Source organism: Vanellus vanellus (assembly GCF_965231255.1).
Source record: "Vanellus vanellus genome assembly, chromosome: 6".
In the NCBI taxonomy this organism is placed as follows: domain Eukaryota; kingdom Metazoa; phylum Chordata; class Aves; order Charadriiformes; family Charadriidae; genus Vanellus; species Vanellus vanellus.
The window spans coordinates 5,364,541-5,483,803 of record NC_138911.1 but is presented as its reverse complement, the minus strand read 5'-3'; the positions used below and the strand labels follow the sequence as shown (position 1 = coordinate 5,483,803).

The 119,263-nt window shown below is 40.8% G+C and overlaps 1 protein-coding gene across 1 annotated transcript; it reads right to left on the bottom strand.

Moving 5' to 3' along the window:
- Window positions 1-18,655: 18,655 nt before the first annotated feature.
- Window positions 18,656-79,444, bottom strand: ANO5 (anoctamin 5; the record flags this gene model as incomplete). The annotated part of the gene is made up of 22 exons (XM_082485236.1): window positions 18,656-22,394; window positions 23,233-23,338; window positions 24,478-24,659; window positions 25,963-26,168; window positions 27,874-28,004; window positions 28,261-28,358; window positions 30,184-30,353; window positions 32,841-33,063; window positions 33,736-33,810; window positions 37,757-37,908; window positions 39,552-39,612; window positions 39,702-39,807; window positions 41,018-41,152; window positions 42,052-42,167; window positions 42,742-42,855; window positions 43,213-43,497; window positions 44,718-44,786; window positions 50,679-50,792; window positions 57,502-57,549; window positions 64,213-64,283; window positions 66,866-66,910; window positions 79,384-79,444. 22 exons carry the CDS (start codon window positions 79,442-79,444, stop codon window positions 22,173-22,175), a joined length of 2,790 nt encoding a protein of 929 aa, XP_082341362.1. The 3' UTR covers window positions 18,656-22,172.
- Window positions 79,445-119,263: the final 39,819 nt, after the last annotated feature.

The window sequence follows — 119,263 nt, the reverse complement described above, 5'->3', positions numbered from 1 at the left end:
CGCCCCGGAGCGGCTGGCTAGATCCCTCGGACGGCGAGGAGCCCTGGCGTGTCCGCGCTGCCCCCGCCCGCCCGCCCACCCGCGCAGCGCCGCTCCCACCGCGGCCGCGCAGGTCGCGCCCCGAGGCGGCGGCGGAGGCGAGCGGCACCCTTAGGGCGCCTCGCCCTCCCTTCAGCACCGCGGACAGCGCCTCGCCCCCGCTTCAGCACCGCGGACAGCACCGCGCCCACTCCGCGCCGCGGGGGCGGACCGCGCCCGCAGACCACGGGGAGACGCGCTGTCGCCTTCCACCCGCGGCCGCGGGGCCTCGTGGGGGCCCGTCGTCGCCTCCCTCTTCGGGACCAGCTCGGGGCGCCGGGCAGAGCCGCGGGGTTCGCCTCGCAGCTCGGGGCGACCGTCGCTGATCCATTTGTACTGTTCGTGTGGAGAAAAGGACGTGGCCTTCGTGCAGTCGCACTTCTGGGGAAACAGGGCATTAACTGCAGATAATACAGCTCTTGCTATAAATAGATAACTTCTATTCAAAAGGTATATTTATCTCTATATCCATATTTACTCAAAGAGCTTATTTCGTGTCATATTAGGCATCCATTAGTGACTGCTTTCTCTTAAGCATTTAATATTTTCCATCTCTTTTGTGCCCTCTGCTTTCATGCATCTGAGTAGGCCAGCATAACATTTAGACTTGATTTGTGGCAGTTACAGCACTAGATTGAGCTGTGCACATTCTGAACAGAATTATTTTTCTTTCCAGAATCTATTAGTAATTTTCTGACTTTAATCACTTTGAAGTAGACTGAGGATGTGAAATGTAGTATTTCTTTCTAAGTCATAACTGTTACATTTCTCCTAGGCTTCATGTTAATCTTAAAGTTTTTGTAGATTTGTTAATTAAAAAAAATAATATGTAGAACTTGTGCTCTAAACAAATCCTTCTACAATTGTTAAACTCCTTCATTTGCCTAGTTGGTGAGAAAATGTAAACAGCATATTTTAAAACTAAGATTCCCTAATGGAAACTCGTGTTGCAGCTGCAATATCCTAAAAGTAACTGCTCTTTGGATTTATATAAATATTTTTTTCTGATGTTGCCCTCTGGTGGAGGGTTAATGAAGTTTTACAGCAGCAAAGCACGTTTATACAAGACCAATTATTTTAATATTGAAATTCCCATAATGACTAATCCGTGTAGCATTTCAGTATTTCCTTTGAAATTTGTAAAGGACTATAAAGTATTGGAGTAGAAAAAAATTAAATGTAATTGAAATGTTGCTAATTAGCATCATAACACAGTGCTGATTTCTAAATCATGGTAGATACTGGATGTGGGTTTCAGTCTCGGTTTCAGTACAGCATCTTCACTACCATTACGCTTCCGAAAGGATTTTTCCCAGTACATGCCAAGCTGCACAGTTATATAAGCAAGTCTTTCCAGTGTTTCATGGCTCCAGTGTGCCATTGCAGATGTTCAGAGGAAACCCGTATTAATAGATTTTTCTGAGGGGCAGCAGGAACAGGAAATTGTTTAGCAGGGATGAAATGGGATTGGATTCCGTAACACAAGCCTTTCAGAAAAGTACTGAGCACTTTTCTGAGCTGGAATTCGAGACTATAAAGTCTGCTGGGCAAGGGTGCTTTGTTTATTTGCACACTGTGTGCAAGGACCTCTGGCCCTTTTTTTAAGAAAGCTCAGCACTGGCATGTTTTTGATGCTATGGCTACTAAGTAGCAGCAATAATTATTAGTAAAATAATAGCATTTAATAAGTAAATGATGACTGATTTGGGAATGAAAATAATTTATCATATCATACAAAAATGAATTTAAAGGCCAGATGAGACATTACTGGGTGTAGACTCTTATTAGAGGAGAATTAGTCCTTAATTGGATAAAATATGCAAAATAACAAACAACCCTGGTATAGTAAAGTGCTATAGTGACTAGGCTGCTGCTGTAGTCATCTGAAGAAGAAATTTTATGTCTATCACATTATATCTGGATATTACTGAGTCACATCCTGATCAAGCTCAGTTGTAGCTGGTTTGGTTTCACATGAGGCACTAATAAGAGCAGTGGGAAGTTAATATCATTAGTGTTATGAAATATGTACAGACTTGTCAGCTTTTTTAACATTATGTATTAGTTATTTAACCTTGGTAGAATAAGCTGTTTCTAGAAGAAACAACACATAGTATTAATATCTGTTATCAAAATTGTTGTCAATAATTATTTTTATAATGAATACCTGTCACAGAGAGACTCCTCTCACAAAAGGCCTAATTCAAACTCCAGTGAAATCACTGTGAGTTCTTTCCACTGCTGTCAGTGACAGGTGAAATAGGGTGTTATGCATAAAATTTTAGTCCAGGTACAACTGCTAAATGTTCACATACTGACCAGAAGGAAAGAGCTTCAGTCAAAAGTCACCCAGTCAAATCTGCATTTCTGAAAAAGCTCTGAGATGATGGGATGATATGGTATGATGTGGGATGCTGCAGATGTCTGCAGTTTTTCACACAGAGCAGAAAGCTTATTGTTTAATCCTGACATTGTGTAATTAAATAAAATACTCTTCGCCTGATAAGATTTTCTTTCTTTTGCTTGTGTGAAGGCTGAAGGACTGAGTCCTTACCTGCCCTTTTGTTTCTATAAATAGTCCCTTTTTACAAGTTTCTGATTGAGCTGTTTTAACAAGTTAATTGAAAGAGATGAAGAATTACAGATGTGGTTCTTAGCTCAGTCTTTCTTATTGCTATATATGTAATCTCAAAATTTTCATCAATAACCCTCAGGATAGTGTCTAAATATTGTATAATCCTTTTAGATAACTATGAAGTCAACACAGCAATGTACAATTCTCTTCACTAAATTTTAGTCTTGCTGAAACAAACTACACCATAAGTTAAAATTTTGATCAGTGATACATACCAGTGATTTAAAAATGCTGCTGATACACTGCAATATGGATTTGCTCTCTCCCAAGTGTCATGCATGCAAAGCTTATAAATGATGTATTTTATGATGCATTTTGAAAAATAATCATATATGTGGTACTTTAAATTCATATGATCATACAGATTCCATCTAAGAGATTTTTTTTTCCCCATCTACTAAAAGGTGACAACATACTGTTCCTAATGATACAGTATCATCTTCAGGAATAAATTATGCGCTTACAATATTAATTATGCCATTAAATGCATGTCTGTAATACAGAGTTATTTGGGATTGAGGATAGCATAAACATGCCTCTAAAATTGTGATCTAATTCTCACTCTTATTTGTGGTAGCTGTCTATTTAATCCAATGGAACTTGATGTCACCCCTTAAGGATTTTTTACCTTCTCTAGGACTACGTAACTGCAAAATCCCAAAGCAATGCCAAAATAATGATCTTGCTTGTCAGGTCACCAGGAAGAAGGTTGTCTGGAAGAAGCAACAGCTCTGTAAACTCTTTTTCAGTAAATTATTGTTTGAAAATGAATGTTTTCAAATTGTGAATATTTCAAAAAATTATTGAAAACTTGTACCAAGCCCTTAACTGAGGAGGCAGAAAAGGGGGACAAATAAATGGTTTTAAACCAGAAGCTTCCCCATTCTCCCTGAAAGTCTGTGAGGATCACTCTAGAAAAACTTAGGTGGGCTTTTGTTTTATCCTCCAGTGTCATGATGGGTTATACACAGCAACAACTAGACAATTTCCTTGAAAAATCACACAATCAGGCAATTTGAGGATTTAGATGTAGTGTCTGTGTGTTGACACATTAGATGTGTCTATGTTGAATCCTGTACTCCAACCTGTGAAGATTGCCAAATCCCAGCTGAAAAAAAAAAACCTAAACAACTGTTGGGTTTTTGTCAACAGTTGGGTTGACAATACTTTAATAGACAATTTTGCTTTTGGAGATGCATCCAGCAGTAGCTAAACATATGTTTTATGAAACAGCCTTGTTCTTTTTCGTGCATATAACTCCGGACCAAGGTCGTGTGCGCAATGTGGTTATTATGTCCTGTTGAGAACTATATTACACAATGGTGTTGAAAGGAGTAGCTGTAATGCGCCGTAGTGCTAGAAGTTCATAGAATTTCTTCCTGTTTCCTGCTGATCCATGTCCCTTACATCTTGAACGACATTTTAATTTCCTAAACGGTGGGCTGGATTGGTAATTTCTACACTATAAAACAAACATGGCAGAAGTTGAACTGTTGGATAAGATCTTGGCTTTGTATCTCTACAACGCTGCAAAGACTGTTTACCTTTCTTGTTTTCTGTCCCAAAGAGAACAGGCTTGAGCTGAAACATGCTAAAGAATGTGATATATGACAGCTTAGAGCTGGTAAATTGGGCTACTGTCTTTCAGATGCCCCCCTTCAGTTGCTAGAACATTGTTATGTTGCTTTGCCTATAGCCTAATAAGCACAAGAAATGATACATAATAGAGGACAGAAGTTGCACACTAAGCACTGTCTAGACCATGCTTTTGCCAAGAAAGGTTGGACCAGATGATCTTTGACATCCCTTCCAACCTGGTACTCTCTGATTCTATGATTCCATGATTCTGATTTTTCAGGGTGATTTCTAGTTTTAAGCTGAACTGGAGGCAATTTTCCCAGAAATCTCTGCACTAACATAGATGATGAAATACTCTAATGACTTGCTACAAACCCCAGTATTTGGAAAGTTGCTATCGCTTTCTGAGAAGGTAACAAGGGTCATTTAAAAAAAAAAAAAGAAAAAAAGGCATAAAAGTATCTGAAAGATGCACTTTTCTGTATTAAGGAATATCATGTTAAGCATATGAAGTCATAGTGTTAATTCTAACGGCAATGCCTAATTTTCAGGTAATCCAAGGTGTGTTTGTCTCGTGTGGCAGGGCAGGCTCATTAGCGTGTTGAAGCTATTGCTTCAGCCCTCTAGTGGTAAAAGCCATTAAGGCACTAGAAGAAAAACACCCAAATTTGGTGTTTGTGATTTGCAGTTACTGTATATGACTATTCCATGGCTGAAAACTTTCCCATTACATCACATAAAGATTTATTTATTTCCTCTGTTCTCCCTTTCCTTTCCTAAAATCTATTTTGTTTTTAATATTAGCAACTAGATTAAAAAAAAATCTAAGAGAAATGAAAGCAATGATATTAGTATTAAAAAGATTTTTTTTCGTATATCTATGGAGAAATTAGACAGTATCAAATATATTTATCTTTAAAGTAATTGGGGTGCTTATCGTCTTCCCAGATATTACAGGAACATCTGTTCCTTTGAATTCCTGTACTTCTTCATGAGTTAAATGCAAAGGATCCCGAAGGATTTCAAGCCATCTGTCATGTTACACAGACAGAAATACACCTACCTCTGGGGGTGAGCCGGAGTAACGATTGTCTTAGTACACAAGAAAGCTATGCAACGCTTGGTGAGTGGGATGCAATTACCCACAATGAAATTGAGCCAAGAATTGTAGCATATTATCCTATCTTTTATTAATATGATAGTTAATGATCTTTTATATCATTATTCTATCATTATGTCCATGTTGTCCATCACTGAACTGTTTAACAGCTTAGGCAAGGCTTTTAAGCAAGAGTCAGTTTGTTCTTAGTGACAGTCAGGTCTCGTTTCACTGTGTGAAAAACCTTGAGGGAAATGTACAAATTGAAGAACATATTGTGGTGCCTCTTTATTGCTAGAACTAGAAAATCAGAACCAGCTTTTCCAAGGGCTGCAGTAGTCCTTTCTTTTCTGTTGACTTGTCTCTTAACATTATTTTTAAAAGTATTAAGAGAAGTTAGGGGAGGAATTTCTGTTGACTCAGATCAGAGATCACACTGATTTGAACATAGCTTAAATCTATTATAGACATTACTTTGCTAGGAGAACTGCTGAAGAGATACCAAAGGTAACTTCAGATACATCATTTGATCAGGAAACTATTCCTGGTGGGGAAAAAACAATGCAGAACAACTCATAAGAGATATTTGGAAAATAGTTGTGCTTAGTACAACAGGGAACTGACACCTGAGTTTGCGGGCAGACTCTTGGACTACAGTGTTGGGTCTGGGATTGATATTAGAGCCTGAATTTGTCACTCATTTTTTCCATGCCTCAGGGATTTTTTGGATATGAAAGAGGGAGAATAATCCTTCTTTAGGATAAATATTGATTTGTCAATAGACTAAATTAAAGCATAGTATACATAAAATGCTGTGTTGGAAGAATGTATGGAGATTCTATTACATGTAAAGCAGCTTCTCTAAGGAGAAACACATACATAATTAGTAATCTATATCCATAAAATATAATTTGCTAGTGATACAGATAGCCAACACATTTAGCCTTCACCACTAGACTCTGCCAGAACAGGTTCCAGTGATCTAAGGATACTGGTGTGATTTCAACTGCTCTATCATAGTTTTTCTACGGAGAAGGACATTGAGACAGTGTGTACAACCATAGCAAACAACAAATAAGGAGGAAGGATGTGTCTTTGGTTGATGTTTGGGGTTAGTGGAGTCTGTAGAAAGGTGTCAGTGATTCTCACGCCTTCCCAATACACAACCTTGTTTTTCATTAAGGGAGCCTTCCATTCATCCCATATTTCCTTCTTCAGTTTTATTTCTTGACAAGCTGACACCCATCACAGGAATTCAAAACTGAATGCGATCACATTTCATCTCATAAATTTCCTTGGAATAAGCCTAATAGAATTGTCTCCAATCTGGATCCAAAAAAGAAAAATAAGGAATCTGGGGGGTTTCTTATGTCATATGCTTGCATCTGTATCAGATAACACTAATCCAGGCTAGCAATGCCAGCATATCCTCAAGTGACCAGGAGTTTAATCAAAAGACTCCCATCATTTTATTTATAATATAAAATCAAATATTGCTTGTTCTGTGAGCATTAGGATGAATATATCTGGCTCCCTGAGCCTTCCTGTGTTCAGTAACCCTAACTTTCTACCACCCCCTCCTCACACCACACAACCTGGTCAGGTTCTATGAGAACCCCAGTCCTCCTCTGCAGGGTCTCTACTGCTTTCCTGTTGGCATCCTTTGTTCCTGTCATGTCGTGAGCATGCTTTTTCACTCTCCCTCACTGTCTCTCTTTTATTTTTCTTTACAAAACCGTTTTGGTAAACTATTTTTCCTGAAAATTGTAGGGAACTCTTACCTCTGGGATTTTTATATTTCCGGCAAATTTGACCAACCTAGGTTTAAAAGTGATTATGAATGGGGAACAGACCCAAAAATATATGTGTAAGTATCATGTTATTAGAAAATTGAACTGAAACAATCAGCGTTAGATGCTATTGGTTTTGTTGATGTCATGTTTTGTTAATCACAGAATTTATCTTTGATATTACCTTATCTTTTGAGAAACAATTCCTCTGCTTTGTATAAACCACAAAGGTCTCACCTCTTTTATACAATAAATACTTCAGAAGTGTCAGATACCTTCTTTGGACAACATGTGCATGGGTTTGAAGAGATAAAAGTCCAAATGCACTTTTTCTTACCACAAGATAGAAAGGAAAACCAAAGACTGTAACAGGTTTCGAGGGAATCTGAGCACAGAACCGCAGTTCGTGTTGGTTTGTTGAATACATAAGAAGTTTCTTGTCCCCTGGAAACATTAGAGCAGCACATAATTCAAGATGACAGGAAAACCTCTGCTTTATTTTAGAGCTCTGCTAATGAGCTCAATGGTGATTACATCATGTTCCACGGGGCAGGGGGGAAGATTAGGGTATCACATAGCTAGCTTTAGGCCAAAGCACTCTACCCATCCATTTCTGTCATCTCTAAACGTAACTAGAAATATCAAGTTCTCAGTTCAGATCCCTTTCCTAAATGTCACAGGCAACACCCCCACGCTTAGGCTTCACGTGCATTTAATTTTGTAATCTGGTGTTTAAGAGTAAATATTTTATATCTATTTTTTCTTATTGTTTGCTATAAATAAATCATCACAGAGCTGGTGGATTAACTACTTGGTTCCACTAAGGGAAGCTGCGGCTCTAAATGCGTTGTGTAGTGCCGTGGGGTGATATTAGCTTTGGCAGCTACACTACAATGGCACAGCTCGGGCATGATTAGGCTCTACACGTACAAACTGAAATGGGTGGAGTCCTTCTGGACCCTTATTTACCACCTTAATTTTGTATATAGATATACCAGATTCAGGACAGGCGCATTCACACATTTAAGAGCATGGTCCTGATTCACTTCCAAGTTTGTCCTTCCTCTTCCTTTGCAGGTTCCTCCGATTGTAGTTAGCAAAAATTTGAGATGTTTCAAGGAATGCCTCTGGCTTAATCAATTCCATCTAGGTCAAACTGAGCCCATTGATTCTTGTGTGACTCAGTCTCTGTGTGACCAGTTCTGAAGTCTTTAGCTATTCCAGGGCTTCTCCGACAGGGGAGGTGAATTTTAATTACATATTTAGTGGTCTGTTACAAGTTGGAAGTTCAAACAGTTCAAAAGACTCATGCTCAACCTTCAGCCCTTACGAAGCTCACGGTTTTCTTGTCTGTCTCTTAAGTTGGCATTTTCAGCGTGAAAGCCAGGACAAGATTTCTGTCGTTTGGTTTTCAGCCCAACAGCCCTCAGCCTAACAGCTGACATCTACTGGGCCTTCACCATGGACTTTTACTGCATTATGTCTGATTATTACAACTCATTCTGTACTTGAGGCACTTTCTGGCTGCTCCCCTTTTCTACCCGAAGGGCACTGTTTTATGGGCAGCTCTCAACTGGCTTTTTTTTCACAGCTGGAGAAGTGATCAGTGTTACCATTAGTGCTATCTCTGTGTGCTGTGGTGTATGATCTATGAATCCCACTCTGTTCGCCAAAGCCAAATGCTAAAGTGGAGATAGAAAGCTCTTATAAGGCAATGCTACTTCATCTCTGTTTCAGTGCTACAGAAATTTCTCAATCCATTAGAAAATAAAAATTTAAAGAGGGAACAAGACAAATGTCAAAGTCTCTGTTTGGGCTGTTTTCCTCTCTGACTCAGCAGGGTGCATGTCTCTGCGGAATATCAAGAAAGGAATTCAGGATTTGGTCTTCTGTATGGAACTAACTTTAATGTGCACAGTGCATTTTACTAGTGGTCTGTCTTTAGCTAAGAACCCTTCCATACACAGTTTCCCATCCTCTACACTCTCCTTTCAGAAGTGGTGCCAGTTCCTCAAAAATTGCCTTACCATTTGACGTTCTACAACCCTGTTGAGGAATAGGCATTTCTTAGATATTAAGCCTGCTTTATCTGTGAAAAATACGCATTACACTACAGCCAAGCAAAGATCAAGACTGAGATGTGTATAAATATGTAAGAAAAGGTAGGCTACAAGCACAGTTCTATTGCTGTTTGCCAGATGTCCTGAGATCACACCCTGGGGGCTGCAGCTAGGTAATTAATTTCTGCAACACATAACTTGTTAAATTTAGCTGTTTGTTTTCTTGTTCTCTCTCACTTAATATTTTCCTACAGTTCCAAACTGTAGGTCTTACTTTGTACATAACTCCAATAAAATCACCGGGGCTATTTCCAGAACAAAGGATCTAAATTTTCTTACAGTGATCTGAATCACGCCATATGTTTTCTGTGTAGAACATTTTTTTCCCCTTATCATGATAGACTGACTTTTAACTCAGTAAGGAAGGTACTAGCTGTACCTTGTTTTGTTTTGTTTTGTTTTGTTTTGTTTTGTTTTGTTTTGCTTTGGAGTGATGCGGGTGGCCAGTAATTGGTCTGAGACTGCCAGTTCATTCACACCTAACATGTTGTTATATATTCCTTTTTTTTCTGGATGTCTTCTGCTTTCTGAAGGGCTGAACACATCAGGAGCATTACAAAGGCTAGCCTTTGTGGCCTTTGGAACAACAGGGTTCATTTTTTTTTTACGATCTGTTAGGAATAATCATATAATAATCAAAGCTCTGAAATAACTACAGATTCCCAAACTGAATGGCTGGAGAGCAAGTATTCCGTAAGAATCTATTCTGTCAGTCACGTCTTCTTCACTTCCAAATTCTACTTTACTATGAGGCCCCTATGGCTCATGGAAACACCTTTCCCTGGAGATAGCTTATCTTTAATAAAAATCTCCACTGAATCCACCAGTTCAATCAGTCTCATATTACTGAGTCACTCTTGGTGAATTGGGTTGGTCTTCTGCTTTCACAGACAAATTTACTTGGCAGGCTGCCCATTTCTTTCCATTTATGACAAGAATATTAATCACTCTCTGAATGGTGCATGCTCCATCATCAGTGCACATCATAAATCATTGAGAGGTACTTTCACATCTGGTTAACATTACACCTAAGGGCTTCGCGGAGCGCACACTTTCCTGGTCTACATGGGCATCTTTCCTTTGCTCATGTCCTGTACCTTGACTAGCATTCTCCAAAAGGCTTCATAAATCGATTGCTTGTCTTTCAAAAGCTGCCCTATACTCTCCAGCACTTCTAATAGACTTCAAAATGATCCTCATTAATCCTTCTTCACTAAAAGGATGGGTGACCAATCATACCGCCTGAAGGAGATGGGAAAATACGACCAGTGAGGGAAAGAGAGAGCAGGATTCTCTCTTAAGTCCATGTGTGGCACAGGGGAGGTCAGATAGTGTAAAAAACAGCACAAGTTTCTCTACCTGAACTCAGTTTCAAGGAATGTGACCTTACATGCAATAGGACTTTCTCACGAGTGCTAGCATTTTTGCAGGAAATCTCACAACGATTCAAGTTCTGGAATTGCTTTCCCACACCACAGGCAGGTTATCAGCTTGAAAGTAGACCATAACTAGGCCTTTTGCAGGGAGTGAGGGGGATTTCTGTTTCACATATATATTCCTTTTTTCCAAAATGCTCTATGCCTCATCACCCCATGCCTCATCTACCCCATTTCCCTCTAGTAGGTTAATGAGCAGTTTACAGGTCCAGTGGTTCCCAGTGGATGAATGAATCACTCTATCAGCAGAAGTGGGATGGCAAATGTACAGGACAGCTGAATCACCTTCTTCTCCAAGTTTTTTCTTAATTTAATCCTTGTTATTTCACAAAAGGTTAGAGGGACATAAATAGAAAAAGATCACTTTCCAAATTTAACTAATTCTAAACAGTTGATCATGTTGCTAAACATTTATGCCCAATTCTGATACCCTTAACAAATATTTGACCAAAGTTTAACTTTTAATCAGTTTTTCTGCTAGTACCTACTCCAAGAGAAATCAGGCTCAGAAGTTCTTAGTTCTGTGTGCCTCAGGAGGGAAGACTGAGTAAACTGAGCATGTGCAAGAAATTTTTTCTTCTTGATTACATTCAAGTACCTGATACCTCTCAGGGTTTTCTATTTATTCTTTAGGAATTGGCCCGAGAATAGTTCTCCAGCTAATATGAATAGGCTACTAATTTAATCTGCCTGACATTATGGCCACATAGCAGCCCACAAATGGAAGTAGCTGAAATGCAACTTGAATGTGGGAATTGGTAACTCGGTCCTGCAGAACAAGCTGGAAGACCGAGAATGTCAAGAAGTGGAAAACTTTTTGCCTTTGATGATAACCAAAAATAGCAAAAACTTCTGTTCTTAATACTTTAGAATATTCCCCAAAACATACTTAGCAAACATTTAGAAACTTTTGTCTGATTTAAATCTTTTTCAGTTTAAAAACTGTCTACATAGAAGTTTGTTTTTCATGAAAAATTCTATTTTAGAAAAACTGGGTTAACAAAAGAAAAATTTTCCAAAGAAAATTTTGAAAGCATAATTTTTTCAGGCTTTTGGTTTTTCTGCCAGCTCTATTCATTGCCTAATTCAGTTCATTCAAAATCAGAATATTCAGGGTTGGAGATTGACAATTGCGGTTCCTGAAGCCATTTGTTGTCCAAATTCGTAGTCTTTAGAATATAAAGATGAGTGTCAGTATATGTGCTACATATATGGTGTAATCCCACCTTGGGAAGTCAATGGGGTTTTGCTGTTGCTTTCAATGGCAGAAGTTTTCATTCCTTCAGCTAATATCATGGGAGGCTGGAGTTATACTGGTTATACAGATGCTTTCCGCTGTTGGATTTCTGAACTGTGCTGTTACAAAAAGAGGAGGCTACTCTGATAGCAACCTGCGCTCAAAAATCCCCACCAGCTAAGAAGCAGAAGATAGGATTGCTGCAAGTATTTAGGCTGCATGCTGCCATCTTCAGGATGTACCCACACACCCAATGGGTTTCCTGGCAGTGGAACACCATGCTCTTGAAAACATGCAAGTTTTTCTTTACAAGTGTTAAGGGAAACAAAAGAAGGCAAATATGATCAGAGTGGAATACCTAAGCTTGTTGAGTTTATTCCTGTTAAGAAAAGGGAAGAAGGGCTCCCTTTGTCAGCATCCCGATGCTGCTGCAGTTAACAGCAGCAAACACCAACGATGGGCAGTTCAAGGGAAGGGAGAGTGTTGGAGAGGTGAAGCTGGAAACTACGCAGATGCATCAAATAGCATTGTTGTTTGGGCATGTCTGAGCACTGACAACATAGGAGACTGGAACACTGGTCAGAATAGTCATTGTCCATATGGAGAGGCAGAACCCACCACTGTTTAACACCCCCAAGGATTTCAGTGAATGTATCAGGGCCAAATAGAGGGTACTGTAGCAGCAAACATGGTAAACGGTCCTGCTTATCTTGAAAAAAAAAAAAACCCACGTCAAAGGATACAGTGCAGCAGGCTTAAATGGTAGACAATCAGAAAGGGAAGGGTCAGGAGCCCTTCAGCTAAGACCAGGCTGCAAGGGAAAATCAAGCTCTCCAAGCCCGGCATTTTCCCTGGAAGATGAAAATCCAGATAACAGAGATGTTCAGTCAGCCCCACAGATGGGATGAAGAAAAAGTGCCTGGAAGGGAGTCCTGTGAACAGTGTCCAAGATGGTATCTGCATTTCCACAAAAATCTGTCACTGTTTTCTGTCCAAATGCAGAGACATAAAGCACGATGTTTCCACTTTACGTGGCAGACGTCTCCTTTCTGCATTACCATTAACACGAACATCTTGTGAGTCCCTCTATCATTATTGCCAATTCTGAGAAGAGATTTATGGTGGAACCGTCTTCATTTTTTTTTAGGTATTTGACATTTTTCTGACAAAACACTATGATGTGATCAAAGGCATTAAAACTGACAGAGAAATTCCTACCTACTTCTTTGGACTGACCCTGTTAGGACATCCCCCCGGTCCAGCTGCTGTTCCAGCACACTCAAAAAAGCGAGAAGGAACATGTTCTTTGAAGACAATAATCCCATATCACTTGCTTTTCTAATGCTAAATAATTTCAACAGGATAGAGGTTTAATTATAAAATTTCAGAATGGCTGAGAATTTTCTTCATTTGTGTGCCAAGCATACGCCAAATAATTGACATTTATTGCAGAATGAAGAAACCCACCGAGGTAGCCTTATAGGAAGTTGTAATTGTTCTCTCCACAAAAGAAACTGAAGTTACCTTCTTCAGCATTTGCCCCATCCTTGTCAGACATCCTGAGCTCTTCGGCAAAAGCACTTGCTCCTGTGACTGCCTTCGTGCCCAGGAATGAGTCAGGTCTCTGCAATGACAGATGCATGAATAAATCACCGATGAGTGGCGGTGTGTGCGCAGGAGAAGTGGAGGCTGCTCTGTGCACAGGGAGGTGTCTGGTTGCTCTGGATAGACATTTGAAGCAGAGTTGATCCTAGCACTGAAAGTGAAGCAAATACTCCAAATGCTTTCTTTGCATTTAATATCTTCCAGGTGCAAAAGCAGAGGAAAGCCTGCTTTTCCCTTCCCTGCAGAATCAACCTCTTGGATGCCTCATTTCAGTTTTTCTATTAACTGCTAATAAAATTGGCCTCTCTCTCCTAGGCAGGGGACGCTTGCTGACAGTCCAGCATTTACATTTAAAGGCTTCTTCTACACATCTGAATACTAACAAGTCTCCATAGCCGCTTCTCTGTATGGTCTGGCTTCAAGCCTGTCTGGTGCCTCAGTTTTTCTATCGTCTCCAGTTCATGAGCCTTTACACTTCCATTTATTCACCCTTCCTGGCTTGAAGATAAAGTCATTATATCAAGGACTTCATAGTTTCTTGCTAAATGCAGTTCCTTCCACATGTTCAGCAGGTAACCCTAGCACTTTGAACTTAGAGAAAAAGTACAAAGCAGGTTTCTTTCTGCATCGATTTCCTCTACTCATGTGACCTCCTTCAGCTCTAGTCACAGTAGTGACCCCATTAACTGGAGCATCATCTTTTTACCAATCCCAGAGATGAAAAAGTTGAATGTTGTTCATTGGTATGTGCTGGCTTGGCATATTGCGGCATCTTCTAATTAAAACACAAGTCACTGTGACAGGCTGGTTGTAGCCACAGAATCATTTGCTGGTTTTATGTGAGTGTGCAGCAAAAAAAAAATAAAAAATGAAAAGGCATCAAGCCACTTATTGCTTACCATAAAACACACAGGATCTTCTTGTTCCCTCGCTCAAAACGCAAGACTTTTCTACTTACATCTTTGTGAAAAATCCCTTTATGGTGATATATCAGACTGTTACATTTAAAAAGAAAAAAAAAGAAAAAAGTAGAGGGATGGGATGTTTGTCTTTTCCCAAGGGAACACCCCTGACACACCCCACAGGATCATCTGCCGTTGTTTCTCCGCCCTGAGCCTACACACACCAGCTCCAGTGGAGTAGAAGTGGCAGGAAACACCATTAACACAGAGTGCCTTGAGTTCTTGGCTGAGATACAAGGAAAGTTTCTTGAAATGTTCATGCAGTGTGGCATCAACACGAATATCCTTCTCCCCAGCACAATTTGATCTTCCTGACATGTGCCCCCTCCCACTCTGCAGCATCTTGGGAGGATGCTCTGGAGGTACATGAATCTCAGTTCTAGCTGAGAAACTGAACCCCATACAAGGAAGCCTCTGCTAGCACATGAGTGGAAGGGTGACCCGGCACCTAGGATTTGGTGTTTGGTACTACTGCCACATTGTCTCCTGCACTGCTTCTGAGGAAGCCAAAAGAGCTGTCATGACACAGAGGCAATCCTATGTGAAAGGGGAAAGCAGGGAATCCTTCCTGATCGCAATGCACTAGCAGCTTGCTTAGAGCAGCACGAAGTCTAGACACCTTAAACTTAACGGATTGCTATTGTATGGTGAGCTGTATGGAAATCTCTTGGCCCACCTATTTCAGCTGGTTTTTTTTAGCCTGGATCTTTGTTAGAGAAATGTTGAAATCTTGGCCACATCTGAAATCAATAGTACAATTTCCATCAGTATAGGCAGAGCCAGAATTTTATCTGAAGAATAATACAGATGCCACAACCAGCAAACAGGCTTAACTGTAGCTTTACTGTTTGCTGACACTCTACTAATCGGCTAATGTCAACAGAAACGTTTATTCAAGAGAATCTGATAGCAGAACTGTCTGTTGTGATGAGGATGTAACACGACAGAGACACCAGCCTTCCTATCAGTTTCCCCTGCTAAAACCTTCTGTCTGGAGTATTTTTATTCCTTTTTGGAAACTTATTAAAAGAGCCAGCGAGCATGCAGCGCATGCTTCTTGAACGTTGGCTTCTTATTTTGAGCAACCTGGTCTAGTGGGGTGTGTCCCTGCCCATGGCAGGGGGGTTGGAACTCAATGATCTTCAAGGTCCCTTCCAACTGTAACCATTCTATGATTCTATTACATCCCACCAAGCACTGGCTGAGACAAATTAGTAAAAGCCACCAGCAAGCCTAGGAGACTCATGGAGCTAGAGGCCATCAGATACGGAACTTTTCCACCATGGCTTTTCATTGCTGAGAATGGTACGGTCCAGATAGACTAGCAACACCAAGCATTCCAAACCTACTGTGGTGTGGAAAGGACAAGATAATAATTTGTAAAAGGCTTCTTTATTTAATGCCTCTTGACTATAGAAGTAGTTCTGATGTCCTCTACATCTTTCGGTACCAAAACTGAAATGCTGAATAGTGTTGGATGTTTAGAACACCCAAGGACAAAGCCGGGTCAGTCAGTAATTTAAGCACAACTGTCTTTCTGCCTAGCTAACAGCGCTGGTTCGGTGGGGAGTTGAAAGAATTAAAGAGAGTCATACCCTTACTGAATGTTTCAGACTGACTAATTTCTGACTGAGAAAGCATAGTCACTAATTATTGCAGGGGAATGTGCATATGCGCCTTCCAAAAATTGGTATGGCTGCTGAATTTCACATCCTACTCATCTCCCAGCAGATTTCTCGGTACACATGCTTACATAAAAAAAAACTTCCTGAGCTGCATCTGAATGATGTAAGTGGTGGGTAGAGACAACTGATTTTTTAAAACCAGAACAAGATTTAATTTAGCTATTCCTTTTTAAGGATGCCAAGACTATGCTGCAGAGTTGTTGTGACCACCCTGAGCATGCAGGAAGACAGACGAGAAACAGTAGCTGTGGCTTAATGAGGTTACAAATTAATTAAAATATTCTGGAAATTATTTTGTCGTTCATATGGTAACAATCATCTTTTTTTTCCCTTTACCTCTTTCCATCTGTTTAGGGAAGGAAGGATTTTCATGTCTAAATGAGTCCTTTGTGAGGGCTGCCTTTGCCCTCTCTTAGCACAATCTCTTTGCCGCACCAGATGTGAGGAACCCCGACCTCATCCCCTGTGTCTCTCAGCCGCGTGTCGTTCTAAATCTCCTTCCAGTTACAAGCTGAGCCCACAGATTGCAGGAGCTGCCAGTGGTAGAGTTGTGCTGACCTCAATGTATTTTCAGTGCCACGTTTAAGATGTTATTCTTCAGAAACACTGGTTTTCTTTTAGTTTTGAACATTAGACAAGATTTTGTTGCAGAGCCCACGCGTCTGAAAGTCATGAAATGTGCAGACTTCAGATGTTGGGACATCCTTTCTTTCACATCTTCTTGTTGTTTTCCACTGATCTACTAGTGAATGGGTTACATATTTTTCTACTTCTGTAAGACAAAGTATTTTACACCAGTTTGATTCAGATGCACATGTTCAAACCATTTCTTCTATATCAGTGCTTCCTGCTGTTTTTTGCTTTGAATAAACATGGACTTATATTAATCTGGGTAGATGAAGACATCGAGCAAATTAGATGCCTTACCTATTTTTCCAATGCAAAAAATACAACCACCAAAATTTTGGTGCACCTCTTCATTTACTGCACAAGATAAATGAAAGAATTAAGACTTTTGAAGGGTAGCTACAATTTCTGATCTTGGGGAGAGCCAGGTATGTTCCCAAATTTGTGAACAGTAACTTGTGAGACATGCTACGCTTTCTTATAAAATATAATTGACTTTGAATAAAATTGCACCCCCAATTAAACTTAGTTATCCATTTACCACAGGCCTCACTGGAGGCAAGGTTTAACCTCCAAGAACAAAGCTTGAATGCACCTGAAAACTTTTAACACTTTTATAATACATAAATATCCCCTATATCCTGCATAGCAACAGTGCCTTCATCTTTTTTTTTTTTTTTCTCCTTTCTCACTTTCCTTTTGCTACCGCTTTCTTCTTCATCTTTCTTAACACCTTATTTTTCCTTTTGCTACCTCAGTAACCAGCATAGTGGTAGTAGCATTGGTTTGGTCTTTTTTTTTTTTCTTTTTTTAATATAGACAAGATTGTTTTATTCATCTCGCACATTTCTTCCATTTGATTACCACTATAGCATCTCTCTTCATTTATCATTCTGAAGTTACAAAGGAAATGACCTACCAAGCCTGGTGGGTGACCCCGTTCCCAGAGAAGTTCCGATAACGTGGTATAACAGGAGAGTGAACATGTGCTGTTGCCGTCTATTGAGACCAAACCGTAAAGTTGAATCCAGATTCTCTGCGATTTAATCCAAAGCCCTACACTGATGCCAGAAGTGAGTTTTAAGAAAGATTAAAATATGTAGAGGTATCTATGAACAGTAAGACTTCAGCAGGCCCTTGGAAAAGCTTTTGCTCTGCCATATTTTCCAGTATGTGTGCTCCAAGCTATTAAGTGCACGTATGTGAACCACTCACGCTGGGTGTGAAAAGCGCCCGTGTGGCTGACTGAACTCGAGAAGTCACCTCAGGTCCCGGCCTCGCAAGAATAAAAACTGTATCCAGAGAATGAAGAGAAAAACCAGCCTGGCTGAAAATGAATGCGTGTTAACGTACCGTTTGTAGCGCACCTACAGGAAGATGGAAGTGCCGAGTCTTTTTCACTGAACTGTGGTCTTCTAATGTAAGGAATTTGCAAAGCTAAATTCCCTCATGGGCTATCACAGACTCATGCCATCTCCGTCCGTGTGCATTGCCTACAATATACACAGAGGTTTTCCCTAGTAATTTGTTCTTAAGAAAATGCCTGAAGACAGAAAAGACAGTTACGCAATGGGATTATCAAGTGGAAGACGGCAGTCAGATGGAGGCTTTCTTCATTAATCTGAGCAAGAAACTTGTGAAGTTACAATTGCAGGAAATCTATATACAGCATCCAAATATCCTGCGATGAGTTGCAGAATCTGTATGAATACTTTTCTCCATGAGGCTTTCTGGCCAATTAACTTTTAATACTTCAGCTCCTCGTGGAATTCTTGGAATTTTCAAAAACAAGCTGACAGCACATTAAAAATAAACACTGCTTTATTTGCCAGATTTCGATCCTATTAAATGTACATATGTAAGTTATCCGAATGCAATGTTTAAAAAATTTATTCCAACATTAGTGTATCATATCTATCAGTAACACACTCGGCACACAAAAATGCCACTCAGACTACAGGACAGTACAAGTCAAAACAAGCAGTGCACATAGAACAGTTGGAAAGTCCACCTATTCTCATTCCGTTCTGTTGTCTCAAACTGATAGTATTACATAAAAAAGTGAAAGCATAATAACAAAAACTTCTGGAAAAAACAGTATAGTGTCTTATAGTAGCACTTTAATTTTGCAGTCATTTGCTTAGAACATACCACATCAAATCTTTCCAAGGTAAAAATACTACATTTTAATTGGGGAAAAACAAAAAAAAGTCCCTGACTATTACACTTGAAATGCCAGTTTTCTTTTTCTAACTAATTCTAATGAAGCAATCTGCTGTTGCTTAAATTACAGTAGTTCCAACACAGAACTATCTTTGCTTTAGTTAAAGGACACTTTTAGATATTTATATTAAATGCATCAAAATCAAATATTCCAACAGTAATAATAAGGACATCCCCAAACTGACCAGTCTGGGTTTCTTGTTTTCGTCACTTTTCACAAACACTTCAGAAAATGTAAATGTATGTGAACCAGTATGATCCCAATCATACTAATAATCTTTTGTCAAAATACTGCTTAATGACAAGTAAAGGCAAACTATTATGTAAAGAGGTGTTAGAGACTTATTTTGTTATGTGACATTAGCTCTTAATACAACACATTCTTTTTTCAACAGTTTCTATATACAAAGAAGTAATGCTATGAAGTGTAACAATACATTTTTAGGATATATATTTCTTTTTAAATAAGCTGATCCCAGAATTTTTCCGCTTTCTATTGTATGATACAACATATGCAAAACATCCGTTTGTATAGCATTAAATAGGAATTGACCTCAAAAAATGTGTTTGAAAGAAGCAAGAAGTAGGGGTCAAAACATCAATTCAAATTCAGGGTCCGCATGCGGGGCCTCTGCGTATCAATGCTGCATCCCAAACTAAGGTACTTCCTCGGTTTCCTCCATCTTGCTTTTAAATAGCGTTATTCATTCACAATACATCTTTTCTGCTGACATCTTTTCAAGTGTAGTATATTAGGGCACTTTATTACAGGACCTGAAGAAACTAATGTTCCCTAAGCAGGAATAGTGCATCTAATGCTGCATTTTCAAATGTGGTTTCAGCTTCAATCAGATTGTACGTTTTGCATAGAAATACTGTGTTGCATCTCATCACCTTACCCTCTGACACAATCGTTTGCATTGCTAACAGTAACAAAACCGTGAAAGCTACATTAAGCAGTTTAGTTAACAGTACATGTGTTAGAAGCAGCAAAGTGCTTGCATTGTGTCAGTTCTGGTATCGCATACATAATTACGGTGACTGATATTCTTCTTTGGCTTATACATTAAGCAGTGGAGCTAATTTATTTATACACGCATTCCTCCAATAAACCCAATACCTCAAATATATCTCAATATTCAAGAACACGGTCAGTTCATCATGAACATGAGTTGCCAACATGCTTGATTTATCAAGCAAACTTACAGAACGCAGCTGAATAACTTAGAGTAATGAGAAATGTACATCTGCTTCAATTCCTTGACTGGCAGCCAAACCATGTGATGTTTGTTCGAGGTAGGCACTTCAATGTTAAAACTTTTGCTAATCGTGACGGTTCCGCTCAACACATTGATTTAAAACACTGTGACAACATTAAGGTTACCAGCCCAGTGTCCCAAGACGTAGGCTAGGTCTGCTAAAACAAAATATGTAAACCTTAAGTTGTGGCTCTAGTAAACAGTACATAATTTGGCTGACATGGAATACAAATCTAAATATTTTTTTTTGTGTATACTTGCAAGGAAGTATAACTTTCAAAGTGCAAATATAGTAACATTTCTAATCTCTCTAGCTAGTGTACGTCAGCACGAGAGAATTCAACAGTCCGGCGCTACTTCATCTAAGCAGTCTCGGGACGAACAGCTCTCCGTGAGCAGTTCGTGTAGCACTACAACAGAGGTGTGCCAAGGCAGGCATGGTTTGGCTAACACTGTGCAGGTTCACAGTATCACGATGCCCGCAAGCACCCTTTGGAAATCCACATTTCTCCATAGTGATCATTTTCACATCTTTTGCCAAATGCAAATAAACAAGGCACTAAGCATGGAAGTGTTGATATGTTTTAAATATACAGCAAAATGATAAAAATGCCTAACTGCTTGAAATTATAAAATGAGGGCACATTCATAAACATCTGGTAGCAACTCTGCACAAGTAGTTATTATATATTTATAAACTCGATAACTTTGTAGAAAAGCCCCATGACAAAACAGGAAAAAAAAATCCTTAAAGACTAAAAAGAAAAAAAAAAACCAGGCTCCTACGTATAAGGACAACAACAACAGCATAAACATAGATTATTTGGCATACTTATAATCTTTTGAATACACATCCATGTACAAACCATCCAGCTAGATCAATTAGTGTGGCGGTCCAGCTCCCAGTGCACTGCTTTGTGCAGGCACGCGCTATAGTACGCATTGAGGACAGACACACAGCTTTAGCCCTTTGTTGGCAGTCACAGGGAACCCAAACAAAGAATCCAAACAAAGGAGCAGCTTTGGCCAAAGCATGATCTTCCAATGGCAGTTTTTGAGGTTGAGAAATAAATTAGTTGTACTACTTCTCCAAACTGTATACATCTTTTCAAAAAACGCTGTAATTAGATGACTCCACAGTATTCGCATTTAAAGAGCAAACTCTTTGGCAGATGATATCTTTATCAAAATAAAATGACGTGGTTTTTTTTTTCCTTCATTAGTATGTATTAACTGAATTCTGCACCTATAAATAATTCCAAGTGGAATTAAGCCAATATATCTTTAAAAATCAATTCCTTCTAAAAAGCGTATAGAAGTTCAAAGCTGCAAACAAATGTTTCATAAGACATAGCGGATACAAAAAAAGCCTGGAACCCTAACCCTTGTATGAGGAGTGTTCTATTTAAACGATCATGTCATAAAAATAAAAATTCTCAGCATTTCCCACAGCAGGAGTTCTCTATGGTACCCTTTTCATACAGCTGGGATACAGCCTGCAACTTTGCATTTAGCAAGAGGGGTGGGCTTTGCGGTAACAACCTTACCATATCCTGTGAGCCCTTTGAGGGTAACATTCCCTATACTGGGAATCCAAATTCTAGGATTACAAGATTACACTTGTTATTCAAAGTGAAGGGTAAATAGAAAACAGTGCTGAAGTCATACAGTTAAGTAGATTGACTAAACCTAAAATGCTCAGTAAGACCTTTAAAGAAAAGTCTAAAATCTTTGGACTGAAAGCAAAACTGTCCTATAGCTTTCAAGATGACGCGTACTGAGCAAATCACAGATAAAAAAGCTAAAATGAGCTAAATCCCAAACAGTTGTTTTTTCAACTACATTGCTCTGGATAACTCCATTCTCCCTTCTGTGGCGATGAACTCCTTTTCTGTGGCTAGTTTATCACCTTGACACAGTCTCTCCTTCAGTTTTTCAAGTTCGTACTCATGTAGGATTTTCTGTGTTAGATATTTTTCACGTTTTATTTTGGCTTTCACGTCTGCAGGGACGTCAGGAATCATCCATGCTACAAAGAATTTGACGATGAACACAACATGCTGAAAGAAAAAAAAAATTAAAAAAAAGGAAGCCAGGAGAAATGTATCAACTCATTAGCAAATGAAACACCTATTGTGTTACACCAAATAGATCACTTTTTGTTCACAAACAGAATACATTTCATTTGGCTGTCCTGGAACAATACATAACAAACTAATGCGTATCCGAGATGTGCACAAAGATCAAAACCCTTCCTTTTATGCAGAAACTTTAATTCCAAACCATTTACGAATTACCAAACCCAAGAGGAAAATCTCAGGTTCTGAATTCCTGACATCATTTTCTAATACTTCTGTGTGGTTTCTTAGCCATACTGATAATGCTCAGCACTGATAACATACAGCAGTGGTGAGAAGAGCACTTCAACAACTCCCTTTTCCCTTCCAAACTTGCAAGACGGTGGCTTAATACTGAAGTACCAGTTATCCAAATTACCGATTTAGCTATTTTTAGCCAATATGCATCACTGCAAAATGCTTTCTGGATTTTGAATGCAGTCATCTCACATACAGCTCTTCAATGAAACCAGTAGGAGTGAAAGTGCTAGTCCCGGCGGTTCAGGTCTCTTCCATCTGTGTGAAGACCTTTTTTATTCTGCTGATTTATTTCCATCAAATTTAGCAGTCTCCTCAGCTGTTTTCCCTGTTCTTACCCTGAGGTTAACTCCCTGAAGTTAGAAGAGCTAGTTATAGCAATCATTTAGGACATGAGTATTTGGTATTACTTCGGGAAGGAACTATTTTATACTCTCAGCAATTCTATTTTCTGTAACGTTAGTAACTACCTAGAGAACCTATAAGGTACCGAGTTCGGAAGGAAATTTTGTAGGGAACATACCTCCATAATAATGATAAAGGCCAATTTTGCAGCAAGAATGTGCCAGAACTGCATAGTGTGTAAATATTTCCTCTCATGATCTGGAGGATATCGATAGTCTCTGTACCTGTTGGACAGAAAGACATGCGGAGGTGAAGTGTCACATTCAGTCTGTGACAGACTACAAGCTCACTGACACTTACAGGCAAATACAGCTGTCACTTAAGGAACCTTTGCGTCTTGTTTTAAATGGTCTGTTTCCTTTCGCAGAAAAAGGTTGCCTCTCAATTTGCTTCTATCTCATCTTTGCTTAAACACCCTCAGATTCACAGCAACAGAGTAGAGATGGCCACGTGCGAGAAGTGCAATTTTGTACATAGGTTACTTTTTTTTGGGGGCAATGATCAAATAATACAGGGCAGAGTGATGGAGTGTATCACACAGCCGTGGACAAGTATTAAATAAATATGACAGATGTTGACAGATTACAGACTGGACAGATGCAGGGTTTAATGGAACGACAGTCTTGAGTATGTGTTCTACACTCCCATGTGTAAGTAGGATAAAGACTGCTAGGGCTTTAAAGCTAAAGCACACAAATGTAACTGCTTCTTGAGATGTTGGGGGTTGGTTTTGTTTGGTTCATTTGTTTGGGGATTTATTTTTTTTTTTTTTTCATCAAATCAATACTTTTCTTTTATCAGGTACTTCTCTAAAGTTCTTTCTCAATTCTTCTAGAACTTCCAATGCTGCTTCTAGCAAGAAAGGACTATTTTTTTTTAAATAAAAGCAGGATGGCCCAGATCCTTGGTGGTATCTAGCACAGCAACACTTGGCTTTAAATACTGTATCTCATTTTCATCTTTGGAATCTAAACATCCCTGTAACGATACTTCCTTGTCCACTTAGGCACTGCAGCCTAAAAACTTTTGAAAATATAGCCTGAAGTTTGCAACCTTAGGGACCTAAGTCTCCTCCATCACTCCAAAATCAATAGTTTAATTAAGTAAAAAAAAAACAAACAAAAACACACCAAAAACCCTGTTAGTAACGAGACTCTCAAACAACAAAAAGACGATTTGTTTCGTTACCAGCATGATCTCTTACCATCTCAAGCACTGCCTTGTTAATAGCTTAACTAGTACCTCGCACACTTCAGAACGATGAGAATGTCATCATTTGATTTCTAGTGGTCTACTTAGATCTGCAGTGACTTTTTATGCTGCATTCTAAACAAAGTGATAAATGATTTATTATTACACCAACCTGCATATGACAAAGCTTTCTGGATTCTGTTTAGGCCTGTTTCTGTCAGGAAAATCTGAGATTTGAAACACTGACAAGCTGTTGTTTATGTATCCGGACATAGGAGAGTCTTCATTTTCAGAATAAGCATAGTAGTACACTAAACGAGGAATCATATCTGATGTGAAGGCAACAATAAAAGCCTGAAAAAGAAATTGGAAAAAGAAATTAAGAAAGTTGCACACAAAACTTGCGAGCAGATTCATAAAGGGGTTTTGGTACTGTGACTCTGTGCCGTACCCCAGGATCTTTTAAGCATGATTAGGGCACTTTGCCTCGGCAAAGACGCCGACTGCAGCCTCTGCTGCAAGGGCCAGCACTCAGTGAACAAAATATGCGAACGGTCCTTGCAAGAGGCACCAAATCCCAAATATCCCCCCACACCAAACAGACGTCCATCTGTGATACCAGCGCTCCTTAGCGAAAGAGGAGATGTGGCTTTGAATTCTTATGAGAAAGGATGAACTCGAATCCAGTGTGTGATCACTTCATGGAAGAAGGGGAGCCATTTTCTACAAACAATGGCTACCAGGACATTCTGCCAAGAAACTCGGGATACTTAAGATGCTGAGGTACCTTGCTAATTAGGCAATACCTGCAAGTGGGTTTGCTGCCCAAGACACTTGCAGATCGGATACTGTTTACTAGTCTACATCAAAAAGAGGCAACCCTTTTGCTCAGCAGTCTGCTTTACTTTATACTTAAGACAAATGTGCTGGGCTGAGGTAAAACAGGACCAATTTTATTCAGTAACTTCGCTTCTTAGCCGGGCCTCTTCTAACTACTGAAATTAACAGCATATCCTGCAGACACTGTTCGCTCTCAGAGTGATCAGACCCATATTTATAGCTGATGCCCAGGCATGGTATGCGGAGAGGCTCTGCTTGTGCTTAGCGCCGTAACAGCCAAGGGCAGCCAACTTTGTTACCTGCCCCATTGGAGGGTCGGAAGCGGAAAAGCATGAAATACCAGCACAGCATTTAGTTTCCAGTTTATAAAGAGTACTCTGAGCCACTGCCCCCATATGGGCATCCAGAGGCAGCTGAACGAGCAGAATTCCCACAGAATAGGCCTCATGGTGGCAAGACAGAAACACCATCCGGCCGACAGAATTAATGCACCTCTCCTGTCCCCTACGGTACCCTCTCAGCAATCAGTGTGCTTCATCAGACTAAGGTTCAGACTGGCTTATGCCATTCCAAAATGCTGGAAAACAGAGACAAGCAAATGAAAGATTATGCTCCAAGGAAATGTGGACTGGGAGCTGCATGCCGTCAACATACGGACAAGCTGAACCACCCAAATGCTTCGACCACATATCTGTAGGGTAACGTGATACAGTGAATACTGTTGATGAAAGAGAAAAAGCTTCAGCTGATTTTTAAATCCGCAAATTCTGAGTACATGGAATAATCACAGTTGATGTAGCACAGTTAACGTACTTACATTAGTAACAACAGACAAGATGGCCATTCCATTCAGGATTTCTTGCCAAACTCCTATGCTATGTGCTTTCGCAGCCACAGGTCTCCTGTACTGAGTGGTTAATTTCCAGGAGTCTACTCGAATCTCCAGGATGTTATTCATCAGAGCAAGAAGGGGAGCCAGAGGAAAGGACGCCACGAAGAGAGTAATGAAACCAAACTGAATGACTGCAAGGGAGAAAAGAAAAGTGCCAAAATCTGCCCCTACAAAAGCACCCTCAGGTGACAATGAGACAACGAAACACGCAAGTTGCCACTCGCAGACAAATGGCAAACTTCTGCCAGGCTGCACAACAAGTCATCTCCAGCCCCGGCGTGAGCTAAGTGACAACCTGCCCCAGCCCCGAGACTTCTCTCGTCTCTTAGGGCTGCCATTCAGCAGCACCCAAGGGAAATGGGCACTCGGGTCTTGTCAAACGATGCTGCCAGCAGTGCTGGATACCAATTCTTTCATGGTGCTGCAGTTCTCTCATGAATGGAACATAACTATAGGGGAAGGGGAATGTAATTCAGAAGTTTGATGTATGAGTACAAGAGAGGAGTAATCTAAAATAAAATAAATAGGCTAGTTTTCCACTCTTGCTGTTTGCCCATTCTTGAGTCAGCCCATTCTCCTAAATTAAAAAGAAGAAATACTTTACTTTTATCACAGCCTCACCTCCACCTATTATTATTGGTTTAGTAAAAATAGTCATACAAATTCTGTATATAATCATTTCATTGGGGAGTCTTAACATTAGTTTAAGAATTGCAAACAAAATACACAAATGATCCCTCTAGTCATTACAAAAAAGAAATGTCTCTCGGTACAGAATGTGACAGCCCTTGGTGCACGGCCAGCACCGCGCTATACTTTAAAGACAGGAAATAGACCATCTTATCTGATTTAGGCAGTGAATAAAAATAAATTCCCATACACCGGTCATCAGCTCTTCCATGATTTCAGCAATCAGTTCTTTATCTTAGGGAAGCAACAACATTCCTACTAGCTTAGCAGCCCCAGGACAATGCTGAAGCATACTGGTTCAGTTCTGACTCAGGAAGAGCAAGGACATCTATTAACCAGCATGGCTGACAACGCTGGTGGTTCTTAGCGTATGAATTTCAACAGATCACAGCCCTGTATGAAATATCACAAAGTGTATGAAGTGACAATAATACAGTTGCAAAGCTCTAGGCAATAATTACTTCTGTACAAATAAAACAATACAAGGGACCAATTTTCAACAAATTTTGTCCTTCTACTAGACAAATACTTTTTTTTTTTTAGTGTCTTTTAGTTTTAATTTGGCTTCAATATCTAGTTTTAGTTTCTCAGATTTTGTAAAGTAATTTCATATGTTGACCCGTTCGCACTACCTTTGAAAAATCCTATTCTGTTACCCATGCTCCCCCTGCTGGTCTCCAGACTGTATCAAAGCACTAATCAGCGCAAACCTAAAACTAAATGGATTCTCCCTGATCCAGTTCGTAGATCTCATATCTGCAGTCCCTGTCCTTACAGCATATTTGGCACTCATCCCATACATACAGTTTCCACTGACATCAGCTCAGAATATGCCCGGGAACAAGAACAGAACAGACCAGACACCGAGACAGCTGGCTGCACCGAGAATAATGTTCCCCATTCAAATGAGGGAAACAAACAGTCTTTGCGGTGAAATTCCCTGCAGTCAAAGATGCAAAAGCAGCTTTTTTTTTTAAATTGGGCTGACCTATTTAATGATTTCCAGCAGTTAATCATCTACTGTTTACCAGATGAAAGTGGTGGCATCAACCCATAACAATTAATTGAGAAGCTTTTTTTTTTTTTGGAAAGTTGTCAGTACAAGGTGTCTCGTCCTCAATTCCAAATGTGTATTTTTAAACTTACCCATTTCTAGATATTCATAGAACAGCCCTAAGGCTCCAAATATCTGCAGATCATGGTCTTGCTCCCAGCGACTGTATAAATTTTCTGGATTATTTCTGGCTTTCCGGCGACCCCACCAGTTACAAATCCAGCTGTGTATGCAGAAAAAAGTTAACAACGAGAGAAGCAGATCAAGTAGCCCTTTCTCTAAACAAGCTCCTTGTTGCAACACAAGCATGGATTTCACAAAAGAGGCCAAAAGACTATGAAATGAGTCTACTTGTCAGAATTTGTGCTTAATTTACAGCATTTTTCTTAGCTTCTTCATCTGGCAATGCTTGTTATCACTCCCTTCCAAGAATTTCTTCTGTCTACACCATGAGCATCTCAGTATAAGAGAGAACTTACGGTACGATGGCCTCTTGGATATTTCCCCAGATCTGTTTGCCAGCCATGACGATGGTGAGCTGTGTCGTCAGTTCTATCAAACAGCCCGCAGGATCGCACTGGCAGAGACAAATTGAGGGTTAATGGACATGAATAACGGACATTACCCAGATAAACTATATTCTACTACTGTATAAATGAAAGAAAGAAGAGGAGGTCTTAAAACTTATTAGGACTCTACTTAATTTTCCCCTGGACTGCCAGCTAAGATACTCTCTCAGGAGAGCTGTTACAGAAGGGCTTTCAACGCTCAATGTACTTGATAAAACACACACCAAAACATAACTACCATTTAAAGACAGAGTAATTCCGAGATGCTTCAGGCTGACTACTGTGCAACAGACAAAGACGGGGCAGCAGGATCCGCAGGCAGCAGCCACCCCACAGCCCCAGCACAGTGAATCCATGGCACTTGGTTAGCCCTCAACACCAGACCATCCCTGACCTAGCAAGGGCCTGTGTCTTCTGTTCGTATCCCTACAGGAGAGATATTTAAATACCTGCCGGTATCTGGTCTCTGCTGTTTGCTGAGAACACTAGCTTTAAAGTTTCAACTCTTTATTGAGGCCTTCTTAAGAACTTAGCAGCCAGACTACTATTAGGAGATACTCTTATCAGTAAGTGCACTGCATTACTTCTTTGTGTTTTGCAGGAAGTTTTTCCTCCACTGTTGACTCCCAAGCAATGCTTCATCTCAAATATTGTATTTCATCTCTGTATAAACAGCATAATTAGAATCATAGAATTATAGAATGGTTTGGGTTGGAAAGGACCTTGAAGATCATCAAGTTCCAACCCCCCTGCCATAGGCAGGGACACCTCCCACTAGACCAGGGTGCCCAAGGCCACGTCCAGCCTGGCCTTGAACACCTCCAGGGATGGAGCTTCCACAACTTCTCTGGACAACCTGTGCCAGTGCTTCACCACCCTCATAGTGAAAAATTTCTGCCTAATATCTAATCTAAATCTCCCCCTCTTCCAGTTTAAAGCCATTCCTCCTCGTCCTATCGCTACATGCCCTAGTAAAAAGTCCTTCCCCAGCTCTCCTGTAGCCCCTTTTAAGTACTGGAAGGGGCTATAAGGTCTCCCCAGAGCCTTCTCTTCTCCAGGCTGCACAGCCCCAACTCTCTCAGCCTCTCCTCATAGGGAAGGTGCTCCAGCCCTCAGAGCATCTTTGTGGCCCTCCTCTGGACCCGCTCCAACAGGTCCGTGTCTTTCCTATGTTGGGGGCTCCAGAGCTGGATACAGTACTCCAGGTGGGGTCTCACCAGGGTCGAGCAGAGGGCAGAATCACCTCCCTTGAGCTGCTGGCCACACTTCTTCCGATGCAGCCCAGGACACGGTTGGCCCTCTTGGCTGCGACTGGGCATTGCTGGCTCATGTTGAGCCTCTCGTCAATCAGCACGCCCATGTCCTTCTCCTCAGGGCTGCTCTCACAATGAAACAAGAGGAAAAAAAGCTAAATCTTGTAAATGTGACTCTTACCAAATGGCTTCTCTGAAAATGTAGTGCCTCAAAAAGCTTATGAAGGCACCCAAAAGCCAGAGACCACTTCCATTTATCCTAGCCTTCTTCAACCTAGAGGATCACTTTTTAGGCCTATGGTGAGATGGCATTTCAGGAGAACTAGAGTCAAGAAAAGGCTTTTGATTTTTCACCCTTGTGACCGACAGCCACAGATTTTCACTGCTGGTGTTTCCCTGACTGGCAACAGCAGGAAGAGTCCCTGGAAGCCCCTCCATCAGCCTCAGGATGGCTAGCTGAGGTCCAGCTCATTCCAGACCAAACCTGCAGCTGGCAATTTAGGACTGCACAGGTTGGAGGGGATAAAGAGTTTGAACTAGTTTATTATTTCTCAATCCATCTTAATCAAGAAAGTCCTACCTCTTCATTGCGCCAGCGATTAAACATGTATGTGTAGGCACCTGGGTAACCAACAAACTTCCCTTTGAAGAAGGCCACATAGAAGCAGGATGAATAATAGTTGACAAACTGGAACAGAAACATTTTCATAGTGAGCCTGTTCTCATACTCCATATGAGTTCTGGGAATCTCTGTGAAACCAGAAAACAGGAATTTTATTTTCCTTTATTACCTTTAAAAGGATACAGATTCATATACTCATCACTCACAGTGCTCTTACATTCCCCCCCCCCCCCCCAAAAAAAAAAAATAAAAACAAAACCACCTACAAACAGTTCAGCAGATGGAGCTCTGGCTCTCAGACACCTTACCCTTAATTTACAATGTAACATTCGGAGTAGGGAGGCAAGTGAAATTCATTCTTGAAACATTTATAAGCTTCAATTTCCCTTCTTTGTACTGTCCACTAGCACATGCCCATCCCCCAATCTTATGCTATTTTTAGGAGATCCAAGATGAATCTCAAACATTAACTAACAGGGTCCCCGAGACTATGAAAATTCCACTGTTAGCAATGCACAGGATAAAGATTTTTTTTTCTTCTTTGTGGTAGCGAAGTATGTTACAGTATTGATTTTTTCCATATGCTGCATGCGTGTAACTTCTACTGAAATCAGCAGGAACTGGATGGGCACTGCGCCTCTGAAAAACGAGACTTATAGTAGGGGGAAGAACAGGGGAGGATACAGGCATCTCGGCGGTACTGACCATCACCAAGCCTTTGCTTAAGATTTTGCCGCCTTCGTAATCAAGTTCTCCATCTTGTTTACATTTTTAAAGGTAGCAGGAAGCCCTAAGCACATTATTGGTACAACGCGCTGTTAAATGATAACATATAACCAATTCAAGCTGGGAAAAAGGAGAAGAATATACACTGCAAGCATACAAGTCCCTCTGAATTGGTCAGGACCTGGCAGAGGTGTTGAACTTATCTAATGAGTAACCTCACGTTTCCAAGCTTGGCATAAGTTTGCATGACAGAAGGTATTTAGTGGGAACGTGACATCAGTGTACTCCAGAGGAGGCAGTACTCAGGTGAGGCAGTCTGCCTAGACTGCAGCTCGTTAGTGTTTTTATTGTCAGCGAGCTGTTCAAATGTTTATGTCAAACATACAAAGTTCAGAGCACCAGAGGCAGGTTATACCTGCACGTCTGAAAACAAAATCCGGCCTAACTTGAAGGAATTCAGGAGTGTCAAGAGTTGGAACGGACACTCCTGACAGCCGCAGCCAACGTATTTCATAGCCTGGACCCAACCGTGTCTCTAAGCCTGGGCTAAGCGGAGCGGCCACGGCTGCCAGAGGAGGGCAGCAGCCCCACAGAAGTAAACAGATTTATTTTCCCTCTGTAACTGAGAACCACAGGTAGTGCTGACACTTAAGAAATTAATCCTCCACACTTGCAAGCAGCAAAAGAACACTGACGAGCCTTCATGCTTATAATTCATACCTTTCAAGAAAGGAAGATTAAAAAAATGATGGTTTTCTGTTTTGGTTTTTGGTTTTGTTTTGTTTTTTTTCTCCTAGGGGCAATTTTACTTATTACTTATGACTGTTCTGTCTTTCTTTGGTCTAATTTGGCCAAGTGAGGGAAACGATACAGATCTCAGACAAGAGATGGTCCATGACAAATCAAAATAAGCCCAATGTAACATCCCATTAAGTTTCTGCAACAAACACCTTTCAATTCTTGATTCCACTTGTAAGACCTCATAAAAAAAGATCACCCAACTGTGTTTAGACAGCTGTACAAACTACATAATACTTTCAGCTCTCCCCTCTCCAGCTGAATATTCTGCAATTATTTCTTTTATAGAAAGCACCTGCAGGGACTTGTATATCTAAATCATTAAGGGCAAACAAAGGAAAATACATAAGAAAAGCTCTAGGGAAGGATATTTCCAGCAAGCAACAGTCAAACATGAAATCTGATACAAAACCAATAGATCTTTCCGGGGCAGCCTGCCTGCCGGCTCCCCCGGCTCTGGAGTGAACAGGTAATGCTACCAGTGGCTACAGCCACAATAACACACCTTGGGCCCAACTTCTCAACCTGCTCAATCTTTGCCTTTAAGCTGTATTAACTCCAAATCTGTAAATCCACAGCTAAGGGAAATCGTGGTGAGAAAAAAAAATACTGGGAAATCTACTGTCCTATCCCATCCCTCGGCCTCCTACCTTCCCCCCCCCCAAAGTAAGAGACATGTTTATGTAGTCTTTTTTTCTTGTAAAGCTGTCTGTGAAAGCTGTGATCTATTTTTAAAAATATATCTTCAGGATTTCTAATTGAAATACTGCTAAATCTAGACAGTTTGATCTTGCTTTGGTGACTCTAATTTAACACATGATAATTTTTAGTTATTTTCAGAACTCCAATTGTAGACTAGTTTAAATATAAGCAAACATTATGCTAAGAGAAACCAGCTTATGATAACGATGCAAATACAGGGAAAACGTTCAGTGCGGCCACGGATACAACTGAGTCACTGCTGCAAGGTACAGACTAACATCTTGGTGCTCCCGCTGTGCCCGAGGTGAGAACAACTCCACAGATCACCTCTAGATGGGTTCTACCTTTACTGATTCCTTGAAAGTTTCGTCTCCAAGTCCACTGCTTACCCATATCGGTAATCCAGATGGCTATCCTCTCGTATAAGAAATTCAGTATCATGATGATGACAAAATTCAGGCAGGAGGCTGTGACTGAAGTTGCCAGCTGAGGGGTCAGTAATCCACTGATGGGCTGTAAAGTTTGAGTGTTCTCCATCAGGCTGGCAAAGGCAGCATACACCGCAAGACGATACACGATCACAGCTATCATGCTAGCTATAATCAGAGACACCTAAGGAAAGGACAGAGATTTCAAATATACTTATACCTCAGTATAGCGATACGCACGCAACTTTTGAAATAAGGTGTAAAACATCATGCATACTTTTTAATTTTTATTCTTTATGGGCGTGAATTCAGCAGCACTGAAATGCAAAACGCTGTTATATTAGAGACGTTAAACCTAACAACACTATTTTGTTAACACAAGAAAAGCAGACAATCTAATGCCAATATTCAAAAAATAAATAGTGAAGGATACAGACTCATAGCAATGGAGATGGAAGGGAGAAGTTGGATTATCTTGTCCACCCTGAAATTCTCTCTGCAGACATTTCTACAGAGAAATATGTAGATATTTCACTGTAGTGAATAGTATCTTTTTTTTTTGCCCTTGATACAATTTTTTTCAGTATAGTCTGTTAACCGCCAGAGAAAAAATTATCCCTAGAGTATAATGTCCAATCAAATTACTAATTAATGACAGATTTCCAAGGACTTTTTTTTTCTTTTTTTTTTTAAAATCTGAATTGAAGTGCATTTAGCATGACAGCAGGAAATCAGCCAGACAACAATAAAAGCATGTGTTAATGTCATGATAAAAACCAGATTGTGTTAATGTCATGATTAGCGATGATCAGCAATTCTGATATATGTTAAAATGAGGATTCCAAAAGATGCTCACCCAGAACAACACTGTAGTTCCTGAGATGCAGAACCGCACAGCTTGGCTAGTTATAGGCAAATAAGGCTCCATCTCCTGAAACAGTCAAGCAAGCACAGCACAGTTCACAAATCCATAATCTTCTAACATCAAGCAGCACGCAGCGCTCTCATCAGCTGTGTGAAAGTGCCCACATCCGAGGAAAACCATTGAGAACCCCCCTCTCTAAAAGGGCAGATAAGACATGATTTTGAGTGTGCTGGGGGGGGGGGGGGTGGTGGTGTCAGGACAGAAGTGGCCATAACAGTGCTAAAAGTAAAGACAGTACTTGGAAAGAATGGTTAAACCTTTGCAAAAATCCATCAGTAGCTGAAGGAAAAAGACCACGTCCTTCATGAGATGAACAGGACAGAACGTTACTGCAATGCTAGGTCAGCTGTCACACAGTGCTGAGTCCAGAACTGGACTGAATTTTAAGGCAATCTTTATGTCAAGATTTCTTAAAATGGTCATTTACTTGGATGTACCATGTTTTTCCACACAGCCAGAGAGTGTTTTCCTCCACTCCTTCAATTTGTGGTTTTTTAATTGAAGAAATGGCTGCATTCGTTAGTTGCCCATCTCTGCTGCAGCAGCAGGCAGCTCGATCTTACCCAAGCGAGTATCCCCATATAGCACATGAACAATTTTCCATGTTCGTGTAAAGTTCTCTTTTTCGCAACCAATTCTAATTCCTAAAATATCAGATTATACGTATTAAGAAAGGATAATTTAAAAACTAATGTCAGCAGAAGAAGATTTAGTAAAAAATAGTCGGAATTTGATAAATCTTGGGACAAGGCATTGTAGTACGCTTACGTTCCTCTTGGACAAAGGGGCACCGATCACTGCAGCTGAGCGCAATATTAAGTACATTATCATAAGTATACTGAACCAGGAAATGCTCATTTTGACAACAGTAGATAGTGAATGCGTAAAATGTTGTGGATAGGAGTTTATTTTCTGTTGCACTTAAAGCCCAGAATGTGCCCAACGTGGTGTAATTACGCCAAATACAACAGCCACAACTGAGCTGCACATTTGTCTCCGAGACAACGAAGCAGCAGCAGTTGTTTTACAAGCGGTGCTTCTTGATGGCGATATTCTTCAGTCAATCAGCACGCTCATACCAATGGGATTTTGTTTGAAGTGTAATGTGCTCTTGTCTCAGGAGAGATATACCGCCTGTATCTGCCTGAGTGTACTTACTAAACACCATTATCAATACTGTAGTCTCAAGTCGCAACAAGTTGTTTGACGATGATAACAGTTAAAGGTTCTATTAACAGAACTATATAACAAAAAAGCTGAAGATAAGATACAAGCACAGATATCAGGTGGCTTTACATAGGCTCATGGCATTTTATGCCTATCGTGTTAATAAATAATATGTATATTCTATACCAAGAACAAATGTTACACACATTCTAGGCTATTCAGCAAGTTTTCTACCTTAGAACAAAACGTAGGCAATAATGTGCAATGACAGAGCTTACCTTTGCATGGAATGCTTCATTATTTATGTAAATTAAGATTCTACTGTAATCGGCAAAGCCGGATCTAGCTAAATAGTTTAGCATCGTGACCAAATGAGGTGTTAATTAAGGCCTCGAGATGGGCAATTTCTGTTTCGGTGTACCTCGAACTTCGAATCGCGGCCAGGAATAATGAGGAAATAATTTTCTGAGTGAAGCAAAGGCAACCTTGGGATGCAAGAAACTCAGTGACCTGTATGCATATTAACTTATCAGTCTGCAGAATTAACTTATTTGAAATCCCTGTCCTTTCACGTGTTCAGTATTGCACATTACCTAATGAAAGGAAGTTACACTACAGCCTGGCTAATCCATATGGTTTGCTATAACAGAGTATCGATAAGGATCACTGCTAAACCCTGCCACACAAAAGCTTCTGAAAATCCACCAAGGTGATATATATGCGTCATAAAATAAAGGATTGTGCAGTCATTGAATTTTTATGGTAATTGTAAGCGCATACTTAGAAAGCACAGAACGTTGCAGCATCTCACTTTGAGATAAGAAAGATATACTATGGTCCAATTTCTGTTTCCAAAATAAAGTCCAAATAAACCATCCTACCTGAGAAATTTAGAGAGAGGGAACAAGCTTCTCCCTCAGGACAGTTATACAAACGCACATCACTCACGCCATCTTTGGCTCTTATCTGCTGCGGCTGAGTCACCTCCCCGGACTACAGGGTTTGGTCTGTGCTGTCCCTAAGCGCTACCTATGACTCAGCCCGGTGACCCTCTGCTGCAGCCCGTTCCTCCAGGGCACACAAGGGCCGTGAACCGCCTGCGGGATCTCCCCTCCCTCTTTCCTTCAACTGCAGCAGAACCAGCGTGGTCCAGCTGGTTTTGGTCACGGTGCAGCCATGTAAGAACGTGAAGGTTTTGAGGTTGAGCATTCACAGGAATGCAAACTAGCAAAAAACACGCAACAGGCAGGCATCTGTTTTCAATTAGCTGAACGAGCTAATCAAAAATTGATTTACCTGGAGCTGTTTTTACTGAGCATGCAGAAATCAATACCTTGGCAGAGCTATACTCAAAATCATAGCGCGCGGTTATCCGAGAGCTCCGCGTAACTTGTACAGCGTACAAGCTACAGGTATAAGAACAGCATTAACGCTGCATGTGCAGAAAGGGAAGGAGAGACAGAAACATTGTCTTTCATGAGAAAGAAGATTAGTGCGTATACTTCCTAACAATTAAGGAGACAAACCCTGAAAGACAGGGCTACTATTTATACAACAATGCTTTCCATGTTCTGGCCAAGCTTCTACTTCTTTTCTGTTATCTTGGTATAGTCATGACTAGTGAAAATAAGTTATTTAATATACAATTCTAGGAAGAGAAAGGATCATTTAGAAATACGTCAAACTGAGGTGGTAGATGTTGTATCGGAATACAACCATCTGATCCCTGAATTTGTCTAATAACTCCTACCTAAATTAAATTTAAATAAAGACAATTAACTTCCAGTAGGTATTTACATAGAGCATTTAACAGCGTTAAATAGCGTGGTTAATTGTACCTCAATTAGATTTCAGACAAAGCGCTTCAGCAACCTTCATCTCTCTAGCATTCCCCAAACCACAGCTCGTCCCACTTACATATTTTAGATCAAGACGACCGCTTCTTCATATGTTGTGTAGGGATGAGAGTGTTTTTAAAGGTGTGAGGATTGCAGACACTGCTACTTTGAAACATGAAGGACACTGTAAAGACGGTGTTAGCCAAGTGAAAGCTATAAACTTTGCCTTTGCATTCCCAATTTAATGTATCATTTCCAGTGGAAATTAAAATCAATGGAGGATAATTAAAGTTAGGCACACGCTCCAGAGGCAAAACCCCCCATGTTCTCATTTATTCTGTGTCAAAAGCCTAGATAACAACAGATATCTGCAGGAAGAGAGCTATGGTCCAAGAGATGGGGCACGCCCGTCACGTGCAAGAGGCCGTCATGATGAGGGTCTTCAGTTACTGGTACGGTTGGACTGGAAAGCAGGACAGCCGCACTGCAATGGCCCTGCGCCAGGGTAAACAGACCCCGGGATTTATTGACGCTAACACAGCTACGATGCTTTCGGCCATTAAAGTGTTTGTCTCTGACCCCAGTCAATCAAAGAGCGCAAAACTCGGCACTCACCAACTGGATGCCTTCGGCGAGAAAATAAACGTGTTACCAAATTGTGCTTTGATATTTGAAGCAATCTACTGTGTTCAGTGAGGCGTGGTTGGCATCGCATTCTACGTACTGCAGCCAAACTCACTGCCACCATAACCACCGCTCTGTGGAGATGCAACAGCCGAGGGCCCGCCCTGCTCCAAGATAATTGCGGCACTGCTTATGTGCGCATCACAGATCTTTACGTAGCCGTGAGATACAGACTTGTTCCTGAGGCAGAACCCACGCGTTATCAAACTATCTTTCAGCGCACAACTGGGTTTGCGTGCATGTCAGCCCAGCAGGCTCATTACCTGAGTTACAGGATTCTTCTTCTTTTGGGTACATTTTGCTTCATACTCAGGCCTCAGCTGGAGTTGTTGCTGTTCCTCTTCAAAGTCAACCAAATCCCACTCATATTTCAGTCTAGCTTGCCGTCTCTTCCAAAACTCCAAGAAAAGCGTAACTGCAGTTTCGAAGTGTTAAAATACAGTTAAGGGAGAAGTGAACAAGTTGAACAAAGTTAAACTTGTTTCTGTGCTGGCTCCTATTTTGCGGTCTACTATTTACCCTCACAATGCGACTCATCTATTTTTATTGACTACCTATTAAAGTTCACAGCTAAGACCATAATATGGATTAAGTAATTTATTAGCTAATTGAATTCCAGAAGTGAATGACAAGGAAGATGCTAAGACAGGATACGGGCATTTCCGTGGTTATGGCGACCACGGCCAATTACAGTTTAACTACCTTTCACATGCAAACAGCAATACAAAATTAACAAAGGAATGTGATAATGCAACGACTCGCTACTGTATAAGCCTGTAACACAGGAAGAACTACTACAAATAAGCAGAACTGTTTTCAAGTAGTATGTTCAAAGATTTCTGTTGCTTTTTGATGATTATTTGATATTGTGGTCATTTTAAAGATAGTGAAGGTCTGATGCTTTTCGTATGATCAAGAGCAAGCCTGGCTTAAGAAGTTTTTGAGACACTAGAGGGAACAGCTTTCATATATAAAATAAACAACTATAAAATTTATAATTCTATATAACAATTAAAAAACCTTCTATAAACTACTTAAAAATGTAAACCTTTACTAATCTGATTGTTCTTATTTGAACTGGAGAGGCTTTATGGTTTACACAAACACAGGAAAGCTTATCTTCTGCAGTTCTAATATCTTTTGCTGCTACTTCCTGAATGACTAATCCACGTCACTCAAACGCTAGTGCTTAAAACTAAGAGAAGTTTAAGAAAACAGCCATACTACATCATCTTGTTCAATTTTTTTTTTCTTCCGAGAATTCTCTATGAAAAAATTAGTGGCTAGATCCTTTGATAACAAATACACAAACAGGTTTTCTATTAGCACAGAGAGATCTTGGTCTGTTAATGAAATACCTATATTCACATCGAAGATTTAATTATGATATTTCATACAAACAGTATAAAACAGGAGACAAGCTGATTAAGGCAATAAGAAACAATAACTACACTATCCTGAATCCATAAACCCTCACAGAGTTTAAGAAAAGAAGATGTATTCAAGACAATACGATCTCAAAGTCTGAACAAGCATCACTTGATGTGAAACCATGCTTATAGACAGAGTCAGGACATCCACCTATTTCTGCATCATCAAAACATACTATAATGTATGAACTTCACTGGAGTAGCAGCCAACTAACTGTCATCCTGAAAGTGCTGCTAATAAAGTGGTAGTGCTGAACCACAATCCAGTGAAAGGACACAAAAGCTCTCTACCATCACGGGGACACTGATAAATTGCAGCGCTCAGTAGAGAGAGGACTCTCCCAAGAACTGCATAAGGTTGGACTACTCTGAGGTTACTAAAGAAAGAAACAAACATTAGCAGACAGAGCATGCAACGCTTATGACGTGCTAGATACCTGCTGGATTTTGTTTGGTTTTGGTTAAGTCCAATCTCTCTGTAGCTTTAAATTTTTTTTATTCTTTCATCACTTTTGCATCTAAGGCAGGACAGTAAAGCGAAGCCATTACTCTCCTTCTTCCCACCTCCAGTGTCCCTCAGCAGTTTGGACAAGGTCCCCTTGACATAAAACTTATCAAATGTACTCACCCCATATGCCCATAAAAATGGCAAAAAAGAGAGTTGCCACGTTGTCAAACAAATGGGAATACTGCAACAGAACAGAGAGGAACAGGTCAGTACTAAAACAATTTTCAGTCTGAACAAAAATGACAAGTGGCTGGAGAAGCAGATACAGACCTCTGAGGACTCACAGGTGGTGTTTAGTCTCCAGTACTCACACTCTCGGTCACAAAGAGGGCACATGATGATCTCTCCTCCAATTGCAGGGTCACAGATTTCTTTGCTGAGGAGAAAATATTGTACAGTATCTGTTTTCATAGCATCTTAAGAGCTGCTCAACATCTGCAGCTTCACAGAGAAGATGCCAAGTCTTGTCACATTCACTGGCGTTAACCTGTAGCTGGTCAGGCCAAGCCAAGAAACGTAGCAGCTGCTACAAGCAGGAGAACCAGGAATTTACTGGTATGGGCATTCTGATTCTACCAGTAATGAATCAGAAGCCTGTAAGGACTGCACTGTACTGTACTGCCCATGCACTGCTTTCAGGTGAGAGATAAACCCTGTTATTTCTCATCAGGCCATTAACGCGTTCAAAACACCTTTTCTGAAAGCAGAGGTATTAATTCAGCTTTGCTATCTACAGTAAAATTTGCTACTTCAATTTAACTGCTACCGTGGGTGAAGTTTACAATCCTATGATAGTCCTTCAGTATCCAGAGAAATCTAAACATGTATAGCAGTATTCCCAGGTGAATGCTGAACCTACCTAAAATGTAAGTCTCAAAATGACATAATTCAATAGAATGGATGAGAATTTCAACCTGTTATTCATCTTTGATGGTTAAAGCTCAAATTTTTCTGGAAGCTTTCTTATAAAAAAGAGTAAGCAATGAAATGTCAACCGTCTTTTTCCTCTCCCCACCCCAAAATCCCCGACTACAATAAATCTTGGGATCCTTCATGAAACTAATACAATGCTTATTTAAAAAGAAGCAAACTCTGCCTTCCAAGGTACTGGATTCCTCTTTGATGGGAGAACACTGCTTATCTGTCCTGTACTCCTGCTTTTGGTAGTTAGTACAAATGATGACCTACACAAAAAGGTCAACGGACTATTCTGCAAAACAGATTCAAATAGAAAAGCTTAAGGCAACAATAAACACTTGAAGCAAACAATTTTGAGAGATGTCAGTGGTACTCTTAGGACTTTATGTATTGCAGGTATGCCAACAGAAAAAGCTATTGCCAAATGGCAACAAAGATATTGCTCTTCACCTACAAATTGGGTCTTACTAATTAATAGCCCCAACTTCTGCATTAGCTGTCCACCACCATTTCAGTCAGTAAAGGCAGCCAAAGAACTAATGTCTGCTTTGACAAGCTTTAAAAGATTGTTACCTGTTGGTTTTTTTTTTTTTTTTGCAAGAACAAAATTTTCACATTGCTTCGCTTTTCCCATTATAAGCCCAGGAGATTTTCAACATTACACTCACCTGCTCATATTTTCATCCATTGTAAACAATCCATAAAGAAAACAGATTAAGCCAACAACTGCTGCAAGGAATAACATCTCAGTGTAAAATCCTAGCCAGGCAAAATAGATTCCAATCTTCTCACCATAGTACTTCCTGAATACAGAAAAATGCAATTAATAGAAATATAACGCAAAGTTCAAAACTGCAATAGAGAAAACCGGGCAGAGTCAAAATTAAACACTTGGCAAAATTCACATTTATCAGAGGAGTAAACGCATTGATACTGGAAAACCGAGATTTGAAGCTAGCTGTGAGAAGTTATGCAAGCCCAATAAGCAAAATATATGGCCTCTTTTGACCCTTTTTTTCCTCCTAGCAGAAGCTCCAGCTTTAAAAATCGCTCTTTCCCCTTTCCCACACGATAATGTAAATGAAAATTTACTTTTTTGATTTTCCAAGGAGTTATACACGTGAAACTGGGCACAACAGCTCTGATCATATAACAAATGGGTAATTCACAGAAATACAACCGGTTGTGTTATGAACGGGGCAACCGTAACCTGTGAATAAAGTAACTTCTTTGTTATATCATATGAGCCAAATCAAAGAGATCTTGCGTAAGGTTAGTTTAAATTTAGGTTTAGTACTGAATTAAGAGTCAAGCTTCAAAATTGATTTTATCGGTGTTTTTTCAAGTCTGTGTTGAAATTTCAAAATTTCAAATCAGTCTTTATAAAAATTGTGGCAGATATTGATTAGAAAATGCAAGGTATGCTTCACGTGTGTTCCTCTACAGCTGAATTATCTGTAATATACCCGACCCCGGGAGCACTGGCTAGACTGAGAGAGGCTTGCTTTGAGATAAAGCATTTGTCTGCTTGCCAGTAAAAACTTGTGTCAGGTCCTCCAAGGACCTAGTGCCCAATTAAGTATCCAATTCTCATTGGATCGTAAAAGTAGTAAAACTTTCCCAGCAGGATTAAGCTACGTTGTAATACGCTTGTATTACAGTGAAAACCAGCAAATGTAATAAAACACAGGCAGTCTTTTACCTGATGAGGTCCAAAGGCTGTTCTTTGTAGAACCGTAAGAAACGGGCCCACTCCATGTACAGCGTGTATCTCTCATTGTCGCAGTTGGGATCATTTGCCTTTTTCCAGTACTGGCACTGCGAGCAAATCAGAGTAAAGGCAAAACACCTCATCGACAGACTCAAAGACTACATTGAAAGAAACGGACATTAATGACGATGATGCATCCCTCTTAAGATTATGTCAATCAAACTAATTTGTAATTCAAACTTAGCACTCCACCACTTTATTTAAGTAGAACCCTTTTTATATATCTTTTAAGATAATACATGTTTTCAGAAAACATTTATCAATCTTAGACAGTAGGTATTCATTCCTTGTTATCATCTTTCTAACGTACTACCGCATAATCTGTATCATAAACATTATAGGAGCATACTCTGAAAAAAGTCTCAATGCATCATGTGACTGACACATATCCTAGAAACTCAGCTCCTGTATGCATCCATGGGAAGAAACATTCCAGCACATAAAAGCCAAACAGTAGGGCTGGCAGATATGGCTTGTGTACTATAAACCAGAATCAATTACTGGGACAAATGGAAGGGTTTGAGCACTTTTTCATTTCTGCTGGCAACAGCAATGTCACAGTAGGTAAAAGAGTAAAACCACTGGGAAACGCTCAAGGGAGCGGAACGCTGAAATACTTACATCATGAAGAGGATATGCAGCTGAATAGGTGCCATTATTTAGCAGCCTCTTAATCCCAAATTTTTTCTTCCCTTCTTCTGTTCCATATGGGCAACGTGTAAGGATATAATTAACCTGAGATTCAAACACAAAGATTTCAGACCTTTCCTGCTTTAAGGCCATTTAACAGAAACCTTTAACGGTTGTGCACTGTGCGTTATCTGCAGGAATAATACACAACAAGCAGAAAGTGTTTCTTCAGAAAGCTCTCCCCTGTACGAGACCGCTGAGGGCACGCTTGCCTTGTAGACATCTAAAAGATCCTTTCCAACAAACAGTATTCCAGATTTGTCAGAAAAATGCACCAGCAGCTAGGTTTCCTCATATTTACCCACAGGCATCACAGTTTATATACTCGTTCCTTGCATGAATATTCCTATGGGACTGTGTAAATCTACGGGTAAATAAAAGTAGATAAATTCATATACATACTATTCTGTTTCTCATGGATGGTGAGAAGAAAGTGCTCTCGTCGTTAATGAGGTAGAGCTCCTGCTTCTCCTTGCTGAACGGAGCGGTGAAATAATCTGGTTCGGGGTGCATCACCTTCTCGGGAAGCCTGAGGGGTGCAAGCATACAGTCCAGGGGGTTCTCCACCATTGAGGGAATGTCATTTTCCTTGATGGGAACTTTAATGTTCAGCACTTCTGCATATGTGATCAGAACCTCCCACGGGGCATGGATCTTCACAAAATAAATCTTGCCATCTTCAGATTCCTGCCCCGGGACAGGTAAATCGGATATCAGACTAAACTGTGCTTTATTGCAAGATTTATGAGAATAGCCGTTATACAAAATTTATTGCCTTTTACATATTTTTGAAAGCTTAAAAATCCCAACGAAACAATGGAGGGGGGAATAGAGGGATTGCTTATTTATTTATATATTTATTACCTGAAAGGCTCATCCAAGCGGTTGACTGTTCATACGGATAATCTTTGCACTACTAAAAGCTCACAAAGGCCTTTCAAAGCACATTAATCTTGAACACTGATGGCGGAAAACCCTCATTACGCTCCGAGTGTGTTGGAAACGCAAGGGCTTGCCATGCAGGGCTGGCCACTTGGCAGCCCCCGCACCCCGCAGGCCACCGTGCCGGGCTGTAAAGCTGTTCTCTTTCATACACAGGAGTAGAGCGTTCAAGAGTCCTTCCCAGAAGGAGTTACCAACCAGAGCTAGGAGCTGTTACAGCCTCGCAGCTGTGATAAGGGCTCATCTTATCACAGGTCTCACCCCATAGTATACGTTCTTCTAGCGTTCCTCTGCATACATTGGAGAAAATGGCAACCAGAAAGTATTTTTAACATGTTGCTCAATGAACCCCCATCTATGGATGTTACAGAACCTAAACTTCATCAGGAGTTCTTTTGCCCCACTCAATCTCTAGCAGGAAAAAAAAAAAAAAAAAAAAAAAAAAAAAAAGAGAGCGCGTGCTGACTGAAGAAGTCAGCATCCCATGTTCTCCAGTTATTAAACAAAACAGTACCACTAATCAAACATCCTCAAGTCGTTACACCAGAGTCCTCCCTCACTGTAATTACAACATCCCGTGGGCATACGGTGATCCATTCACTGACTTCCAAAGGTGTTAGTGTTTGTTTGGCGGGATTAAGTCTAGCTGTGAGCACACTTCCCATCCACGTGGGTTTAAAATGAAGTCACAGCTATTTTGGAACTGCTTTCTTTTCGTTATGAAATCAAAAGCCATCACTTTGCCCTAAATCAAAATTACTTTGCTTTCACAATTCTTACGAACGTATCTGGAAAAATAACTCAAATAAATACATTAAGCTTGTTTCACCTAAATTAGTTACAATCCACTGAAATCCACTAGAATAATTTACAATTTTGCTCAAAGAAACAAAGTGGTATACACTAATTAATAATTTGCAGGTCTGTTTCTTTGGTCCTATTTTTTCCTCTCTTTTTTTATTTACCTTCTTATCTTCCGTTTCTAGTTCCAAACCAGCCTTTTGCAGATTGCTCTCAAATTCTTTTCTTCTTTCCTGAAGAGAAATAAACGCACCGTATTAACTGATGAATTCAGCAACTAACTGATCCCTCACTGATGACTTCCCCGAGTTTCACTCCTCCCAACCGCCCTGATGACAACCCCTTAGTGCTATGTGACCTTTGTAAAAGAAAGCAGAACAGCAGACAAAAACCAGCTGATGCAAAACTTCTGAGCAAAGGCCAGCCCAGCCATGGCAACGCATCGGGAATCGCACCGACTAGCCACAGGAAACCTCGTAACCTATTTGTTAGTTAGCAACAGGCTCATAAACTGTCCAGTCTTGTTAACCAGAGAAGTAAATGGAGCCAAGCGCCTTGAGCGTTTCTGACTTTTTGGGAGGGTGATGTGTGTGGCGTGTTATCATTCGAGTTGAGCTCAACTTCTAAGAGAATGTTAAAACCAGATGAAAAGAAAAATTCTGGAAGACTGATCACTGATAGCAACACCTATTAACCACTTTAACAATCATGCCTGATACAGATGTTCGAGTACCGATTACAGACAATTCAAACAGTATGCTTCACAAACAACATAACTGTAAACCGAGATGAGCTGCCACGTGATGATTTGTTAGTCTCGCATACGCTTAGCTTGCACACAGCCAGCGTGGACTTCGTGCACAGATAACCAGTCCTTCCTGTGGCACTGCGCGATGGCTGCATGGCCCCTGTGAATTCGAGACCCTTCTTGAACTCTGTATTTTGCCAGGTAATTCCTAGGTGGTATCTTAAGGCCAGAAGAGTTTCTTCCCCTCCTTCTCCGTAGGATTTTTGCTCCGATGGGAGCTCTACTGGGAGGTGTCCCTGCCCATATCCTTCCAACCTAAACCACTCTATGATTCTATGATTGGGAGACTGAATTAATTTCCTTTCAATCGTAAGAAATTTGCTGAAGAACTGCCAGAATAACCACAAGTTCAGCTAAACAGGGAGCCCTAGCCTCTTGAGAAAGCACTAGCTGAACTACCATTTTTTCCTAGCTAAAACCTGCAGTGCTGTGTGATGTCTTCCCTACTAAAAGGTCTTAAAATGATGTTTTTCAAACACACTTAGAAAAACCCCAAAACAGCATAGTTTTCAGCCAATTTCCTTTTCCCGTGTGTCTGTGAGAAACAGGCTGCCCGATTTGCATAAGCTGCTCGGATAAATTAATACAGACTGAAGAATAGCTTTAATGGCCCTCAAATCTAGGTTAAAACGTGTTGATGTGTTTTCCTGTGTTAGCAACCTTGCATTCTTACCTCTCACATCTGATTTTGCCAAATATTTTTAGATAGTAATTTAGACACTGGCCTAGGTAAACTTGCAAATATGGTAATTCCGGAATTGTAGCACATGCTGGGAGCAAATGCAATTCCACGCACTATTTTTAAATTCATCTATCCCTCAAACCTGCCGACATGCACCTGTACAAACACCCCTGAGAACTCCTGTTTGCTGACCGAATAGAGAACAATACAACTAAAAGGTGATTTACGATTCCATTCGAAAGCGGTATATAACAGCTGACGTTCGAGCCTGGTATCCAAAGCTGTGGGCTATTCGGGATTACATTTTCTCCAATGAAAGCACGCTGGCGTGCGATCTTTCGCCAGCAAACCCTGGAGGAGAGCCAAGCGAGTCAGCTCAGAGGGTTCTCTGCCACCAGAGACACCAGCCAGCTCCTCCTCCAGCTGTGCAGCGTAGTAACAGGCAGCGCCCAAGGGTCTGGCCCCGTCTCACTGATCTTTCCTTACTATACACTTAAGTGTGATAAATTGCAGCGCTCTAACAGAAATTCTGCTCTTTTTACCACCTTGCTCTCTTCCCATAAGCCACCTTCTCCGAAACCCATGCGAATGTACTGTACTTTCCAGTCACTTGGAACAACCATCTTTAAAAGGCAGTCAATCTGCTGCCAAAAAGAAAAAAAAAAAAAGAAACAACCAACACTCCCCCTTTTCTTGCCAAATACTGGATTTCTTCATGTCGCTGTCAAAGGCTTGAAATGGACAAAATGTACCCTGGGGCCGGTGCTGTTCTGTTTTAATATGTACTTGTAAGAATTTTAAGCTTACCGTACCCAAGCTAGAAAGCTGGACCTGGGGCACACAGTTGTGACTCTTCTGTAGGTGCCACTCTGCAGCCACAGAGGGATGAGGGAAGCAACATAAGTAATGACATTGGGGAAGATCAGTAATGGTGGGCTAATGCCTTCCCTCACAGTGTGTTTCAGTACAGTTCTTAAGCCTCTCCGAAGCACCTGTAAGAGGCTGAAGCTACATTTTGAGACCACCGTGGCCTACAAAGGAGGGAGGCCAGTAGAGCATTCACCTCTCCAAACACCGCTGCGGATACCTCGCATACTTCTACACAGTAACATATGCTTGGCTGTAATGAACCACCCCGATAAGATTAACAAAGCGGGATCCAAAGTCCAGCGGTACTACTGTGCCCAACGCAGATGCAACACTGCACGATTAGAACCAGAGAATCATTATAGCTGGAAAAGACCTTTAAGATCATCAGGTCCAACCGCTATCTAACTCTACCAGGCCCACTTCTAAACCACATCCCTGAGCACCATATCTAGACAGCTTTTAAATACATCCAAGGATGGCGATTCAACCACTTCCCCGGGCAGCCTGTTCCAGTCTTTGATAAGCCTTTCAGTGTAAAATTGTTTCCTAAACCTCTCCTGGCACAACTTGACGCCGTTTCCTCTTGTCCTGTTGCTTGTTACTTGGGAGAAGAGACTGACCCCACCTCTCTACAACCTCCTTTCAGGGAGCTGTAGAGAGCGACAATGTCTCCCCTCAGCCTCCTTTTCTCCAAGCTAAACTACCCCGGTTCCCTCAGCTGCACCTCATAAGACTTGTGCTCTGGATGTTTTTGTGAAGAGATACACTCATGGACAATAAAGATCGTGTCCTGGTCATACATGAATAATTTGTTAGATATTTTTTAAAATAGTATTTATTTTTCCATGTTCACATGCACTTCATATAGGAGTAAAATAATCCCACTTATCTGCTAGAGGCTTTGAGGAAAAATATAAAGCGTTGTCTCACAAAAATGTAATCCTAATTTTTGTTTACAGAGACTTTGTGGTTAGGGTTTATTCATGTAGCTTATAGAAGGCAAGTTCAAAACGGAGTTTAAGCTGGAAAGTTTCTGGGGAACATCAAATAAGTTAATGTATTTATTCTGCATGAAGCTAAGGGAGAAGATGAACAGACCGCCTCTTACATCTGTATCAGGGCTATGTTGAAACACACAAAGAAGTTATTCATCCCTTTCTTATAAATGCAGAATAAAGCTGTTTCCTCAAGACAAGGAAACAAAACCCTTTGTCACAACTGTTACTCTCTTCCCGTGAACGTTTCTATTCTTAGCTGTTCCATTCTGCTGTCTCATTGTACCACAGTAAAAGAAATTCACATTTCTTTCCTGCGACAACTGTACAATACTAAGTACAGTATGTCAGAGGAATTCCAAAGGCTGCAGCGCATCACTATTTAAATCTCGTTCCCACAAGGACAACAGCACAATACTTCCATGCTAAGAAGTCTGCATTGATTGACAGGTATATTCATTGTATAAAGGTCTGCGCTGGACATAAATACAGGGCAAGTTTAATTTTCTTAGCAGATTCCCCAAGAACTGTGTGAAAACTGATACGCCATAACATCACGCCTGTCTGTCCTGCGACCACAGAGCTACGCTACAGGTCCACAGACCAAAAACCTTCTTCCATGCGGCCCGAAACTCTTTTGCGAGTAACAGACAGATACAGAATTAAATCTCACCAAACCTGATGCGGACGTTCTATTCTTTTGCAAGAGAGAGGTGTTTCCTCTTAACTAAGTGCATTTTTACCTCAAAGAGGAACTACAATATTAGCTGCTAGCTCTTGGGTTTTTCCTCACGTGAATCCTTTGGTCAATGATGACACCCACGTACACGGCCTCTGGTCTGGCAAAGGTTCCTGCTACCCCCTGATGACCCATAAAGCAATGAGAAGGAAATTGCTGCACACAACACGAATGAGTGACTAGACTGAGCATCCGGCTCATTTTCTTTCCCACTTGAAACATTACCTAAATAGTCACCATTTCTTCCCTCATGATATTTGAGTATGACTAATGGAAAAGTTTATTTTAAGAGCTGCTTTCACATATTTTGCATGGCTATCTTTTTCTACTCTCTACACCCATTGGTCTCCTCCTCCTTCTTTTTTTAATTTTTTTCCTTCTTTTTTTTTTTTTTTGCCATTTTGCTTTATGGCAGAAGGAGGAATCTAGTTAGGATTACAGCCTGACGCAGAATCAGAGTGGGTTTGAAGAAGCGTGCCTTTATATAAACCTACGGAACCACAGCTATAAAGTAACCCTGGTCTCCCAAGCAAACCTCCTGAACGGGGCTGGCCCAGGAAAGCACACTGCGAATGCTTAAGCTGGGAAAAGCTTCAGAGCTGATGACGGGGATTCTTGCCTTTTTTCAAGTGACGAAAGAGCACGATGCAGGGGCTGTGTTCTGCACGGGATGGTATTTGCATAGAGCCAACGTAAGTCTTAAGGAAAACAGGATTTCCTTCATAAAGGAGCGTAAGCAGTAAGCAATTTACCGAACAGGCTAATCTTTCAGGTTTTGTTCAAAGGAAATTATCATTTTTAATCGTGAAACACTTCAATATGGCAAGATACAGATGAGAAACGTTCTTTACTTCACAGAAATGTAGTTTTGATCATGATTTTGGCATAAGCGTCCGTATAATTAGTTTTCTTCAGAAAGCCTTATTTTTCAAAATAATGTGATTACACTAAAAACAAGTCTTTCGGTCTCTTTTTTTTTTTTTAATTCTTAAGAACAAACTTTGGAGATATATATTGGAGAGACTAGTTTGTAAATGTTACCTCTGCTGGCTCAGAAAGAAGGGAGCAAATAATGAGAAAACAAAATAATTAAAATCCCTGCAACTATTTTTTTTTTTTTTTTTTACATTCTGCTTTACAGAAGAAGTTTATTGTTCGTCTTGACTGCATCTTGTAGTACAGGACTTTTTAAATAGCTTGAATTTACACATTTGTCAAGTTAAACCCCAAGCGTCAGCGTGACCAAGGCCCAAATACATGTCATGTACTGATTCCTACTGGTATCATTTAAGCAACTTGCTGGGAAGTTCAGGGATGATCATGGGTCGGCATTTTAGAGAAAGCCTGTACTTTGTGCTCTGTTACACAGAAGGTCTCCAATTAAAGTCACTTTAAATATTCTTAGAGAAGAATAAATACACATGTGCAGAGAGCAAGTCAAGGACAGGGAACAGCTCAGAGGAGATGCTGTTTGTTTTACTCAGACTATTCAAAAAAGAGGTCTTAAAAGGAAAATTGCATGGATTCTTGGACCTAAAAATCTCATTCTGCTCTAAGTGAAGTCAAAGAATGGGGGCGGGGGGGAGTTATTGTTGCAACTCATTTGGATAATGCTTTGCTTACTTAGAAGAAACCACCTTAATTTAACAGCATTTACAGACGTAGTTTCACCAAAGCCACAGCTAACTATGAGACTGTTAAATGAAGAAAGCAAAGTAATTTGGATTACTTTGCAGTGACTGTATAATATACAGACCAGCCTAAGTAAAGGACAGTGACCAATTCAGAAATTGGTCTGACCAATTCAGTGACCTCAGAAAATGTTTTTGCTTCCAAAATATAAAAAATTGGGTTCTAATACACAATAGTAAATTACACAGAAATTTCAGTGCACGGGGTGGCTTTTTATAAAGCTATAAAAGTTTTAGCTAAGTCTTATTTCGGATGAGTGTAGTGATTTCAAAGGCTGAGTAACTGATATTCAGGTTATGACAGATAACAATTAAGAGGACCTCAAAAATACAAACTTACCAACTTTTTTTCCCATTCCTTATTAAGGTCATCCACATAGGAAAGAACAAAATCAATTCTCCTGACACCATCCCTGAAGAAAATAGAATCTTTGCTTTGATGTCTTTTATCAATCTGTGGAAGATACAGATATATAATTAGGAAAAAAAACAGGTATTGCTCTTGCTCTAAAATGCAACGGAAGACAGTGATTCCCCAAATTGCCTCAATCCTTCAGTTTCTTCATAGCTGAACATATACTTGCTCAAGTTTTAATAAGGGCTATATCCAGCTAAAATAATTTCCAAATTAACTGCTTATACCCACAAACGCAACATGTAAATAACTGGTAGATGAAGAATAAAAGTATGTTAGTGTAGCAATACCTGTGAACAATGCTACCATTTATTCATTCACAGTCTTTAAAGTGTGTCATAAACAATCAAGACAAGCATTATTTGACAGCATGATTTTTTTTCCTGCAGTTAGTCAGAACGCCATTCTTCTCAAAAAGCAGTAAGGGCACAGTTCATCCACTCGAGGCAGGTAGCAAAAAGTAAATTCCATGCATTTTCTTCTATATAACATGATTCACTAACCCAACCACCACAGAGAAATATGTCCCAGCAACAACTACATATGAAAATGCACACAAATGATACAGGGGTTACACTTGAAAATTAAATATTTACTTTCTTGAGGAAAAAAAAATATCTAATAAAACGTATCAATGCAACAGGTAAATAGTATTCTAATTGATCTATTAAATGTCATATTTTTATTTATCAGCATGCCAGAATGTCATAATAAAAACATTCATCTTTTTCACTGATGAGGCTACAGCAATTAATGTTAAGCAAATAAAGACTATTACTTCACTCTCCTAGGGAAGTTAACATAATATTAGATAACATTATTTATTATCGTACAACTATTTAGCTGTACCAAATTGTTTACAAGACTAGACTTTCGTAAAGCAGTGTTCTCTGTAGAAGCCAACACTCCGGTCTAAATTTAACTCCACACTAAGGAAGGTTGGTGGTATTTTTTTTTAACCACACACATGAGTAAAATTGTATTTATACAGGACTGAATTGGGCTTTCATTTTATTAGAGTAGGAACAAAAAAGAATAATTCAAAGGGATACGTCTCTGTCTTCTCCCTCTCAAGCCATGCAAGGATGCACGTGAAAAATATTCTGCGCTTTCTCAAAGAACTTTGTAACTGTGAACTTTGCTCCCAGTTAACAACAGGCACCACACAGTGAAGCACGTTATTACCGCAGCCATCCAAGCCACTTGCAATATCATTCATCACTGTTTTACCCTGAGACGTCGCTTCAGGAACAGATTATATCTCCTTCCACTCTGCCGGAATAACCAACAAGTAGTTAGCAAGCCCACTGCTCCTCTCCAGGACCCAAACCAACTGCTTCAAGCACGTACCCCTCAACTAGATGTAGTGAGAAATTCGTGTCCTTAAGAAAGGCAGGAAAAACCTCCAACTATTCGAAAAATACAAGCGCCCACAAACATTATGACTATAATGACTTTTTAATTAAAGGCAAAGCTGTGCTGGCTGGCATCCATTCTGATAATAAAAACTCAGGTATTCTAAAATAATGACTCCTAAGTTGCTCATTGCTATCATTTGGATACTTAAGCACATTTTAAAAAAGAACAGTAATAAAGTTTCTTCCAATGTAATGCCAAGGTAAAAAAACCCAAGCCCCGGCTAATGAATAAAGCAAACATTTCTGTTATGCTCATGTTAGGTTGGACCCACTGGGACATTAAAAAGACAAATGGCAACCATGTAATTCCAGAGCTGACAAAATTACAAGCAATAATATCTACATACTCCAAAACATGTTCATCTTCCAATAGGCTCAAATTTATTTAAAAAAATATATATATTTTAAATCCCTGTTGTTCCATAGGGTTGCACAACTTTACGCATATTCACTAGACAGACTGGTATTGCTGAAACCAAAGAGTAGCCTACTTGCACCGTCCGTGCATTATGGAGAATCCCTGTATTTCTGAAGCCATCTGAGCCTTCGGGGAGCTACAAAACACTGTGTTGCAAACCAAAGTAACACAAAAAAGCTAAAAGATATTACTTCCTGAAAAAGCTGCAATCCTCTCTTGGCCTTTCCTGTTTGGCAATTCTGTTGGGTTTTGTGTTTTTCTTCTTGAGAAATATTTACAGCAGATCAAGGAAAGTAGACTACATTGTAAGGATTGAAATCAGGACCGCTACCTCAGAAAATGTTTTTGCTTCCAAAATGCACTACATAATCATGCAAGATTAAGAGGTTCGCAAAAATCATGGAATCCAATAGAAGAAAAGAAACAGCATTTTCCTATTCTATTTTGTGCTTACAGGTTGGGGTTTTTTTTGCAAATCTAATTGCGACAAGCAAATTGCAACTGTTTAGATGTTCATTTGGTTAGTGCACAGAACCACACCAACAACTACATAGCATCAATAATACTGTAATTATTCAGCATTACAGTAGTGGACCCCAAAGTGCATTCTAACAACTTACAATGTTGGGAATCGGCCTAAAAACAGACCACCTCAACCACCAATTCAAAAAGATAGAGATTGTATGAGCACCGATGTTGTCTCAGTGAATGAAGAAAATCCATATACACAAATAAAAAAAAAAAAAAAAAAAAAAAATCAGTAGATAAAGCTCCTGCCAAAGGAGTGTCCCAAATTCTTTGGGTAACACAGTTATAATTAGATTATTACATACAATTGAAGTAATACTTTATCTTTAGTGCTATCGAAGTTTTCTAAGATGTATCAGAATCCTGCTCAGTCATTAGAGGTCTGACTATCAATTTCAAAAGATGCAGTAGTCATTGTTGGATCTGCTTTCAGAAGGGGAACACTCATCACTTCTCTCTCCTTCTTATATAGGATTATTCATCATGGGTAGTGACAGGCTTACTTATTAAACCCATAAATTTTTCCTTTCCATTTTGCGGCATTTGGATTTCACAAGAAGAACAAGATCAGTCTTGCATATTCATGCAATTCTGTGCAGAAATGTGCACTTACAGGTTTAAAATATATAAAATGATACTAATTTGTATTGCTTGCAACAGTGAATCATAAAATATTACGGATTAATACCTCTTATTTCTTAACAGCTCTTTCCGGAACTGTATTCAAATTAATTGATCTTAGACAACCTGCAGTTATTAAATGAAGTAACACCTCATCAGAGCAGATATTCTGTGACATGTACCTTCTGGAATACAAATAAGCAATTAAAACTTCCCAACACAGCACAGATAGCAAGCAGAAGCTTTTGAATAATTGAATAATACTCAATGAGGAATTGCAGAAGAGATGGAGCCCTGAGGCATACGGTGAAAACTCAAGAGCCACAAGTTGCAACAAGGGAAATTCCTACTGGATGTGAGGGTGTGGTTGAGCAGGAACGGGTACAACAGGTTGCCCAGAGAGACTGCATAATCTCCGTCCTCAGAGATCACACAGCTTGACCCAGCAAGGCCCTGACTGAGGAACCTGATCCAAGTTTGAAGTTGGCCTTGCCTTGAGTAGGAGGTTGGCCAAGGAGACCTCCAGAAGTCCCTTCCAATCCAAGTCACCATACGATTCCATGAAATGGTGTTACTGCAAGTGTTTAGCATTTACCTGTGCTTCCAAAAGTTGGATAAATCCAGCAGCTACAAAGCGAGCAAAAAACCCCTACTTGTTCAAAACCAAACACTACTTTCCTATTATCCTGTAGTAACTTTCCAGTTTCAGTAGTCTAATTATCTCTGTAAGATCTCAGTGACTTCACAGACAGATCTTCTAACTGAACGCTGTAATGGCCTGTCATAAAAAGCTACGTTTTCTTTTCACATGGCTACCTAAGTGCAAACTTAGTGGATTCATAAAGAATTATAGTAATATTCCTAATTATCCCATGATTGTTATCTTCTGTCTAGACACCCAGCAGAGGTCAGGGTATCGGACTCTGTTCAACCAAACAACCCTCCAAGTACCAGCACTTGGAATCCTCACGTTAGACATGAGCTAAAGCCCCGCAGTAGGAAATCCTGACTCAAACAGCAGAGGTTACAGGAAAGACCAAGACGTCAGCACAGAAATAAATCACAGCTCAAGACAGAGAAAGGCTAAAGTGTGCTAATGCTGGCTGGTGGTCGCACGCTACATCCAAGCCCGTCAAAACTCTCCCACACCACTAAATACTTGGTGAGCGGGCCTTGGCCACCTCGCTCCCACAGGTGGCTCAGAGAGGCTTCTCCAGGGCCAAAGCAAATAAGCCAGTCACCGCTAACAGGAGAGGGGAAAGCGAGCAGCTGGATGTGGCCCCAGCTGCTAAAAACTAACAGAAAGTGCTTCAGAGAAACGACTAGATTGAAGCTGAAGAGGCTGAGGTGCACATTTCGTGCTCGCCCACCAAGGCGCCCACAGAGCTACCGTGGGCAGGACAATCAGCTAGCCCTCGGCCATCTGACGATACTGCAGTACTGAAAAGCAAATATATTTTGCAGATTATACCTGCATGATTTCATCCTGTATATTTTCACAGGACTCAGAGGGGTTTCTACCTCTGGTTGTCCACCTAAGAAGAAATTTATTCCTTACAGGCCGCTTAGTGCTGCTCTCACCGTGTAGGCAACGGAGCTTCCTCCAAACACACCTTGCTACTACATATCCTAGTCCTCTCCATGTCCGCACTTCAAAGACAGAGGAACTTGGCTGAGAGCAATGCTTTTCAGATTAATATTCACTGAGAAAACAGCAAGTTTCTTAGGGGCCTGCATTCCAAAACGCCCTTCCCAAATTCAGTTCCCCGGAATTCACACAAGTGTCCAACCTCACAAGAGCTGGGACTGCAGGTTCAGACCTCAGCAGCCTTCACCTTCTGCTTTTTGTATCTCAGCTGGTTTAAAGCAGCAATTTCGGTAACAAAGCGGTAACCAACGCTAACCTGAGGCGGAGGAACCCCATTCATTAGCTTCATTAAGACTTATAGCACAGCGAAAAATCTCTGGCTATGAGTAATGGGTATTCTGAGAAGTTACGTCAATAACATGATGCCCATCAGCACAGCTAGGAGTTATATTATCATAATCCTACATTACCAGACAAGAAAACTGCCTGAAATTACAAAATAAATTTGATTTGCAACATTTTGCTTACTTACAAGATACAGTCTACAAACCCGATATTTATTTACCGCATACCTTTGATAATCACACAGGCAAAACAGTTTTTATCACAGACTGTAACAAACCCAAACAACTATATTACGAAGCGATTAGTTAATTTATGATTTAACTGCAGAAAAAAACTCAGAATATGGAAATGGACAAAAATATAAGGGTTTGCAAGCTGAATCAAAACACAAGAAAAGCCTCCATAATTGCAAGGGGAGGAAACATTCAATGGCTTAAAACCAAAAATTATCACCCTCACTTAGATCCCCAGTTCACACAGAATTTTTATATACCCCCCTTTTCACAGAATCAAACATGCTTACAGCTATAGCAGAAACATGCTGATTAGAGTGCCACTGTGCTAAATAGAACCTTTTGATAAAAGTTATTTCCAAAAGCCAAAAGCTCTTGGAAGTGCATTTCCACAACATAGGAAAATATACAGGCGCTCTACTGAAAATCAAAAAGGCAAATTCCTGGTTTATGCACAGTAGACTCGGTTCCCGTCATACCACAGATCCCCTTTGCGTGAAGTTCTCTTCGATATTCTTCCTTGGAGGAGTCCACGCAACCGAAGTGCTTACCCACTTCAAAGTGTATTGACACCACTCTTAACACCACACATCCCCGTTTCAAGTTACGCTTCATGCAGGCTACAAAGCTGCACACAAAACTATAACTTTCTCCATTCAAAGAAACACAAACCCCCATATATTTCTTGTAGCTAAATCTTGCAAGCTACTTTTTGCACCTTTTTCACGCTTGTGTTTCGATTTTGAACCACGTTAAAATCCGAAAAGCTTGAAAACATGCATTTCAAAGCGGTTTAAGACACCGAGATATTTGCACTACAATTTAAATGCGCAGAAAAAGTCTCTCTGGATAAGAGAACACAATAAACAAGAACAGAACAAAGAAAAAAAAAAAAAAATCGGCTAAGAGAGCGTATATGTTAATGTAAGACACCAGAACCCAATGTAAGCAAGCAGACAGTTTTAATACGCCTCAGCATGTACTTCTTCAGTTATCTTAAATGAATCTTTGTAATTTTTTTCTTTATAAAAGAATAACGGTTACTTTAATTTTTCCGGTATATGTGACAATTAATACAATTGTCTTGTCTGTGAATTTCAATAAGAGGATGTTTTGAGCCTTTCCTTATTACTTACTACAATGCGAAAAAAAAGGCAACACATTTCAAATGGCATCGGTGTTGGTTTCTTGCTCTTTAAAACGTTTTAAAGTATCATGCTGACTCAGAGAGCCCTCCAGATTATGATAAAAAGGAATCCCACGTTTGTTAATAACACCACAGTCAGAATATACCCTGTATCCCATGAAACCAAAACAATGATTAAAAAAAAGCAAACTTTCCAGTTTACTCCACCAATACTTATCTTTTCAATTTTGTCTACGATCCTTCCGATTTGCTTGAATTTATCATTTAAGCCATCACTGGGAATAAACTCAAAAACTGCATTCATTTTTATGCGCTAGAAAAACAATTCTTTTTGGAAGGATGGCTTCCTTGAAACTGGAAAATTTTCTGGTGAGGGACATTTTGGCATACGGTAATAGAAGACGCCACACAAATTCATGCAAGGAAGCATGAATATTGCTTACTGCTTACCACTTGACGTTCAGGGATGAGTAAAGTAGTCTCAGTGCTGTTTAGGCCCTGCCAGTGGCATCGCGGGAAAAACATAATGTTGTTAGCGATGATGCAAAGGATGCTTTAAAAATAAAAGGCTATTTCAGAAGAAACAGTGGAGCTTCTGGTTGTAAATTGCTAAAAAGCTATTCTGAGTGACAGTTGGATTTTCAGTCTAGATAGTTAAAGTTTAAACAAACCTCTCCTTCCTCGGGTGAGCTGGGTCTCCAGCCTGCGCCACGGACTTCTACACGGCCCGTGCTGATTTTTGGATATTAATCAGACTAATTTTTATTAAAAGCTATACAGTATTCCTCAGCATTTCCATTCTAAAAAATAAAGTCTAAACAACTTGACACAGATTTATGTCTACAAGCTGATAAAGGACAAGTTTTAACAGGACTTTTTGTTATTTTAATAGCAAAGAGAACAAACGTGACACCCCGTACTTAGCCATTTTTCCAATACATCCTGAAATTACACCATGTGAACTGAAGGAAAACAAATGCGAGGAGACAAATCATTAATCTCATAGCGTAGACAAGGCAAATTGGTATCAGGAATTGTAGTTGTTACACCCAATGAGACTAACGAGGGCTCCCCAGCTTCCAGTTCTGATCCACGCCTAGTGCGGCCCTACCCTGATTTTAATTGTCCGAGATCTGGGTGCTCATTATTTTCCTGTATGTGCGCCTGGAGGCTGCTGCGAGGTCCCCTGGCCTGACCCCACACAGGGGGGACAGGAACACCAAGAGCAGAGGGCTCTGCAGAGCACAGCTGTCCTCCAAAGACACGTCCGTGCGCTTGCGCGGGCAAGGGATTTTGAGAGCAGGCTTTGCTACCGGAATGAATAATAGTTTGCAATATCTAAGCTGTTCTGCAATATCTAATTCTGTTAGTCAATAATTTCTCCCACCGTCCTTTTGTTGGGCTACTGGAAACAAAAGACAGACAGGTTTAAACAGTGCAACCAAACAGGGTGAGCACATCGTGGAAATATGACAGTTCTCTCTGAAATTAAATTAACTTTCAACAGAAACCGAATACTAACTTCATTTCATTATTGTATCATCATTCATTAGTTTAGAGTTGTAATATTTCAGAAAGTGTATTTCAAAAAGCGTATTTCCCAAAATCTTCATGGAATACCGTGTATGAGTTTTGAAATTAGAAATGAGTATTTTCCACTTTCATTACAATTTTACTCGAGAGAAACCACACAGGTTCATTCCTATAATTTGGTGAAACAAACACGCTATTTTTGTTCCTGTTTACATTGCAAGTAATACATACCCACATCTTTACATGCTTTCTCAATGATGCCATCATTTGCTTATCTTAGTAAGATAAAAATGCCCTTTTCAGAATTCAGTCAAATGAACAGAGAAAGATCGATCTGGTTTTTTGGCAAGGAATCCACACGAGAAACAGTGCAAATATAAATAGCTGCACTGTGCTCTTACCCCGAGAGAGTCTGAACTGGGTTTAGAAGTCTAATCCTCACATCACCGATGCTACTGGAAAAACCTGCACTGTTTGTAGAGAACTAAGGGCTGAGCCGCTTAAGTGGAAAGTTTTTCTCCGATTATACGCTGAAAAATATCTGCCACGTGAAGTACTGTCCGAATTGGACATCGCTGAAGGCGCAGCCTTGCTTTTCATTGCTGCTCTGCGGCTCCCGACCTCTCCGTGGCACACTTGCCCCCCCACCGCTCCTCCATCTGCTCTCCATCCTGTCCTCCTCCCGCCTGCAGTGTCCCACCTCCTCCACGATTAGATGTAAATACAGGTTTTAGCCACCCACTGGCCCACGCTGCTTCACTCCGAGATATAATTTTAATACATCTAATGCATTAAACCCTGACCTGTGGGCTGAAGACACCCAGCTGGCCGAGCCCAGCTGCTAAAACCCCTTTGTACATCTCCATGCCTTTTGTGAAATGCTTTCCTGCTAAGCTAGGGAACTTCCCCGGCTCTCAGTACAACTGCCTGAAATTAATTAGCTGAAGACATGGGGGTTAAGTATTGTAAAACCGGTGATAGTCAACATACATTTTAAATGTGCAGGAAAAGGTAAGAACTCTTGTAGAGAGACACCATTGTTTCATTATATGCCAAAGTCTATGTACAGCACAAAGGTGCTTCAATCTTGATAACGCAAAACCCCCAAAACAAGAACAGTGCTTTCAGAAACACTCAAATTGGCCAATTTTGCCGTAATGAAAACGAAGAATAAAGAAGGTTGGCAGTGGTGGTAACAGTGCTGGGCTGGTCCTTCATATTTTGGAATCCACTCTCGAATTTAATGCACTCTCGCCCCAGAATATTCATCTAATTGTGTTTTGTAGTTACACATCAAAGAAGCCTTTTTGTATTTCCTTCTAGGTTTTGAAAATGATTTGGTCTGTCTTCACAATACTAATAATGGTATTTTATGTTTCTTTCTACATGAAAACTCACTGGTCTGAACTGAAAAATGAACAAGCATGAAAAGTAATGTACATTATGACGGTGTTTCTTCAGAAAAAAAAAAATTCATTTGGAACACCTGCTGCTCTCAAAAAAGAAACAATCTATGTGTCACACCCCTAATTTTGGAAAAATGCATTGCTTTAATACATTCAGTGGAGCTCTGCCAACTTACTTCTGCTAACCTGGTTTAAGTAAAGACTGCTTGTTCACAGATGTTCTCATGATCAAATTGCAATATGGAAAATCCTGATTAACAGGAATTTTTAGTGAGCATTTCATTGGTATGAAACTAACAGGAAAGGTGAAAATTTCCTATGTAACTGTGCAAAGTTAATTCCTACCTTCACACCACTAGAATAGGGCACAATCCTGCAGCTCTGCTCAGAGAGTAGTGCAACCAACTGCCTTTTATGAGGGTGAGAAACTCAGGGTCCATACACATACAAAGCAAACAAGTTAAGTGACTTTGTACTACTTAACTGGAATAGCAGACAGACAAAAAGTCCTCAGTGCACACCTCTTAGCAATGTCGATAAACAACAGACTAGTGGGTGATTCAATCTCCCATAAAATCTGTACTAATTTTACAGTTATCCCACTTGACAGGCCTAAAATTTTACCATCGGGAAATTTAATATAAACTCCATTTTTTAACCTTTCTCCCCATCTTGCATTATTTATCTGACTTTCTTCCCTCTTAAGAATAGGTACTCTATTTTGTCAGTGGGTCTCATCTTCATTTACTTTGCAACTTTAACAACTAATGACAATCGCCGAACAGAGATGTACTGTGCGATCAAAACAGAATTGTGCCATTATATATTTTTCTAGCTCTCTCTCTGCATAAATATAAAGCACAGAGGAAAAAACAGATTCTCAGGTTTCACTTCATTCATTTTCCAATTTGCTTGAAAGGACTTTCAGAGGCATTTATGTATTTCTTGGAACAGGAACTCCATCAAGACTGATTCTGGTAGATCCTACACAGAGACTCAATTAGGACTGTTGCCTGTCCCTAACAGAAGCGGCTGTCTGTGATTTACTGATTTAACAACAACATAATTTGAAGCAGTCTCCATTGCAGCACCTATTTGAAAATATCTCTATCATATCTTTTTTTTTTTTTTTTCCTCTCCAGTCTGCTCTTTGCTGAAAACATCTCGTTGCCTCCCTGCATGACAAAGCATCGAGGAGTGATGCATGCTAGAAGGCCTGTAATATGAAAAGCTGTTGAACTCCAAGCAATCCCGTTTCTTTTGTCTTTGTGGGAGATTAAAAAGAAAAAAAAAAAAATAAGGACACTCAACATGAAGCAGATAAAAAGAAAAAAAAAAAAAAACAGGATAAAAGTAGAGAAGCAGCAGTGGATTCGAGCACTAATGCAAAATCATAAGGAAGGACCAAATGCACCATTGATTAGAGACGCAATTGCTTTTTGAGTTCTGGACTTCATCTGACTTTTGTATATGTGTTGGCAGCCTTGACTACAGACTATTTTTCATCCTTGTTTTCGTTTTCCTTGCGTCCTTCCTTATGCACAAATCACATATTTCTTTACAGATTACAAAAGTAAAAAAATTGCCACCGAATTACAGACAGGTAATGTTTTCTGCTCTCCATATTTGAATCTAGATTTCTTTTCCTGCCCTCCTCTCTCGCTAGATCAACAATAAGGCTGTAGCTTTTTCTCCCTACTGCTGAGCAGAAGCGTAACGTTATTGTATGTTACGTTTCTTCTCTTCCAAAAGTCAAGACAGCCCAAGCATAATGAAGTTGTGTCCTGAATGTAAATTCATTTAACTCTTTCCCAATGGTCTTTTTATTAATTAATTCCATTTTTGTTTTAAAATTACCCGACTTAAATTCTTTTAAGATTTCCAAGAGTTCACATTTTCCAATTGCAGGAACAAACTTATGTACATGGTTAAGTAACAAGAAAATTAACAAACTATCACCAGAGTAAAATGATAAAATAGAGTAATGTGCTATCTGTCAAAACAAGAACAAAACAGGTTGACCTGAGTTCAAAAGGGTCTTGATGAAAAGAAGAGAAACGATGGATTGTCTTTCATGCCGGGACAGATGACTCTGCTCAATTCCTATGGGAATGCATCAAGGATGACCAAAGGCAGCCCAGAGAAGAACTGAGGGAAAAGAAATTCTTCCAGTTTGTAGAGAAGAAAACTGAAGTTGTGACAACGCATGAAGATAAAGGATTAGCATTATATGAAGAAAAAAAAAAAAAAAAAAAAAATCAGGGCTATCTTACTGTTGGAATGAACTCATGGAAAAACTTTAAGGAGAGACTTAACCTGAATATCTAGGACATTAATCATCAAGAACTAAGCCTGTCGTGGCTGATAAGAGTGTGAAACCGGGCAAGAAGATTAAGAGTAAGGCTGTTACTATGTCTGGCTAATGCCTAGAAAGCAAAAATCAGATAAGTGTAACTGTATTAGGGGACATGGGGTAGGATAATGCACAGAAAAATACTAACTTAAATGTAAGCAAGCATCAGATAACAGGCTGATCTGGAGAAATGAAGCATCTAAGGCCAAATAAGTCACCTCTTCTTAGAGGGAGAAAGGAAAATAACAAAACAAAAACCAGTCATCAAGCCAGCTATGGACTTGCTAATATGACAATACTTTGTGATATTTAAGAACATACTATGAAGAAAAAGAACTACGTGAGGAACATGCTTAAGCAGAAAACAAGAGAAAAGGCAGCATGAAGTTACCAAGGAGACATTTTTGAGAGGGTAACCGGATATATTTTTCATAAGGAGACTAACTCCCAGGCAAGAAAGTGCTGAAGATCAAAGCTTCCTTTTCTACTCCATCATGTATCTTTCACCCTTCATACAAGGTTCATGGTCCATGTCTCTACGAATCCCCTGTCTCTACATAAAAGACACATGTGTTGCTCCCTTTCTCCTATGTTTCCTGCCTTTTTCTGTGTCCTAAGTCATAAAGCGAATTCTTTCAGGCTTTGATGAAATAGGTCACCTCCATCTACTCAGACACTCAAAAGGAACTCAGAATCAGCCTCAGACTCTGATGCTTATCATGGTGTGATGATTCATACATTATAATTTGAGATTGTATCTGCCCAGGGTTCAGTGAAGTATTTGATATGGCTGTTCACAGAAAATTTTCCTGGAGAAAGAGATGACTACAACTCCTACAACAGATTGAGAAAGTAGCAGGGTGAACATACTGTTTTTAAGATAGAACTGGTAGATTTATAAAAACATTTAGATGATGTGGTTGCATGCACTAGCAAGATAAAGATCTGTGTAATCTAGGAAGCACTTCTAAGTTCTCTCTTCACAGGGCCATCTCCAAATTTGCCTCTTAGAGGCAGCAGAACAGCTACAGTTTTTCAACACTCAATTCAATAGACATCATTTCTGATGACTGCTCATGGCCAGTATGAGACTCTACTTCGACAGAGCAACTATTTATTTTCCTATCTAAAACTCTTCCTATCTTCCTCTAAGAATACAATAACCATAATGAAGAAATCACACAATAGAAATTAAAATAAAATACCAATTTCAAGAACACCTATTTTCAATATTCTTTTTAAATCCGTTTCTTAACTGAATAGTAACCACAAACTGCTATTTAAGATATTGTGTAATGTACATATTAAGCAACGAGGCACTGCGAAAAAATTAACAGCTGATGCTTTTCATATTGCACATGTTGAAAGGAAGAGGTATTCTTATAACACAAATCTTCATTTGCTTTCTCAGAAATCTTGCCGCAGTGTCAAAAAGTTCCTAGAGCAGAGGAATGCAAGAGTGCCTTGATTGCGTTATCAAGGCAGCAACATAATATGCAGCATAAAACAAAGCGTTGGGTTTGCGCAGAAGCATTATGTTTTTCCAATTGCCAAAACACTAAATGATCGTGTGATTCTCATTTCAAGACTGATACTGGAAACATTGTTTGGCCCATACTGTTTTCTACTACTACTGTGTTGTAGCTCTAACACATATAAGTTTTTATAAGACTCAATGAGTAGCAGCGTTATTTGCGTGGTTTTTCTCCTTCAGAACAGTAGAGGAAGAAAATGTTCACGTGAATAAGAAAGGAGGTATAAAATAATCTAAAAGAAATATTATTTTTAAAACTAATTCTCTCTTTCGCGGTAGCTGTTCCTCTTTCTTCCTACCACTAGTATGTTAATGCCATCGGTACCGTAGCTTACCTCAGAGCTGCTCGGGGCTTCTGATCCTGTGGTTGAAACAGTTTCACATAAAGGTCCATTGCATTCTTCCCCTAAGGAACATTGAAAGAAAGATTCACATAAATACATTCCTTAAAGTATGACTGTATCTGAAAATGAAGTGAACCTTGAAGGCATGGAACTATGAACAAGCAAAAGCAAAAGCTGGAAAATAATACTCAGCTACATAAGTCTTCAAGAATGGTTCTTTGAAGGGAAAAAACTCTACAAGACACAATATACTCAGTCTGCACTACCTGGTTGTAACCTTGCAGTCACAGAAACACATTTGTAAATGTGACAAACAAAAATCTGTGAGCATCACATATTTGATAAGATAAAATTCCTTCTTGTCTCAAATGTCTCATAGGTGACTGTCTACAGAAGTCTCACACCTGGAGCTTTGCTGCATCAGTTATGAAAATTCAATTATCTCTGGGGTGACTTGCTAGAAATTGAATTATTTTTTTTTTGTTGCTAAGAGATTAATGGCGCATAACCTCAAGATTACAGATGCTCACATAATGGAGATATGTTGACAGGATCAAGAATAGTAATATCAACTCAAATTACCAAGCTTCTTGTTGATTAAAAAAAAACAAACTACAACCCAACCCCACCAGCACCTTCATTTTAGCAACAGAATTGAACTCTGACCTGACTTTCCTGCAAATATAGTCAGTCCACCAAGAAAAATGTTACTTAAATGTTAACATTATAGGGAAAAATCACATTGAATATCTTTAGATCTCTAAATCATACTGAGATGTTTGCTGGATTTGTGGCTCTGAATCTACTCTGTCAACAACTCCCTCTGGAGAGCAATTCAGAGCCCATAAGCTAGGCTCCTGCTCCAAGAAGTTTTTGTCTAATCAGCAGAGAGATGCTTGTTTACAGACAGACCAGTCTCCTAAATCTGGCATCTAAATAACTTTGCCGCCAGTGGAAAAGGATAAGCAGTTTTGAAAACAGCTTCTCACAACCTAGAGCAGGCATCTAATAAAGTTGCCTCTTTCTTCCAAAAAAAGATTAATCCTACTACTTTCTCCATCAAACACCAAGGAAGTATTAAAAGGAAAAAAAAAAAAAAAAAAAAAAAGGAGAGGAAACAAAATGCTCTCAAGTTCACTTAGAGAAAATGGTCTCTGTAATTCATAACTGCACATATGATGTGATGAGAAACTGGACAATAGTATATAATAGTATTTAAGATATAATGAAGACGTTTCGGAACGCTAAGACATTCAAAGTTCTTGCATGCCATTTTGCTAAAGCAAACTATGCCCGCAAAATCTGTATTAGTTGATATAATTTGAACACTTAAGTTTTATTCATGTATCTGTAGAAAGAGGTTTGCGTATGCTGATCCAAGTTGGGAGACCAGTGTTAAGTCAACTCTAAAAAGTTAGCCTGGAAGTAAACAATTTGGGATCATTCTGCCTACCCAAATATATCGTAAATGCTACAGGGACTACGCTGTAAGACAGACCACCAAACACAGAAAAGGTTTACAGGAACAGCTTCAGCACAAAACTGAATTCACTTCACCTCCCAACACAGCAGAAGCGTTCAACACGTACGAGAAACGAATGGCACATAATGGGAGAATATTATAACAAGAACACAGAAGTCTCCACTCAAAAAACAACTATCAAAATATTCAGATTAACTTACTTGAGAAACCACTTCTGCAAGAATATTCCTAAGCAGAGGGTCTACCTTCACACAGGGCCGGCTCTAAGCTCACGCAAACTCGGCAGCTGCCCCGGCCAGCAGACCGCTGCCCGCTGGAAGGAAGGGAGCATCGCCATCGCGCTGCTGCCCGCTCTGCCTACAGCCCTGGGAAGCAGGTGGCTGCTTCAGCTTTGGCTGAAGGGAGCCAGCCCAGGAGCAGAAAGCCCAAAAACATTTGGTCGCACAACCCTCCATGGCAGAAGCAGGCTGGCACCTCGGCCCCGGAGCAGTAACGTTCTATTTGCCCGTGCTGCTGAGAGGACTTGAACCGCTTCCACGGCCTACAACGGCAGCCTTGGTCTTTGGTTTTTTCTGGATTATCCTTTCTGTAGTTGTGAAAGTTTAACCTCAGAGACAAACACGATTCAGATATCTACATATTAAACGCTCTCCGAGTACCATAGCTGATTACTTAGGCAACTTGCAGATGGAAATCCTCTTGGTATCTCTGATCCAGGGGAGTAAAACTGAATAACCCTAGTGCAGCACACAAGAAGGCAAGAAGAGAATAGAATGCAAAACATATTAACTGAGAAGTACAACATACTTAATACATTCACTCCTTGAAAAACACAAACAGGTTCCTAAGCAGTATAAGAAATGCACGTCCAAGTCATGTAGGAAGGTATACATGAGCCGCAACCCAGAACTGCAACAAGCACCAGGAATGGAGATGCCCAATTAGTTCTTAACCAAGAGAGCTGCCCACAGATAGCTAAAAATTGACTTGTAAATCACATTGCAAAAAGCTTGGCTCGTATGTGATATCAATGACTCATATAAACTTGTCCGATTTCCAAGAGGCTCTCAGCAGAATGAAAAAAAAGAAAAAAAAAAAAAAAAAAAAGGACAGAGGACACACACAAGAGGGAGGAAGGCGTAACACGGGTTAGTACAATACCTTCTGACCGCCATGGCTTGAACTTGGTGAGAACCGCAATGTCATCTTTAAAAGGAAAAAACACTTCAGTAAGAACCAGTACAATCCTCTTTTAACATGAATCTATTTAATAATTCTCCTCAATACTTTACAACACAACCGCTATATCCAATGAAAGAATAAGCCCTGGAAAGCAGAGACTGTGATGTAGACCGAAAGCACGGAGCAGGTTCCTCTTGAAACACCAACATTCACCTTTTTGTCCAGGCATCTTAGTCAGCGACACAAACAAGGATGCCACTTTCCCGTGTCAGCAGCTGGGAGGACCACAATAGATTCTGCTAGCCGAGAAAACACCTTTAAAATTCTTCAAGAAATTACAAGTTCATATCTAAAGATGGGAGTACACAAATCATATTCTGATAAAATCACCATATTTAAGGGAATGGCCTTGTTCTTCAAAACTACATGCTCTACTGTACATAAAGAGATCTGGAAACGCCGACACACCAAGAAGAATGAACAAAGACATCTACTAAACATAAGCAGCCCTTCAATACAAACTCTGTACAAACTGCAGTCACTCCTTGAAAATTTTTGGTTCAAAATTAATTCCAGAATGACACTATGACTACCAGACCCCATTAAAGTTGTTTCAAACATACATAATTTTAATATTTATTCAAATCAGTGGCCTTCCATGGGCATGCACATATCCCATCTGAAAGAACTACCTCTTTCCCAATGGAACCTCATAGTGCCGCACACAGCTATCTGTAACTTCTCAAACGTGTGTCTTGGGAGTTTGCACATTATTGGAAATAAGTGTGCTTCGCATGGCTTATAATTTTGGAGTATTGACATACACTGTCCCAAATTACACCCTACCGCAGGGCAACCTACTCATAAACTTTCAGTGTGCCACCCCTAAGAATTACAGACCCTTTCTATTTCAATTACAGATCCGGATGATCAGATCAACAGTAATCTGAAACAGCGCACAGAAATCAACATTCAGAACTGAAGACTGGAGAACATAATCAAGAATGATTTTGCCTCTTAAAATGTAAGTAGTTTACCCCACAAAAAAAGGTACTTTTATTAATGCAATCTTCTGATTTCTGTAACAAGCACAAAAAATGGCTTCTTGTGTAATGAAATGATTTGTCATTCTACAATAGTTTAACTTTGTTCACAGTGCCTGAATGACTTTTTTTTCCCTACATAGCAAAAATGATGTTTTATGAAAAAATAAAAGGAATTTAATTCCACATCTTGACCTACTGGTTAAAAGAAGTGGTTTAATATGATTAGGATTTCAGGAGTCAAAGAGTTGTCCTTCAAAACCTTCCTATTCATTCCATGATGAAAGACAAAAACCCTCAGTGGTCTGGACGACACCACACTCACAGGTTTTCAGAGACGCTACTGTATCTGCAATTTACAGAACTAGCACACAAACTATTCAAGTACGACTGGCCGTCACATATTTAAAATCAGGTAAATGGATGGGAGCCCACATGCATGACCTACTTACCCTCTATACGACAGTAGGAGAGAATGTGGAAAATTCTCTTTAATGACTACAATGGTAATACAGGCTTTGTAAAATTAAAAATTAAAGTCACCTGTGTAAAAACAAGCGGCTCAAAATAAATTCTGTTTGACAACTGCAGTTTAATTTCATTTATAAAAGCTCATAAAACACAAATAAGTGTATTCAGTGCTGTCACAAAACCACAAGGATGCCGTTGTAAATCAAGGCTTCCTGTAGCCCCTCTCTTTTCTGATAGCCAGGGCAAGGCAAGCAGCACGGCTCAGTGATGCCACAGGACTAGCCATGTATTCTCTGCACCAAAACTAAGCTGCACGTTCGCCGGAAGAAATGCAACCCATCGCAGGCCACGGCCTGGTCCAGCTGTGCCTCTACTAGGTAAATATAAGGTCCAGGACATGGACCCAAGCAAAGGACCGCTCACTCGACTTTAGTATTAGTCCACTTTGTGGAACGGTTTTTGGCTTCTAGCACTCTCCCAGAGAGAGCAGAAACACACTCTGAAGGACTCCACAGGGCAAGTTCTGGTCTTTGGAGAATGCTGGGGGAAGAAGAGAGCTTAGCCCTATGGACATCGCTGGACTGTGCTACTTGTCCTCAAAGGCTAACGAAAAATCCTTGGCTTTTTTAATTACTAGGACAAGCCCAGCCCAGGACGCTCTAGCATCTTTACCAGAACCTAACCGGCAATTCCTCTGGAAGATGATGATCTACGTCACTTCAGCATCCTCAGGTAAGCTGGGGTCTGCTGGCAGATGGGAAGAAGAAAAGCACGGTCGATGACGCTGCGCTCAATGCGCAGCCCGGCACGGAGCAGCTGGTGGGGAGACACTGCAGTCTGGCACAGTTCAGACCAACCCTGGGCCAGAAAACAGAGCAACAGAAGGCACTTAAGTTTTCCTTTCTTTCAATTTCCATCACCCTGATTCATCTGCACCAAGTAGAGCTCTCGGCAGATATCTTTCTATCAGTAAAAATGTTAATATATTAGGTGCTTCTAAACCCAAGTGGCAGCTGAATACAGTTTTAGGGGTTAAAATTTTCGTTTTGCTAGTAAAACTAGAAAATCATCTGCACTTGCACACCTAAGACCTCCGCCAGAGCTGTTCCAAATGCAAAGTCAAAGCCAGGATTCTCAAGCAGGCGTTGAAAAACTGTTTATCGTTTAGCAGCAGCAAGACAGTATTCCTACTGGTACTGCCATTACTTTCAGTGCTGTTTCCAAAATAACTGCTTCCATTTGTTTTCACAATTTTCTTAGATACAGTAAAAGTATCCCTTTCAGTCAACAAAACCAAGCAGGTAAACACAACTCTCAGACCTGTCATACTGTCCCGTGTATGTCTGATGCCTTCTGCATATCAGTTTACACTCATACGTATCCCTCGAGCAAAATTTACAAAGTAGCTACCTCATAACAAGTGCCATGTACTATGAAGAAACTTCCTAATATTCCTAGTTTTTATTTCTAGATGTCTTGAAGTTACCACGTTAATAAAGCCCTACCATTATTCAATAACCTGGCCTGCCCGACAGGAAAAAGAATTAAATTTAAAACATGATTATTTATCACTAAATCAATGTGCTATTTACAGTACTGTGCCCTTTGCTCCCGAAAGACCACCATGGGATTCCTGCTGTAGCAGGATCTACTCTGACCAATTTCCATCTTTGATAAGCACTGTGATTCGGCACTGAGTCACTAACAAAAATGCATACTGAACAAAGACCTCTCCAGAATAAGGTCACTCATTCCAAGTAAGCTTCATAATCACTATTGTGAGTGGTTGCATATCTAAGAAAAACATGGCTTTCAAATGACTTATTGACTAAATTTATGTGCATGTTGACCATACCCTCCCAGAGCTGGCTGACTGGGCTGCCCAGGGGAACTGAGGACCCACCTAGTATGCTGGCTCCTCAGCAAGTAAAATAAGTGTTATTACTTCACCTGGCACGATCTGAAGAGTAATAACACTGCTGAACCAAAGATTCCCTCTCAAAATTACACTGGAAGTGCTGATTTATGCACACTCAGAGCTGCTCCTAAAAATTTAAAACTATTCCTAAACAATGAAAACATTACATTCTCAGTAAATCCAAGAAAAATTATTGGGATCATTTTAAAAGAACTTTATGATTCCTCTAATAAAAAAAAAGAAAAAAGAAAAAAGAAAAGATTGCATTCAAGCATAGTCTGCTTCACAGACATGTTAATTTTCAGAATGTGTTTTATTATTACAAGCAATTCCAGAGAAAAGGTATTTATCAACATATAGAAAGTAAAAGAAAAACCCCAGTATTTTATATATAAAGGCATAAATATACAGAAGAGAAAGCTGTTCCTAACAATACGAAAATCTCATTTAGCATTTGGAAAAGACATGAAGTCCTCAGTTCTAATCTCTAATATAGTACAAGAGTATTTTAAATCAGAACTGAGGTTTACCCTCAGCTACTGTCATTTTAAAGAACCATAAAAGCCCCTGTTTGATTAAAAGGCACTAGGTTAAAAAAAAGAAGAAAAAATAAAAAAGGTTGTGTAGATCTGTTTTTAGCAAAAACCCACAAGTATAGTGTTGTACCACAGAACGTGAATAGAATTTTAATGCAGTTAAGGCAATAACCATTACCATACTGTATATATCAGCATAGACAAGACTTAAAGCGTGATGTGAGCACTGAAGTTAGCACTTATACCTTTCAAGTATCTTTATTTTGCAGAATGAAATATGTAAACTGATTAATAGGTTCAAACGCAATTCAAAAAAGAAAGCCCAGACCAGTGATAGCTGGATAAAATCAGGTATTTTAAAATCGTATAGCATATAGATGCGTGTAAGTAAGGGTAGGAATAGGACGGCAAATCAACCCCAGAAGAGCAGGGTGGTGAAATACCAGACTGCAGGAGTCCCGACAACTCATGAAACACTACGGCTGTCCTCGTTGGCACTTAGACTATTTATACACACAGGGCCAGATGTCATCAGCACTATGTGACTGCAGAGGCAGACAAACAGCTCGGGCAGTGGCCCTGCACGGATGTGAAAGCGCCAGGTGCGCTCGTGTCTCCTGCAAAAAAAGGTGAAGAAAGAGGAATGGTGGTATTCCTTTTCATCACAGCCCACGGGAATTACAAGCCCTTCACAAAGCGTTAGGTATAGACTTTCTTTCCTGGTGTTCCCAGAGGCACACTTAAAATCTTACCGCATTATTCACTAACGCATTTCTCCAACTGCCACTGAAATCACCGATGTAACCCTGAAGCAACACGATCTCCACTTTCTTTAGGCATTTGCAATACACAAGTTTGCAACAGTAGCGAGGACCTAATATACTATTCATTCCACATCTTATTCCCATCCTTGTATGGAGATCTTCTATAGATACAGTAACAGAAAAGCGACACATGAACAGGAAACCAATGATGAGGAAATAGTGGAAAAAATGGTGGGAAGAGGTTTAGTGCAAACTAGGAACACACATAACTTACACTTCTAAGAAAGTAAAAAGCAATATAAAAAAACTACACCTTGGATTTACTGTCTTCTGGCAGTATTCCTCAGTTGCATGCTTCATTGCAGGTTGCCAATTTCACACGCAAATTTTTGTTCCTTCTGGTCCTCATGCTCTACCTCGTTCAATACTGCTTTGGTTATGCTTCCAATGAAATGTGTCATTGGGAATTTTACTAGTGTGTTCACCAAGTGTTTAATTTCCTCATATTAAACAACATAAAAATATATCAGTATAGAAAGACTTTTTACAATCAAATCCCATTAAAAAATAATTTCTTGAGTATGAGTTTGCAAGACTTAAAGTTTTATATCCAATTTATTTTAAAGACAATGGAATAACTCCAGAAGTTGTGTACTGACCCCAGAGAGAAACGGTCCCTATCAATCAAGAAAATAAGCAGAGCAACGGGCCACGCTCCCATCACTTAAAGTTTTTTATGGAAGCACCACTCAATTAACGGGACTGAAGTACACAAAGCGTCCAACTTGCCCGTGGCCTCAAAACCATGTCTGCTAGTCATTACTCATTGGCATGGTATATTTCTAGCACGCTATAAATTGTCCAAACATAGGTTCTCTGATTTCCTACCTGATAGTTAGGAAAACCCCTTTGAATCAAAAACCACAGAGCCCTTTCTAATTTAGGGCTAGCAGAGAAAATTAAAGGCCAGCCATCTGCATCATGAGCCCTACCCACATGGCTCTCTGGGGTTCTGCTGTCTTGCCAAAGGCCTCAAATTTCACATTTACCCTTGGACGCCTGCTAAAGAAGACAAAGGGATCACTTGAGATTTCCAGTTATAAAACTGCACTTTACCCAAAGATATTCTCACTTCCTAAGAAAACATCATTTGGAACTTCACCATTCTCCTCACTGAGAACCAGTAGAGAACAGTTTGGACTGTACCAAAAGGCCCAGACAAACCAAAAAGATAAAATAATGAGGTGCTTATATTACACTGTTATGTATAAATGAGTGATCCGTGTGGAATGGGGAAAAAAAAAAAACTGATTTGAAACAGTAGCCCAGAATGAAGTTTGTTTTTTTTTTTGTTTGTTTGTTTTTTTAACACAAGTAACATAAAACGTTGGTCCATTCTTAACTGATGAATCTGTAACAGACTACTATATTACAAATACAAAAAAACACCCCACAAAGTAGTAGTAAGTCCCATAACCCTTTAATCTATAGAATCATAGAATAGTTTGGGTTGGAAGGGACCTTTAAAGGCATCTAGTCCAATCTCTCTGCAATGAGCAGGGACATCTTCAATTAGATCAGGTTACTCAGAGCCCAGTCCAACTTGACCTGGAATATTTCCAGGGATAGCGCATCTACCACCTCTCTGGGCAACCTGGGCCAGTGTTTCACCACCCTCAGCGTAAAACATTTCTTCCATACATCTAGTCTAAATCTGCCTTCTTTTATTTTAAAGCTGTTACTTCTTGTCGTATTGCAACAGGCCCTGCTAAAAAGTCCATCCCCAGCTTTCTTGTAGGCCCCCTTTAGGGTCTAGAAGGGGCTATAAGGTCTCCTTCCCTGAAGCCTTCTCTTCTCCAGGCTGAACAACCCCAACTCTCTCGGCCTGTCCTCATAGCAGAGGTGCTCCGGCCCTCTGATCATCTTTGTGGCCTTCCTCTGGACCCGCTCCAACAGGTCCATGTCCTTCTTATGTTGGTGGCCCCAGAGCTGGATGCAGTAGCCCAGGTGGGGTCTCAGGAGAGCAGAGCAGAGGGGCAGAATCCCCTCCCTCGCCCCACTGGCCACGCCGCGGGGGATGCAGCCCAGGGCACGGTTGGCTCTCTGGGCTGTGAGTGCGTATTGCCAGCTCGTGTCCAGCTTTTCATCCACCAGTACCCCCAATAGGATCTATTGAGAATTCCAGATTACAACTGTGCAAACAAAACCTAAGACAATTTATCTCCTCATTTCTTGGGCACAACTAAAGCAGAAAGTCTACATTAGCAGAAGCTAATGATGAACACAGGGGCTAAAGAGAGCGCCTGAAGGCCGGCCTACACCCTGTGAGAATCAGTGCTAGTTCTGCCCTGATGGGGTGTGAAGAGAGTGATCCAAATTTACATGTGGATGGATTTTTGAATACACAGAAATAGACTCAGAAGCCTTTACTGGATTCCTGCAATATGAGTATTGCAGGTGTGGAATTAAGGTATTTTCTCAGCCGGTCTGGAGAGCTATGCTCACACATAGATTTTGGTGTTACGCCCCTCAACCTACCAAGATAGTTAAATTAGATATTGTATTATGTTACATTAAGAGAGATAATTAGTGCTCGCAAGGCATGTCAGCACAGTTGCACAAGACATGCAGTTTCCAGCGTTGGCTCGGGCGTCCTGCCTTATTCTGCACCTTTTTATCAGCAGCAGCAGCCAACTAACCGGCTAGCGCGCCTTTCCTTGGCGTGCACCGACTAAAGCAATGAACACCACAGGTTTAACAGCCGTAGGTTCCTGCAGGAGGCCCTTCAAAGAATACACACATCTCTACAGTGTAATCCAAGTAACCAAGTGCCAACCTCGAATCAACTCCTCCACCGCACAATGTTTAATCTATAAGTAATTCCTGACACATTATTCAGCTTCCTGCAGATAGCCGACACCTCAAAATCCTTCCGTATCTACGTTATGATTGCAAGAACTGTCTCTAGCAATACGACACAAGGATCTTCCTTCCCCTTCATCCATTTACACGTATGCGCACGTGAAAAGCTACTACCAAATGCAATGAAATTACTGCTAGATAATGAAGCACAACCTGGCAACCACATTGCTCTTCAGCTGAACCCCCAGATAACAATAAAAAACAAGTGGACAAGTTCACTCATTATTACCTTCCTACTTCGCATCTGACACGGCAGCTCTTGCTGCATTTTTACACTACCTATACCTTCTTAATTACATGTTTATTTAGCCGGCTGTACTGCTCCTCCACGTGTATATACAACTCATTCATTAGTTTACAAATACTAAATATGAAGAGGATAGTGTTTGGGATTCTTTTAACAAAATATCTGCCAACAGTTCTCAGCATAATTTAAAAACACATTTTCAGTAGTGCCCTTATATCTTATCCTAGTTATTCCTTGCATCATAGTAATTATTAATCATTTGTACATAGATGTTAAAGTGCCCTTCTAGTTTATCATACAGTTATCTCCTTTCTGTAGAAACTTTTCCAAAGTGCAATAACTCACATTCCAACACAGCTTTCCATTCTCAACACGTGCTGCTAATGCACCTGTTAAATATAGGCTTGAAAAGCAAAATAACTTTGAATTTTGTGTGCAAGTTGCGAAGAATTACTTACAAAAACCTTCCAGGGTGTGACATCGTACTTCGGCATAATTTCATTGACAGCAGCAGAGACTGGAAAGTTTCCAGCTGCAGCTATACTTGCAAAATTTTGCATTTTACTCACATCCAAAGCCAAATTTGTATTAAAAAAAAAAAAAAAAAAAAGGCAAAACCCTATGCACTGGAATGCAACAGACTTTCCATTAGTCCTATAGTCCTTTATAGTCCTACATAGCCCGTTAGCATCTCAGAGTGGGACACCCCACCAGACAGTACCTTAGCTGGAAACTCCCTGGGAGGGAAACCCAGTGAGAACATCCCTCTGCCTTACGCTGCGGTACGGTTTCAGTTCCTTCCTTAGTGTTTATTTGCCATTCCCAGCCCCTAACCTCTGCCCACAGCTGGAACGCAGCCCTTCCTCCAGGAACCCGTGCGAGGCAGACCCAGCTGCAGAGCATTTGCTCGCATTTTCTCAGCAAAAAGGTGAAGCTGCGGACCCCTTATTAAATAGAGGATGAACGGCATTCACCTGCGATGGGCGGGAGGGTCACTCAGTTCTTCACCTGAGGGAATTCGGCTGTATTGCCCAGCACTCTGAAGCCTGGCCTAAACTGCCCACATAATTGCTGCTGGGTTAACGAGCCGTGCCAGAGACTCTTAATGCCTCCTCGGGAGCTGCTCCGCTCTGCCACTCACCGGGCTGCAGAGAGAGGGTAGAAAAGTAACTTTAACCTCCTACACAGGGTCCTCATCTCAAAGAAAAGTGTTGTAAGTCTTGGTCACCGGTCCAAGGGAAATTTTTTTTTTTTTTTAAGTGTTAAATACATATTTATGTTAAATCCATATTCAACAGCTGGGGTGGAATGGGCTCAACGTCTTCATTTTCTCATTAAAAGCCCCGCGGCACGTATACAAAAAAATATGTAAGGCGATATTATGCGTGTTGTTGGGATCAGTTCCCAAAAGCAGGCTTTCCTGCTACAAACTGGAGTTTTCCGTTAAAAGGAGGTTTACCTTCCAATAACCAACCTGTGTTTACACTGTGCCCCCGCAGTGACGCATCGCAGCCAGTAAAGAAATTCCACTCGGGAGCAGCACGTTGGTTAAGCATTTTCTCCTCTACCTTTTATATTCTGAACTATATTTAAATTTCTCAGAGCTTTTATTTCATTACCTAGGAATAATCTTTAAAAAAAAAAAAAAGCTTCCACGTTCACAAGCCCTCTGCTTCAGCCCTGTGGGAACATGATACCCCATTCAGCGTTTCCACAAATAGATCAGAAATTACTACATACATTTCTCCAGTAATTAAAGACAAATGTAGCTTTGAACAGAGGCCTGTATTTTATGTTACTAGGATGAATCATAATCGTTCTGATTAAATAAGTGAAGTATCATTCTATTCAATGACAGCAATACTTGGCCCTGAATGCCAAGGCAAGTCACGCCATCGGCCTTCCCGATGCTTTGCTGCCTTTCCCAGAGGGAAGACGAGCAAGATGACAACCAGCCCAAGTAAGCATTTGAATTTATATCAGTCTTAAATATTTCAAGTTCAAAACAGACTCCTGGAAGTTTTGAAAAAGGACCCATGTGTATAAAGGCACTGTATTTCAAATCGTGGCGTGGAGCCAATTATGAACTTCCAGAGGATCCACAGCCTTGGGGCTATATCCCACAACACAGCTACTGTAGCATTAACATCGCATGCTGGAAAAATAATGCTGAAAGACAGCACAGACTTGAAGAAATATTCCTAGTGACATACCGTGATCTTCTTCCTCTGATATTTACATTCTGATTTTGCAAGTTCACTTCTCTTAGGTTTTAATATTTGAGGGAAACAGCACGCGTCTTCCAACAGAAAGCAAAATCACGCACACGAAAATGGAAGTTATTACCTCACGCGGGTGTAATTCAACAGGAAGCCAGAAAACTTCCTTCCAGGTAGCGGTTTTGGCGCACGGTCTCTGAACACAGGCTCTGCAAGCGAAACTCTCTGCTGCTGGTAAGTAGTTTTTCACCCCCACAACCTCTTCCTCAGCACTGGACTTTAATGAAATGCAGTGGCAAAACACAATTAAATGCACACCTACTACCTAAATATGAACACGTCTTTAAGGAAAGTAAGTCGCAGGTGTTTTTTCCTTCTGCCTTGTTTCTACTGACTCACACAGACCCTGCTTCTGCCCGTCAGACATCTATAGCTTGGAGCCTCCTTAAGAGGCTATCTTTTCCTTAAAAGCACAAAGCAGATGTTTAGATTTGCCAGAAGGCTCAGTGGCAACATATGCACACTGTTAACTTTTCTCAATCCTAATTTAAGGAAGATTTTACCTTTTTTTTTTTTTTAACCCTTGAGAGATTTTTGGACAACAAATTAACATAAACTTTAAAAAGTCTACTCACTTTACCCCATATTCAATCTGTTTCTCTTTTAGAAAAGCAGCTGATTAAAAAAAAAAAAAATGGAACTGGTGCAAGATTTTGTAGGGACAGTTACATGCTGCTGTATGGTAAATCCTACTAATCGTCCTTGTTCACTGAAACCCCTCAAATCTCCTTATATTTGATGTTTAGGACTATAAAAAACCCACAAGGTGCTCCTGGGAAAACTGAACGCTGTGGAATTAAGTTCCCAAACCTGGTCTCCGACATCATTCCCTAAATGGTTATCACATATTTTCTAAGTATTTTTTAGTCTCGAGCTACTTCAGAAGACCAACGGCTGGTGAGAGTGACTCGCTCCTGAGCACTCTGCATGGCTCACAGGCAGCGAGGCGGGCAATGACTCAGGCCTCTCCACGAGCCTTTGCCATCCCATTGCTGGCCAAGGGGCTGGGACACCCATGTGCCCGGGTGTCCCCGAGCAGGCCTGCCACCTCCGCCGGGCTCGGCTGACGCTCGCTGCAGACACCTGCCTTGCCCCAGTTGGTCACCGCTGTCATTGTAAACGCCTTCTTTTGGATCATTTTCACAGTCATTAGCTGCTGGCATATCCCTCTGAAACAAGACTGTCAAATATTTTGAAAATCAAGATTTTACACAAGTGCTCGAGGTGTTTAACATGGCATCACGTTTTTCTAAGAGAGACAGTGTAGTCAAGCTGTGAGGGAGAACGTACAACCAAGCAGACAACCCAGAAGCTCTTAGCGGTTCTTCCCTGCTTTAAGATCTTCACTTCTAGGACTGATGCCCAAAGCACCATTCCCATAGAGAAATTTTTCTAGGTCAGCGTTTTTCTTTTGTTTTCAAACATCCCAGAACCTTTCTGAAAATATCAACGTCACATCTTACATCTGAGGGTTGAGTCCTGTTGCCAGGTGAGGTACTGATAAACACACACTTTGCCTTTGCGTCATGTTACTTTACAAAATCATACTATTACCACATTTAATCTAAGTAATTACATTACATACTGACATGAATTGGAAACTGCAACCCGGCTGTTGGAAACTGTAACTTAACCATTGGAAACGGTAACCTGGCTATTGTAAAAATCAAAGCCCCAACACAAACCCTGGCGGGATGGGGCAGGATGGGCGAGGGGCTGCTCCCACCTCTGCCCCTTCTTATCACCATCTCAGCTACCGGGCGACAGCAGCTCGTCTCCAGCCCGGCCCCAGCTGGTGCTCCGTCAAAGGCTCAAAGTTTGCTGTTCGCATGAAAGTTCATTTAAAAATAAAAATTAAGGGCTGTCTCTAGTGTTTGGTTCTGAGCATTGTGCTGATGCAGGAGCCATTTTTTTCCCCAAGGTTTATTTTGAGGTTTATAAAGACCAAATCAAACTCTGCTCAGGCTCACGCAAAACGGGATTATTGTTTGCTCTTTTCAGTGAAAAACGGAGGATTAAAGAGACTCGGGAAGCATCCGGGATCAACCCCATCTTCCCAGACGCCTACTTGCAGACCCCCGAGGAGGAACCGGACCCCCACCACCACCAGTACCGGTACCACCACCACCACGGTCAGACTCTCTGTTCTCTACCGGGACAACCCCTCTTCCTCCCTACCCGCGAGGCTTCCACGGGCTCCGGGACGGAAAACCCCGACCGCGCCCGGCCCCGCATCACCCTCCTCCCCGCCGGGGCGGGCGGGGGGGGATGTGGGGAAACAAAGCAGCGATCCCCTCCCTTCCCCATCGTCTCCTACCATCCGCCGACAGAGCCATCTCGATAAGGGTCTCATTCGCTTTCTTCCCCAAACGATTCATGGTAGCCACCTTTTCTCTCCTCCTCGCCCGCCGGCGCGGGAAGGGCGGAGGGTATGGGTGGGGGGGGGGACGGAAAAATGCCTCCCGGGAACGGATGGGAGACGAAGGGGTGAGTCAGGGGCTGAGCGGCCGCCCCATACATGCGCACTACCCGCAGAGGCGGAGCACGGAGAAGGGGGGAACCGGAGGAGGGAGGGGAAACCGGGGGGGCCCCCCCCCGACCGGGCGCGGTGGCCGCCCGGGGGCGACCGACGGGCGGGAGACCCGCCCGTCGGTCGCCCCCGGGCGGCCACCGCGCCCGGTCAGGGGTGGGAAAAGCGTTTGCCTCGGTAATATCTCCATTAAACCCTTTGCTTTTCCGTTACGTAAAGAGAAATGACCGAAGGCGAACAGGGAAAACATCCGACCCGGGAAGACGGGTCGAATCTCCAGCGTTCGGCCGCTCCTTTAGTGGCTTTTTTTTTTTTTGCTTTTTTTTTTTTTTTTGGTGAAAAAGCAACCAATTTTGGCCGTTTCGGGTTTGCCGTGGTTTTGGTTTTTTTTTGTTTGTTTGTTTGTTTTTGTTTGGTTTTTTTTTTTTTTTTTGCGTTTGCATATTCTATAATAGTTAATATTTCCTGAGAGAAGAGGGGAAAGTAAGTGGGGTAACTATAAATATATAAAAATAACATTCCCTTCATGGGTCGGTGTCGGGGTGTAACACTGACTGGCAGTTAAGCCCCACACAGCCCCCGGCGCCCTCTCCCCGCTGAGAATCTGAAGGGTAAAATTGAGAAAAGTGCGTTAATATAAACGCAGTTTAACGATTTAAAAAGAAAAAAAAAAAAAAAAAAAAAAAACAACCAACCCAACAACGGGGGAGGGGGGGAACCAACAAGAAAAACAAGTGATGCAAAAGAAAACAATTGCTCATCACCAACCGACTGATACCCAGCCAGTCCCTCAGCCCCTGCCAATCTCCACCCCCACCAGTTTATTTCTGGGTGTTACGTCGTGTGGCATGGGATATCCCTTAGGTCAATTGGGGTCAGCTGTGTCCCCTCCCAGCCTCTTGTGCCCCCTCCCCACCCCCCGGCCCTGCTCTCTGGGGGGGGGGGGGGGGGGGGGGGGGAGGTACAGAAAAGGTCTTAGTGTAAGCACTGCTCAGCAACAACTAAAACATCGGTGTGTTATCAACACTGTTCTCATCACAAACCCAAGTCATAGCCCCATACAAGCTACCATGAAGAAATTGAACTTTATCCCAGCCAAAACCAGTACAGTCACTGATTCTTCTTTACTGAGGATAAATTTGCTCTCACATTGGATCCTACAGGGGCGTTAAGAACAACATGCACTTCTCCCTCCTGCAGGGCAAATTTAAGCTGGCATCAGGCAACAAAGGGTAATGCTGTTCGCTGGCCTGATTACAGATTCAGAGCTAGCAAAACTGTTGTTTTGGCTAACGATCCTGGGTCCTTTATAAGTAGTAGTCAGGAGAGAGAAAGAAATAAGAATATGGCCTGAGGAAGGGGAAATGAGGCATGAAAAGGTGGCAGAAGAAAGGTGTCTTTCATTCCGGGTGTCGGAGAAGAAATGTTGTCTTGGTCCGTCCGTCTGGCTGAATCCAGCCCAGAATCCCTCAGGATCTCTGCAGCAGAGGGCATCTCCGAGGACCAGAGCCCGGCGGTGCCGGGGAGGACGCGAGGCTCCAGTCACAGGTGCTCGCCCAGAGCTGGTGCCATTTCTGCGTCTCAGCCAGCCCCGTCTCCTCACCGCTGCCTTCAATAACCTGAGGCAGTCTCCAACAGGCTGTTTGTTCAGTACCTGTATTTCACTTATTTTTTGTTCATTAATATAAGCTCAGGCCTTCTTTCAGATTAGGTTTTTGTATATTCAGCTTTTACTGCCTAAGTAACCATTTTATGTACTAAACTGATAGGGAGGTTTGTTACTTGGGCAACTCTAACGCAACAGCAGTTTCGTGACGGGATTTCTTAATCATTAAGTTAATCAAGTAAAGTGAGTCAATTAAGGTGCCAGGCTTGTGTTTAGGTCTACGAGCGGTATTAGGCCTTTATTTGTCTTGTGCTGCATTACTGCTCCGAGAAGTATATTTTTAGTCAGGAACAAGACCAAAAAAATGCGCCTGGTTGCTTTCCCAAGTCAGAAATGTTGAGTTTGGTTTTCAGTCCCACCACGCAGGGTGGCGGGAACAAAGAGGACAGACGTGGCGCACCGAAGGGCGCCTTTAAACAGCTTGTAACCGCATACAACACACCAGGTTCAGTTTCAAAGCTGTATTTTCTAAGCCTTTAATTTCCTCGCAGCATTATATATCTCGGATAAATGCTATTATGCCCACAGAAGATGCAATTAGAGCCAGTCCTCAACAGGAGCCAGGAACAGCAAGAACTGCAGCGGCCATCGCTGGGTTTTGCCTTCTAATTACACGCTCGCTCTTCCCAGCTCCACCCAGCACACGCGGTGGGGAAGCCAACCATCCCTAAAGCTGCGTAAGTACCACATCTAGGATGCCAAAGATGATTTTGCGGATCTCTGTAATTGGACAGGCTCATGCCTTGTTGAGGCCCAGAATTTGTGTAAATGACACAGTGGCCTGTGATAGAGGTCTGATGTCCCAGAAGGAGCCATCTCTGGAAGGCCATGTGCCCGTGGCAGGCACACAGGGGTCCATGCAATACCCACCTTTGAAGTTTCTTGTACATTCAGAGTTTGAGCAGCCGTTGTCTGACCCGGTGGTTTCACAGTATGCCGAAGCAATCCAGGACCACGCTTTCTGCAAAAGGCACAGACATTTTCCCCCTCCCACCTTGTATTTTCACTGCTGATTGATCATAAGGTGATACAATGAATCAGGTCAACCTGTTAAAATGACTGATCTTTTTTTCTCCCCCGGGGTTTCAGTTCCATGACTGCTGCAAGCAACAGCTACTGCCAAAACGATGGGGAACCACACAACGGCAGGACCATTATATTCCTGAAATATCAACACGATAAACAGGTAGGCCATAATATTTCTGCTTTTGGTGGTCTGGAGTTCAAACACTGTTTCTAATAAAACAAAAAATAATGAAAATACCTAGAAGGCTGTGAGTGTAGGTAACGAGCATCACCAGGAATTACTAGCAGTGATCACACTTCAGGTGTTCAGCATCAAAGCATAATCCTTAACTGCGTGTGCTAAAGGAGAGCAGCTAGTTTGTAGCCCTTATAAAGTCTTGCTTTCCATTGACGGGCATTTTCAAAAGCATGGGACTGATTTAATATTTTTAAAAAATCATTATTTAAACACAGAAGATTGGTGGGATTGGAGGGCAGGTATCTCTGGGCTCATCATTGTCTCAGGCAGGTGTCCCAGGGCCTGTTCAAAACCACTCACAACTTACAACCTGAGATCCCACCTTTTGAAAGTCCTGTTAGAGGATTGGCACCAAAGCATCTTTGAAAATATGACCCTGAGTCTTAAATCATGTGGAAAATGGAGCTTTTGTGTCTACCAGTTCGATGCTTTGAAAGATTTCATTCTCTGTTATCTGTCCTCTGGGAAGGAATCTAATATATACAGCTTTTGCATTTACCACTTGGGGTATAAGTTGCTCAGCTAACGTGTGCTTTCAGGATTCCCTATGCTGTGAGTGTCACATACCCATATCACAGTCTCAAAAGGTGCAGCAACTTTCTGCTATTGAATATATGTCTATTGTATACATTCCTTTTGTTTAAAAAAGTTTTATGTATATATTCAGAGTTTTAGTAAGTTTTCAAATCCGACTGTGAGCACAAATTCAAAATAGATACAATAACAAAACATGAATTTGAAATCGATATGGGAACAAAAGTGAAGTGGTTTATCTCCTTCCCAGCCTCTTCGACCTGCTTTTTCCCCTCTGATGGCTGAACAACCGGGCGGATGGTTGCTTTGCTGTGATATTTCAGTGCATTAGGGCCGCATCCCAGAAACAAAGGTTGCTGCCCCCCACAACTTCATGAGTGTGCTTTTGTCAACCCATTAAAGGCCATTGAGGCTTCCTAGTTGAAGAGCTAAACATTTTCTTTCCCTGTCTTTGGGTTAGCCCTTCAGAGTATAAGTAATTGGGTCATTTGGAAATAAATAAATCTTTTAGAGACCCGTAGGGCCAGATACCAAACAGGCTCAGAAAAATAAAGGGGGATTCAGATGGAAGTTAAGTGCCCAGATCCAGCATTGTGATACCCCAAACTGCTTTTCATTTATCACCTTGGAACTTCCACAGGCCTTTTTTTTTTTTTTTTTTTTTTCTGTTTAAATGCACCAGAAAGGAAGCGCAGTTTCTGTACCCCAGGCAATAACACCAGTTAAAGTTTCAACATGTGCCTGGAGCATGGGAGGTCACAGGCCAGTTAAGTGTGACTGGGGGAGGTTCAGCCTCTCCTGGTGTAAGGCTGTCCCACCAGCCCGCAGGCTGGGGGAGGGGCGGGGAGGGACTGAGCAAGGGGGCAGGAGACAGGGGTGATGGGGAGGTACTGCATGCTCCCCTGTGGAGGTTGCCACCATAAAGAAAGGAATGTAATAGCCACTGACCAAAGAGAAAGCTCAAGGGAGATCGCAACTGTCTGTAGGTTCGGTATGGGCTCCCTAAGCTCTGCGTTTTACTCAGAGGCTGTTTGACATCTGACTCTTCCCCTCCCGATTAATTCCTGAGGCTAAACCCAGCTGTTCGGATACCACGCCAGGGTCAGGCACTAAGAAACGCAGCAGCGTTTGCTGATGGGATGGGCATTTGCTGTATCGAGACCGCTGGTTCTTTGTGCGTGTTGCCACACAGCACTACAGCCATCAGGACATGAAAAGAGAGTGCCATAAAGAGCCGCGGCGTGAGGCAGCAAAACGCAAGCACTTCTCAAAGGAAGTACAAAGTTTTACATAGTGTGCAAAAGTGCGTCATTACTGACTGCATTTTTTTCCTACTCGTTCACTTTCGTTAGTCAGCTGTTTGCAGAAAGCGCCGCAGCAGGTGAGAATAACACCTATGATGTCTAAACAAACAGATGACTTTACAGACTTTACAAGACCTTTTTCTTGGCCGGAGTTACCAACAGCCGAGTTCGCACTCTCCCCAGGGCAAGGAAACTGCGTGGGTGCGGTCCCAGCTAAGCGCAGCCGCGTCCGGGCGCTGCCGGCTGCTGGAGGAGCAAAGTCTGAGACGGGGACACTGGGGACACCAGCTCTGAGCTCTGCGTGAGCGACAGCGGTTCTGAGAGAGCTGCTAGAGATCAAGGTAATCTTAACAGAGGCCCGGATCCCTTTTCAAGCACAAGCAGACATTTTAGTTCCGCAATCTCGCAGTTACACTCCCCTAACTGGATCGCCCGGTTTACAGCTGCCATCAAAGCCTTCTTAAAAAAAAAAATAATCTGGAGAAACCACAAAAAAAGACGACAAGAAAAAATTACTGTGGGGAGTAGAAAGAATTAATCTCTTTCCTTCTGGTAGAGACATTCTTAAGGGTACTTGAATATGTACAAAATCTGTTCACTAACAATGTCTGAGAAATGATTCTTCGCTTTCATCATGTCTCCGTGGATATAGTTCCATTGATTTTGCTAAACTGCTCCTAAACAGCATGAGTGAAGATCCGTATTTAATTCTGATGGGTTGTGCACTGATAGGTACGCTTACATAAAAGATTATTGAATGCGGCAGGGCTGGGAAAAAGCCACTTCATCAGTTCTGGCACTGAAACAACAATGTGAAGATAAGAAGTTGCATCATCTTAGTAAATTCCTGTGTACTTCTAGTGAAATCATCCATTTTCTCTCTTGTCCTTTTATAGACAATTTAGTTTTTCGGGTTTTAGTGCCCTCTGGTGGTAATAGTGTTTTTTTCCTATGAAACTAGATATGCTGACACCTCATGTTTAATTTGGGGGTTTTACCTATATCTGTTGATTATCCCGGAGTGAAAAATGGATAAATAAAATAGAATTATATTATTCCTTTAAACACAGGGATTGTGGAGTGAATAAATAAGGCTGATGTGTGAAAGGCAGAGCACTGAAATGATGCAGGGAGCTCAGTAGCTCTAGCAAAAATATTAGCACGTTCTCTTCAGTTCAGTATGCATTAATCAGCTTAGACAGTAAAGCAGAACTGAATGGTAAAGGTACCATAAAAGTACAAGAGAACAAAAAATGCAGTTAAGTATGAGATACACACAAATAATATTTGATCACAAATCATCACAAATAAATTTGATAACTACAAATTTTTGTATATGCCTTTTAATGACTTGTGCATCTCTCATATATGCACGTTTTTAACTGCCCTTGATTATGTCTTTTATTACAAAGCATAAAAAAACTATATCGGGATATTAGCAGCTTTGTCAAAAATTCTAGAAAAATATAAGCTCTTCAAGGTATTCAGGCAGAAGTTATTTTGTGTGAGATATTCAAGCACAACTTATTTGGCTGGCAGGCTGGTGAGAACAATAACAATAATGGTACAAGTGATTGTCTAATCCTATGGGCAGTATTGAATGAATGTGTTCTCTGCTGTTTATAAAAATTTCCATGAAGGATAACAGTAGTTATGACGTGATCTTTAAGAACACGTTTCACATTTGCTCTTATATATTATTGTTAAATTCTGCATATTTGGTAGACCTACACCTAATTTTCAAAGCTTCCATTCACTGCAGTGCACATACACAGCACCCCTAAAACCAACTTAGACAAAGGAAGCATCTTTCCACATTGGCTTCTCTGACGTCAAATGCTCAAGCTAGACCATCTCTTTTCAGCCCTTCTCCTTGGGTGGGCTCTGCAGGTTGGCTCCAATGCCTTGGCTGACGGTTTCCATCTTTCACAAGCTCGTGCAGCTTCCTGTTTTGCCCTTCTTTGCCATTCTCCTCCTTCCCTGCAAAAGCAGAGAGAAGAAGCAGCAAAGGTCTCATGTCTTACAGAATGGTCTAGGTGTAGAGCTGCAGGTAGCATTTCTAAGCAGAAATGAGTGAAGATAGATGAGCCAGGAGAGAAAACAATATGCCGTTCTCCATGGAGACAGAAAAGATTAGAAAGAAGGAGAGAAAGTTAAAAAAATAGCAAGCAATATGGGACAGGCAGGGCTATCTGCCTTAGGGAAGGCGGTGTGATGGTGATAGGCAGAAAGGAAGGTGACTAAAGTGTTTCTGCAATAACCAACCCTCCCCACGCAGGCACTGGTTTTCCCAGATTCTTGAGGCTGTGCACTGGCTGATACCATCCCATAACTCAGCCGAGTGCTTCAAGGTGCTGCTGTCTGGAGATGTGGATGTCTGTGCTGGCCTGTACCCCGGTGGATGTAGGAACACTAATATATAGAATCATAGAATCGTCTAGGTTGGAAGGGACCATTAAGATCATCAAGTCCAACCATTAACCTAACACTGCCAAAACCACCACTAAACCACGTCCCTCAGCACCACATCTGCCTGTCTTTTAAATACCCCCAGGTATTTAAAACTCAACCATTTCCCTGGGCAGCCTGTTCCAATGCTCGATAATCCTTTCAGTGAAGAAATTTTTCCTAACATCCAATCTAAACCTCTCCTGGCACAACTTGAGGCTGTTTCCTCTCGTCCTATCACTTGTTACTTGGGAGAAGAGACCAAACCCCACCTCGCTACAACTTCCTTTCAGGTAGTTGTACTACATGCTGGAAGGGAGTCTTTCTCATAAGAGGTGAATTAAATACTGGAGGACATCAGCCTTGACCCAGTACTACTTGATACAGCCTTGTTTTTAATTCTAATAGAAGTGATAAGTGAGCTGGTAGCTCGTGGTTGTTGCAGCCCTTCAGTTTCCTTCTCATTTTCACAGCTTTTCCACGCGACTGTGTGAGATACAGTCACCATATGGTTTCCAGCCTTTCCCCAGTCTCTAGCCCTAGTTGATCCCTATCCCAGATCCTGTCGGAATAATGCAGCGCTTATCTCCTCACCCGGGGGAACCCTTGTGTGAAGTTGTCGGGGCTGCCCCAGCTGGCCCGTCCGTCCCAGCCGCAGCTCAGGCCGGGCATACAGATCGGTCGTGTGAGCTCTGTGAACGCGATGAGCATCCGGGAGCAGCAGGAGCCACGAAACGCACGGGCACCCTCCGCTGCATCAAACAGAATCGGAAGGATCAGGCAAAAAGCAAAGTGACAAATTTAAGCAGAAATGAGGTGTCTAAAAATCAGCACTTTAAAAGGAAGATAAGCAGTATAAATAGTAGGATGAAATCATTATCATCTAATAACTTATGTACGTGTTCTACACAGGAAAAAGCAGAGCCTGTGAGGAAGAGAGTGCAAAAACAGAAGCAATAAATGAGAAAAATATAGTATCAAATCAAAGCGTTCATTGGCTGGGAAGTATATTTAAAATTTCAGGGGAATAGACGAAATCTCTCAACACGCACGGTGCTGCTTTGTTTCATCTGGTTTCAAGGAGGCCTATGAGTGCCAAAAATATAATTTCTTTTTTGCTGTAGGAAAACCAAAGTGTAACACAAATAGGCCGGCGCATAATTCTGTAATTTCTGTAGAGAGAATCTGCTATTTGAACACTTTTTCGGTGGCTACCTCTCAGAATGTTAATTCTTTCCCGTCAAACTGCTGAATTCGTAAGAGGAACTATGCCATCTCTAATAAAAGTCAAATATCTTTTCTTGAGATCGTTGCTATGTCTATAATATAGTTCTTCTTATGAATTGTAAATTGTATTGTTTATCAGAAGAAAAACTAGTTGTGCCTTCTAACTATGCCCTCTCAGATATCCTCTCAAGTGTATAATATATGAGGAAGTGTCTCATTTGTCATTTCTTGTTCCCCTCATTTTAAAAGTTCTGCCGTTTCACACTTGAGTTCAAATGTGAAAAAGGGCAAGAAGATACCGCTGTAGTTACGTATCCGCTAATTATTAGTCGGCTCATTTCTGAAATCCTCAAGTCTTACTGTATTAATTGTGAAGATTTCTCCTGGTTGTTGAATTCATTACTTCTCCTATTAATGAGCATACAATATATAGTTTTGGATGCTTCCCTTTAAGTTAAATCTTCAGGTAAGTCAGTCTGCTAAGATAGCTGGTATTAGCGTCCCTGTCAAATGCTTGAAATTACTGGGCTTATCCTTATCATCAAACATAAAAGATGAACACAAATACACTCATTGATAGCCCTCTGTATTGTCAAGGAGAGAAAGTGGCATTTCTGTGATCTGGTACATAAACTCTGGTACTGGAAATATATCGGTAGGTCTATTTTTCAAGAACTCCCATGGTTGGGTTTTTTCAAGCTAGACCTTTATGTCTAGAACAACCTTTCCTTTTCTTGGACCAAACTTGGTCCTCTGCTTTCTCACAGTTTTCCAGCACAATCATACTCAGCTTCTCAGAGGCATAGGCTGTGCTTCACAATTTTTAAATGTGCATGAATCAAGAAATGAGCTAGTATAAACCACACAGCACTTTTTGGCCTGGCTTTTATAAACCAGGCTATTGCACGAGGACTCTGGGATCGTACTTTCCCTCACGGCCTTCCATGGGTTACTGAAGATGCTGCAGCATCAGGATTTGCAGGTGTAGTGGTCTGACCCTGAATCGCCTCATACCCCATCAGTTCTAATGGCCGTGTTAGAGGAGGGAACGTGACTTTCCATAGGAGGGGTAACACCGGCTTTCCTGATCCATCCCTACATTAATTAAGACAAGCGATGCTACTTCATTTTTCAGTTCAAAGCACATCTGCGTGTTTTGATAGAAGTCTTGAATGATATTACTACTATGAATATCAAGGTCATTTACTCTTTGATTTTCAAGCGGTCTTTGATAACAGAAGCAAAGCCCTGTGCGGTGTCTGGAAGTACAACAGTTCTTAGCCCATTTTTGCCTGATGTTCTCCTAAAACTTGTCTGACTCAAGTTAATGGAGTAGGCGTTAGTTAATCTCTCCGTTAAAATTACTGAGGAAAAGTTTCATAAAAATTGGCCTTTCAGTAATAGGTCTGTGGCTTCTGATGTGATTTAATTTTCCTGGGTCTGACATATCGAAAATTAAAATAGAATGACATTTTTTAAAACTGTCAGTAATCACTGCTCTTATCAATCATTAGCCAATGAGGCACCATCTGTATCAGCTAACTTTGCCTTGGCCTGCTGCAGCTTTTTCCTTCATTTCCTTTGTACTTTCACAAAGTAATGAAGTTATTAAGCTTCATCCCTCCGTTTCTGCTTGTAAAATTGATATCCTCCCCACACGTTTCCTGTCATGCTCAAATGAAGGCTGAAACAGGCAGAGCATTTCCCTTTACCTTGCATTTATGAGCATCCATGCTATTTATAAATGATATTTCTGACTGTCTGCTTATGGTTTAGTATCTCCCTACCACAGCCCTTAAGAAATGATAATGGTCTAAGCATCCATCATTGTTTTTCTATCTGCATGCCCCAGAACGCGTGTTTAAAGTCTGTTCTTCTTCTTCTTCTGTTATAATGCCTTTTAACCAGACATCTGATAATCTTTGTTCTGAATTCATTTCCAAGATCAGGCTTTGCTGCTAGATTAGGGCTCATATTCTCTAATTCAGCACAATTGCTTATGTTGTCGGGGTCAACAGCAATTGCAGCATTTGCTTTAATCAATTTTTCTTAACACTAATCTTTCCAGCAGTGTTATCAGACAGTGGAGAATTGATTATTAGTATTCTTTTACTATGGTACATCTTACTAAATCTACAAGAGAGCTTCCTCCTCCAAAGAGCAGCAACTTTCATGCGTTCCTCTCCTGAAATACCGTCGGCTTCCCATGCTGCTTCATGAGCCTTTCTTTTACGTTTTGAGAAACCCGTTTCACATGTTCCCCATAAGCTTTCCCAAATTTTTTCTTGTCGGTGTCATTCTTTGTTTTTAGACTGGGATGTGGAATTATGTGATTCTTTCTATTGCTTTTCTCTCACGAGAAACTCTGAAACACAGTTGTGTTCCCCTCCGTGATGATGTGGTGCGTCGAGTGCAATCACCATGACTGCACACTGTAGGAGAAGATAGACTTGAAACTTTCCTTGTGTGGATTCCTAATGCTGACCCTTTCACTGCTGATTTTAATTCAGATAAAAAACAGGCCCAGACAGTGATGGGATAAGCACTGTCATCAACTGCTCTGGGTTGTTCAGCCCAGAGAAGAGAAGGCTCTGGGGAGACCTTATTGTGGCCTTTTGGTACTTAAAGGGGGCCTACAGGAAAGATGAGGGCAAACTTTTTAGCAGGGCCTGCTGCAATAGGACAAGGGGTAACGGCTTTAAACGAAAAGAGGGAAGATTTATACTAGATAGAAGGAAGAAATGTTTTACGCTGAAGGTGGTGAAACACTGGAATAAGTTGGCCAAAGAGGTGGTAGATGCTCCGTCCCTGGAGACATTCCGGGTTAGGTTGGACGGGGCTCTGAGCAATCTGATCTAGTTGAAGATGTCACTGCTCATTGCAGGGGAGGTTGGCCTTTAAAGGTCTGTCCCAACCAATTCTATGATTGCAGAACAGTTCCCCTTGTCACTACTCATCTTTATTTTTGATCAAAACGGTCCAGTGATAATCCATCAACTCAAGTTTCAATGATAAAATTATTAACAACAGGAACATTGCTCCATCTTTTACACTATACATCTCAGAAGTTGCTTAGCTAGCAGATAAGGGGCATGTCAGGAAATAGGGTCCTGGGTGAGTTGTATGAAAAACGTGCCAGAGACTTTCCTTAGTTTTATTACACCTGTTGTGAACTTGGGTAAGAAAGCTTGGCTTTGTGCAACAAATAATTTCCAGTGATAGGTTTCAAGCTACTGTCAATTTGCCAGTGAAATCAGTTGCTTCAGCAGGGTGTAGACATATCTGAGCCAAATCCAAGCAAACAGCTTGGCTGGAGCCCCGTTTTGCTGTTTCGAAATGCAGAGTAACCAGCAGGAATCACGAGGAGGTAGGGGATTCACAATTGCCTTAGAGTTACGGGCCATAATAGCCTTGTATTTAACTCCTGCCAGAGTAACCTGACCTTAGCTTAGTTTTTCTCTCCTACCTAAGTCTGTACCTTGATCTCTCCCACCTCGTACCCGTCTAGGTTATTCTAAAATCTGAACTACCTCACGTACAATTTAATGGCTCCCAGGTATAAGAAGCTAACCTCTTCTCCTGCTAATTCTTTTCTGATTTTTCACTCTTGCACATTCAAAGGGCACTGCTTTGATGTGGTTTAATCAGCCTTGTCCTTTAGGAGCTTCACTTGCAGACCACCTTCCAGTTGGCCTGCTGTGTTGTGGATATGTCTAGAACCAAGACCTTTTTCTGACAGCAAGAGGCATATATAGATATCTCCCAATACGGACCCTGAGTGACATTAGATACCAGAGTTGGCAGGGTGGTGGTTCTTACACGTGGCGGGTATACTCAATAGCTAGGGATCAGTAGGCATATACATCTAAAATACAGATTTAGATGTTGGAAGTGTAGTTGGGAGAAAGAAAAGTAACAGGTAAGGCAAACCACAGAACAAGATGTTAATCCAGAACGTTCTCTTTTTTAATGGAGTCTTTCTGGTTTTTAAAATTGTTTTTCTGACTATTTCAGAATGAAAATGTTTTCCTCTCTGTACGTAAAAACATAACCCGAGAAAAACAAGTTCTCCCCTCTCTACTTTCTTTCACACTTTGCAGCTCTTATTTTGTCCTTTTCCTGTTAAGACTTCTACACAGAGTTAAAATTATGTGTAATCTGAATAATAATTCATGTAGGTTTACTGTCGTATTGTGTACAGTGTTTTACGTTAGTGATTCCCAAACTCCTTTTTACCAAGGATTCCTCTGGCATGCAACTTCCCAGAGCCTTTGCGTTCTCCATCTCGGTTCTCCCTTCTCATCCCACCAGTGCTACCTTCTTACCCACCTCCAGATCCCTTCCCTTTCCACGTGATTCTGATATTCCCCTTTCTTCCATTCCTCCCCTGATCATCCTTCCCTCCTACCCTCACGTTCATTTATCATTCTCTTCCCAGCCAGCTCAGAGTATCTTTTCCTCTTCTCAGACTTTCAGTGCTTTTCCCTTAACCAGGAAATTTAGGTATGGCAACAGTACAGGATTTTTGCTGCTTCCACGGCTGGCCTGCTGCTTTTCCTGCACGGTCACATATTCCCGCTTTCTCTTCCTAGCAAAACTAGATTTCCTGCTGTCTGAAACAGAGGTTGCTGGTTCAGGGGATAGGTGCTGTCACCGTAGTCTCCTGGTGTCCAGCAGCTGTCCTTGGGGAGCAGCAAGTATTTTCCGTCACCTTTGAATGCATCCCTGTCTCTTTGTCTGCAAGTGTTTGACATTTAACATTTGAATATATAAAATATTTCAGCATCAGACTACTGTGGGCTGTTGCCATCCTTTGTTCCCAGCTCGGTCCCTTTGGAAGTGTTACGATATCATTCACAGTGAATAAATATTTATCTATTTGAATCTACTGACGGTGTAATTCTATGGACCTAATCCCGAAATGTTTAGTTTGTCCATTTTCAGACAAAATTTGCACTGAAGTTAATGGCTCAAGATTTTTTGTTACTATTATAATGTCATTGAAAAAGAGAAAAAGCTTGTCAGAAGCATTCGGTTTTAGATAGCAATGCATCTCTTTCTTAGATGAGGAGAATCAACCGAAACCCAAATATAATTGAGAAGATCTTTAGGCATTGCAGGCATTGCACAGTGAATGGAAATGCTTTTATATAAGGGTTTGATATGACAAGTTAGAAATCATTTTCATTACTTTTAAATTAGCGTCTTACATTCCCAGAGGCTTTGTCATGGGTTTAAAGAGCACAAAGAAGAATATTGTCCCCAGAAAAAGCTATCCTATGTAATTTCTTTCTTCTTTGCTTGCAATCAATCATTCTTTCAGTGAGGCTGATGTTATGTGCTGCTCCTTGGTTGCAGGATACTTCTTGCCATATGATACCCGTGGCTGTGGCTCATCGTAACATGATCATCCAATTTGCTAGGTTTAGTCATCTGTGGCTAGGTTCTTGTACACGGTACTTTGGTTTGGTTTAAGGTGAAGAAGTGTATTCTTCCATTCCTTCATTGTTAAATGCTTTTCAAGAAGTGTTCGTGCCTTGTCTCTGCCTTTCGCAGCGTACAGCAAGTGTGTAAGGAACGGAATTGCACTGCAGTACCTCACCGAGCTCCCTGGAATTGCTCCTCCTGTAAGCAGACTGGTTAGGAAGATGTGCAAAGGTCTCATTTAGGGAGCCTCCGGCAATAATTTTTCTGCCTATTTTAGCCGCCACCATTTAGAGATTCATAATCACCGACTTTTTGGTCTGAGACCTGGAACGACAGACATACCGTTCGAACTGAGGGTCCAATGTTGATTTTCAAGAGCTAATGTTAATCATTTGAAGTTGATGCTTTTAGTAAGAAGTTTACTAGTCTGGAAGTTCTGTTTGTTCTATGAAAAGGATTTCTCTCGTTCTGACCAAAACAAGAGAAAATTAGCACAAGGTAATTGCGGAAGTCGATGACAAGGATAGCAACCTGGCAATGGGGAAATGCCGGATCACCAAAAACGGTTAGAGCTATGGCTTGGGAATATCTCCTACCCCATGGAATCTCTTGCTAGTAAAACTGTTTTGTTCTATAGACTTGTTGACGACAGAGTCAAGGTTAAGGCAGCTGACTGTAATCCACCGGTTTGGGCATTCATCTGGCGTATTGGAAAACCAACTGTGTGTTCCAGCCCCACAGGCATAAAGCTTTCTGTTAGAAAGGCAGGAGTGAATTATGGATGACTCGAACACAGTACAGAAAATTACATTAGCATACGTTACGCAGAGAGGGTTAAGTATAATTACAGTAGCTGTACACAGGAAAGTATAGATGGGTAGAAAACCAGTGGGCCAAAGGCCTGCTGAGTAACCTCGGTGTGTTTGGAGAAACCGATTCCAGGCTTCCTTTGGTTTGTATAATCTGAATATTTGCCTGGCACACGTTTTTGCCAAAGCCCAGTATGTAGCACAGATGTGGGGTTAATGATCGATTCATATGAAGCCTCGGATGAACTCTAGGATTAGACAATTCGGATCTAATATGCCCCCAAATGCTCACAGACTGAATAAAAACCCTTTGCTTCCTTCACATGGTAATTTTTCAGGCTCTCGGTGGTTGCAGGTTGGAATTGTAGGGGTGGTCACCCAGGTTGCCACAGCTACACGCTGGCCAGGGGACGAAGGGGTGGAAAATAAATACATGAGGCTAAGGAATTTTTGGAACCATGGTAGAAAGATGTCTTAGTGCATTTCTCAGGCTGGAATATATATAGCTGCTGCCCATCCAGCAGAGACTTCACCTGAAAATGAAACACCTCAGACTTCGGGGGGCAGTTTTATGAGGACATATTTTATGTCCTTTTAAAAAGTCTTCAGCTTTTAGTTTAAGCTTCAGACAAGTTGAATTCAACCATCTCTGAGTACATAGTGTCACTCCACTACCTACTGTTTCTTGGTGTAACAGGAATATTCACCAGCCCTTTCTTTGGAAAGTGAAAGCCATTTTGACAGCAGCAATACAACTTTCAACTACGGAGTAAACCTAAAATGAGGAACTTATGGGTTATGGCAATTAGCAAACGATGCTGGTGATGTAATCACGTAAACTTGATGCATCCTGCTTTTCTAAAAGTTCTTCTTATCAGCATATTAGAGGAAGCTGGTGTCTTTATGCGTAGTTCTATAAATGCTCTAGTGGCAGGCTGGATTCGTTATAGTCTTTCCTGTCCCCACTTTCCTACACTTTCTCTGTTTTTCTCATAATCCCTCAGAAAAAATAGTTCCCGTCTTATCAGTGCTTAACCTTGTGTTTTGTTACTTGTTAGCTCGCCTTGTGTTTTGTATTTTAATACCAAGAATACCTCTTAAACTGCATGGCTGCGTGACTCTCATTCACCCTGTGTTTGTATTTGCCGGAGCGCTTCTATTGTTTCAACATCCTCCTTCTACAAGAATGTTTCCTGCTGTCTTTATATTTATGCTGGAAGAAAGTATTCATGAGCTTTAAGATGACAGAAATCCTCCTCTCCCGACTCTCCTTCTCTGCCCACCTCACGGCCACCGTAAAATGGAGTGATTCTGTGAATATCAAGCGTAGAAGTTGTAGGGCTCAGCTCCAGTGCTTCCTCCCCACAGTCATCCAGCTCCACCTCGTAATCTTGCTGAAATTTACTGCTTACTGGGGTAGCGAGAGCTGCACGCGCTGTAGGGCTCCAGGTTCTATCACAGCCGTAGTCAGACTCCTTTGTGTATACAGTTCATATAGTTACTATTCATTCTATAAATTAATCTGCTATATTCTTTTAACAATGGAGACTAAATGCATCGTGCCAAAATCAAATCAATGTCATCCGTCTCAGTCACCGGGGGTCTCTTGATCTCTTTCTAGCAAAGATTTCGTTATTCAGACATTCCCCACAAGCTGTCAAATGGTCCAACTCAATAACAACTAATAAAGCAAGCACCCCTTAAAAATTTCCCCGGGGAATCTTTTTAAATTGAACAGGGAGTAATAAATCTCGTCGTGTCAATAATGGTGAAAATGTTAATTTGGCTGACTCGACTATGTGCCTCCTCAAGTGAAATTTCGAATGCTGTTCCGGGAAGATGGCTGCTGCTTGAATTCCCTCTGTTGCTCTCTGCCTGCAGCACCAGTTCCAAACCTATGGGAAGGGCTATCTGAGATGGGCTGCGTAACACAAGAATGTTCTGGTGATCTGGGTGCTTTCTCAACCTTCTAAATCTCATCTCTAAAATCAGTAGATGCCCTTAAATGTAAGTTAGATGACAGGGATGAACGTGCCGGTAAGGCTTTCTCGGATGGCTAACTAATACGGTCCCTAGCATGTAGCAGAAATCTGTCCATCTGCTAAGCATAGCATGAATCTGATTTATTATACCACCCAAAGCTGGTTGAACACTAGTATCAGTAACATCATTTTCTTTATTATACAAACTGGGTGGAAAAGGGGAGTTATGGTGTAAATTTAGTCTATTAAGGGCATTTCTGTGAATAAATTGTACTGGATGTTCTTTTCATCCTTTATAGCACAGATTTTTTTCACAGATGTCATTTTTGGGCATTAGACAATTTTTTTTTTTTTCTCCTGCTGTTGTGAGAGGAGAACTGCAAGTACTGACATTAAACATTTGGGGAAATTTGTTCTGTTCTTTTTATAATAAGTGAAAGCAGTCCTGCCAGAACTCAAACCTTCCAATGACTTAAATTTCTATTTTATCGTGTTATTTCTTAGGTACTTGTTAACATCCGAAGGAAACTAATTAAGGGACTATTTCCAAAGTCCCAATTGCATACTCACTCCATATAATCATGCTTTTATTTTTTTCATATTTTTTTTTTAAATTATATCTACAAAATGGTAACTTTAAGCCTGACTACTAAAATATGTTTTTTCAATATAAATTTGTGACATGAGATAACAACTGCTAAAAATTTCTGATTTAGAAAGAGATGTTAATTTCTGGGCTTTGGTTGGGCACCAGAGCAGCCTAGAGATGGTAGTGAAGGACCGACGTGGCCTCTTTGAGGTTCTTATTCATATTTTTAAAAATAATTTTATTTGTTCCATCCTGCTAAATTTAGGATGTTTTTTTCCTTTTCTTAGCTGCTTAATCCACTTCAGGGTTTGTGTAAGCTCTTTGGGGGTGGTAGAGGGAAGCATTTAATTTGCATACCAGGCAGGCAAGGAGACCTAATAATCTCGAGCCATCAGCTTTAATAATCAAGAAGCAGCGCTGCACTCACCGTGACACAGCCCTGCCCTCCGTGTTGCGTGGGCGCATGGCTCCCCTTCCACCTCTGCTTCCCATCCTTTCCCTGTATAAATGCGGAAAAGAAGAGAAATCCGAGAGTTGGGAGGAATGTGAAAGCAGGAGGAACCAGAAGACACAAGACAAACTTGTCAGGGCTGAGGACACCACCAGCCCTGCCTGCCCCTGCCCTGCTTGGCCGCCGGCCCCACCAAGATGAGCCTGGCTGATGTCCCAACCTGGCCTTGGCCCATCCCCGTGCGGATAAAGCAGGTGTTACTTAAAATCCGCTGCTCGCGGGAAACTCGAGGAAGGAAACGCTGTCCATCTGTGTGAGCACGGGCAGAGTCTGGATGCTACCGCGGATCTCTCATGGATGGGTGAAGGTCGCTCTTCCTCCCAGATTATCTGTCATGGCTCACACGGGCATCTGTTGTCTTGCACATGGTGCCAGGCAAGCTGTTCTGGCGAGTGACTCTGGAAATCGCAGCGCATACGCAAACATATGAAATTGTGAATATACAAAGTGAAAATACGTATATTTCAAAATACATATAGATAAAACATCCTGGTTTGAGGTAAAACAGAACCAAATTTTCTGTTCAGTAATTCTCCTTTTCAGTTAAGCCTCTTCTAACTAACTGAACTCTGAAATTAACGGCATATTTTTAAGACAGTAGTCTGCTCCCAGAGTGATAAGACCTGATTGTTTATAATTTATACCACGGGATGGTGTGCAGAGAGGCTCTTGCTTACACTCACTGCTCGAACAGCCAAGGGCAGCGAACTTGGTTACTTGCCCCCTTGGACAGTCGGAAGCGGAAAAGTGTAGAGGGGTCCCACCTGCAGGGAGGAGCGGACAGGACAGATGACCCAAAACTGACCCACAGGGTATTCCATCCCATCTGCCTCATGTTCGGTATAAAAGCTGAGGGATCAAAGGGTCAGCCCTCTTTCTGCAATGACTGACGTCCCAGGAGAACTCTGTCTGTTCATCTGCCTTTGATCCCGATCCTGAATGCAGATCCGGAATCCAGTTCCTGTCCATCACTGAGTCCAGCCTGGGACTGCCCCAGTGCCAGCCGGTGACGTGGTTGTCATACTGGGAGCTTGATACAGTTTTGTATATATTTCATTATTTCCTTTTATTTTATTATTAATATTTAATTAAGCAGTTTAGTTCCTTCTAGAAGTCTCTCTCCTGTCTCTCCTTGGAGCGAGGTGGGGGAGCATCTCTTATTCTGCCTGAGTGGCCAATCCAGCCCAAACCACAACAGCGTTCCTGAATCCAGATCCAGAACCCAGTTCCTGTCTGTTGCTGAGTCCAGTCTGGGACTTTCCCAGTGCCTGTCGGTGACATGATAGTCATCCTGAGAGCTTGATACTGGTTTTGTATATATTTCATTATTTTCTTTTTTTTTATATTATTATATTTCCCTTTATTATTTTATTGTTAATATTCCATTAAAGTAGTTTAGTTTCTTTTCAACTCCTAAGTCTCTTTCTCTCTCTCCCTCCTCTCCCCGAAGGGAGATGCTCTCTTTTCTCCGGTGGCGGAGAGGTCACAGAGCATCTGCCATTCGTTTTGGTTCCCCGGTCCAGCCCAAACCACGTCATGAACTTGAAACCATTTTTATGGTAGGTAAAACTTACAAAGAGGGACTCTGATTTGGTTTGGTTTGGTTTTGATTTGGTTTGGTTTGGTTTTGGTTTGGTTTGGTTTGGTTTGGTTTTGTGTTGTGTTGTGTTGTGTTTTGATTTGATTTGATTTGATTTGTTTTGATTTGTTTTGCTTTGCTTTGCTTTGTTGTTTCCGCACCGACCCGCCGGCCACCCCCGCGCTGCCCCGCGCGGTACGGCGGGTCCGCGGCCGCGGAGGTTGCGCGGCTGTGGGGCGTGCGGGGCGGGGCGGGGTCGGCAGGGGGCGCTGTGCGCCCGCGCTGCGCGAGGCCGCCGCGTGCCGCCGGGATCCCCGTACCTCAGCGAGCGAAGGGGCCCGGGGGGGGGGGGACGGGGGACGGGGGAGGAGCGGACATTGCCCCTTCCTCGGCAGGAGCCGGACTGATGGTGACTGTTGAGATTAACTGATGATACGGTGCGCAGACGGCTCCTGCTTTGTGAGGTAAAACAAAACGCGCCCTTTTGTTTTAAAGTATTTTAAAGGCCTGAGGCGGCTCAAGGCTGACGAGTAAGTCTAATTCCGACAGAAACCCTCTAATCTTGCCACATCTCTCCGTCTGAGAAGGGAAATGGTTAGAAAGAGTGAACCAGCGCAGGGTAGGGGTTGACCTGCTGGAGAGCAGCTCTGTCCACCTGGTGGACAAGGTGACCATGAGGCAGCAACGGGCCCTGGTGGCCAAGAAGGCCAATGGGCTCCTGGGGGGCATCAAGAAGAGTGTGGCCAGCAGGTCGAGGGAGGTCATCCTCCCCCTCCACTCTGCCCTGGTGAGGCCACATCTGGAGCACTATGTCCAGTTCTGGGCTCCCCAGTTCAAGAACCACAGGGAACTACTGGAGAGAGTCCAGTGGAGGGCTACAAAGATGATCAAGGGACCGGAGCATCTCTCTTGTGAGGAAAGGCTGAGACCTGGGTGTGCTTAGCCTGGAGAAGAGAAGACTGAGAGGGCATCTCATCAATGCTTATCAATATCTAAAGGGCGGGTGCCAAGAGGATGGGGCCAGACTCTTTCCAGTGGTGCCCAGCGACAGGACAAGGGGCAACGGGCACAAACTGGAACACAGGAAATTCCGTTTCTACATGAGGAAAAACTACTTTCCTGTGAGGGCGGCAGAGCACTGGCACAGGCTGCCCAGAGAGGCTGTGGAGTCTCCTTCTCAGGAGACATTCAAAACCCACCGGGATGTGTTCCTGTCCAACCTGCTGTAGGTGACCCTGCTTTGGCAGGGGGTTGGACTAGATGATCTCTGAAGGTCCCTTCCAACCCCTGCCAGTCTGTCATTCTGTGATTTTGTGAACACTGACCATTATATACAGAGCAGGTTCTGTTGCCAGAAGAGACCATGAAAAACGTCAGAGCTGTGTGCAGTGTTGTTTGGTGGGCTTCTTTATTTATATTTGCGCCAGAGAATTCCAGAGCCTCAGTCGCGAAGTAAGACTGCCTGCTGCTCAGTGTGGCATAATAAGAATCCACAGAAGAACAAGACGGTCTCTGCTGCAGAGAGCTCACAAGTATCTGCGTGCCAGGCAGGCTGCGTCCCTGGGTAAGGACCAGCTGTTGGAGAGGAGGGTGTTGCAGGTAATGTCCTGGGTGGTTTGTAGTCCAGTTTGTCTATAGGTGGCGCTGACAATGTATTGCCTTTGCACAATGCTACTCTGAGGTGCTAAGTTGTAATTTACCTACTAGGGATGTACATCATTGGAGATGTACAAGTTCTTTTCCTGTTTTATTGAAGTTTTTCTTGATGGGGGTCACAAGGCTTGAAACTTTAAACTTCTTCTGCTTAGGTAAATATAAAAATAAGTAAAACGCATTAAACATTTTCAAATACTTTATGACCATCTATAGGAATGCAGCACTGGAGAAAAGTCCATATATCACTGGTTCCAGCCATCTGCTATCACAAGCAGGTTTCTTTTATCATCTGTTTTACAAGGTAGTACTGATTGCTGCATGCTGGCACTCATCTTCTTTTACAGGTGTAGCAAAAAGCAGAAAGAGGGAAAAAAAATTCTAGAGCACTCTTCTTGGAAAAAAAAGTTCCATATATAGTAGAGTGTTGGGTTTCTGCTCAATTTTTTGCTATGTTGCTACCTTTGAATGAAATCAGCATTGGTTGGGATTGCGTTTCATGACAGGCTTTGTAATGTGATGCCCCATCTTTTGCACACAGGATACTCACAGAAATGTCACCAACAATAAAATTTGAGGATAACCTTGTGAGAAAGAATGTCCTAATTTTCTGTTAGCATGATGCTACAGAAGACTTCCTATTTGTCTCCTTACTATGAAATCGTCGATTTGAGATCATCATAGATTTCTGTTCCCCCAACCTCCAGCCTTCCAGCTGAGACAGAAAAATTCTGCTGTGTACTTTCACCAAGTGATTTTCTGCAACTGACGTTTAATGCGACACATGTATCTCCCAATGTAGACCACGGCAAAGAATCAGGGTTAGTTGTTCTTCTGCCATCATAGAAGCTGGATACACATGAGGGTGGGGCAAACAACAGAGGACAAGTATTTACTTTTAGTTGAGGGAATCTTACATCTGTGCATGGACTCTTGTCCATACTTGATTATCTTTTTAGCCAATTTTTTGCCCTCCATTTTAATCCTATCTGAGCATTTCCCAGATGTCAAAATATCTTTATGCTTGTAATGCTCGTAGCCTTCTCTTGCTTTTGGTTCTGCAGCAGAGTTTTCTCAAAGTTTTGTTGTTTCATTTTTGAGAAATCCTGCTGTGCATTTCAAAGAGGTATTTCCAGTCTTCCTCAGGCTGTTTCATCAGCAGCTTGAAATATAGCAACAGCAAAGATTGCAGGCTCTTATCAGACAAAGCAAGCATGGCAAGCACTGTAATGTCAGAAAGGGCACAAGCATCGTTAAATTCCAATATTACAGCAGCTCATTGATTCAAAAATATACTATTGACAACCGTTTATTTTTTCACACTTGCTCTCAGGATTATTCTTCAATAACATTTATTTACAAGTTTATGGTCTCTTGCTGTGTATTTTTATGCCTGAGTACCTCAGTGCTCAGTTTGCAAACATAGAATTCTAAGTTTCTATCTTCCAAATTCAGTTATAAATACTGGTATTAGTTTATCACAATGTATGCCTTGTATGAGATGGAAAAAGGTTATTGTCAACAGGTTAGATGAGTGCATTTCTTTCAGACAAGGTAGCTGCTACTGCCTGAAAAAATGTGAATTCATAGGAAGAAATTGGTTTCTGTGAGTTGATATATTTATATTATTGTCTCAAGATGATCCTTAGTGATCTGCTAGATCCTTAAACGTTGTTGTGCTTTAGAGGAATTTTTTTTCGGCATAATAGGTTGTTAGAGGCTCGGCACAGATGGAAATGCTGCAGTCTCTGACATGACCCTTTCAAGTTACAGGCTTTAGAGGCAAAGGACCATTAATATAATTAGGCCCCTATTGTGCAAAGCACAAAAATGAAGAAAAAGGAAGGCCTGTGCTCAAATAAGTAATCATCTGTTCCAAAACTCAGCAGATTGCTGAATGTTAGAAAATGTCTGGGGAATTATTTTTTTTAAATATGTAGCTGATGGAAAATCCTTTTGAGAAATTAAAGCACTGAAGATATTTTTGGACGCAAGGAGAGAGCAATATTGAAAGGCAAGTCCCCAACAGGCGGCTCCACGTTGAGGCTGAGGAAGCAGTGAGTTGGACCATTTATCACACAGCATGGCAAGGGAAGGAAATAGGGGTTTGGGTGCACTGCGTTCCTTACCTGGCAGAAGGGGAGTGGGGCTTCTGTGCTAAGATTTTGGCTGACTACCTAGAATGGGTCTGTAGAAAGAAACTAAAATTGCCTTTCTTTTTCCCAGCCAGGAAGAGGTGCAAACACATCCATTGCCATCTTCTTCGTTTTATGCCAATCCCTTCCCATGGAAACAGCTATTTAAATATTTGACCCTGTTCTAAATAGAAACATTTTCAGAAGAAGCATTTGTATTTCTTGTTTAGTTTTGATGCTCTTTGAGAAGTCTACTACAAACTGCCCACAGCTATGGAAGTGATCTTGCTCAAATTGCAAGATGGAAAAGAATTACCCTTAACCAACTCCAAGATGAAATCATTTCAGATTCGGACATAAAAATAGAGTCTGTAGAAAGTATACATAGTCTCTTTATTTGCTTGAATATCAGTAGAAAAATAGTTGCCATTTGCAATAATTCTGTTTCTTAAAAGATAAAAAAGCTTAATTTACATTGCTTATGTGCATGAGAATTGGGGAATTATGGTGTTGAGTCACTTACATTTATAGAAGAGTTAATCTTGTCAGTGCCTACCTCACTTTCAAAAAGGGAATTTAGGTTCCTAAGTCATCAATGTGCTTATTAAAATTTTACTATAAATGGCTTTTCCAAGCGCTCAGTGGCTTTGGAGTGTGAGCATCTCTGCATTACATCCATATTTCTGAGAATCCTAGAAAAAAATAAAGACGTCATTTAAGTGGACCACCTGCCTATCCTTTCCTCCAGGAAGTTCAGCTGAATTGTTTCTGATTAGATTAGATTTGATTTTAGCCTTTAAAAAATTTGCAGCATAATCTGCTAAGTATTACTCGGAAGCCTTTTGTACAATCAACCTTAGCTGCTTGCCAAGGTATTTTCTAATGTAGATTTATCGCAGTCCGGAACCCTAATCTAGAAATATTCTGGACACATGTATACTTTGTACTTCTAAAAACGTATGCCCTATTAATAAGACAAAAGCTTTTCAGTCTTTTCAAAGTCAGAAAAAGGAGACAGCAAGTCATATTTTTAGACGTGGAATCAGGTTGTCACTGCTGTTCCCCATTATACTGAACTGGGAAAAATACTTGGTTCTGACAACCTGTAATTAGAGATTACAATTTGCTTCTTGTCTCAGGCTGTGGTGATTTACATGGCAAAAAAAATAAATATTGTTTTTGTTATGTTTTGTTCTGTAGAATAACCTGACCCATGCCCTTCTTCAGGCAACACAGAACTGAGACATCGAGGGTAGATTCTCAAGGAGATTTCTGTTGCTGCAGTACTAACCTACATAATTCCTAACTTTTCATACCCAGAAGGCTAGACAAGTTCACAATCTAGAGATAAGTTTATAAATTCTAATATTTACCGAAAAGATGGATTTATAAAAGCCAGCGTGCAGAAATGGCAAAACAGCTAGGTGACGGGGAAGGGCTAGCAGAGGGGACGGCCGACGTCTCGGTGCCTTTGGGGAGCTCCCTGTCCCTCGTGGCCCTCCTCAGCTTCTCTCTACTTTTAAGAAACAAAGATTAATTTCCTCAAGGATTTTAATTCATTTTGCTTTGATCCCATATGAATTGCAAGAATCCATCTCAAACTAAGGACAAATATTTAAAATTTTTCTATGCAAAGAAGAAGAGCTTCACAAGGAAAGAATGAGAACCGCTTGTCTTGTGGTTTCCAGTGGGATACTGTCCTGCTGGTAGGGTTGATAGGTCCAAGTTTTATAATGTGATGAAGCTTTTTGATCTGGATTGTCCAGTACCTCAATAAATAATCTAATGACTTTATGGAGAGTTCCTCTCCTCTCTCTCATTGGGTCGAACGCGTTCAGAACATAATGTTTAGGTGCTATCATTGAGAAAGGAAGGGGAATGACTGTGTTATGAATCATGGTGGTTTTAAAGCATGAAGTGTTCACAGATTTGTACTGGAACATGAAGACAGGAAAATAGAAAGGAATTCCACCTCAGGGTGGTCAGAAAAGCCCTTACCCACTATTCACTGATGAAGTCTAAATGAAGTCCAATAGACCACATATTTTTCTGGTTGGGTATTGCAGTGATAGAAGATGAAACAAAACATCAAGACAAAAAATCTTCAATTATTTTAGTCACCGAGAGAATAACAAATATATTTATTTTCAGAAGCATGTTGCTAACTGCTACTTAAAGCCTTGCTGTTGCTAAAATTACTGAAACCTGATATTTTATTTAGTCAGTGAAATGACATAGTTAAGTAATTTGTTCCTTCTTATTGTGATTTGTTTTACTCCTTGGTAGTTCATATTGTTAGTTTGGTGTTATTTAAGTCTGAATTATATATGAGTTACACCATTTAGGGATTTGACTTGAAAACTTCAATTGAATTTACATATCTTAATCCATTAAGTATAACTTAAATTCCATATCATTAACATAAGGGGGAGAAACCACATTCCATGCCTGAGAACATTACTTCCTTCCTTATATACTTAGTACTGGATTTCAGTGTTGGTGAGTTCTCAATTTTTTGTAGAGAAAATAGAAAATCTTGATCAGATTGGTACCCTACCCTCATATTTTGGGGATCTGAGATTCAGAATCAAAATCAAGAGCTGACCCTTTTAAATAGTGCCCTCTCTAATTTTGCACATAAAAGAAAGAGCTATCCATTGGCTATTGCTCTATGTTCCTACAGTGGATATGTTTTCTGTGGTATCCATGTGATTCCTGCGAAATGCTATTAACAGCAAGAGATTACTCTGTAAAGTTTATGATGGGAGTCTTGCTGATACAAGCAGATACTTTCTATTACATTAATGTTTCATTTAAATAACAGATTGCCAGCCACAAACTTTGTATATCTTATTCCCCATACAGGCAATAGATGGGTCTCTGACTATGGTTTTGTAGATTCATTTATCACCTAATGACTTTTAATGAAAGATTTTTTTCAGCATCTCTTTGTAAGGCTTGTGATGCAATGACTTTTCATAGTGTTTCATAGAAGAGGTATTTATAATTTTCAGAATAGTTGTGAAAGTCAGATATTAGGTTTACTGAAGCATACTGCACTAGAGGGGGAAAAAAAGAGAAGGAAAAATGCAAGTGAATTAGGTCGGTAAACCTTGCATATAATCCAGTACAGCCTCATGACATTTCATCCTGCTCTTTCTCCTGAAATATATGAGCTAAGCTGATGAGCTGTTTCTGCTGGAGAGCACAGATGCAGGACTAGTCAAATATCCTTTCAGCTACGCATCTCATCAAAACCTATTTGACAAAATACCTAATCAAGGCCACTGATTCTTTTACAGTTCCAGAAGAATGGCAGTAAGTGTGAGGAGAAGTCAGTTCTTCCACACAGTAATGTTGAACAGGATGCAAAAAACATTTGCGTGACTGCCTGTGTTGGGCAAACCGGTATGAAGACCTACTGCTTATGTTACAAATCCATGCTTCATCTCTGGTTTAGGAAACATAATGGAGGTGCTGGTCGTGGGGAAATTTATCTGAGCAGAGCAGTCAAGAAGAAGGGAGGCAATGTGAGAGATTTGCATCTGACTTAGAATCTAAACTGAAACAGACAGACAGCCGTTAAACAAAAAGCTAGTAGCTTGCTCTTCAAATGCAGACTGTAGTTAGGGTGGTTTGGAATATTAGACCAGACTGAGAGCCAAAATAAGTTTAACTGGAAAAACTGGTGGTAATGGTTCTCTAGCACTTTATTAAAAAGCTCTTCAAAGATAGGGTTTTAATATAATTAATGTATTAGATAACACTTGTTGGTAGCAGATGGAAAACAGCTTGTTTCTCAATCGGTTTAACTCATGTGCTGCTGAACTAGGAGATTGCAGTACAGGAGTGAAATGTTGTTTAGGAATGTATGAGTTGAAATGGTCTCAGTATTATCAAACTACCAGAACTAAAATTGGAAAGAGCCGACAAATATTGGTGGGATACAATATTTAAATGATTACGAACCATTATGTTTCAAGGTGTATTCATCCTGAGCTTAAGCCAGAATTTTCTTATTGAGCCTGCTATTCAGAATTTTTTGTTAGAAATTCTTGTACCTCTTCTATCTTATTCTGTGTCAGGTAATTCATATTGACCACCACCAAGGACAGGGCATAAAACTACATGAACTGTTGGTTTTGTTCAGTAAATAATATATTTTTCCTCTCTGGCAGCAACTGCTTCCAGAGCATATGGAGTGAAATGGCAAAAAAGACAAGTGAAAAAAAATCATGTAGCAAGTAGCAGTTCTTCCTTTTCTGTGAGATAAATTTATCATGGAAAATTCTCATGTCTCTTTTTGTAGACCGTGAGACAGCAGGTAGGTATGATTAAGATGAAATGCTTAATAGCTTCTTCCTCTATTAAGATCCTTCATAACCATCTACAGTAGGTGACAGTGCCTAATGACTATTGTTCCCAGTGGAATTTTGAACCAGGAATTTACCAAATATTTTAACTAGTGAACCCACACTTCAGATTATACTTGCTTTGCTGGACCACTCTTACTTCATAAGAAACCTGAAAGGCTGTACTGCTCATGACATTTTTGTTATATATTTTCCCTTTTTCAGTTCTCTCTTTTTTTGTGAGCTTAAATATGCCATGAACTTACGCTTTTCCTTCTGTGTGTCAGGATCTAAACGCTGGCCCTTTGACTGCTGTTGGCTTTCAGAGAGTAGCTGCAACTGATTCTTTTCCCTCATCTGCCAGAGTTCAGATTTATTCAGCCTTGTCCAGATACCAAGCTAAAGTAACAATGAATTCATAACTTGGGTTTGCCGGGCTTCACATTCAAGATCCAGTAATTAGATAATCCTGTGATTAAATCTCAAAAGGGATTCCACCTAGTTAAGTGCCTTATGAACTGGAAAGATTGGCCAAAATGCAGTAGGAGGTGTCATTTTCCTTTAGAAGGAAGATAGTCTCACCCTACCGTTTCCCTTATATGTAGGAGCCTGTAATTGCAATTGCCCATCTTACAGAGTTGAGACCCACATGCCCCATTTTCTTGCCTAGTTTAGGCGTCTGCGGTTAATGGGATATGTACGTGGGCAGTGCTCTTTAGCCATCCTGTTGAATCTGGGGTGTTTTACAGAAATGAACTCAAGATTCACTGGGCCAGTAAGATAATAGAAGTACGAACATAGCTTCATGAGTAGGGCACTACATGATAGATGGATAGCTTGAGTTCTGCTCCAAGGATTCATATTTTATTCAATGCTGTTTCATCATCTCCCCTTTCAACCGTGTTTTAAAAGGAAAAAGAATAGTCCCTGCTTAGCTATTTCAAAGACAGGTCACAGACCCCTTCTTTCAGGAAAGGGCTAAAAGCTGTGGATCTGCAGTAGATAAAAGCTTTTTCCTGCAAAATGTGAAGCACAGAGTAGGTCAGGGTCACATTTCAAATGCATCCTTGTGCTTAGCGTTTCTTAAAACAGCTACTTTCAAAAAGGTCCTCCTCCCCCACCTTCCCCCACGGCATAGAATAGATTCTTGAAATACATTTCTCAGGAGCACAAGGAGGCCCAAGGAAAGATCATTGACTCCACCTTTCCCTTTTTCCGCTGTCTTTCTCCCCTGGTAACCATGTGAAAGGTTTACACTAGTTACAGTGGGCTAATCATTCTGGAGGAAGAAGGCATGAGGAGGACCCAAGGCTCCAGTGTGCCCTATCCTTGTGGCAGCAGCTGGGTGAGGATGGTCAGTCTCTCCTGCTCCTCTTCAGCCTGCCTGGCTGTGCACTGGCTGCACCACCACCGCTGGCAGATCTCTGCTTACCCGGTGAGGTAAGGTAGCCATGAAGCTGGACTCTGAGAAAACAGTTTACACAAGAAAAAAGGCAATTTTCCAAGAAATCTCTTTGTGAGGTTCATGGTGGGAGGTCATACAAGTCCTCTTTAGAGAAGTTTAGCAGGAGTTTAGCTTTCTTGATCTCCAGGTTGGCAAATAAGAGTCCCAGATGAGAGGTGGTGAGTAAGACCTCTTTTGCTGGAGCTTGGGCGTGCAAGAATTTTTATGCAGTATAGAAATAGACAGTCTGGATGGTTGTGCTAGAGGAGGGCTGGTGAAATGGAAGATGAGGTGAATAGATAGAGCGAGCCTGAGAAGGGAAGTGTGTGAATTTGTGACAGTGCGGACACAGAAAACAAGCTGGAGACAAGAAGAAGGACTGAATTACCTTGAGAACAACCATAATACTAGTGTCTAGCTTTAGTACCACACATTTTAGGCGTCTTTAGATGCCCATTTTGAGGTTCTTCAGCCTCATTGTACACTGCTTGTGGAGCGGTGGCACCTTGGGCAGGTATCTGGAGACCTTTTGGAGAGCTGGACACTTGCAAGCACAAGATTGACTGCGGAGTGCCTGACTTGCAAGTGCTTACTCTCCTTGTTAGCCTTGGCTTTGATACCATGGAAGAAGCAAAAAAAAAGCTCAAGGTAAACCAGAAAAAACAAGTACTACTTTAGTAGCACACATTTCTATTGTCTGCGCTGGTTGCTGTTCAGCTACTGGTTACTTTCTTCAGGTTTTTGTTTTCCCTAATACCCTTCACGCTAATACCCCAGTGCTCATCATCCAGCCTTACAAAACCCAGTCACAGTCCTTTGTACTTTTGTTATGTGATGGAGAGCAATTTTTTTCTACATTTTTTTCCAAGCCAACCCTCCCAAAATTAACTATGCTGCCAGCTAGCAGAGAGGATAAGGCTAACACATCATCTCAACCTGATAGCTGACTTACATCTTGTAAGTAAGCAAAGAATATCCATTTAATTGACTTTGTTGGTGTGTTGGGGGGCTCTGGCTGCACTGCAAAGCAGTATGAGCAGTATGAGAAAATGAGTTGTAATAGTTCAACTGACATTCATGTGTGACTGTGTAGGTCATCAGGATATCCAAATGAAAACTGACTGACTTTAAGTGTGATAAATAAGAAAAGGTTATTTCGTTGAGCAAACCCTAACTTCAGTGTGCTTTGAGTTAGACTTTAAATAGTTACAGTAAAATGAAGTGTATGGTAGCAGACAGTGAAGGGCAAAACTGCAGATATCTTCTAATTTACTTTGTATCCCAAAATATTCACATGAAACAATGCAAGGGGATGTGATGGCCTTCCAACATTTTTATGATACTAAAAAAGATATTTTCTCATAAAATTTCTTCTTATATATGAAGGACCTCTGATAGAAGTGTAAATATATGAATTCAAATATTGATACAAATATTGATACAGGTGTAGTGATAAAGTAGCTGTCAGGACTCCGCTGTTTTCAAAAGCTGGTAGAACATTCTGGTGATGACAATTGAATCCTGTCTGTCTTTTTGCATAGGGATGAAGAACAGTCTGAAGAGATATAATTTATCTAGTTGTATCATTAGATAAGGGTGTTGGAACCTGCTGCATCTGTTTGTGTGAGCTGTGCTTGTTCTTCAGATTTGCTCCCTCATAGGCTTTTCCTCTTATGTTGGAGGTCAGGAAAGAGCAAGGACAGTGGGAAAAGAAGCTAGACATTTCTAAATTCCTAGTATCAGTGCATGGTAAAAGAAACATACAATATATAGAAACTATTTTGTCTGCATATATGTATTTGTAAAGATTTGGGTAACATTTGAGTTTCTTGTATCCCAGTTTCCATACAGGCATAATGGCTTTCAAACAGAGCTTGATGAAGATAGCTTCATGGGTGCAAATAAAAATACATGAAATAAAATCATGTAAAGTACATGGTCTGATTACTCGTAGTGTGTGGATAATGACCTGAATGAGAGAACATCAGCTCTGAAATCTGCTGTGCCTGGTTCATGACTTTTTTTTTTTTGTGTCAGGCACTTTACCTTTTGGGCCAGCTTTTCCTTTTAGGGTGCTGTATTTCAATTATTCAGTAAAGTATCATGCAGTGAATCTCTTTCAGTTTTAGTTTTGCATTTTAATTCACTTGCTTTCCTTCTATCTATTTATAATTTCTTTTTTTATCAGAAGCGCAAATGCTTGACCTCTTTTCTTACCCTAATTACTAACCATTTTTTATACTAAAATTGTAAAAGGGGGGGGGGTGCATATTTTGTGATACTTCATGAATATTTGGCCTGAAACTCAGATAACAATGGCAAGATCAAAATCCAATTTTAACATGTTTCCAATATATTTTCAGCACGTCCTTGATCCTGTCGTCTGATATTGCAGTTGTCTCCAATGAGCAGAAGCATGTCACATCATGGTTTAAATAATATATTGCCTCGTCCTCTGCTTCATTTCTTTCCTGTATACGGACAAGGCCTCTGAACCACTTAATTCTAGTTCAGGCTTTCAAAGGCATTATAGGACTTGTAGTACCACTGTACCGCAGGTAACGTAATATTATCTGACTCGCGGAACTGAGAGAGGAAAAGATCCCTTAGGTCATCTGTGTTTTCTCACAGTGAATACAGTATTGTCTTCTTATTTTGAAGAAGTTTTTTCTTTTGGGTATTACAGTCGCCAAACAAAAATGCCTCTAAGCCTTCCTTTCTGAGATTATGGTGAAAAGTCATGCAATTTAGAATCAGGTTTTTTTCTCATATTAGGCCTGATTTTTTTCCCATTTCACCTACATACCTTTATTATGCCAAGTTTTACTTGTTCTTTTGATTAAATATAAATCCACCTATATATCAACAGTGCTTTCCCCATTCACCCTTCCCTTACTCTTTTCCTGAACCTGATGAAATGGCAAAATTTTGGGACATTGCTTCCTGCATTTTAGTCAGCCCCGGGGGCAGATTTCATCCTGATAAGTCCCTTGGCCCCTTTTAGGACTTGCTGCTTGATTCAAGCCAGACAGACACTTGTTTTGCACAGTCGTTTTTTATACTTTTGAAACAGAGTCCAGCTCGGGTCTTAATTAGCAATGACATATTCCCTGAACTCTTGGTTGGTAAGCAGCAGATAAACAACTCTTGGTTGGTAAGCAGAAGATAAACAGCAGTTGCAGCATTCTTGGCCAGGACTCATGCCCTCAATGCCTATGTTTGATACACAGACATAGTCCCTAAGCTGCTTATGCTCATGTCCATCTGCTGAGATGGCAAAGTGCCTTCTCACAAGTTGTTTGGACTCTTGCCTTGAGGGCAGAGGTGCCAGGCAATGATCAGCAGCCTGCATGAGAATGCAAGCGTCATTTCTTCTAAAAGAGCAGCTCCTTTAAGCAATTACTGTATTACAGGTTGCTACCATGGGCCTCTTAGAGCATCATTACACCTGTTGAAAGTTATGTGCCAAGAAAAGAATACATGAACCGTGCCGGAGAGCAGTCCAACCAGTGCGGCGTCATTTTTAGCTGCCAAGGAGACAGGTTGCATTGCCGCAGGGGTACAAAAACTCATCAGTAGTTCTCAGGGTGTCAAAAAGAGATCTCAGCAGGCCAAAACTGCCTGGAGGCATATCTGAAACAGACAGTACAATGGCCCCAAGTTGCAACTGAAGCAAAATAACAGTAATAGAACCTGTGTGAGAGCTTTCCTCACAGAATCAGTAATTAAATCAAGAAAAAACAGGATAGCCTTGTGGTATCCCTTCAAAGAAAAATAGAAGACCCTGACCTTATTCTTCCTGAATAAACACCTGTGATATGGGCTATAAAAGCAAAGATGCAGTAGGAAAAGCAGGTAAAATTAATTTTTCATAGGCATAATTAGGTAACTCTACAGAGTGGTGGGACTCAGTATAGCAGTACTGAACTACTTTCCTAGCAGAAAAATCGAAGGACAAGGAGGAAATTCTGGTCGTTGTTCTATGCAAGTGCAATAGAGGGGTGAGCACTGAATAAGCCTGGTGGAAGGCAAATACATTTTCATTCTCTGTATTGTCCCACAAGTCCTGAACTGCTCCTCCATTTAGGGTAGTACCTGCATGACAGGAGGAGCAATTCTGTCAGCTAGGGTTACAAAACCCACTTCTCTTTTGTCTTGATGTGTTTTTAGAACACCACAAGCCACTTATTTTGCGAAGGGGTCCAGAAGCAGCTGACCAGTGACCCATTCTGCCAGCCTCGTGCTATCCAAAGGTCACATCTTCAAAAAATGAGCTAGGATTTTTTTGACCAAAGCTATTTTTGGGGAAATGAAGTTTCAACAACTTTTATAAGCATTGTTCCTGTTAGCTCGTGTAAAAAATGAAAAGCTGTTATAAAAAATATTTTAGTAGATTTAAATTCAAAATTACTTTTTTGTTTAACTGAATGATCAGAATGTTTTTCTTTATTTCTAAACTGAATTGCAAAACATTTTAAATTGAACAGATTTTGGCCTGGTTAGTAATTTTTAGAATTTTAATTGTCTGGAAAGTTGATGAATTATTCATCTGAGAGAGGCTTGAAACAACATTTCATTTTTATTTTTCTTATACAGCAGAGAACTAAAAATCAGTTGTATCTGTACTGCTCAGCATTAGCTTCGAGGTAATTTTAAATCTCCTTTGAGTTGCTTGAGTGGACAAAAGGACTTGTGAAAGCCTCTGTGTGTTTCCAAGGAAGTACAATGAGCTGAAAGGCTGTTACCAGTCTGCTCTGGTTTATGTGCAGCTGTCACATTCTGTGTCGGGTCTCATTTCGATCAGTGGGAATTCTGCCATTAACTTCATTAGGACCAAGATTTGCCCTAAGCCCCAGCTGATATTTTGTGTACACCACTGGAGTTATTCTGCTTTCCGCCAGCTGATCATTTTGACTGCCAGATTAAGAGATTTTGGCAAAGACTGGTGAACAAAGGCTGTTGATTCCTTATTACGGGAAAGTTTTCTGTTTGAGATAGGTAATAGTATGCCTTTGGATTTGTACTGTACAGCTGAGTTCAGAGACTAGTCTCTTGTGAGCTGATTCATGATGAATGCCAGAATCTTGGATCTTTGACACCTGCAGTTAACACCATAAATGGCAAAAAAAGCCTGTGAACATGTAAATAATGTAATTTAAACACAGATTGGACTTTGTGTGAACCTTTCCCTCTAATTGGAAAGAAATACAAAATGACCTCCATAACAAAAGAATATTGAACACCATGCAAATAACCCATTGCATTTCTTCTGCGTGCTGTCCAAAAGACTCTGGATTGGTATTTCAACATCATGTCATAGTTTCATTGGCTGCAGAACTAGCTTATGTATTCATCAGAAAGCATCTTAGTCTGGAATTGTTCCTGCTGGGAAGTAGAATTTACCTTACTCACTACACTGTTTTACAGTATGTTAATCTCAAATTATTGTGAGAAAAAAAATGTGAATAAATACAGCTCTACAGCGAAATGCGATCTAGCAGCTTTATTCTGCCCTTGGATCTATATGTATAAGTCTCACTGATAGCAATATAATTTCTTTATATATAGGCCTAAGGATAAGTTTTGGTTAATGATGTTTTCTTCGTACACACGATATATATTCCTGCAGGTTTATGCCCATATCTTATGGTAGTACAGCTGACACAGAAGCTATGCGCTGACCTCTGTGCCAGCCTCTCAGGAATGATGTTGGTACACGAGGAGTCATTGCTAATATGACTAGCACCAGTATTCTTCTGTTCCTCTTGGGTAGTTGAAAAAAGGAGGAGATTATTGTACTCTGAAAAACCTGAATCTGATCCAAAAGATAACATTGGAGAAGGAGAAAACCCCTTAGGTTTTTCATTCTGTGATTTTCTGTGTTAAAACCCAATGCTACTTTCATTGAAGGCAACAAGACCAATTGCATTGCTTTTGGTGGGAAGAATATCAGGCTTAGCCTTTCTACTGAAATCAACCAAAGGTATAATTTAAGGGTGACTGTGGCAATGTGAGGTACTTATGATCTACTAAAATTTCAGAAAAACATAAAAAATATAACTGCAGCCATTGTCAGATCCATCCAGCGCAGTATCTTACCTCTGACAGTAGCCAACAGTGGGTGTCCAGGGGAGAGTATGAAGACAGGGCAAATGGTGATACTTCACAGGATTTTCTCCAATATTAAGGGAGAAACTCAAACTCCAGTGACACAGAACACAGAGAGTCAATAGAGTAACTATTTTCAGTTTCTCATCTCCTAGTTTGAGTTGGAAATAACAACACATGACAGCTCCATATCCCATTACCACTAGCAGCTAGTTCAAAGCCTCAGCCAGGGTAAAATTATGTGCAAGGCATGTATCCCACTCTACATTGTGTGAAAAGACTGCACCGAAATGCTTTAAGATTTAGGAGGAAATTGGATGCAGATTAAAAGGCCTTTTAAACCAACAAACACAAACATTCCCTGGGTGCCTGCAATCCTTTTCAAATACGCCTGACAATGAATTCCTCCTAAGTTCATATTTGTGTTGGTTTTACTGTATGAAATTCTGATTTCATACAGTAATTAACCGCTGCAGTCCAGCATTTTACCCTGAAGAAAAATATTTGCCATTAAAAAGAGTATTCATAAAACTTTTATTTCTTCATGTTTTTAAGGATCCCTTGCTAATTAATAAGCTCCATTAGTAGAAGATTTAGTTGTTTTAAAATGAAAGCTAATATCAAGACCTCTCTTGTTTGCTAGCTTCTCTGCAATCTACTTTTCACCATCAGGACTCAGAATGACAGACATTATAAGCCTTTTCTTGAGTCACAGAGGCTTTTAGCTGTAAAGAAAGCTGAAAGCAAAGAATGTGAGAAACTGATGGCTTCTCAGTGTAAGTAAGAAAAATGGGGAGGAGAGAGGAATGTAAAGGATGATGTTTCAGCATTGATGATACTAATCACTCAGTCCCTACTTCCCCACTGAACTGAGCAAGTTGTTGAATTAAGCAATTGCAGATCACCAAATGGCACAGGGGAGAAGCCAACAATACCTCTTTTTTGTCTGTAGGACACAGATGGAATTTAGATGCCCTGGGCTAGGAATCATTTTCCAGTACCATTATAGCCCTAGAAATACCTACTTTCTGAAGTGTAGCATTCATGAGGTTTTTGAACATAAACACTAACATGTTTGCAGAAATCAGAGAGAGGCGGATGCCTGGAACGCCTGCCTGGCACTGCTGTGATCGAAAAGCAAGGTGCAAAGGTTCCCCAATTCTGTCTGTGTCTCTTAGTGGTATGCGCAAGTGTCCTTCAGGTACAAGGCTTGCTTCAGTATTGACATACAATTTACTACTTTCTGTCAGAGGGGAACTGTGTGCTTTACCTGAATTTGAAGCTTGCTCACAGTATGGTTTCTGTTTTCTTTAGCTGGTGATTGGACAATTTAAAATACACAGACAATTGTGGGAACAAAATGCAAGCCTTTTGATTTTCTTCCTGGCTGACTGACCTGTCTTCTAGTCTACATTTGGTTTGATCCTCTGAAGCTTGAATTTATGGCCTCACAGTAGTTCATCTACAGAAGGGATCAAGTATGCCTTTTTCCTTCTTACTGCATTAGCCAGCGATTATGTACTCAGTGTGGCGGTAAGATATTGACTGAAGTCCCTCCTGTTGAAGTGGTAAGTGTACTCAGGTTTCTTGCCTCCTGGATAAATGTTTTATGTTATTATTCAATAACTGAGGTCCAGCATCCTTTAAGTGTGTATTTTGATGAAGTTGACTGTATGAGAATTGAAATTAGGATTTGAATTACTTTGGATTCAGTGTCTTAGGGTATGTCTGCTTGAACAACTTAACTCAGGAGTCTATCTTAAAAGCAAATCCCCCAATAATCTCTTCTTTTACCATGTTTTAGTGGCCAGTTCAGCTCAAACACCATGCTGTGTTTTGCACCATGGGATAATCTCTGAAGACACAGATTTGTTTCCTTTCTGATGAAACTGAAGTGGTAGATATATTCAAGAATTGCACCTAATGTACTGTAGTCATTAATGGATATTCAGGTTAGAGTTCCTCTGAAATAAAACTCTTGAAACTTGTATGGTGTGGATGTCAGTTCTCCAGCAAGAATTGTTTTGCTCTACAGATATGTTTCTGTTGTGTTGCACAACTTGTAGATGCAGGCGTAGCCTCATGCTGAGCTTTGACCCTCTTCTCCTTTATCTCTGTTGAAGAAACCTGGGGAGGAGGAAGGAAAGAATGTAAAAGATAGCAGAAAAAAAATATGGAAATAGGAAACAGATAGCACGTAAGTGGACAAAAAAGCGCTGCTGACTGGGGTAGGTAAAGACATGGCTATATGACTACCTCACAGAACATGGAGAAGAGCGAGAAGTAGAAAGAGAAACAGGAAAATTATTCCTTCTTTCCATTAAATGGATTTTAAGTCCTGTAAAAAATACATGGCTAAATATAATGGTTTTAGTCCACTTCAAAAGGAGAAGTGGTTAAAGCTGGCAAAAAAAAATAAATTCCTAAAGCAGCATTCACAGATGTGATTAGAGAACAGGAAACATTCAGCTCTCAAGGACTTTGATTAATGAGGAAACCTGATTGGATTCTGGGATAGGAAGTATCCTCCTGGTGAACCTTATAAGCAATAGCTTGGAGTCAGCTACGGTTATTACAAAAGCAGGCCAGAGAGTTAGCACTAAGCTTAAGTAAGTAAATGAATAGATACCACCAGCCCCAATTATGTACCCTGTCATACTAATAAACCAAAAATATGCTAAATGAGCCATGTTTATAAGTAATTAAGGATTTATGGCTCTTCATTAAGGTAAGTAAGTAAAGGCAGAATAGTTTTTCAAAAATACTCCTGTTAAATATCATTAGAGAATTTATTTTTCACTATTCAGAAGGAATGAAAAAAGCAGTGGGACTATCGAGAAGGAAATCTGTGAGAGGTTTGTGCTGTTAGTGCAAGGATGCTTCCAGAAAGGGAGATTTACCAGGCAATTATCAAGGAACCTGGGGAGACAGGTAAGCAACTTGGGCTACTTAAGGTAACAGCATTATAGAACGCTTTTCTAGTAGGTATCCTTACTCTACTGGCTACAGATAAGTTATGTGGAAGTATTCCATAATGCTAGTAGTTGTAGGTGCTGATAAAGCCAACACATAGATAGCTGGTGTTAATATCTGAAGTGTGCTTTTTGGCTGAAGCCCGAGGATCAATTTTCTGTCCCATTTGGAGGGCTGTGTGATTTACATGAGGTACTGTAAGTGTGGCCAGAATGTTTGGTTGCTCTGCCAGGAAGGAAGAACAGTAGGTAATTACACTGTGTTTGTTTTCTTAAAGCAGTCTTAAAAACATTGTCTTTTTTTTTTTCCTTGGGAAAAGAAATCTAGGGTTCTAGTAAAATTACTAGGGTAGGATATAAAAATATTAGGGTAGGATATCTAGCTACGTGTCTCTTCATCTTTGCAACCTTGGTATACCTGGCTTTATTGTGATTGTCTTATCCTGTGTGTCTGCCACGCTTCCTCCCCAAACTTACGGACGTTTTTGTGAGATACAAGTGAATGTGATACTTGTGCTGTCAGAAAAAGAAATTATTCCTATTTTGAACAGACAACAGTATGCTAGTGTAAAGGAAGAAGAGGTCAACATAATTGGTGTATCCACAGGAAGGGCATTATGTTACAAAAACCTACTGGGTGACACTGTTTGGTAAGCCTTGTTATGGCCTTATAAAGTAAACACAAGTAATATACTGGACACACATAGTGTGGCTACGCTTGTAAAAATAAAAAATATAATCAGAAACAATTAAGCTGGAATAGCAGCCATCAACACAGCATCTTCATAAGGCACGCTAATGAAATAGTTAAATTCTAATAAAGATTGCATACCCGACCACAAAATATAATCCCAATTGTCTAGTCTCTGAAAAGACCAAGAATGATGATATTATTAAAGAACATCTGTCAGAGGCTTAACAAGTCTGGATCCTTTTTAGTTACTCATTAAAGCCCCGTAATATCTTAGAGAGTTTAGGAAGAAAAAACAAACTAATCCTGTGCAAATTAAAGCAGGAGATGCTAGTATGATGAAATTTATACCCCTTAATGCAGCAGTTACTGGTAGAATAACAAAAAGTCATCACTTTGGGTGGAGTAATTAAGCTTTAAGTAAAACTTGCTTAACATTTGTAGCAGAAAACTGTTATGGAGGTTATTCTGGACTACAGGTGTTCCTCACTCTGTCAGAGTTTTGCTAAGTTATTTACCACAGCTGTACCCACCCAAACGATGCACATAGTAAAACTCAATCTCTTGGTCTTTATCTGCAGCTTCCAATCCACAACTCTAATCAGAACTGAAATTGAATCATCCATGGTATTTAGACTGAATGAGAACACCATTTTCTCTGACTCGAGAAGGACAGACAACATCCTGAATTGCAGAAGCTTTTTATCTAGAGAACGTTGTAGATGTCTGAATTGTAATTTTGTGTGAGAGCAGATTAACATAGATAACAAGGTGATTTTTGCACTTCATCAATATTGGCCAAAAGGGAAAAAATGAAATGTGTTCACTAGCTGTAAAAGTGCAGACTGCTAACCAGTGAATTAAAAGTTCTGCTAGTTTGGGCTGCAAAATGAATTGTCCTCGTAAGTAGTTCTGGGTGAGTGACAATTGACAATGGTAATAAATTTTTTCTTTTGTCACACACAAACTTGA